General features: G+C 41.4%; 3 protein-coding genes across 4 annotated transcripts; 2 read left to right on the top strand and 1 right to left on the bottom strand.

Moving 5' to 3' along the window:
* Nucleotides 1-11,578: 11,578 nt before the first annotated feature.
* On the top strand, nucleotides 11,579-32,784 carry loxl1 (lysyl oxidase-like 1). The gene is made up of 7 exons (XM_053421928.1): nucleotides 11,579-13,104; nucleotides 17,576-17,684; nucleotides 19,129-19,266; nucleotides 27,307-27,463; nucleotides 27,845-27,940; nucleotides 28,306-28,421; nucleotides 30,490-32,784. The coding sequence occupies exons 1-7, from the start codon at nucleotides 11,982-11,984 to the stop codon at nucleotides 30,494-30,496; spliced, it is 1,746 nt and encodes a 581-aa protein (XP_053277903.1). The 5' UTR covers nucleotides 11,579-11,981; the 3' UTR covers nucleotides 30,497-32,784.
* Nucleotides 32,785-42,930: 10,146 nt separating this feature from the next.
* On the bottom strand, nucleotides 42,931-47,371 carry LOC128440740 (secretory carrier-associated membrane protein 5). Its single transcript, XM_053423590.1, has 6 exons — nucleotides 47,307-47,371; nucleotides 46,980-47,099; nucleotides 45,182-45,338; nucleotides 44,335-44,436; nucleotides 43,445-43,562; nucleotides 42,931-43,110 (listed from the first exon to the last, which is right to left on the bottom strand). The coding sequence occupies exons 1-6, from the start codon at nucleotides 47,311-47,313 to the stop codon at nucleotides 42,931-42,933; spliced, it is 684 nt and encodes a 227-aa protein (XP_053279565.1). The 5' UTR covers nucleotides 47,314-47,371.
* A 10,705-nt stretch (nucleotides 47,372-58,076) lies between these two features.
* Nucleotides 58,077-116,725, top strand: igdcc4 (immunoglobulin superfamily, DCC subclass, member 4). 2 transcript variants are annotated; one of them, XM_053421877.1, is made up of 20 exons: nucleotides 58,077-58,420; nucleotides 77,112-77,423; nucleotides 83,560-83,701; nucleotides 85,400-85,533; nucleotides 91,875-92,009; nucleotides 92,835-92,987; nucleotides 96,066-96,476; nucleotides 96,553-96,717; nucleotides 97,401-97,538; nucleotides 98,081-98,263; nucleotides 99,321-99,536; nucleotides 100,345-100,446; nucleotides 100,558-100,744; nucleotides 101,907-102,034; nucleotides 105,315-105,485; nucleotides 105,591-105,725; nucleotides 107,137-107,239; nucleotides 107,386-107,617; nucleotides 107,750-107,878; nucleotides 108,797-116,725. In XM_053421877.1, the coding sequence occupies exons 1-20, from the start codon at nucleotides 58,357-58,359 to the stop codon at nucleotides 109,316-109,318; spliced, it is 3,762 nt and encodes a 1,253-aa protein (XP_053277852.1). In that variant the 5' UTR covers nucleotides 58,077-58,356; the 3' UTR covers nucleotides 109,319-116,725. The 2 variants fall into 2 exon arrangements, with proteins under 2 accessions (XP_053277852.1, XP_053277882.1); XM_053421907.1 differs by lacking the exons at nucleotides 58,077-58,420; nucleotides 77,112-77,423; nucleotides 83,560-83,701; nucleotides 85,400-85,533 and adding an exon at nucleotides 89,596-89,679.
* Nucleotides 116,726-144,179: the final 27,454 nt, after the last annotated feature.

Consider the following 144,179-nt stretch of genomic DNA (forward strand, 5'->3'; position numbering starts at 1 on the left):
ATGGAGTATGTAAAATACTGTACTGTTTTCAATATTAACACACAGACATGAAAGGCTTTGGAAAAATAACATAACATTTTCCTTTTTCTCAGTATTGCAGCATGTTTCAACAACAGCAGCCATGACTAATCCAAGATGAAATGAGCTGGAGGGAGGGCACAAGGGTTAGAGTAGCTTCAAATGGAAAGAGAAGATAGTGCTCACTGGTACTCAGACACACACACACACACACACACACACACACGCACGCACGCACACACACACAGAAATGCTACCATGAGGCTCGGAGTGATGGAGATTACATTTCATTAAATTACCTGCTGTTACTGTAACAAAAAAAGATGTGCTGATTGCACTCCCAGATTATTTTATGCATATTTTTGATTAAATAAATTGCAGGTAAAGTACAAAGCTGGGACTCTGGATAAGACTGAAAGTATGTCCTCGCTGAACTTGAGTGGTGCTCGGAGAGGCTGGCGAAAAAAATTGCACGTAAACGGCAAATCATAGAAGAGGCAACGTTGTTTGTTGCCAAAGATGAAGTGATGGCTCTGTCCCAGCAACAGGTTACAGCCTCCAACTCTCGGTTGAGCAACTGAAGTGTAATTGCCTGCTGTTGCTCTTATCAAACTCCTGCCACTTTCATGTCAAGCTTCCTTTTCCCACCCTACTCCATCCCCTGAGAACCCCTTCCGAGGAAACAGTAATGACATGAACAATGCAGTCTTTTTGTCTCTTCTTACCCTGGGGAGTCGTTTGCTAAGCACCAGCATGTCCTGCAGTCTGGTGCAAATGTGGTTGTATAAGGGTTTACCACTGACATGCGAGGGGACAGTAGGTCCCTTATTTAAAGGCAGCTGAACAGGAGAGAGCATTAGTTATTATATTTTGTATTTTCTGTTCTCATGATGCAGTGATCTACCAATGATCTAATGTTTTTATCATCCGGTGACATCACCCCTGACCAATAATGATCTGTGAAACAGTGAAGTTTCAATCATTGTATCTTCTTTGAAAATGTGGCTTTGTGCTTATTGCAATAAATGTTGTATTTTCTTTGCCAGACAATAGCTTCTTCCATCAAATAAACAGAGTCTGCCTGATACCCTAAACAATGAAGTGGTTTTGGTGCCAATTTATTAGGATACTTACACTGAGGCTGCTCCGTTCTTAACAGCAGCACATTCACATTATAGCTAAAGCTTTAGTGTCTGGAGTTTCCTAGATTAGACTTTTTAGGTCAGAATATGAGGTGCTATGTTTTATTTTAAACCAATCATGTGAATGAAAGTGACTTCCTTTGCCATCACAAAGTGCAGAACCAAGTTGGGTGAAAAGATGTTTGTTCCAGTAGCAGTCGTAGCAACTAGAGCCTGACCGATATGGATTATTGGGGGGAGATACCAATATCAGCGAGTAAAAAAAAGTATATACAGATATATCTGCCAATATAAAGTATATATTGAAAAACAAAAATTAGCATTCCTAAGATGTTGTTATTAAACCATTATTAAATCAATATAATAAAGGCTTGATCGTTTACAGTTTAACCATAAACTTATTCTTATGTTGTTGTTTTTTTGCAGTGTAGTGATAATTGAGAGTTAACTATTTTATCTATAATCTATTTTTTGTGCTCTATCTAAAGTGTAAGTCAACATTCTGGGTTACAAATAAAGTCACATGAACCCACAGTAAATGAGAGGGACAGTGAGGGAAGGTGAGGTAGAAGAGCAGACATGGAGTGGTTTGTGGGCGGGGGTGTTGAGGGCCAGGGGAGTAAAGATGTGCGTGGATGACAGTGAGGCTCCTCACTGTAATAAGTAAACACATCACAGCCCCGTGCGATTTATTGCAGGGCCTGGATGACATTTTCAGCTCTGGGACGAGGAGCCAGAGTTCTTTTTTTTTTACGCAGAGGACAAATCCTGCATTCTTATTCCTGCATTTCCCCGGTGAAGAAAGGACAGTCTGCTTATCTCACAAAAGAGGAGAATCCAGCCACTAGGGCTGAAAAGGAGCAGAGATACAGTATTGGAAAATAGGGGTGGGAGGTTGCAGCCTGATAAAGACTCGAGAAGTGAGCCATGGCAGGAATAATAACTCCTGTTATTGATTCCTTTTTATGTATATTTATTATTTGCTTGAGGATCCCACCTGCTGCAAAGGGCATGCTGAAATTGCACAAAGAATCCTTATATTGCATCAAACGCTGGCAGTTGGTCGAGCGTACTTGAAAATTCCAAACAGAAGTTTCAACATCTTTCTAACTTTTAGAAACTGAAATCATGGATCATCAAATCCACTGTTCAATCAGTCAGTTCATGTCTACTAGTCATATTAGTCTATTTTCTGCATTTATAAAAGTTGCAAAAATAAATACACCAATTGAAATAAAAAAAAATACAGTGATGGTATTTACAGAAGTTCCTAATGAAATATGTTGACAGAATTGATTTGTTAAAATAAATAAATAAGAAATACCAGTGCAAATACTCACATGTTAGGTTGTATTTGGGTCTATCTGATCGAGTTGCGAGTATTTTTTACGTATTTGGTTGTGGTGTGAGTATTTGATTGGGTTGTGAGTATTTTGTTAGGTTGTGAGTATTTAACATTGTTGTGAGTATTTGGTTGTGTTGTGAGTATTTGGTTGTGTTTTGTGAGTATTGGGTTGTGTTGTGAGTATTTGGTTGTGTTGTTAGTATTTGGTTAAGTTGTGAGTATTTAACATTGTTGTGAATATTTGGTTGTGTTGGGAGTATTTGGTTTTGTTGTGAGTATTTGGTTGTGTTATGAGTATTTGGTTGTGTTGTGAGTATTGCAGCACATGTCTTGTCAAATTGATGAAGATGCTTACTACACTTACATGTGTTCTGTCTATCTGCATGTGTTTTCGAAGTTGCAGTACATTGAGCTCTCAGGGCCACCGTAGGAAGGTCTTGCAAAGCAGATCCTAAGTCAGCATTCCAGGTCTAGTATGCCTGTCAAGAGAAACCCATATATATGCAATATGACTTAAAAGTGTTAAAAAGTGCTAAAGCAGTCAGTCATCTCCAAGCTGAGGTGTTACAGTTACAGTAAACAGTAACATATATACGATAAACTACATTTAGTAGCTATCACATAAAGCACAGGGTTGTGTGATACTGAAGATCCTCAGGGTGTGCAGTCACTATCACCTAAAAGAGAGCAGCACAGGGAACCATTTTATCTTTGTTATCTTGCTTTTCTTTCACTAACAAAAGTAAAATATGAACTTATTTATCTTCAAACAAACAAATAAATGCGAAAGTGCAATTTCACAGAATAGAGGTTTGAATTACCAGGAATCCAAAATTATATAATTCTAGTTGTTCTATAACTGTTTAGAGATTATCTATGATAACAAATATATATTATCTGTCCATAACTACAGCTAACACAAACTGAATACATTCATGTTTTCCAGGATTAAGATCGTATGCTTTGACAGGGGTAAGGTGAAAATAGCGGGAACAGCTCGACCCCATTATAATTCTCAAGACTGCTACAAATCAATGTAATAAAGGCGCCTTTGCCTTGCTTAACATTTGTAGATGTGGGGAGGGAGGATACGTGTCTGTGCTTCTGTGCTGTGCTGTGCATTTACCCATAAAGAGACCCACAAGAGGGCAGTAATTTGTTGATGTCCATGTCAGTTTAGATGTGGCTGTGAGGGAAAGTTAATGCTGAGGTGCATTCCTTTGCACCAGTAATGGGTGGAGACACGAAACCACAAAAGACTATTAAACACTCTCAACATTAGGCCAGGCGTAGTATTGACAGCTACTTTCTCCACAACTAAGCTTTTCTCTAAACCTCGGTTTCATAGAGGAGGTTTTGGCAACTTATTGAAAAGAGCTGTTTCCATTTGTCCTGTCACATGTAGCGCGCGTCAATTTTTAAACATGACTGTAATTCTCCACTTATCTCACACTTTTCTGTGCAACAACTGAACTGACCTTAATATAATTTAACTACAGCTACATAAAATAAATAGACGAGGTCCGAGAGCATGACCTCACGGCTTCATCTCTGTTAGGTTGTGTGCAGAGGTCTCTCTGGCAGCCAACATGTGTACGTCAACAGTGTAATCATGAGGAAATGCCTGGGAAGTGTTTTAACCTGCCCATCGTAATCCGAAATGCCACAACACTAAATCAGGCCGGCGCAGAGCAAATATTCCAGTCATTTTTTGGCCCGGCCTCAGCTGCTGGAGTTTGCACAGCTCTCTCTCCCTTTCTTCTCTCTGGAGCACTTTGGCATTGACCCTGCATAGCAGCATACATTACAGAAATAATCTGCCTCTCCACTGAGCCAAAGCAGCATGTGTTTATGAAATATTTATGACATACATCAAACTCTACAGCGAGGAACACGCCCATGACTTCAACTGCAGTGCTCCTGAGCAAGGCACCAGACCCTTTAGTGGAGCCGCACAGTGGAGGGGCTGTGTTTGGACTGGGCAGACTTTTAGGTATGACTGCATGGGACTGTGCAGCGGGGCGTTATTGCGAAAGAGCACGTGTTCTCAGCACAGCCCTCCCAGGATAAATAAAGGTCTAGAAAACACACTTAAGCATTGGCCTCTGACTGCAGAACATGTAACAGAGATATTCTGTCATCCTTTTGGGACTCTCCAGCATCTATTAGTTTATGATTGTTTCCACATGCTGTTATTTTGGTCTTAAATCAATGTGGAATAAGATTTTTGTACCATGTAGTAATTTAGCTCCGTGCAGTCGATCTCATTCTCAGCTGTGGTGATGTTTATTACTGTGCCTCGGCCAAGGAGGTTATGTCTTCACCCTTGTTTGTTGGTTGGTTTGCTTGTTAGCAAGATCACACAAAAACTACTGGATGGATTAACATGAAACTGGCAAGTTTTGGTCTTTAAATTTGGGTACAGGTCAGCAATAGGGGGAGGATCCAGGATCTTGGAAGCGAATTAATTAACATGTGGTTTCATAGTAAGGCTGTTTGTGCTCTATTGAGTGTTAACTGTTTGTTTGTCTTTGGCAAAATTAAACCAAAACTTCCGGGTGGATTACAACAAAAGCAGACGTGGTTTGGGTCTGAGAAGAACCCAATAAATGTTGCTGCTGATTTACCAGAGAAGTATCTGATTCACAGTGTGTGTTCATTGAGTGTGTGTAAATCCAAATAAGAAATCTGGATCTAGTGACTTTACATGTGGTTTTATAAAGGGACTGTTTGGCCTTGGTAGAGCTTCGTGCTCTCTGAGTGCCGTTCTTTACTGTTATCATAACACCAAACACTGGCTGCCTTCAAAAAGACAGCAGAGGAAAACCATGGGTACTTCCTCAAAGAGTGAGAGGGTGTGGTCAGGCTTCATTTCCCACACTCTCCGTCTTAACCCCTGAGTTTAAACAGGAAAAACTTTTAGAGGTGGAATTTCTGGAAGAAGCTCCACATTCAACACCTGACCGAAATAATTTAGATGCTTCTAATGTCTAAGCAAATTTCTCCTCTGGTGAAGTTCGGTTTCATGTGATATCGTTTGGTTAAGGGGGAAAAAAAGAGAGAGCGAAAGTGTTAGTGCTGACAGTCGGTGTGAAATTTCTGAGCCTGTAAAATGTAATCAGTACTGAAGGCCTCGGATCAAAATGAATAATGATATCTGGCCGGGGAGGCTGGTTCTCCTTTTAGAAACACTTGGAGCAGATAAGGGGAAAGAAAATAGTTGTTTCGCTATTCTCTTATCACTGAGAACTGCATAATGTAATCGGACTCAATGGCGTATCAGATCAATCACTCTGTCTGGGTGAGGCTGGAGAGAGGGAGAGAAGCGAGGTTGAAGAAAAAGAGAGAAACGAGACTGACCCTTTTCTTCCCCACGTGGACTTTTAATAGAGCACGATGCAGCGATTCAAATGAGACCTGATGAGAGTTAGCATCCCATTCATTAATAGCATTTGTTTGTTGGGTAACATTAGATGCTTTGTTGAGATGTAATTGGATTTAACTCATAAAACGTTCTACTCTCAGATCGCACTGCGTTGGCCAAACACGTGTATGAACCAATCCCATTCTGGTTCTGTTCAACGTGACAACAGGACTACGTCAGAATACAATCTGTAAGCTGGGAACATTATAGAGCAGACTGGAGAAAACCAGCAGCTGCAGCTGAGTCTTTCGGATTTAGATTTGAAATAAAGTATGTTTTCCAGGGGTTCAACTGCTATCAGCGCAGCTTGAGCATCACACGAGAGGCATCTTATCTCTACCCAGGCCTCTGAGACATAATTCACTCCCTGAGCCATGAATCCAGCGAACGCCGGCCGTCTCCATTATTTTTGCACATTATTCTGAAAGTGGGCGCACCTTCCTTTGTGTCTGTACAGAGCAGCGCCTTGGATGACTCTTTCTCCTTGAACAATATCAAGCGGAGGTGTGAGATGATTTCAGATTCAGCCTGTTGTCTGTCTCTGCGCCGTGTTGCCCCGGCTCAGCCAGCATCTGATTACCAGGACCTTGTTCTGTTGTCTGGAGAATGCAACAAAGAGGCGAGGTGAGAGTTGAGAGAAGGGGAGCGAGGGAGAGAGAGGGAACAGAGGAAGGGTGTAGTTCTCGGGGGTGCGACCACAACAGCGCATGGCACATCTGTCGAGACGACTCTCTGGGGACCAGCTGTGGATTTCTGGAGCTAATTGAAAAGGCTGCTCCGACAAATTTACAGGCTCCCGTTTCTTTGGGAAACACATGATAATGGAATTCTCCCTCTTGCATCACTTGCCCCAAGCCCCACCACTTTACCCATTTATACTTTGTTTTCCCTCCTTTCCCTTTTTGCTCAATATCTGCCGGCAGTCACAGTGTGTGCTAGTGGTGCCCACAGCCGAGCGGTAGGCGCTTACTATGCCAGTCACTTCCTTCCATCTCCGTGTCCCTGAGAGACCTAATTGATATTCCAAAGCCGGGTTGGAGCTGCATCTCAGGCTCACCTTAGTCATTAGTGAGCCCCACAGGGCTGTTTGCATTATAATCTCTGATTTAGATTGTGTGTTGCCTCCGTGTCCTTCCCTCGAGGTTGAGTTGCGTGTGCAAGAGGCCGACAGTCTGCGGGATCCGAGCTGAAATTAGCCCGTGCCTCTCAAGTTTGCATCTGAGATAAGGGTTACGAGCTGTGAACTCGCACTTAAGCAGACCGATCAGATGAGCAGATACATATCCAGCCCTTCTACAAGGTGTGAGGAGCGAAGGCCACCATCTAAAGGTCCATTTGGACACTTGTATAGTAACGACAGACAAGGAATTGCTTGTTTCTCATCATATCTGATAAAGTCTTGGGATCCTGAAGTGCATATTATCAACTCTATTATCGGATGCATGATTATGTGTGTCTGCCTTGCTTAATCACATGTTCTTTCCTCATGAGCCTGTTACACACTGGCGGGATCTCCATCAGTGTGTAACATTCTCATCAGCACCAAACGAGCACACATTTCTCCACACAGCTCTCGGTACCCTCGGCTAAACCAAATCACATATTAACATCAATTACATCACTCGCCCTCACTAATGTCCACAGACTATGGGGACGGGAGCCATTGTCATGGCGATGTACAGTACCTGTTGGAGAATTATCTCTCTGTGTCGTCCCTCCTCCATCCATATCCTCTGATTTACACCTCATTAGGTCAATGGCATCCAGGGATGGAATAATCTCACCCCCTTGGTGAAATCTATAATGAAGGTTCTGTGAAGTCAGTGCCCTCATCATGCAAGGAAGTAGGAAATGTGTCTTTCTTCGAACAAAGATCCGCAGATATGAGGACATTATTAAAAACAGATGCACATTTTGGCATGATATCTGGCCAATGAAAAAGTGTTAATTAGATATAAATGCCCCATTTATTGTTGCTCATTCTCTTGCTCTTCCTTGATGATCCAGTTGCGTGTATCGGAACAAAGGAAATGACATAACCAGCACTGTTATGTCCAAAAAGATCCCACTGGGAACAATCAAGACCATTTTGGCATTTATATCTTCATGAGAAAGGAGTTAGAAACCTACGTTAATTGACTCAGACATGAGCATATTATTTAAAACATGGGGGCTTTTCAATCCTGGCACATTAAAAAGTATGTAGTTCCCTATAATGTGCCCTTGTGCATTATGAAACAGGTTGTAATGTCTGACAAGAACCTAAAGTCCCTGGCTGCAGCTTTTATTGTACCTTATCATATCGAACTTTACATTACACATATTTACATCAGGCATTCAGGACCAAGCAAAAGAGTCCTGATGTTGTGTAATTGCACTTTACAAATATGATCCAAATTTATGGGCAACATAAAAAAGCCTTTTTTCCTTAAAAATACATGTGAGGTCGATTAGTTTGATTCGATTTTATAAATTAGAGGATCACTGCTTCATTTTAATGTTGTGCTATGAAAAAAAGATTAAAACTGCTTAAATGATTGAAGGCGTTTAAATTGTTTGTGTCTCCTGGTATGTGGATCCTGGATTCTGAGCCAAGCAGAGAGTGCAGGTGCATGATGACTCACATTGAACGAAAATGAAATCAATGGAAAGCAGGTGGGTACTTCAAAGGCGGCCGGCTCCAGCGGTATGACCACATGTATTCACAAGGTCCAACCTCAGCTGCTGTACTGTATCTCTGTATCTCTAAGATAAAGAATAAATAGATAATGATTGTGCTTCTGCCTTTGTATTTTCATATCTGGTACAGAAAGTGCTCATTAGCATGGGCTGAAATAATATATATGTTTATATGATTCTAGGCTTTTTTTTTTTTATAAATACCTAATTCTCTTCTTATTGTGTCTTTTTTGTATCCTTGTGTTTTTTGAACAAGGATTCTTTATCCGACCTACTTTAACTCCACGCTATCCTTAATCAATGCTCCTAAGCGTGACATTATTAATGTTTGGATGTAATAATAATAATAAATAAAGGATTCTTGCCATGACTCAAAATAATCTTTGCAAAATAGCTGGAAATGTTCCACACAAAAAGCAGCCACAGAAATCTTTTTAATGTTTTTACCACCAGATAACAGATGGGAGGGAAGCTGCAGGACAACGAAACTCTGAATGACATCATGTAATGTCGGAAACTTAGGCATCACAGTAGTCTCAATGCTTTGTATAGCTTGTATACTGTGTTGACTCTGACTGACTGAGGTTGAATGTAGGTCTCAGTATGGAGCGAGCATCTCTAGCTCTGCAGCTGAAGGTTGCACGCAGCAGGATGCCCACTCCCTGGGTTTTCCTCCTGTGCTGCATAGTCACTCAGATCAATGCGTTCTTTCACCGCACTTCACAGGGTACATGGTGTTTCTTGGAGACAGGAGACGCACACAGCAGTCACACAAAAACAACCAACCTTGCCTCAAAACTTAGTCTAATCTCTGTGGAATGTTTCAATGACAGCGTTTCAAGGAATTCGGGGGCTCTCTGTTGGTCTGCCTTTTTAAAGCAGCAACTTCTATCTCAGAGGAAAATCTCCTGGGATAAATCTGTAATTAAAGCAGAAACGCCTCAATCCCAATTTAACCACTGAAATGTCTAAGGGCATGTAAGACAAATGCAAAGAGTATGAAATGAAAACAGGACTCATCAACAAAAAAAAGGAAAAAGAAAGGAAGAATCCAGGCTTTGAAAAGAACTAAACAAAGTGGGACAGTGTAAGCTCAGAGTTTGACACCGTTTCTCCATTTTGTGGCACTTTTAAGTAATTTCTCAACATAAGGTATTACAAAACCATCTACTGTAAGATGGTACTGAAAATAATTCAGTAAAAAAAAGGGAGATTCAATAAATCACCTGGCAATAGAATATTTGCTTGTGTAAATGATCAGTTAATGTGCAGTACAAGCTTGAAAGTGCTATTGCTGACCTCTCGAATGAATAGAACCTAACAACATAACAAATCAACTCAATAAATCTAGTAATTATCCTTTACAGCAAAAAGTGTGTGAGTGGTTGTGTGTCTTTGTGTGTCAAGCCTTGTGATACGCTGCTGTCAAGGGAGTATCCTGCCTCTCGCCCAATGTCAGCAAGGATTGGCTCCAACTCCCCCCGCTACCGTCAAAAGAATAATTGATAATTATTAGATAATTGATGGATGAATTTTGTAAGATTAAGATGCAAGATCTTATATACAGTTTACACAGTTGATACCATTATCACTTCAAGGTCAATTTTTAACATATCGGTCACTGTCAAAATCAAATAAAGATTAAAAAAATTATGCAAAGTTGTAAACATTTTTTATCTTCCGTCAAGAATGTGTCTTTTAAAAGTGAGTTTAGTCGTCGTAGTGTGAAGGAGCAGCTCATGTCAGTACAGCCAGATGTAATGTATACAGTAAATATACATATTGATACCATATCCATATTCATGCGCTCCACTGACGTTGAATCTTCCCTTTGTAGTTTGTGGAGCGAAATCTTTTTCAGGGATCTGTTTCGGAGAGACAAAGAGAACACTGACTGCAACAGCCCCATGGGTCTGTTGTCCTTTCTCTGCTCTGTGCTTGTTGCCCATGTAACCCAGTCCAAGGAAACTACCTCCCAAACTGCTGACTTTGATAACAACGGTGAGATCTGGTTGTGTGTGCGTGCACAATCAAGGGGGAACAGAAACCGAGCTGGTTCAAATCCCACCGGGATTGTGCTAACTAATGACTTGTCTCTCAGAACATGTGTGTAAATGAGGGTCTCATGGAGCAACAGTGCTTTGACAGTGTTCACAGACAACAACACACACAGTGTTGTCTTACCGGGGAGCCAGGCATGTATGCATGTCTTTTGTGCATTCAGTGCACTGCAGGCAGCGAGGGGAACGAGGGCTGGAGAGGTGTGTGTGTGTGCGTGTGTGTGTGTGCGCGCACTTGCCTGTGTGTGGGAGGAGTGCTTTGAACACTTACCTAATTGACCACAGTTTGATATTTCTTAGGGTGGGGTGTGCAGAACACATTTCTCAACATATCTACCACACAAACAGAGAATTGTTTTGATGGGCTGACATTATTTCATTGACATGAGTTCATATCCACAGGGACTACATTCTGTTTATTTACTTATTGCTTGCAAATAACACATACATGACTTATCTCAACAACGCCTTATGCTATATTTCACCATAGGATGCAGTTGAAAAGAAAAGTGTTGTGTATTGTGTGAATTGTATCCGTGGATCTCTGGGACAGGATGCCCCTGTTACAAATTAGGTAATTTTCCATCTGCACATGTTTATTGTAACTGCTAAAGGTTTAAAGGAAAAGCAACGAGATAACAAGCGTTTGAACAAAGTGGGAAAATCAGGTTCATGGTGTCTGTGCTTGTAACTGGATGAGCAAAGAATTCCAGCCGTTGAACGTGAGATGTTTTGTACAGTATGACTGAATGCATTCACAGATGGTGATGTTGACTCTGGAGCTCTGGCTGCTGCAGGCCAGGAAACATCACTAGCACTAGGGCCATGTGAGACCACTGTTAAGAAAAAAAAAAAAGTTTGAGATTTTTTCACAGCCCATTGTAAGCAATCAGGCAAATAGAAGCTTGCAGTCCTGTAGTGCACAGGCATTTCTTTTCAGAAGGCAGAGAGCAATGCTCAGTCTACTGACAGGCGAGCCAGCAGACCGACACCAATTCAGGACATATTCTCATAGCACTAACAGACGGTAACACCACCAGTGGGTCTCCTGAAGCCCACTTTGACTCTCCTGGGTGTGATTGCTCCTGACTGCACATTCATCCTCGTCTGTTGCTGCCAGTGAAACCCTGCAGATGCACTCAACCGCAGGCCTGCTTCTCAACCCTGCATCTGTGTCAGCACTCACTCTCAAGTTGTGGGAAGACGACCCGCATGTTTTATTGACACAGCTACAGGTGGTTTGAGTTTTAGCCTCTGGTGGACTGGGAGGGTTTATTTCCAGTGTGGTGAGTTGCAGTGTCTCTGGAACCAGTATGTTGTCTACTCTTGTGGGATGTTTGGTGTTCACCCTGCTGGGCTCAGGGCAGGCTCAAGTTGCTGCACAGACTGAGGGTCGGGGTCAGGGCCAGAGCCAGGGGCAGGACAGCTCTGCCACTCCATGGAGGCAGGTGATTCAGTGGGAGAACAATGGCCGGGTGTTTAGCCTTCTTAACAGTGGAGCTGAATATGTCCCTGCTCGAGCAGGGGCCCAGGACAGAGCTCCCAGGGTGGTTGTGGCAGATTCTCATCCGCGCTCACCAGGCAGGCCTCAGGGAGGTAATGTCCGCCGACAGGCCCCTTCAAGAGGATCTTCTGAGACTGTCCGTGGCCAGGCAAGACATCCTTTTGGCTTTGGGCAAGTACCTGATAATTGGAGATTAACTGCAGGCAGCACAGGTGGCAGCCAGTTCCAGGGATCATCTGCCTCTCGCTTCAGGCCATCCACCGGCTCTTCATCCTCATCATCATCCTCGTCTTTCTCTTCATCCTCTTATAATTTACCATCCTACCCACAATACCAGTTTCCTCAACAGACTCCCTTCCAAGCTGTGCCTTATGACCCTAGTTATGTGGAGGCACCAGTCAGGAGCTATGAGCCTCCCTTTCAGCCTGTTGGTGGTGGAGGATATCCCGTTGGAGGATACGGTGGTGGCCAGGCTTATCCTGGAGGAGGGTATGTAGGTGGTGCAGCCCCGGTGCTCCCTGGCTCCCCATCCGACTTTACTGACGATGGCTACCGTTACTTCCAGGCTTATAGCTACGGGTCCGTTCCTGCGGTTCCTGCTGTTCCTGCTGTTCCTGCGGTTCCTGCACGTGCCGCACAACCACCATTCGCAGATGGACTGGACCGCAGATACACCCACAGTCTCTTCAATGGGGACACTGGTCCTGCTGTCCCTGTCCCCAATCCCAACCAGGCCACACCGATGTTACAGGACAGGACTGGACCGGCAGTGCAACCACAAATCAGGAGCCCTCAATATGAGCAGTTTCCTCCATTTGGAAATCCCCAACCTCCTTTCCTGCAGCCCATTCCTGCAGGAAGAAATTCTCCAAACTCTGCTGTTGAGAACCCCAATATGAGTGTTGGAAGTGTGTACCGGCAAGAACAGATAGGTACAGTACGCTTGGATATCTGTGAACTAACACAATGAATCCTCTTTTTCTTATTTTGTTCTGGAAGTTTAACAAAGTCTTGAAAGTCTGTGAGACATGAGAGGAGTGACAGTTGATGCTGATTTTGAGGAATGTGTTATGAAGCACTTGAAATATTTCAAATTGCCCGGGGGGAAATGGAGTGAGTTTATTTGTAGGCATTCACCAAAGGTATGTCTTATCTTTGAGGCAGATTATCAAGAGACCACTATGTCGAAGCCCAGGAGTCTGGAGGGATCACAACCCTCCTCAACTACTCTCACTCTCTTTCATGTCAGATATATGAAGTAATCAGAATGAAACAGACGCTCAAAAGTCTGCCGTGGATTGCGTTTGCAACCAAAATGAAGTGGACGCAAGGTTCATCTTTTCCCACATGTATGGTTATTAGAACCAGGTGTTGAGAGAGCCCTGCCAGTGTAGAGAGAGAGAGCGCACACACAAACCACTGTGTTTCTGTGAGGGAGGTTCTGTTCTGTAAGAAAGAGGTTCTAAGGCGTGTGGAGTTTTGCAATAGGGGTGACCTCATAGTGGGGCTTGTGACGGGGGGGTGGGGCTGGGCAGTGGTTGCCTCTCGGGATTGAGGACAGGGAAGAGGAAAGAAGAAGGGGTGGGGGCGTACAGTTCTTCACCATACCCTGAGGACGAGGGAGAACATGGAAAGTCCCAGTAACACGTGGGGTCCATTGCTTCAGCTACGGGAAATCGAAGAAATATTTAGGCAGAGTTATTTGGAGGTGGGGGTGTGAGAATGAAAGTGTGGAATCACACAAACTCTTTCTGTAACAGAGAAGACCGCTTCTGTAAATCTATTAGCAATTTATCAGGAGGAGAGGACCTCTAATGAAACTCGTAATTATGCAAATTTAGATTTTCTGTTGTGATCTCTGTTGTGCTGTATGCTTTGCAAACACCATTTATTAGACTCTATAGAGCTGGGAGCCATTTATACATCACAGAAAGCCAACATATGTGCAGATGCCTCGGTGCTCTCTGTAATCATTGTGATAAGGATTCAGCCGTTGGGAGCTGTTGAAGAGTTGACATTTTTATTGCACTGCCTCACGGCACAGAAGCTATTCCAGTATTGTAAAAACTACGGTGATCTACACATTTTAAACCGACTAATAACACAGGTTGTATAATACTATCTTAAATATATTGTTGCGTGGTATCAGATGCAATTAGGTTCAGGAGGCAAATTCAAAATAAAAATCAATTTCTGTGTCCTGAATACTAATGAAATGATCTGTCAATTTCATCATTGTTGCTACTGAGTACATAGAATTAGGCTATGGACTCAGCATTTACAATGCAGATAACTGCAGTAATTAAGTTTATGACAAAAAAACAAGATTGATCACATAGTTCCATCCTATTCCTTGTGTAACCTTTATAGGAAACAACATGTAATCTGTGTTCAAAGCACATACACATTTAGACCAAATGTAAAAATGGCATCTTCTGGATTTGGCATCAGCCAGGCACAACAGCCAATGACCAATGGGGACAATGACCTCAATTAATGTGGATGGTGTGTGTTGAAAGGTCAGGGTTTGCTTTAAGCATTAAATGCACTTTCATTAAGGTTAAAGAAAGATGTGGTTTTCAGTAAGTCTGCATAATGGCCAAGCTATGCATCTTGCAGCAAATCGTCATTTCATGTCACTCTTTGTTACTCTCACACTCCCTGACAAATTCAGCAGCATAGGTTTGAGTGAATAATTCATCAAGGCAGCAGCGAGGAAGCACCAGTTATTTCACCAGAGCAGTTTCATATCTTCAAATGAAAAAACATTTTAGTGTGAAACAATTACTGATATTGATAATGACAATGATTATAATAATAATTATAACTTGCATTTATGTATCACCTTTCATGGTATCCAAGACAGCTTTACAGGAAAAAAGACATAACAAAGTATAGATTAAAATGCTTTACACTTAATTATATTGATGCATAATATTGCAAAATTTAATTGACCACCAGAAATAATTTGGTTTATAGGCATGAAAATAGATTCACTGGTGTTTATTGTAATTAGAAAAGGAAGAGTATGAACTCTCTGTCAAAGGAAGTTGTGAAAGTATTGATGATGTGATTTCTGTTTTTTCATTGTGAGATAACCTCAATAAATTCAAATCTGTCAGTCCTCATAGATCATAGCTTAAAGCAGGAGCATCAAGAGAGGGAGCCCTCATGTCTTTTATGACTCTATATAATTGTAGCTTAAAAAGCCTGGCAAGATCCACTTCCTTCCCTCTGTGCCCCACTTAGAGTGTTATGTGTGGCTTTGTCACATGCTGTCGAGAGCTGATCAGCTTTGGCTTCTCAATACATTTTATCTCTCTGAAAGAGACCCAATTTCACATTTCAAAAGATTGGAGGGCAGAGAACAAAGCCTTCTCAGGGAGAGCGGCAGGGGAAAAAATGGAATTGAGGGTGCTGTTGGAAAACCTCAGCGTTTCACACTGGTCTTACAGTGTTTACATAGTCTGGCCCAGGAAGCTTCGTGCTGTCCTATATGTCGGCCTCAGAGAGACAGCTGTCAGATGTGATGTTTACACCACGCCCGCAAAAGGCAAGGCCCTTATTTAAACTTGCAGCTGGGGAGGCAAGAATCACCTGGTTGTCAAAAGCCGGGAATGAAAGAAAAGGGATACTTCCTATCTCGGTCACATAAACACACAATCTATCTATCATGAATAAAGCCCTTCATGTTTACTAAAATCAAAGCTAATATTGTTCAGGGCAAAGGCTAGAAACTAAAGGATGTACATCATTTTCATGATTATGTTAATGCTTCCAGGCTTAGAGGTCAGATGGTTTGAGTTTGAGTTGCCTGAACAATCTCACATTAAAACATGTTTGGCCTTTATGAGCTGAACAGAGAGGGGTGATAAGCCATGCCAGAGACCCCTGCTGGCAAGGTCTTTACTGGGAATGAGACAGAAAGACATTTACGTTGACAAGTCAGTCCCGCTTTTTACTTGCTCCTCAGGTTTTCCGACAGACTTGGTCAGCGGCCCACCTTAAAAACTGGAGTAGTGTGAGATCACTGTTGTTTTACCCTGGCACGCACGTTCTCCGGGTCTGTGTCTTCGTCTGGCTCACTTGCTGAATCACCTCTGCCTCTCTCCATCTCTTCATCTCCGTCACTCGATTGCAGAAAGCAAAGTATAAAAAACACTGGCTGCATTACATCAGGCACTCCTGTGAAGACTTGGAGATTTAGCTATGATATTTCAAAGTTTTGCCTTTTTCCCAACAGATTCGGCCTCTGTGGTTACGACTTCTCATGCAATGTTTAGTATGCTAAAGTTTAGTCTGAAATAGCACATACATCTTAAAGTTGAGTCATGAAGGTTCCCGTTATGTTGACAAGGACGCAAGAACTGTTTCCTCAAATGATAAAATATATTTGGAGGTCAAACAAATATATTGTTGAGTTAATGCGTTTTCAATCTAAAATTTTGTAATATGAATGTAGCCTTTAACTATTGAGAGGTCCAGGTTTACCATGATGTTCTCTAACCCTGATCACCACTGTCTGAGAAGCACATTCGCAAAAAGCTTCTCATTAAAAAAACATGATAACAATCTGGAATGCCCAGTGATTAGTGGCCAACGGCGTTCTCTGACCTAGTCTTGAACTGCAGGCCCTGTCACTGCATCATCACCCATCGAATCCTCCATCAGCACAACCATATATATCTCACAGGTTATAAAAAATGTATAAGAAATGTGTAGTTTCAGGCTGGAATGCAGAAATTAAAAGTTGACATGTTGTGACAAAAAGATCAGTCATTGACAGTTGGATTACTTTAATTACCGCCGCCACAGAGGTTATGTTTTCACCCCTGTCTGTTGGTTTATTTCTTGTAAGAAGGATAACACAAACACTACTGAGCTGATTTTTACCAAACTGGTGGGAGAATGGGACATTAACCAATAAAGAATCTATTAAATAACTGGGTGAATCCAGGCAATGGGACAGATACAATGTTGTGTTTCTTGACATTCTCCCTTATTTCCCAGATAATGAATCATGGACCTTGAGCAAAAATAAAAATCTGACCTATTTAGAGAACTAGTATCTATGAGTGTGTGTAGTTTGTGTGGATCCAAATAGAAATCCAGATCCGGAAGATTTAAATGTGGTATCTTAAGGGGACTGTTGGGACTTGGTAGAGGTGCAGTCTATTGAGAGCCAGTCTAATTGTAAAGGAAATCATAAAAACTGTGCTATAAATACATTTTATGAGCTTATTTACTTCTATTGAGGTGTTTAAGTAATTACACTTGTTTTTTTTTGTTTTTTTTAGGGAAATCCCACAAATGTGTGTGTAAATGAACTGCTATTCTTCTTTATAAAAAATAAATATAAATTGTGAATGACTATATAGGCTGAACAGTCTTTCTATCTTTCAGGTTTTCCTGACCTGGTTCCTGATCCCAATTATGTCCAGGCCTCGACATACATCCAGAGAGCCCACATGTATTCTCTCCGCTGTGCTGCAGAGGAAAAATGTCTGTCAAGGTAAACTCAATTCTGGTCGCCCTTTACAGCCAAGCTTTGATTTATTTATACATTTCTTTACTTTTTCAGTGGGTTCACTCTCATGTCACAGCATCTAGAATGTGCTTGCCCCTACAGGTTATGTTTTTTTAATGCTTTCATTGTAATGGTTTTTCCTGCATATTGAGGGCAGAGTTGTGGCTCGGTGTTTAGATAAAAAAATATGAAATTTAGGTCAAAATAGTATCACATAACCAGACCTAACTCCCCAACACTGTTGTAGTGCTTGAGAACGGTGTGGCTGCACCAATTATCCTTCCTTTACAGGGGATATAAGTGCTCAGTATTGTTTTTATTTATTTGACCAATCACAACTGTCAACTGGGGGGACATTAAACCCAGGATGCATGTTATTAAATTGGCTTATTCTCTGCAATTAAATTCTTGTTAAAACAGTTAAAGACATATGTTGACTTAGTGGTTGCATGATGCAGATCTTTATTATATTTGGCAAATTCTTAGTGCATAACTTGTTTTCTGCAGCGAAGGGGATTTAGAAAATTGTAACAGGCCAGTAGGGGTGGGGCTTAATCTGCCTGGAATAGGTCCTGAATGGCAGGTTTTTACCTCATGTCTACATCTGGTGAGTCGGACAAGTAAATCGGAAGCAATAAATTGTGTTTCCGGTCCTGCCCTCTGATAGACTGGTTGCATGTTCAGGTTGCACTCTGCTTCAGTACTTTACAAACATTTGTTTTTATGACCTGCCTACTCTTTGAGTACCTTGACCCAGTGAATGAACCATTCACAATTCTAAAATAGCCCAAAGAATTATATACACTCTTTGAAATATTATCTGAAAGAGGTCATTCATTTTGTTCATCACCATCATAACAGTGAACCAAAATACTAGTCACCTCCAGGGATCCAGGCTGCCTTTAGTTTAATTTCTCTGTGTCTGTGGATAGAATCCCATGAGCTCCAGCCCTGGGCCCTTTGACTGTCTCTGCACTAAGAACACTATTGAAATGATGAAAGCGTGCTGTCCCCATGGCTGCTCTATTTGCCCTCTTCCCATCACAAGCATAGCCATCCCTCAAAGCCCTTTCATATCCTGTCTGAGTTTGCAGCTATCACATACAGATGGGCTGTTGTAATTTGCCATACACTCGAATGTCAACAGCCACAAGACACACGCCTCACATCTTGGTGGTATTGAAGTGTTGTGGCTCCTTTTCCGTGTTCCCTGTGTCCATGTTAGAAATGTCAAGAAATGGCTGTCGTGTGTAAAATGAATTATTTAATAGAGATCCTCCTGCTTCCAAGCCTTTTCGAATCTGATCCTTTTTTTTCTCCTATTCCTTGTCTTAGGTATGAGAAACAGACATGCTGACATTCTTTTTGCAGCCACTTGTGCAGTTTCCCCTCACCGTTTTCTTGTTTGTTGTATGTCTCTGCTATTCAGCTCTGCCTACGGCCCTGAGACCAGTGACTACGATGTAAGGGTCTTGCTGCGATTCCCACAGAGGGTGAAGAACAAGGGCACTGCCGACTTCATGCCGAACAGGCCACGTCATACCTGGGAGTGGCATAGCTGTCATCAGTAAGTGCTAAATACAAAACAGATTTTATCCTATCAGCTTTTCGGGCTTTACTCACAATAATATCAGCTGCCGTGGTAACCAGGGAGTCAACAAGCACTTCTTTGTCAGTCTGATTTTATTCTTACACATTGTATTTTTTATGTCTGTAAATATGGGCTGGTACACAACAAATAGATGGTTGCTGTTTTTGGTTTTATAAGTTCTGAAAGTTGTAAAATTCCTGATGTAGCTGTTGTTAGTGGGGAATTTGTGAATAATAATGTTCTATGAATAATATTTAAATAATCTACTGAATCATGATAAATGGTGTTTTATACTTCTTGGTCCAGTCAGGAAGAGACTTGACTATCTTATTTGTTTAACTCTATATCCACCCAGGCAACAGATAGTAGAATTAAATGGTGAAAAAGCAATTCAGCTTACACTTATTATCTTATTGTGCGTTCACAAGGTGTTGGGAGGAAATTGGTTCCAAATTGACATGAACACCATCTCAAGTCGGAACACAAATGTTGGTACACAAGTCGCAGGGTTTTAACATTATCACCTATAAACCAATGAAGCTGTAAATAGGTGGAATAAGGAGCAAGTGAATGCACAGAAAGAATTAAAGGTACATTATGTATGTAAATACTGTTTATGTGCACAAGTCTTGCCATCTCACTAACTTTAAGGGCATAAAGGCAGCATTAATAGCTAGATGTCTAAACATCTGGGACACCAACATGACACGATATTCCATGGCCTGCGATGGGAGGGTGGAGTAATTTTTGAATTCAAACTGGAAATGGAATTCATGAATTGCTTTGCTGATTTAAAAGACTCCATTCATTTCAGTTCAAAGATTCAGAGTCACTCTTCATAGTTTGGTCACTTTTTTTGGCAGGACCACAATGATGAAGTCAGCCTTGGAAATTAGAAAGTTCCCGACAGACCGAGTAACTGACTGTGTGATGAAGCAAGAGCATTTGTCAACTGATAAAATATTTGTGTTTCCACATTTGCCGCTGCTTTTTGGAAATGATTTGACCTGAACAGTTTCCATTACATCTTCAGGACGGGCTTTATGACACTTTGAGCGACTTCCTGTTTTAAAAAAAAGCTCTCCCCTTCTGTAAGTATACCTGTGTCTGCCTCTTATTAAAATTGGCAGGCTTGGAAGCAACTGCTGGTCTCAATGGGCTGCATTTCAGTAACTATGTCTTACTTACATCTTTTGTCTGCCAACAGCAACAGAAAAAAACATGGAAATGAGAGAAACTTCACTGTGAATTTGCTTGTATTGAAATAATGGACATGTGAGCATAGACTTTCATACAGGTTTTATTTACTTTCCATTGAAGGGAGTGTTTTTTTTAGCATTCCCACAAGTCGCACATTGCTGTTTGAAACCGTTTGAACTGGTCTTGTTCCTGAGCTAATCAGTTGCTTCACCTTAATTGCAAAAATAATAGTTTGTTGTCCTTAATGGTGTCTGTGGACCTTGCAGGAATCATTTCATTCTGACCAAATGGAATGATAGCCATAAGCTAGGGTCACAGAACAGTGACAACTAGTGCACTGCCTGATAACTTTGCTTCTAGCAGTTGTCAGGCAGTGCATGTGTTCATGTGTTTTGAGGGCATAGCTTAGATCAGTGAATTTCAACCTTTTTTGAGCCGCGGCACATTTTTTACATTTACAAAATCCTGGGGCACACCACCTACCAAAATGACACTCTATGGACTAACACAGTACATATAATACATATAGTTAGTAATATAATTTCTAAATGTATTAAAAAGCACTATTTTAAATTATTTCAGCCCATTCTTACTCTTACCTTTTAATGAGCACAAATTGAATCAGATTTATGAAACAATCTTTGATTTAACTAAACTTTATTTAACGGAGACATATTATACCCATTTTATCACATTTGATATGGTTCCTTGGGGTCTTATTGAAATGTCTGTAACATATTTTGGTCAAAATACCACAAGGATCATTTAAAACAGGACTTTTTAACCCTGTCTAAAACAGATTGACCTGTTTTGAGTGCCAATAGTTACTCCCGCCGTTTACCCGGATTCCCCTGGTCCGCACCAGTTCTGGCTGCTAGGCGCCAGCCGAGGCGCACCGCCGGAGGGGGCCCCCCGCGCGAACGGAGGGTTCCCCCAGCGGGCGCCGTAGCTGAGGTGATCCGCGAGAAGGGCCCGACACGCGTCCAGAGTCGCTGCCGCCGACCGCCGTACCCGGTCCCCTCCAACGGCCCGCCTTCCGCACCGGCGACGGACACCGCCCCACGGTCCAAGCGAAAGAAAGCACCCCGCACCACTGACGCCGTGAGGCACAGCGGCATAGGACCTCCCCCCCAAAAAAAAAACGTAGAGGCGTGCCGCACGCCGAGTCTCCGGCGGCGTGGAGAGGAGGGCGACTGCTCCCCCAGCCGCGGCACCTGCCCAGCGGTTTAACCACAAATACCAATGATATCGGTGAAAGTCAAGTTTATTACCGATGTGCAGATGTCGGTAAACGAGGCAAATATCTGCCTCTACCGATGTTCGGCCGATACTTCGGTGCAACACTAGATATTAGATAATTTCCCACGGCACACCTGACGATCTCTCACGGCACACTAGTGTGCCGCGGCACACTGGTTGAAAATCACTGGCTTAGATGGCTGATGAGGGGCCGGGATGTATAAGTTATATATTTTCAAATTGTAGGCTGCTCTCGCTTACCACCCTGGCTCTAAATATGTACCTCTGTTCATTCAGTATGTTGGTAATCCAAGCTGTCACATTCAATTCAATGCAAGACTACGACATATACAAGCAGTGAACACAGGGTTAATATCTCAGCAGCCAATTATTACTGACATAAATATCAGATCAGAAATGGGCTGTCTCGTAATGTTACGGAATGTGAATCCCTACCAAGATTTAGTGGGTTCTTCTTTGGGTCATTTGTCGTCCTTTCGTGGAAATCCATTGTTATTGTTATGTTTGTTTGAGTTTGCTTAGTAGCAGACTTTAGTGAAAAAGTGAGTGAAAACCATGTGTAGTGGAGTTTCCAATGATCCACTGCAGTAAACTACTGATTCAGTCGAGGACAGCACTGGTTACCTTTGAAAAACTGTTTTTATATAGAGTGATCACCTCTAGATCAAACTAACTGACCTTGTGTAATACAAGATCAGCAGCTCTCACCCTCTCATCACTGGGAGATGACTGTAACTCAGCCCTCATAGTCCCAGCTGGCCTCATTATATCCAGTGGACACTAGAAGAAAAAACGCTTCGGCAGCAAATGAGTTTGGATGTAAGCCCTGGTTTATAAAATATTATAGCGTTCACTTGTCATTTCTCTGGTGATGGCCCACCCCTGAAGGCGTAACCTCAGCACTAACGTTTCAAATGCCTGGGTTCATGGTGGGTTTGCAGGGCAGTGGGAGTCCTCTGTTGAAGTGGAGCACTGTGAGGTTGTTGACTTTGAAAGTTTGCACACAGTATGTTTCATTATGCTGCTCTAAAGGGGGGGTCAAACCTATGGAGTTCATTTATGAGTCAACCATGCGTGAAATAGAACAACGGGTCGATACACTCTCGAATTCCACTGTACATGAAAAACGATGATATTAAACATTGTGGCTTTGATCAATTCAGAGAGCAGTTATCTCCCTCTCTCTCTTAGTGTGTCTTCCTCAGTGGACAGACTTAGGTTGGTTTAGCCGGAGCAGCACTGGCTCAGATGGAGCAGCTCTGCAGGGACTGCTGATGAGGTGATTCAAAGGCTATCGTCATTGTTTTATGACATGGTATTCCATGTGGACTGGGCTCTTATCACAGTTCCAGAGAGTCCGCCCGTGCACTGACGCTTTATTGTACCAGGCTCTGTGCTCTATACTGTCCTCATCTTGGAGGAATGTCGACTGGCCGTTTGGAGATTGGCAGTGTTGTTGGCACTGTCTGACATCAGTCTGCATTTACACAGCAGTTCCCAGGGGGCAGAGAGCCAAGGATAATCATTCCACTGGCTTGTGTGATCGGAATGACAAATCAATCTATTCCTCCTGTCAGGCTGTGACACCAGATCAAACAACTGTTAAGTTATATGGGTTACTGGGACGCAGCGTTTGGTTACAAAGAAATCTCTTTAGGGGGACGAAAATCTCGAGCACAGATTCTCACAATAAACTTCCCTGCCCCACATTTTTGTCAAAATAAGCTGTGTGGTTGACAGCTTTGCTTCTCCCCACATTCACTCTTGGGCATTAGAGGAAGGGAGGGGAACAGCATCCTCTTGTGTATCACAGGCTGTGAAAATGATGGAATCCTGTGAATTTTTTTTTTTAACCAATATGAGGAAACAGAATTCCACATCGACATTTGTTTCAATACCAATTAGTGTGGCCGTAATTGAAATTAACTTTTATTTTATACACTTCAAAGGTTATTCGAATGGTTCTTCATCTTTCACCCCAATTTATTACTCAACTTTATTAAATGTAGAGATAGAAATCTGTTTCTGAAACATTTTTTAATCTTCTTTGTTGACATTCTCCTCAAGTCCCGATAGTCATCAATAAATAAAGTTGTCTGGAAAAAGAAACAAGTAAAGAATGTCTGTGGCCCTTCCAGGAATCTGGACCAATATCTGACTTTGGTCCAACTTAAATGGTTCACTCGTCTGTTACCAACCAACCTGCCTGCCCTTGCTCTTATTTGGTATGACCAGAGTCTTCACAAGCTGTAGAGACATACACTGCTGAGGCAGGGACGATAGCCAGAAGTTTGTGAGTGAGTTACGGAGAAGTGAGCTAGTAGTTGTCAGGCAGTGTGCGTTCATGTTTTTTGGGGGCACAGCTTGACCAAAGACCCGATTGGAGGGAGTGAGATGCATCAGTTGCATTTTTTTTCAGGATAATTTTACTAACCCTAGCTTTAAGCTACGTGACCTTTGTCACGTAGCAGGATCATGGCTGCTGTTTGTGCAGGTGCTTGGACATACATGTTCATATTCTGATTATACTTCATGAAGGACAAACATCAGGCAACAGTTGCGTAGTTACTGTACCTCTACTGTAGTTTTCAGTTTCAGAACCAGAATCGTGATCTGAGCTTGTTTGGTGCGGCACAAGTAGAAAATGACTCATGTCTATGAACAGGACCTGGAATGCTTGGTACATTACGAGTACAAGCTTTTCTTGTTAAGTCCTTTTATGTGTTCTTCCAACACCACATTCTCTGCAGCTGACATAGTCAGTGAGGGAGAATCCAGGAATCCAAGGAGGCCGGGGATTTTTCCAGGCACGTCGTAGTCCAGCTCCTCCCATTCCCACTCTTTTCCTCTGCCTCCTATACTCCGCCTTTCTACACCATCACATACTGTAGATAATCATCTCAAAATTGCCACTGTAATGAATGCCAGGTTCAGGAACACAAAGGGCCTCCAGTTCCCTCCCTGGTTTGCACAAATATGTGATAGTATACGCTCAATGTGAATGTGTACCCATGTGCCCCACAGGGTATATATAAGTCTATGAATGGACATGGATCCATAGATTATCATGTCAACAAATACAAGAGATTAAGTTATGCCCACAGTCACAGTAAAAATGTGTTTGGCCCCAGATAAGATCTCCCAGGTTTCTACCTGAGCCTTACTTCTAATTGGTTTCCTCTCCACTGGAAAGAACGAGGCCTTGAATGGTCACTTCACTTCATCAGTGGAAAGTACCCACTTTTCCATCCAGGTCGTCTTTCAGTCTTTAATGACTGTTGGAGTTAAAGCTGTTGCTATGTTGAAGCTTGGGCCATGAGGTAACGCGAAAGGACAATATTTATATAGTGTGAGTTAGTCCGACTGTCAGAGAGCCAGTGCTTACCTCACCTACTACAACAACTAAAGTCAACACCACTTAATTATACTGTATGGCGCCATTTATGAGTCACTGAAGAACGGAAGTATACCTTTTAGTAAACCCATAAAGGTTTCTTTAAATCTTGTGTTGTATAATTTCATTTGGGCTGGCCCCCTCAAGAACATTTTAACTTTGTTATTTGGATCAACATTTTATGGAGGATTTGCTTTAAATCTGATTATTACCTCCGGCAATGAGGTCATTTGTGTTTACTTTGTTGTCTGTCTGTCTTTTAGTTAGCAGCATTATACAAAATATACTGGACGGATTACCGAGAAATTTAGTGGAAAGATATGGTATGGGTCAGGAAAATACCCATTGCAAATGCACCCGCATGAATGTCACTCTCATGCCACTATTGATCACAATAGATCTGAATTGACAGGTACAAAGAGTAAAAGGTAAAATAAAGGTTCACACCAGATGAGAGAGAACATTATACAAGAAAGTTATAGAAAGAATTCCAGGACCTGCTTCTTTGTCTGTGTCTGCGCAAACATGTTTTTGTTTTCCGGTGCACCATCCTTCAACCAAGATTCTTAGAAATCCACTCAGAAGTTTTTGTGTAATCCTACCGCCAAAAACTAACAGACAGGGGTGGAAACATAACCTCTCTGGCAGATGAAAATAAAAACAGGCTGTCAGCTGTCAAGTGTCGTCAGAACTTAAGAAATCCGTATTGTGCACACTCTTATTTGTAATTTTATCATAAGAAACGTTGGTAACAAGAAGGGGAATCACTTTATTGGACACAATGTTTTTTTTTTCATTGAAAGGGGAAGATTCAGCCTTCATACATTATTTGAGAGCAGAAACCTCATTAAACTAACATGTAAACACTCCAGAAATTCCCAATTGGCAGCTGAGATGTTCCCTTCTTATTAAATATTGTGTTAATTTAAAAAAGAGTGCCACCATAGTGTGTTCACATATAACAATTCTGGCAGCTGGGGACATGCCTTGTTCATACCACTGGGATACTGTATCACGCTAGCTATTAACAATGACTGACAGTAAATAAGATCAACTTGTTTTTTCAATTCTATGTGCCCTGGACTTGAGCATTTTTTCTGTGTGGGCTGACCATTATGATACATACAGTGCTATACAACAACAGCATGCAATCTAATAACCCAATACAAACTCTTTCCATAATGGCCATTGAGTTAGATGAACACCTTTCTGAGCTTCATAAACGTTGGATTTATTTGTTGAGCTGCTGTAATTAGATTGCAATAGATTTTGCTACCTGGGAATTCTCAGTCTTATCATACTGTCTTTGTTGTGCCTTAGACAAATTATGTGATAGATAGAAACCTGATAGCCATGCTTCATATTCAGTGCCACTCCACAGCCTCCCCCTACCCAAGTCCACGAGATTTGTGCCTGTATTTACTCACTTTATAGCAGATCTCTCACCTGAATTGTCATACTGGAGAAAATCATGGATGCTCATACTGCTGGGTAATTTCTGCCAACTGTTAACCTATACACTTTCGGACCACATTGCACAACTTGCTAATATCTCATTCGCAGTGCACATTCTCTATAGTAATCAGAATCAGGATTTATTGCCAAGTAGGTTTACAAATGCAAGTAATTTGTTGTGGTGTGTTTGTGCAAGTATAAATCTAAAAAATAGGAAAATAAAATATGAAAAACTTCTATGCTCCAGGGAATGAATCGTGCAATACTTTTGTAAGTGTCATCAGTCCAGTCCAGTGATAGGCTCCCGGGCCTTATTGATGAGGCCAGCAGCGCACACACACACACACACACACACACACACACACTTCTGATATGAGCTAATTAATCACATTCATTCATCATTAGTGTGTTAATGTTGTGCTTCAGCTATACTTTATCGTTGCCATTAATTATTATCCATTGTCCTTTCATATTTAATGATGTATTCACTCAAGGTGCAGCATCACTTACAAACCTGTTAACCAATGAGTTCAGCAGCTTGAATACACAGTCAAATGGACTTCTCTTCTTGTTAACGTTAACGTGTCATTACAATACAATGTATATTAAACTTGATCAACTTCCTCTTGATTATTGTTGAAAAGCCAGACATGACATATTGGAATAACACTGTTTGCTGAACTTGTGTCCTTTGATCACTCTGACAGGCACTACCACAGTATGGATGAGTTCAGCCATTATGATTTACTGGAGGCCAGCACTGGCCGTAAAGTGGCAGAGGGTCACAAGGCGAGCTTCTGTCTAGAGGACACCACCTGCGACTTTGGTCACCTGAAGCGCTACGCCTGCACCTCTCACACTCAGGTACAGCCCACGGACACATGAGAGGAAATTCGGTCAAATGATTTGGAGGCTAATAATAAATGTGATAGGTTGAACTAGAAATGAAAAAACAGAAAGCTTCCTTCCCGGAAATCTCGTCCCTCAACTATGGATTCTGCATATTCACATGTTGAATCTGTTTATTGATATAATTAACACTACATGCTTTATCGACAACATGGTGATATCCATCCACTATGGTTTTGCCAGAAAAACGTTTTATTTTATTAAACAGTTTAGTACAACTAAGTAGAAAGTTAGGTTAGCTAGAGTTGGATTTATTCAATATCCTGCTTGTGTTTGCTGACCTAAAATTCCCAGTATTCCTCACCTGTGTTTCCCTCACCACCTTATTTTATTCAGGGTCTGAGCCCCGGCTGCTACGATACATACAATGCTGATATTGACTGCCAGTGGATCGATATCACAGACATCAAACCTGGAAACTACATACTAAAGGTAAGACTCTGATATGTGTGGACATACAGTATTGGATATTAAAGCAAGTTTGTGTACAACACGGCTCATGGAAGACCGTGAGGGTCTAAGCTACCAAACAAATTGATCCAGGTTTTAAAAGAGTTATAAATTCAAAAGTTGTTATGTTGCTAGTTATTCAGCATTCTTCAAGTTGCAGCATTCCGTGGCTCAGTGGCTCTGCATCCCCATCCATCACACTGTCTATTTTCATGCATATTTGATTCGGTCAATATGCGTGCAAGATGTATAGCAAGCACACAAAAGTCTGAAGCATCGTTGGGCCAATTATTTGTTTGTTGAGATTCATGGTGAAATGTAATTTGCTTTCCTTCCTTTGTCTCCAGCTCCAGGTTAATCCCAAATTCTTGGTAAAGGAATCAGACTACACCAATAACGTGGTCAGGTGTAACATTCACTATACAGGACGGTTTGTTCGAACAACCAACTGCAAGATAGCACAGTAAGTAACATGGTTTGTACAGTATTTATAGCATTGTTGGTCATTGATTATTATAATAGCAAAGCTCTAAAAATCTTCGTTTATGATTGACTTTTGATTCTGTGGCAATTTATAGACATTGCTCTTTAACAGAATCAGAACTAAAAGGCAAACTTGAAATCAGGGTTTGTGTTATTTTCCCAAAAATGAGTTACAGTTAACCACATGACAAGATGAAGTCTAAATGCAGTTTTATGAAGATCCTCACCGTGTTTTGAATTACTTAGAGGACTTAATGGGTTCTTGGCTGAAATATTTGGTGTCATGAATTACGGTCTTCAGTTAAAATCTAATGCCTCTGAAACCCTCATATTTTCCCTCAAAGGAAGAAGGGATGTTGAACATGATTGAACTTAGAATTACTATTACATCCTTTTTACTATTATATCACCTCATATAGAGAGTGGGTACACACAAGCAGAACGTCAGTAGGTTCAAGTGCTCAAGTAGGTTCAAGTGCTCCAGTCGGTCTTAGTCAATATACAGTGAAATAAAAATAATGGCTGCCAAAGCATTAGCAGGGTTCCAGAAAACTGGATATAATGGTTAGATCTGAAGTACTGTTGCCAATACAGAAATTATATGCCAAGCAGATACTAAGAGCCCTACTACCAGAGGTGTTTTAACAGGGTAGGCAAAGCAAGCAATTGCCTCGGGCTCACAGCTTAGAGGGGGCGCCCTGAATTGCTGATTATGACAGTCTACAACACCGACAATGTTGTGAGAACCCTCTTAAATGCGATGATCAGCTATGTACAGGAGACTAAAAAGAAGCTGTGATTGGAAAGCGCCTTACGAGGCCCCCCGGTTTGATGGAGGGTCCCCAGGTCACTTTTGCCTGGAGCCCCTGCCTAATACCATTATAATTATTATACCAGAAAAAAAAATCTAAACAAAATGTATCCATTTAATATGAATTAATTTGTACAATTTGTTTTGACTTTCAACAAAATGGAAACATTAGAATAAACATTAAATTATAGCTTAATATAGTTTAGTTTTGTTTACTTTAGCTTAGCTTAGCTTACATTTGAAATGAGATGTTGCTTTAATGTGTGTGTGTGTACTATTGCTAATTACAAAAGAGTGTATTGACATAATTTACCGTTTATATTATTAAATGAAATTACTATAATTGACTACAGTAGAAATGTCTGTAACTACGCATGTCAAACCATTACTCAACATAACTAAGCCTGCATGAGGCTGTAGTGATACTCTGATGTCTTTTTTTTACACCTTTGGAAAAAAAACTGTTCCACAACCAGAACTTATTGTGTATTGTTAGTCTTAACAAGGATCTTTGAGCCTAAATCAAACCAAACTTGATTATTCCACAACCTATAATATGTGTTTATTATTGTCACCATGTCGATGAAGGCTCATTGCTGCTGCTGCAATGATCCAAAGTCTTGTATCCGAGGGTTCAGACAAATTACCTATATTGGTGTTGAGGTTTACAAAAAAAACTAAATCTAAATACCACATTGTGATAATCTGTCTGATACAATCTCAAGTCATTAGCACTTCTGGCTAAGTAACTTACTCCTAATGCAAGTGACCGAGCAAACTTAATTTAGGAGGCTCATGTATCTTTATTTTAGGTTTTGGTCAGCTCACAAGAAAAAAATACAAGTAGTGAACTACAGTTATTATAGCAAGAAACATTTATGGAACCAAATTAAATTGTCATGTCAAACTCACATAAAAAATAAACAGCTAAATAGATATATATATAACGTCAAGCCTCTTACCATGTGGTGGGGATAATTCACAATTGTGCACATTAAAGGGATAACAGTGTGTATACACCAAGCTTCTTTAAAATGGTCCAAAGGGACCAAAAAGGTGAACAGAAACACATTGTGTGTAAATACAATGTTAAGCGAGATCTATTTGATATATACTATTTGATTTTGCCCTACCTATCACTGTATATAAGTTACATTCTTTCCTATTGTGTCAAAATCCTTGAGTGAATCTGGAGCCTTACATCTCCTCTGAGTGTTATTTGTTGTTTATTTCACAGGTCTTGAACAGGCACTGGGAGGCTGCCACACGAGAGTGACCCTGATTGCTATTCCGTTGAAATGTGAATGGAATCCATTTGTTGTTAGTTCATTGTTGATGTTGTTTGTCTCTACTCTTCTTTTGCTGTTTTGGTATGCTGCACCTGTGTTGAACAAGTGCTCTCTGGCACTGAGAAGAATGTCGGGGGGGAGGGTTATTAGACACACAATACATATTATACATCGATATCACAATAATGAACCAACAATTCAGATCCCTGCAATCAACAAACTATATTGCAACCCTATCAATCAGGTTTGGACACACATTAGGACATATTATTGACTGTCAAAGACAGCTATACTGTATCTGCGCACATAAATCTATATGCACACCCCCCACACAGTGGCTCTCCTTGAATTTTAAATAAAGCATAAAATTGTGCCAATGCTGAAAGGAGTGACTCTTAACAGGTCAGGGCTCAGACGAAATCCCCCCAAAAACTAAATTAAGAGACAAAGTCTTCTCAAGTGCATTCATCCGTGCAGTGTGGGGGCAGACAAATATACCCAGTGACTCAGAAGAACTATAATGTGTTGGCTTTGTTTTTTGTCTTCACTGCCTCAGTGGCTAGGATACTGTGATTCTCTGGGCACATGCTGTTTAATGTTATGTTATCAGCAAGAAGAGGACAGCAGGTCCTACTTTCATTTTTCAGCTCCATCAAATCGTAAAGTCCGGATAAAGACGGACTGTCAATGCTGCGTGCTAGACCCTTGTGTCCCCATTTGTCCTTTCTTATTTCAGTAAAACAGGAACAGGAAGCTCCGCTGGCAGAAAATGGTGCTTTCCAGAAATCAAGACTGGCAGTATGTTAACTCTGTGTTTACACTGTCCTGGAGTCTTTTCTTCAACTACCAACACTGGTCAGATGGCACATATGTCATCTACACCTTTTGAAGAATGTATATACAAATATTCCACACGTGCATGACTTTAACGGTGGAGATAATTTTTGTTGTAACTGTTTGTACTTTGTTTATCCATTCTGACCTGTTACTGTAATTTGTGAAATCTTATATATTTTCTTTGATAATCTGAATTATACAAAGTGTGAGTGTTATTGGAAGGAAAAAACACTACTGCTACAGACTTATTATTAATGCAGAGTGCCAGAAAGTCGTCTACCTACCTCTCCAACCGAGTGAGCTGTTGATTACTGTTAACTGTTTAGTTTCCTTTGGAGAACCCTGCAATGGCTGTTTATGACAGCACACAGGAAACCTTCAACTCTACTGCTTCTATCAATGTTTACGTGATCTGGCACAGCAAACAATGACTTAACTATATTACCACCAACCTAAAGTCATAATCCTTAAGATTTCCGATATTGCTGCGGCACATGTCACAGGTGACAAATTCTGTTTAATACTGCAGATCCCACAGTGTGTTTTCATGCTGCACATGGTACAAGTAGTTCTCCACCCAATAGAAGGAAACAGTAACAGGAGGAGTTGTAGTTGTAGTCAGTTGCCTGCAGCTCTTCGTGTGACACCTCCCTGTCCTGGTCCTTTCTCAACATATTCCTTTCTGCAATATTTCAAACTGAGGAAATGCATGTGAATATTCAGAATCTGTTGGTGAGAGGCAAGATAATGTGGCTGGAAGCCTTCTGGTTTCCGTGTATAGTTTGACCAATAACATTTAACGCAGATTAATCAAAAAAGCCAATAGTTGACTGCAGACAACCAAAGCCTGCCTAATCTGCATGCATATGCAGCTAGCTGTTAACACAGATTAGCCAAAATGTCGTCTGGACCTAAAACACCTACAGAAAGTATCACTGTTTGTGTTATGTGTGGAGAAAAGTTTGACTCGAACTTTGAACAGTGTGTGGAAAACTGAAAACGGAGTCCATTGCCTTTACCCCCTGAATCTTATTTGTCGTCAGACAAGATTGTTGCTAATCTGAAGCATCAGCATTCTGTTATTGCAGCAGTGGTCAAGTGTAAAGGAAGCTAACAGTAAAGAGTGAGGAGGATATCAGTGAGATACATTTACCAACAGCAGCACTAGATTACTTACCTGTACTGTTGTCTAATGCATATGGGGGCAGTTTTAATGGAGTTTGAAAATAGTGAATCCTGCCACTAACAATTATAGCAAAATGGGATTTGACAACATTACAATTTTAAGGATTATTAGTTTCAGAATGTGTATGAATGTGATTACTGAAGCAACATTTCCCAGCGATAATCTGGATCAAACAATGACAAACCACAAACATTATTAAATGTGTTTTTTCATTCTGCAATTTCTGCGTTGTGTTTCTTATGCAGAATAGGCCTATTACACCTAGTACGTACATATGTCACCTTGTACTGTAAAAAGTCAGCTGATTAATTTGATCCACTCTGGTAGCTCACGATTAAACTGTACACTTGGAAAGATGCATCAACATGGGACTCTGACATCAAGTGGAACAACAACACAAACGTAGGTGACAGCTAAGGAGCATCCTTGACATGCAGTGATGGAATTTGTATTCAACACCTGTCAAAATGTCATATAGCCTATAATAAATGCATTTACACATCTGCTGGGCTCAGAGTGGGATACGAATGCTATTCAGCTTTCTTACAGTTGTGGTTCATTCTTCAGATGAGACCACATCGACAGGTTTACGTCGAATACATGTCAGTAGATCCAAAGACGTGGCAAATGAAAAGTGTGACAAATTATTGGATCCATCTGCTCCATTGAAGATTAGGTGTGATTTGTTTAATACATTAAGGCATTTTCCCAGGTGTTGTGTGTTATTTTTGTCTACGCAGGATTCAGGCCTGGATGCAAATAAGACCTTTACAAATATAGAAAATCCCACACTGCATATATAGTAATATGCCTACAAACAGGGGGCACAGGTGTTGTAGATACACAAATCAGTCCCGCTAGTTTTTGATGCTGTTGAAGAGTTTCTGGCTGATGTGAGATGAGTCGACGATGAAAAATATTCTGACTGGTTCATATTTCCATTATTGTCACTCACTGTCACCGCGCAGCCACAGACCCATTCATCTCTGCAGGTTTACTCACCGTGACATCTTGATTCTGAACATGACATGGAGCAGGGTGCTGTGTTGCGACAATGCGAGAGGAGCTTGTGATGTTATCAGAGCTAATGCCTCGTTTACAGGCTTTCAATGCAGTTGCACACTTTTCATTATCTAATAGCACCAGTGACTTGAAGAGTAATGGTGATGATGTGTTCCACTGGCATGTGGAAATGTGAGCCAAGGAAGAGCACTTGTAGAGTTATTACAAGCTTCAATCACACTTTGATGATTCAAAAGTCGAGTTAATATTGAGTCACCTCATCCAAGTGTAAACAAAAGCACAAATACACTATAAACATAACAGTATGAAGATTCATCTAAATGTGAAGAACAATTATTATCAAAGCAAGATTTTTTTTTTTCATGTTGTCTTTTCAAAATTTTGCATTCACTTACAATACTCTAGTTTAGTTTGGTTTAGTCCCAGATTCTCACTGCCTCACTCCAGCCAACATACCTTGTGGAGTGAGGCACTTGGGAGGTTTGCTCTCCTGTTCGCTAAATGTGGGCCACAAGTAAGCCATCACAATACCACAAGTCAACTAAAGGTGCTTTGAAGTTGGCCAAATTAGTTTTGTGCTATTCGGGCCATATTCTCCATTTGCCACATGGGCCACTTAAGGTTCAGATCCAGATTGCACTTTGCTAGCTTCAAGCTCCCAGCCATTTTGTCTGGTCCAAAGAAGGTCAGAAGTGCCTGAAGTGGCCCACTCCCAATTTATTACACTCCACGTGTCTGTAGTTGGGGTAAACAATCAATAACCATGGGTGTCTGTGACAGAATAAAGCAATGCAGCTTATATTAAAGCCCTGAGGCTCAGTTCGGGTTCGGACACAAAACACTGAAAGCCCATCGGGTTTAGGTCGGGATCAGTCAGAAACAAAAGTGCAACCTGAGCTGTACTCTTCTACATATGGCTCAGAAGCAATAGAAGAACAAAAGTATCGAGGGGGATATTCAAAAGGATTGCAAGACAACATGCATTTTGAGGTAACTTAAACGTATTATGAGAGAACGCCAAACATATTGGGGACGGAAGAGTCATCTTCAAAAAGATTCTCACTATGACCCTTTTTGGGCTCCTCGGTGGGAGGGGCTGGTGACAAGGTATCAACTCAGTTAAATCAACTTCATTCTGACAAATTCTTGGCAATAACTGGATATTAGCAGTAATAACATTTATACTCCATGGTATTGCATTGCACTCTGCCCTGTCCCTAATAAAATGGTAACACAGTGCAGATTGTGTCTGGCTGGTGGAGGCATACAGCTGCGAGGTGGTAATTCTGCTGTGAAATATCCTATTTGGAACAGACAGAGACATTCCTTGTTGAAGTATTTCCTGTCGCCCGGAGGAATGAGAATCCATTATCTGGTTGTTTTGATACGCAGTTCTCACTCTCATATTTCGTCCTAACAAAACTCTGACCCCAGTGAAGTGACTTCCTCTTGTTATGGGCTGTTTGTTCAGGCTGTTCACACAGAATCGGCCCATTCCAGCGTTCTGTGCCACATTGGGTTGCTTTGTGAAAGTGATGCAGTACGTGCCGCTTTACTCGACTTTTATCCATATGTGTTTATTATGTTAATGTGGCTGTATGTGTGTGTTTCTATATGTTTGTTTGTGTATGTGTGTGAGAGAGACAGACAGGAGCGGGAACAGATCGGCAACTCCTAATGAGGGAGAAGACAAATGATTCGTTGAATTGTTTTTACTTAGAGGTAATACTTTTCCAAAAAAACACTGCATAGACTTTGCTTGTCCTGTTGAAAGGTTTTTCATTTTTCACAAGCAGGCCTCCATTTCTACTTTCACATATTTTCATAAAATCTGGTTAAGTGGCATAAATTAAGTCTGATATTTATTCCTCATTGGGATGCAACCAAAACTGCACAATGTCTACCAGGAGCCGCTTTTAAAATGCTGGCTTTCTGTCCTTGTTGTTGGTAATGAAAAAGACGTATTCCATTTCCAAACAGCAGCGTCTGCCATTTCTGTCAAAGCGGTCGAATTAGAGACATGTAAATGATTTAGGCCCATTTCTTGCAACAAATGAATATGCAATTGTATTTATCACAAATGTGCTAGGGGATGTTTCCCGAGTGAATTCAAACAGTGTGAGACTCTGAATGGAGCACATAAAAACACCCCTAAGGGGCTGTACGCAACAAAGCCCGCCAGACACATGCTGTATCGCTGCGATATGGAATATACATGATGCATGCTGCCAGCAGTGCCAGCACAAGCATGGTACTGAGAAAGTAGAACAGGAGGGGGCATGAGGGACAAATTAACACAACTAGCAGCACGTAGCGGGAGGAAGTGTTGGTATAAATGCTTGTTTGATTACGAGGGGATTGTACGAGTCAGATGTTGCTGATTAGCTGGCAGGATGTGCAGCGTCATTGCTCTTCCCGAATCCAAGAGTTAAACCAGGGTTAGATCACTCTTTTGTATGGTTACACACTCTGCACTTGCAGGCGTGTTGTAATTCCCCTCGAATGTTGCAGGCCTTCTTTCATTCGGTGCGTGAGCTCTGCAAAAACAGCTTGGCACCTGATCAAAAGAACATGTGACAAGATAATGTATTAGTATCCTGAGAAACGGCAAAGATGAGAGACTGCACACAGATCGGCTTGCAACACGATAACAGCAAGAATCCGTTGCACATGTAAATACTTTGCTCTGGGCTGCAAAATGCTATGTCTGATTGTCGATAAGGAGAGGATCTGTCGGGAGGGCCAATAAAAACCCTCGAGACAAATACCCCCCCGACAACAAGTTGCATTTACTTTAGCAGCGAACCTATGTTAAGCAACAAGCATTTCACAGCTGGAAGCATCAAACCTAATTGAGGAAACAGATCGAGTGAAGTGGAGCAGGACTGATTAGATCTTCCAGCATTCTCAGCGGCCAGACGTCATTGAATACACAAAGCCCCTGCAGGAATGGAGGCCATGGGAGTTATGCTGCTGATGAAAAACACGAAGAAACACCAGCTCTGTGGTTTGAACTTGTCAGTCATGACCAAACGAGGGCTGTGGGATGACGGTGGGCTATATCAGTTGTACCGCCTGTACATGAAAGTGGAGGAGATTGAACCTCAGGGATCTGTGATGGATAGACGGGTTGTTGAGGGTGTTATGACCTGTCAACCTGAACTGAGACTGATTCATTCCTCTGACCTTTGAACGCTCAAATCTAGTTAATTCAGTTGATTCTTAAGTAAAAGTGAACGTTTGTGCTTTGACCTTCAACCACCAAAATCAAATCAGTTTATTCGTGAGTCTATTTAACATGTTTAACCGATATTGAAGAAATTCCCGGATGGTGGTTCTGAGATGTTTAATTCATAAGACCAACAAGGCTATCTTGATCTTTTATGCGTTTTTCTTTTAGTCTAAATCAACATTTTTAACAATCTGAAGAAATGTAATGCCTCCAGCAACTGGCTGGGACAAATGACGAACCCCCTCCCCCCCCATAACTCATGCTTCGCATTATCATAAGTTTACAGGGCCACCAATGACAATGAGACAACATTCAGCTTCAGTCGTCTGCCATCCCATCCTTACACTATCCATTTTTTGCCACAACTAGTCAGTCTGTGTCTCCATTCAGAGACTGTATCCTTTAGGGCTGCATTTGAAGACCGAATGCATCACAGCTGCACAACTCCACGGTCTCATTCCAGAGCTTCCATCCAATGAGGCTGACAACCTATCCGAGGATTCGTTGTAGGCGACTGGATGTTTAGTAGGCAACTTTGTCTAATTTAGTTTGAGCCTTCATGTTCTCCGTGGCCACAAAGACCACCTCCCTCAAGTGAAGCAAAGACTTCGGCCTCTTGAGGCGGTGGCCCCTGAATTGGGACCCAACTCTTGTATTAGTTTGTGCTGAGGTCACGTGTTTGTGTTTAAATTATAATAATTATGTTTGTGTTTAATCTGGCTTGTTGTCTCTGTAGCATGTGCAAAAGCTTAATTAAGCTATTACTGAATGCATGATCTTTATTTAATTGTTTGTAATATCTCTCAGGCAGCTACTTGTTTATGCTAATTTGCCAGATTTAATTCTTCTAGAGCAGATTGCTCTGCTCCAGCAAAGTTCCAAAGTTCTCAGAGACATGACTTTGACTTTCCTCCAATAGAAAGACTAACTGTTGACAAAGACTTGAGCAACTCCACCTTAATTTGACGAGCTGGCTTACAATGAGACGGAGCTGAAAGACATAACTTAAGACCTCCATTCTTCACTGCAGCAGGTTTATGTGAGGATAATTGAATTTAGTGGAAAGAGAAAATAGGGACTAGTCTAGTGAGCTGACATTGCCAAAAAGCCCACCTCCAGACTTAAGGTCTAATTTCTGCAGAGCCTACTGTGTAGAGATTCTGTGGCACAATATCAAGGCCATAGGTAATTCATCTTCTGGCTCCGGCTCTGCTTTGAGACATAATTAAATGAATAAAGATGTGAAGAAATCTTCATTTCCGTAGGGATAAACACATTGTTGCATGGGGAAGGTAAGAGGAAAGGCTGGCTTTGTAGAGGAAGAAAGGAGACAGATGAGAAACCACAGGCCGGGAGATATGAATGGCTGAAACCGTTTCAATAGTGAAGGAGGGGGAAACGTGTTCTGATTTACATGCAGCTGCAGATGCTGCCTCATTTGTTTTGACAGTAGCTCTTCCTTTGCCGACTTTATGCGGAGGTGCTGCCGCCATATATATCTGAGTTAAACATTTCACTTGGCTCAACACTCCACTTTGAAAGGGATGGCGGTTCCACCAAGCAAAGAGGAATCTTGTGTCACAGCCCCAACAAACAGGGGAGAGCAGCGCCTGACAGTTTAAATACCCACCTGCCTCACCGAGGAAACATCTGGCTTGTTTTTTTTTTTTGGTATCTGCTGCAAAAAAGAAAAGAAAAAATCCTTATTTTTACAACTTACTTTCTTTCAATTTCCCTGCTCATCAATTTGAAGAGGTTGCAAACTGATCCCTGGGAGTCCAGAACAGGGAATACATTCTAATTAAGGCTTTCCGTCCTTGAAAGTGAGCAACTGAAGTTAGGATGTTGATGTGGAAAGTTCCAGGAAATTGGAGGAGATCTTGTAGATGCGAGACTTAGGCTTATGGCCTTAATTGGCAAAGTCCCCTGCTCCACCACCCGTCCCTCCACTGGCTCAGGAGGGAGCCAGTCTCTCTCTCTCTTTGCTCAGCCTCTATCACCTCTGACAGGCCTATCTTTCACCAGACTCAGTCTCCAGCCTCCACTGTCCCCGTTTCCTGCACCATCAGGGGGAAGACTCCCATCATCAGATGGGTGATTTCACAGACTGGTGGAAGGGATGGCCCTCGCTATAGCTGACTAGCATGGCCCCGCTCCAGACGAGAGGGTGACCCCTCCCTAGGAGCTGGCTCGGAGCTGTGACTCCTCATCATCATGCACATGTAAAAATAATCAAGGGTGGGATGGTTTACTGCGTGATGCCAATAGCTTTGGTGGAGCTGCAGATTTGTGTGTTTGTTTGAGTCTGTGTCAACACGAAATATCAAAGTCCAGCTGGGGCTGCACCCTCAAAGGTCATTTTGCTGTTTGAGGAATAGTTTAACTTTCTGGGAAACACTCTCTTACCCTCTCTCACGGGATTTGGAAGAAAAGATCAATACAAGCTCACAAAGTATCTGCCTGGTAAATATGAAGCTACAGTCAGTCAGTTTAACAGGAAAATCCAGACTATTCCTTTGTCCAGGAGCAACATTTAGTGTTGCAGATATCAGAGGGGTATTTTTGTTCCCTAAAATTCATTTTTTTCAGAATAACATTAATATAAACGCACACATTTTCAGTTTAGCAGTGAAATAATGATGCATTTCAGGATAGTTAGCAGGATTTAAGACGTGGGCAGCCAGACTTAACTTAAAGCAGTGTTCCTTATGTTAATGTTGGGCGTAACTATTTTGTAATGAAGTCAAAATGTTCCCATGATAATATAGTTGGTAAACCATTACCAAATTACCTCAGTTCTTCCACATGAGAGACACACGTCTTATTCCTATTACAAACAAGACAAACTTTTGAAGATGTCAGTGAAATTGTTTAAGTTACTGTTCTATGGGGGGGGGGGGGGGGGACAGGCACAATAATGCAAATGGTATATTTTTCTAATAATAATGAACAAAACTATATTTGTTCCTTTTTATTCTACTTTAAATCAGCCTGATCATTTACTGCACAGTTTGCTTAACCTCAGGCTGCAGATACACATCCACAGAGAGTTTAATGACTCATTGATCCCATCCTGTTTCTATAGGCAAACTCAGTCCAAACAGTATGTTCTTGATTCTTGTCATGTGCTCACCATTAGTCTTTGTCAACTTTGTCCATATAGACTGGCTAATGAGTTTGCTGTATTTTTTGAATCTCTGTAAATTACTTTGTTAAGGAGAGTGCACTTCTTTCTTAATGTAATTGCTCGTCTCGATTATTTTACATTTAAGCTACGGGTTGTCTGTGTGGGTCTGTGACCTCAGAGGTCATGTGAGGACCCCAGGTTCCTATATACATGCACAAGCTTAACTGCAAACCTCAGTGTGTGTGCACATAACTCCACATGTGTACCAGATGGTACGTGTGTGGCATTCTTGCAACATATCGCATGACAAATACAACAGATACAAATACAGAGCTGCTGTCCTTTGTCTACTTTAGTTCACACGGTTCCCCTCAGATAAACCCTTCCACACTTTTTCCGTTCCCCAAACCTTCTTGCATATCAGAAAACTCTTCACGTTGATAAATTAAGTAAATCACTTTTTTGATTCCCACAAGAAACAGCATACACATTTTCTAAAGGGCTTATCCTCTAAGGGTCTTTCTCACATTTTGGTTTTGGTTTTGTAGCCCACTATTGTTTTAGTTCACTTCCTAGATGTTGCAGCAATAGAGTAACCAAAGTTAGCGTTTAGTAACTAACCCTAACCCTAACCCTAACAAAGTGGAACATTTGACAGCAGATACAATATTTCCCAGGCCTAAGTGGTGGAGTCCAAAACCAGAGTATAAAGGCACATGACAGTTGTAATTGCATACATCAGGTGGGTGAAGACACAAGGTCTTGTTTCTGCTGGATACATTTTTCCATGCTATTGAATAACAAGATACACCATTTCGCATAACAGCCCCAATACAGCTCTGTAGGCGCTTGCTACCAACTACCATGGCCAGTTTGGATTCCCTCACTAGCCAAGTTACTCTAGCCCACTGGGGCTCATCCTGACACACAGTTGGCATCCAAGTCAGATCCGCAGAAAGACATGACTGGAGGCTTGTAGCTTTTCCCCATAATATTTTTTTTTACGGAGGGACAGCTTATAATGGTACAAGGAGAAAACGTTTTCACAGTCTCTATCTCTTGTGATCAATGAGTGCATTCTGTAGCTGACAACCACTCCCGTTTACCTGAAGGCGCGTGCCTTAGCTGTCACTGCTTGTCGCAGGAGATTTCCTTGTGTGTGGCAATTACAGTGTTTGTTGGTGGCTGTTGGAAGGTCCTCTGGGTTTTGGTATCGCTGTATAATTTCACCCCCTTTCCTCAGAGTAATTCTATCACTCCTACGACGCAGGCAGAGGCAGACTGAAGGGAGCAGCACGTCCACCGATAAATCCCTTTAAAGTGTATTTTGAATCTAATTTATGATGGTCACCTGCACACAGCACGTCAAGTGAGAAATTGTGTTTGCTGCATTGAAAAAACACAATTTTTAGTTTGGCAAGTGGCATCAATCACCTTAACTATCTCAGATTTCTTGTGTTCTTATAGAGGCTTCATAAATAGACAGATGGGAGGAAAAACAAATGTCATGTAGTGCCCCTTGGTGGAAGGACAACAGTGTGCAAACGGCTTTAGAGGACCAATACTGCCACCTGCAGGACAAGAATGCATCTCATACTTACATTTTCTATTTAAACATTCCTTAAATGTAGCAGCTGCAACATTTCCTATGAGGAATGTATTGGAAACATTAAAAAAAAAACATTTTAATGATTGAGTGATGTGTCGGAGCCAGTAAAACAAAAACTAGAAAACAAGAATGATATATGCAAAGAAACTACCTTGCATGAGTGCATAATAATAAATAAATAAATATTTGCAATAAAAAAAAACATTTGTTATATTGTATAACACAAGAGCTACAAATGAATATGTATGTAACAGTTTTAGTGTGATGAAAAAATAACATAATATAAGACTAAGATAACACGATATGTTATATCTGTTGCTCTGGGTGTTTGTTTGGTGCTGGATTTCCATAGCTCCCATTTTGTGTGATGGGGAAGAAGAACAAGGAGAAACGAGTGATTAAAAAAATAAAAATATAGAGAAACTGGAACTAAAAGGAACTACCGTGAATGCAGATTATGATCTGTGAAGGATTAATAAAGGTAATCTGTGTTCATTTCAGCATTTTTATTTCTTTCTATAAACCTTCAGCGCCTCTCGGTGGTCAATCAGCCGCACAGCAACAGAAAAGTCTGCACAACTGCAGAGTTGCTAAAGAAAGCAGCTACTAAACTGACAATCAGCGTAAAACCGATTGTACTTTTTGCTATTTTGTTTTCAAATTTACGTGGAGCTAATTCAAACTTTGTAAATTCCTGTGTGATGCAAATCCCATGTTTTCAAGAGGCATCAAAGAGGCAGCTTCAAGTAAGATTTAACGTTCTGTTTCAATTTCAATCCAGCCAAAGTCATAATAACAATGTTTCATATTGTAATAGAGACATGTTTCGTTTTCCACATTGAAACCCTCTTTAATTTCACAGTGCACTCATTGATAAACTGCATAGAAATATGATGAAATCTTGCCGAGGTCACAGAAAGAAGCATTGTTTTAAATACAATCACAAAATCGCAATAAATTTACCCTGAGTCTCTCTAACATATTACATATCATTACATAGACAGCAGCTCAACACAAAACACACTGCTCTCATAATGGAGGTGCTAAAGTATCACGCACATTCAAAACTAGTAACAACTTTTTAAACAGGAAAAAAACATTCGAAATATCATTAAACATAACACATAGACAGCATAACCCTGGAAGGTGAAAAACCAGCGTCCCAATGAGGTATCTGTTTGCCGAATAATAAAATACTTTCTGATAATTTCTGCTGAATCATATACAAAACCTGAACATGTTCAAATATGTCAGTATTTTCTTCTGTAACAATTCTTAACTTAATACATACGTGCTAAAATCCTTCCTAACCCTGCCACTCAATCTTTGGCATCACTGATACGTCATTTCTTTGACACCTCCTCTCTTGAAGCGTTTACACCTGGTTGTCGTTATATTGTGGGCTGGAGTGCTGACCCTGCATGCCTCCGGTCGCTGCCCCAATGGCAGCCTCCTGGGCCGCGGCCTGGACATGGGGGTTCTTCCAGGCTCCTGTGGCCCACTCCGCCTGAGCTTTGGACATGCTGCCCTCACTGCCACGGTAGAAATTATGGATCTGCAACAAGGTAAGACAACAAGTTATTATCAACAAAACCATTATGGCTGCATACATTTTAGCTGATAGTATTAAAAGGTATTTTCAATTAGACCTAATTAGTTTAAATCATCTAAAGCAAGCTAGATTTCTGGACTGATAAAAGCCCATTCATTATTTTCCATCACATCAAAATATAAAGGAATCTGTAACATCTGCAGAAGATCATACTAAAAGGATTAAAACACCAGAAATGCTTTTGATGAAATTGAATTGCTGTTGAATAAAACATCCCAAAAGTCATCACTCCAAAACACCTCTCTACTTTCTCTTTTTTAAAAGTTCAAATTCTTACCCTGGTGAGGGCGATGAAGGACAGCGAGGCCACAGCCGTGAACATGATCGTAGGAATCAGCATGACCAGTGCAATAAAAATATTATAGCTGAAGAAGGAGATGGTCGCCAGCCAACCACTGAAAAAAGAAAGAGATTACATTTACCAAATTTCATCCAGAAAAGTTAGGATATTCCTTGTCAGGATACTTCCACTGAACATCTAGACGTTAAATGCCAATAATTGTGTGGACTTTAATTGCTGCGATATAAAGATTCAAAGTTTTATGGCTCATACATGAGGAGGTCCAGTTGCACATGGTGACATTTATAAACCTTATGGAGGCTGTCATAACATTCGCTCCTGATCATCAGCCTGAGTCAGGTGACATTTTGAGGATGATTTTAACAGCCTCTCAAAATCTAATAACAGGACCATCAAGAATGTTATATGAGGGTAATTTCTGACGACCCATCACTGACACGTTAATGAAACCGTTGAACGAGGACCGTCTACCTGTCTACCAGTCAGTTTTTCTCTCAAAGTCTGATTTAGCTTTCTATAGTAAACAACTTCTGATTTTTATTGTTAGCTTGTGGCAGAGAAGTTAATGACTCACTTAAAAATGCGCAAAGGAATATGTCAGAACTTTTACTGTGACTGAAGCACTTGAGTTGCACTTGACTGGCTCCAAAGAAACTGACTCTAAAGCTTGTTGTACTTGAGAAATTTATTTAAATCTTCATAACGATTTGACTTGAAAGACCATATATATATATAAAAGAAATGACTTCAATGGAAAAATTGCTAAACGTACAAAAATGATCAATTTAAATACTGTAATTTCTTCATACTGTGAGTGTAGTGAGCTCATAAAACAATTTGAAAGAGATAATGTTTTCTCCTCTTACCACACTCCCCACCCAGGGATGCCGATGCTTTGGATGATGCTGATGCCGACTTGGGCCATGAACACAAAAAAGAACAGCATGTAGTTGAAGGAGCTGTCATTCCTGAGAAAGAGAAAAAAATTATAACAATTATAACACAGTATAATCTAATAGTTCACATGTGATGTCGTATTTTCATGTTATATTCTGGGTCATTTAAATGATTTGATCTTAATTTGGTTTCAGGTGGTGTCAGGCAATGAACATATCTAGCAGTGCATGTTGCATCAGGTCATCTTCTACGTAACACACAGGCTTCCCCCAACTCACAACAGATATGCTTAGACCTGAGAGATAAAGGCATTATTTAAACACAAGCTCTTTCTGTTGGTGGCCCAGTCAATGGTCACGTGTTAGAGCTGGATAGTGATATCCATTTCAGAATAGGGTTTCCAAATGGATCTGGTTAAAACATTTATCTTTACTGGAGGTTCACTGAGTTCAAGTCCTAAACTTTAGTTAATGAAATGGGACTTCACCTTGTCCTCATGTAAATATTCTAATATAGAAGCCTATGGTAACTCTGGAGTTTCTCAGCTGTAACCTATGAGGAGAAACCTGCATGCTCACATCCATGGTTCTTCACATGGCATGAGAAGAAAATACACTGTGATGTAGGATTTCTCTAAACCGGGGGCTATAAAGGGGCCCCAATTTACATAGGGGGGCAAATTATATGTCCAACATCAATGCACAACTCCTGATTCAGTAAGGGGCATTAAGTTATTACTTCTTTACAGCAACTGCACTAGCAAAATGCAGCTAAACAACTTTCAACGAGAATGTCAGGACTTTTTATGTGACTTACTTGAAGGCCTTGTAGATGGGCCTAAACCAACAGACGTAAGAGCAGGGAGAGAACATGAGGAGCCAGATGATGGCCAGTCCAAAGTTGGTGACTCCACCTCCACCGAACATCCAGACAAAGCATCCGATCAGATTCACTGCGAGTGTGGCGCTGTTCACTGTGGGAAAGCGACAGAGATATCTTAGGCAAAGAAGCACCACATCATCTATTTGAACCACGCAAAGACATGCACGAAGATGAAGACAGACAGCCTTTTAACTTAATGTCCATCCAGTTATTATTCATGCAGCTTATCCTTTAAGGGTCAGAGGGGAGCTGCAGACAATCCCAGCCAATATTTGGTGAGTGGTGTGGTACACAGTTGGCCGTTGTACCACAGGACCCACATACAGAGATAAACAACCATCCAGGATCACACCTACAGGCAATTTAGAGTCTCCCATGAACCCTAGCACCATGTCTTTGGAAAGTGGGAGGAAGCAGGAGCACCAAGAGAAAACCCACGCAGGGAGCATGCATTAAACAACCCTGAAATATCTAATTAGACGCACAGGACGGCTTGCGTTCCCTGAATAGCCTTTCTGTGTGGTTCCTGTTCCAGTCATTCTCAGTAATGTTATGAGTCGACTGTCCTCTCTACATAACTTGCACTTATGTGCTAATTGAATCTCCGTGCTTTGCTTCTATATTTCTTCTCTAAACTAGTAAAGTTTCAAACTGTGTTCCGCAGAGAAAATGTAAAGTGCCTTGTAGGAACATTATCAAGCTAAACACAGCTGCAACATGACAGATATTAAACAAACACTTCAATTTCCCCAATGCACGGCAGTAACCCATTCAAATCAAGCTGTTAATGGCATGAGACAGAAACGAACTGATGAAAAAGCAATGTGCATGCAATATGTAGTGCAGTGTAACATATGGCGATCCACATTCAAGAATGACCAATAGAAACAAGAGGGGCAGAGAGAAGCAGCACATCCAGTAGCAGATTGAGACTTTGAATACCTGTTTCTGTTTATCGCCTGCAAAAAGAAAAGAGGTAATGATAGAGAGTTTAGGGCAACAAATACATATGATTAATCCTCATTGAAAACATATTATTGACTGTACCCTGCAAACAAATTAAATCAGCTGTGTTTAGCTGCAACCTTTGCATCATCCGTATCCCAGCCCCGCTTTTGTTTACACTATTTAAATGCCATTCTTTACAGTTACACATTTTGTTCATCTTTTCCTACCAAGTATACATCTACCTACATGGCTTTTTATTTGCCGCTCTTCCTCTGCTCCCTCCTCCCTCACCTGCCTTCATGGACGGGCAGGGAGCCTCCAGAGCAGAGCTCCATCACAACCACCATTGTGCCGCTTGTTTATGGTGTAATAAACTTTGATGAAAGTGCTTCTGGTGAAAATTATTTAACACAATTTTAAACTTAACTGCTCCGCTCAAACCAAGGCCATCTGGTCAGTGCCATGACTCATTAGCAAATAAAAAAGTCAGGATGTTACAGCCGCGCCAATAAAAGTAAAAATGTTTTTGGAGCTAAAGGATCCTTGTAAACCACCAGCCGTCTGTTACGTAGTTCTTATCATGAGCTAAACGTGCAGGAGAGGTTAGTGGGACCTCCAGGAGAACCCAGGGGATTTCATTTTCCTTTATACGGACTTCTGCTGTATCTGACAAAAGAACCAGTTTCTTTTTGCTGTTTCAAAGCGGTGATCTAAGCCCTGCAGTTAACTATCTATTCATCACATATATTACATTGTAAAATGACATGCTGAATGTCCCACTCACACATCCACAGGTGGTACATTTTCTTGCACATGCTGCGATGCTGCTCAGGGATCTCGTCAAAGTCCTGGTAGAAACATGGCTTGAGTGGAATGAATCCGGGCAGTGGGGGGAAATTGGGATCTGCAAAAAATAGTATAGTATGGTATATACACATATATATATAAATATATACATTAATCCATGCATGCATAAGGCATACTCTATATGACACCATTTTTTAATTACAACACATATATTTCTCAAGGCGCTTCACACAGTAAGGTCAAGAACTTAAAAGATTACAAGTAAATACAGCAAAATGGGGGTGAGAGGGAAAAGCGGACCGACCTGCCATGTGGATACACTCTCAAGTCTGCAGCTTAGATTCGCTCCTTCTTCGGTCTGCTGATCCTGTAACACAAGGAGACACTGCAGGTTGGGACTAGTTTCCATAGCTCCCTTATGCATGCGTTAATTTGCAGTTTATTTTACATATGTGTGTGAGTACATCTTTTATTTCCGTTGCCAAATGGAGCAGAGTAATTTCGGGGGGGGGGGAATAAAACATTTAACAGAGGGAGCTATACGATATGATGAGACTTTCTGTCGGGGGATTTAATAAGCTAGCCCTCCAGGCACGTCTCAATGGTGGTGATTACATTTTAACGACCAAGAACACACACCAGACGCACACACACACACACACACAGAGGGGAGAAGACGCTCGCACGCCGGCTGCATTCACAATCTGCATTGGATGGATAAATGTGGCGGTGATATTCATGTACATGTGCGGACAGTTTGACAGAGAGCTGGCCATCATAGGCAGGAATTACGGATTCCAAAGGGAAACCTATAATCTGCTTACCTCCTCCAGAGAGCAGCCGCTTCTCTTTGCCCACGGTCTCCTCTGAGCGTCAGCTGCGTGTTGAACGAACTATAACTAAGACAATAAGACGATTTCTGCAGGCAAACTATGAGACTATAATAATATTTTCTTATTGACGCTATGGCACGAGCAACAAATCCTAAGTATCCCGACCCTTGACCAATCACCGTGCGTAAAGCTGCTGTCACTTTGATTCAGACCAATAGGCGGATTATTCTAATCCTTGACGTTGTATTGTTGACCCAATCACTGTTCAGCTCTCTGTCCATGGTGCTGAAACCAGCCTATCAAACACTTGCAATACATTTCTATCGTGATTGGAAGTTGAAAATTTCCTTTTTTAAATTTTGAATACAAATTTGCATGCATACAACATATAAGTGATTCGATTATACTGTACATCAGAGCTAACAGCCACAAATACTAAGACTGGTGGTGTTAATTTTTTTTTTTCTTATGTCCTGCATTGAGTTATTATTATGGAGGCTGTATTTGGAGTATTTTGATTTAATGACACTAAATACTTCTCCAGATTAGAGAGCTGATTGTATTCCTCCTTTCTCCACAGCCTCTTCATTTCACATTAAGTTTAAAAAAGTGGTAAAAATGTATAATTGGTTTAACAAATTTGACTTTTATTTTTATTTTAGAACATTGGACGAAGATTGAGAACATCCCTTATATGTTTGATGGCTTACCGCATTAATTAAGATGCTAACCATCAGACAGTTGTTGTGAGCAAATGTTAGCGACCACAAAATGATGCTAGGGACATGCCTTCAGATGTACCTTAGCGTTAGCAGGTGTCCCGGACTTTTAATCGCAATAGCGCTACGAGCCGAACCTGAAGGTCAAAGGTAAATCTGACTGGCTCCTGGCTTGTATGGCAGCACTATGGAAGCCATGTGGCTTACTCAGCAGATCAGACATCATTACCTCTATGCCTTTGTAAACTGTACATCTGCTGCCCCAGCCAACAGAGTCAAAATACATTGTTATGCGTTACATAATTTGGTCACAACTACATGCATCAGTAATAATGATCCAATAATATACCACTGACAGTGGATATTCTACATAATAATAATAATAATATACATACTATTATATTTAAAGTACAAAGTCAAGTCTCTTTTTTAACCAATCCATGTAATGGAGTACTTTTCTATTGTAGTTACTCTTTAGTAAAGAACCTGAATACTCTTTCCCTAACTGGCACTATGATTCCAATTCCCTGTGTGCAAGTTCAGCTGAAACACATTCCATATATTAAAAAGTGCCATCAGTCAGGTCACTGCCCATAGCTTGGCAAACTTGAATATGAGATACTGCGTGGACTCCAGCTGGTGATGCTGTTTCACTGTTACACTTTCAGCAAGTTGCTCAACTGTAATTCATGATATAACTGAAGGATTAATGCCTGGGTAGTTTTACAGCATTTATATTGTTACAGTGACATTAATCAAGTGCAAGTTCACCGACAGAGAATAAGTCAAAAAATAAATATCAGACACTGAAGGGTTAATGGTTTCTAACACTTCTTTTATATTGCAGATTTATTTTGATACTGAGACTATAATTTCCACAACTGTATTTTTTCCCCATATTCCTGACAATATTTTACACTATTATTGAACCTCTCCCCCAGGTTCCAGAGTTCAATGCGACTTTGAGGATATAATTTGTATATGAGATTACACTACTACACAAGTTTATGGGTTTAGTCCCAGTAAATAAGTCTATAACACACCACCAGTGTTTTAGATGTTTTTTCTGTTTTAGGTGCTCTAATATTCACTGTACCTGCAAGGTGCTACAATAGCCAAGGAAGGAGGCTATTTGTGTTGTTATTGTCTCTCTGACATAAATATTTGCCAATGGGCTGAGTGTTGCTAATATTAATTATTAGGTTTTCAGAAAAAATCTCTCATGCCTATCATTTAAATTAAAGACATACAGCTGTGAATTGGCAGAAATGTTAAAATCAATAACTTAGATTTTAATGTAGAATAACGGCAAACATTTTCACAAAAGCAAGAAGTTTAGTAGGTTTCAAATGTTTCAAGGTAAAAGTAGTCACCAGCAATGAACTCCACCCAGGGTGTATTCATTAGGACTTCTTTTGAAATCAACAATTAACCAAATGTGGAGACGTGGCAGTGTCTTCACTTCATTTCACACCTTTCAGCAGTTCAAGGCAATTATGCAGCAGTGTGATCCTTGTAATTTTAACGAAACACTCTCTGATGAAGGGCTGCTGGAGCCTGATGTATCAATTAGATGTGCGTCTTAAATGTCGTCGCTGTGCAAGATGCTGAGCTCCTCAGCAAATGAACTGCAAGCCAGAAGAAGTCAAATAATGGAAACAAGGATGTTACTCAGGAAAGCTCAACAGTCCCATTACATTCAATCAAGCTGCACCAAATTCCACACACACTCATAGATATTACTCATCTAAGTGTGCTTGATTTGTTATCATGATCAGGGCATTATCTCTTGAGATATTCACAAACATTGTAAAGAACACCCTATCTCACAATGTTCAAGAAAATGGGAAAAAATATTTTGGATCTCCCCTTTGGATGATGAATAAACATTGGTATGCTAATGCATATCAGAATTTCCCCTGTTTTTAGATAGCTTCATGTGAAATAAATTACATCAGCCACAAAATAAAGAAATGATCCGTACTGTAGAGCAGTGTGGTACCTAAAAACATTTACTTATGTATTGAGTTACTTGTATTTTACTTGAATATTTCAATTTTGTGATACCAAATACTTTAATCCACAACCAGACCACATGACCTCGCAATGTTTAAGGAAGTGAAAGAAAAAAACCCTGTATCTGCTTAATTGAATCCCGTCCAAATCTTAGGTTCAGTAGTTTTTAGCGAATCCTGTTCACAGTCAGACAAACAGCAGGATACTACAACCTCTTGCGGAGGTAATGAAAATAAATATAAATAAATAAGGCTGAGATGCAAATAAAGAGGTAATTGTTTGATAAGTAGAATGGACACGGGCGTAGCAAATCCTCGAGTGGAACCTGCTGATCGCTCTTATCATGAGTCTACATATGTGAACAAGGCTGCTGCGAGCGTCCATTCATCCAAACGTCCATTATCCAGACAGATACACAGTTATCTTGACCCCTTTGGTAAGTGTGCCAGCTCATATCGGACTGAGGCAGGTATTCACTGGAGAATGCACATTCATCGTGCTTGGCACTGAAACTCCTCAGTCAATCAATTCATAATTCTCTTTTGCATAGCCCAAATAATTGCAGATCAGAATTTGTCTCATAGGGTTTAACAAGCTGTGACGTCCTCCAAGTGTAGGGGAAAAATAACTTTTTACAGAGACAGACAAATTCAAATCAGTAATGGAAGCGTCTGGAGGTGGAAGTCAATGTACAGGAGAACACAGAATGTCTGAGTTTACAGTCTGAGCACACTGAGACCTGCCTGGTACCGGAAATACAAATGTTTCAGTTCAGCCCAAACAATAACAAGCCTTACTGTACAACACACGGACGATAAAAAGAATACATCTTTTCTCAATCATCACATTACTGTCTGTCGTATCAAGGCCACTAGGGATGGAAAGCCTGCTACAGCTGTCTCCTCTCCCTCCCCTAATCTCACACTGTCACTCCCTCCACTCATTTTCCCTCTCCGCTCTCCATTAATATTTATCAGAGGTAGTTCCAGTCTAGACAAGCTTCTGACATGATGTTTGAAGGCCACCATGTCATACGCCTCACACAGAGAAGAGTTGGCCCTGAGTGATCTCTCTTTCTTCTTCCCTCTGAGCTCGTTCTGCCTCTGTCGTCTCCACAGCCCTCACGGCCGCTGTCGAAGGGACCATGGCTTTGCTCCTTTCTCTCACACCTACGGAATGAGATTCTGATTCAGAAGCCACTTTTAAGCTAATTAGGACGAGAGCTGCTTCTTTAAGTCGGTAATGGCCGGTTCTCTATACAAACTGAGCCCACCTACTCCCTCCCCACTCCAGCTCACCAACAGCGCTTGGGAAAGTCAGATTTCCCTCCCGTGAGCTTTGCCAACACGGCATTGATGCGACACAATGGGTCTTTTTCTGGGCCCTCTTTGCTGCGCGCTTGTCATTAAGCTGGAAGGGGTGTGGACAGAAAGCAGGAAATGAAGTATTGAGAAAGACAGAGTGAGAATAAGAGGGATAGGAGGAAAAGAGAAGGAAAAGAGGGGAAAGACTAGAGGAAGTGAAGGAAGAGAGAGCATTTATCGAATGTCAGAAAAATGTATTTCACATCTTATACATCATTTTCCTTCAGATAATCTACAAATATGTAAATTAATTTAGATTAATAAAATTCAAAATTTAAGTAAAGCAAAGACGGGGGGCAAATTCATATTTCATATTCAAATTCATATTTTTTGCATAATTTTAAACAAACAACCGTTTTGTTATTGCTTTGTGCAACTAAAAAATGTACCTTTATAAAAAAAAACTCAGGTTTGTACTGAGGTTTGTACTTCTATCCTTATTGGGACATTATATTGACTTCCATTCATTTTAGACAAACAAACACAAACCTTATCCAGAACCTTAAGAAACAACAAACATAACACTAACCTTAACCTAACCACAATTCATATCTTAGAACTAACTCTAAGCAGGACCCCATAAAGGAAGATTTGCCTCCTCAGGACCAGGCTTGTATCCTCATGGGTTCCACTGGTCCTGACAAGGTCGGTGTTTGCACAAGGGGTTACAGAAACAAAAACACACACACACGTTAGTCCACTTGTTTCATATTGTAGACACTTATTAATCCTCATCACTGGGTGAGTAAATGCACTTTAAATTAGGGAGAGATAAGTGTCTGTTGTTCGACACTCAATATCCCTGCTTGATGCTCTCAGTTGTGGCCCAGTGCCAGTGCACCCCGGCGCCATTGTCCTGTGATAGAAAAAAAACATTTGCCCACTCACCCTCTAAGCCCATGTGCCGCCGTTGTCTTAGTTTCTATGGAGACCCTTTCCTCCAGGCCAAGCATGTGGAGGGCACCCCTCCAGCGGAAGGAGGTGGAATAACATTGTGGCAGGGCAATCATACACCAAGCTCATTTACATATCCAAACATGAACTATGGACATGCAGCATGCAGTGTTTGTCTACTAAACATTATCACTGCAGTTGATTCAACTCAGCTGGAAACGAAGGACACAGTATTATGATTTTTTATAATTATTTCTTAACGACACAAAGGTTGGTTCTGTCGTGCGTGAATACAGATTTTTTTTTAGTTATCTCAGATGAAGAGGAAGCTATAGAGCACAGTGTAGAAATGTCTGTCTTGGCACACAGGTTTCATTTAGCATTCTGATCACCGTCACTCCCTTTGTACAGTTGACATGAATGATGCATGCCCCTGTCTGGGCCTGGTGTGGTCGTTGCTCATCACCTTCAGCAGGGGGCACTGTTCTATCTGTCCATGCCGGTGAGTGGGTGGTATTTCCTTACCAATTCAGGAGACACACTGTTGTCAGATGGAACTAGGTGTCTCTGACCTTGAGGGAGATGAAAGACAGCCACCACGGAGGCTACTGTACTCAGCATTCAAATACGCAAACCTCACACACTAGCCATTGTAACACGTGACCTCGAGACAAGGACACAAACAAAAGAGGGGGGGAAGCGAGGCGAAGAATGTAAATCATATCTGTTATCGTTTCTGGACTACTACATAAAATATTGACTGTTGTATTTTAATAATATCTATAATAATAATGATAATAATAAATAACTTGATTTCAAAAAGACAATACAAAGTCCTTCAAGAAGAGGACAAACATACACAAGTAAACAAAACATGGCAGACAAGAAGCAAATTAATACAACATCATCAAAGACAACAAATGATTTACACTGGTGAATCATTATTTTGTTTAATTTGAAATCGCATGCTAATCTTTTGAAATAACTTTTTACATCTGACAGATACAAATAAAGCTCATAAGCCAAATTGACTTCTCTCTCTTTTGAAGACTTTGATGATTGAAAAGCTAGCAAATAATTGGCCAGATAACAATGGAAGCAAAAAGGCGAATGGCAGATAATCGTCATTAACATATTTTACGGGGGCAGTAATTGTGGCTGTGACTGACTTCCATGCATAGACACACTGATTGCTATTTAATCCAGCAGAGATTCAAACTGCTTTGAGGAGGACAAGAAGGAAAATCGGTGTTATATAATCATTTAGATGCTCTTTGAAAACGCATCATAGGAAACCATAAACATATATGTATTGAAGGAATTTAATGACCCTGTCTTTACTTACTTAGTTTACACAAAAGCGCAGTGGTTGATATATATTGGTTACGGTATATTATTATTCTTGCTGTCATGCAGTATGACTACTTTATGATCCATGCACCACAGGGTGCCTAATGAACCTTGTAATAAAATCATCAAGATACATATCATCACAATTCCCGGTCCCTGTGAGAATAATACACTCGTCTGATCTCATGTTCTCTACAGACGATTTACTTAAACGACTGCTTCAATCACCCACAATCTCTTGTGGCGATGACTGGAATGTAGCACTGAGTATGACGTATGGGTTCTTTATGACTGGAGGTGATGATTAGTAAGTGTGTCATCACCATTAGGCAGGACCCATAATGTGCCGTTAGCTCGTAGAAGGACACCAGAAATCATTGTTATTACAGTTAAACAATTCATTCTGTAGTGTCGTGTGTGTTTGGTTCTGCTTGAAAAATCTAATACTCTCTAATCTAGTGTTAGAAATGCATTGACTCTGCTCCTATGCAGTCATGCAAAGCAAAATGACCTTCAGTGACATATTCAGTTTTTACAATCAGTGATCATTTCTTTTTTTTAGTTTTTTTTAACAGTAGTCTTCCCATGAGATTCCACACAAATCATTCATCTTGTCGACTTCACACTTGGCATGTGTATTGTGAAGGGCCAAGGGAAGGGCGGTTTCCGATTGGTGTAGTTTGGACACGCAGCAGGTTTGCTATTCATAAAACGTGAATAAGCAGTTGCATGTGCTCATGTCAGTCTGGGGGCGGGGCAGTGTGCTAACAGTCAGTCTGTAGAACGAGTGGAACATGTCTTCTACGTCCTCTGATAATGTACAGCAGTGGTGAATGACTGAGTCAAGCCACAGGTCAAAGGCGTCTCCAGATCATGTCAATACATTGCTTATTTAATTTGACCTTATCGGACTAAAACATTCTCTGGAGTCAATGGCTTTGATCTCTGTAGAGGCAGCAATATTCATAATATCACTTCCTCTTAAGTTATTTGTCATCAAAGTAAAAAGCATAACGTTTGTTTTGCTGCTGTAATGCTTCATACGGTTTCAGACCTCTGAAATTCATTATAAAAGCTTTATTGCAGATAAACCAGGTAAGATGAAAACAACGTGTTCTAACTTTACTCTGCACCATAGTCTGTTTTTAAAAAAGCTATAAAAGTGACACTGTGCTGGATAACTATTTGAGCAGGACTCACTAATGACAAGAAATAATTGGCTAATAAGTGGCTCCAGAGCTTCAAAACTGGACAAGTTACAATGATCAATATATAGTGTTGACAATCATAAAAAGAAAAACTCATTAATTTGACGATGGCAGATTGTTTGTCAGCTGATCGGATAATATTCCTAAAACAGCACAGATGCACAAAGAATCACACGTGTTTAATTTGATCCCATGCAGTTATTTTAAGAAAAAAGTGATCCTTATATAAACATGAAAACAAATGGTTACCAGGGCTGAGGGATTGCCTGGAGTCCTGCAGAGCTGCTCAGCTCATCACCCATCAATGTTATTATTGTCTGCAGTCGAAAAAATCTCATTTGTTTTTGGAGAGGAAAAGCAGCAGCAGCAGCCTACCTCTCCCTGCCAGGAGAAACCACTAAAACCTCTCGCTTTTTGACTCGAGCCAGACAAGTTTACTGTACTAATTGGACTCAGTGGGCAGAGTATCAAATGTGTAAATAATTTTCTCAGCTATTGGCCTGCTCGGTGTTTGGCTACCGTGGCTTTTTTTCCCACTTTGACGGTGAAAAGAAAGCTGCTGGAGCTCCACTCGTGGCGGAAATTCCTAGAGCATTTTTGTTTTTGAATTTGTAGAAAACTGCTTCAAATATGGAAATGAGAGTCTGGTGCCGAATCATAAAAAACACCAATCTCAAATTATCCACATGAGCAAGTGGTCGGCCACGTCTGCCTGGGGTGAACAATTTGGCAGATGGGATTTAAACGTGTTGTTGCACTGTGTTGAGGGCAGGTTTAAGGGAATCAGGTTACTTCTAATTAAGAACATGACTGGGAGCAGGTCATGGCTCCACTGGGTTCAGCCTTTGAGGTTCTGACAGGACAAACGTTGTTAATTTCTGGCCATCTGAGCTGTGCGTGCTGCGATGTATACTTAGATTTTATTTGTTGAGACTTTCTAGAGTAGCCACACACAATGTGATGGTACGGGGCATGCAGCCAAACAACTCGCGCAAGTAGTGACGTGTCAAGATTTCTTGACAAAATTGACCTAAAGCTATTTCTTTTAGATAGTTTGCATTTTTGACATCTACATGCTTTTACTGATGTGCGAGCAGCTGGTAGTTTGTGTTCATCAGCAGCTGGGGAGGAAAAATGAGAAGCAGGGAAATTATGGCTTGACCACAATCACAGAGGACACAGCAATGCTATTAGTTTTCCAATGCAATCCCATACTCTGCTGGCCCACACATTTGCTTTAATCAGACACCTGGGAAATGCATCCATCCCGTTTCATTCCATCGGCTCATATCAATCTTGTATCAGTATTAAATGAACATACCGCGATTGGAAATCTGGTGGACAAGCTATTATTGTCAAACGTATCTCCTTCATTACCGCTGAATATGAAGAGCTGTCTTCTTCTACTGTGGGTTGTTGGTGATATACAAAGCATTCTATGCACGCGTGTAGTGCTGTAGATCAGTTTGGAAATGAAAAAAAAAAACAAAAAAACAAAAGGAGCCGGTATTCAACAACACACTTTCAAATTCAAATGGTGCGAGATGACTCCTTGATGAGCTGTGATACACGTTCTTCTCATCCCAGCAGGCATAGGCATCTCATATGATCGCAGGTCACATCATCAAAACCTGGATATTGCACTTTTGGAACAGCTACAGTGTAACAAGTAGCAGCTCTGCCTTCCCCTCCCCTGCTTCATCGTGCTGCTCCTGGTATAAGTGATGCTGCACAAGTCTTTGTCTGGTCTGGGGAGGCTGGGCTGCAGCTGGCTCCTACACTATGTGGTTTCATGCAAAAGTCAGTGGGTCCCTGAGCACTTGGTGCAAGAGCCGAGCTGGCTGATTGATTGGGACGCCCCCCCCCCTCCACACACACACACACGCACACACACACACCCTCCTCCTCCTCCTCCGCCTCCTCCTGCTTGTTCTTGCTCATGGAGAACATGTGCCTCCCCTGCTTTTTTTTTCTTTTCTTACCCAGAACTGCTTAATCACACACTAACATCCATGCAGCCATGCATGGATGTATGTGCACTAACAAAGGTGCAGGCGCACACACATAGAGGAAATAAAACACACACACACACACACTCACACACACGCACGCACGCAAGCACACACACACACACACACACACACACACACACACACAGGATAAATCGACAAAAATATGAATGAACGAGTGTTAGCATGATGTGAAGACAGGGTTCTCAATGAAACATGTGCATGTGTATGTGTGATGCTCGCAGTCTCCAGCACCGCAGGGTTCATTCAGGGCAACATATTAGCAGTCATTACAGATAGAGACCATTCAGCACACTTGTTTTTTTGCTCTTGCACAGAAAGAAGCACATTACGCTATAAGCAATCCATCGTCCCAGACACACACACACACACACACACACACACACACACACACACACACACACACACACACACACACACACACACACACACACACACACACACACACACACACACACACACACACACACACTGAGAGAGAGACACAGAGAGAGTTGTTGGTGGAAGGCATGGAGCCGAACAAAAAGCATGAGGGGTGTGTGTTAGGATCACCAGCAGCTTTTCAGCACTCCAGCGACGTGCAGCCAGCCAGTGTCTGGCGAGCGTGCGCGAGCGCGTGCATACATGCATGTGAGCGTGTGGACCAGCAGCCAACACAGACACACACACACACACACACTCCTAACATTCGTTCGCAACATGGCGTTGGAGCGCCGAGAGACACGACGGCTCTGCCCCTGACTAACAGCAGCCGTGTTGTGGGGAGAGGAGCCGGAGGAGCGCGTGGAGCAGAGAGCGCCACATTCGACTCTTTTTCTCTTTTACGCACCACCGGAGGACACAATAGCGGATTCCTGCATATGCATGTCGCTGTAACGGTATAGCCGCTCGTTGTATAGACGCACGCTGCTGCCCCGCTGGTGGAAATCAAAGGCTGTACATGGCGGTGGAGACTATTTGGCTGCTCTGTCTTCTTTCGCTGCTTTCTGGTCCTTCCGAGCAAGGTAAAAAGCGCACACTTTCAATCCCGTGTGGGGTTTTCTTTTTGTTCTTTCACAGTGGAGTGCATGTGTGAGGCAGCGGGCCACTAAAGTGCAGTTACTCACAACTAAGTGGGCAGGGGAGGAGAGGTGAGGGGCTCGACTGGGTGGATTTGCACCTTGCACGGTCCGATATCTACCACCCCTCATCTCCCGTGTAATAATACCGTGCTCACCTCATGTGGCCTCTCCGGGGCTTATGGGCTATAGTGGTGCGCTGTCACTTCATGGGTGTCTCTCTCTTCATGAGTATCTCAGTGTCTCTCTCTCTCTCTCTCTCTCTCTCTCTCTCTCTCTCTCTCTCTCTCTCTCTCTCTCATCTCTCTCTCTCTCTCTCTCATCTCTCTCTCTCTCTCTCAGGACGCGCCGCGAGGCTTTATACCAAGTTGCAGCACATTGCTCAGGGAGCAGCCTCTGAATGGTGCCACAGGGCGGCCAGAGGGGTTTGCACCGGGCCATGGGGAAGTATGGGATCAAGCAGCAGGAACAGGGCTCATTATAGGATGTAATGTTTGTGTGGATCCTCCTGGAAGAAACAGTCTTTAAATGTTGCTTTGCCCACAAATATAGTCCGAGCTCTTCTTCTTAGTGGGATAAGCTTGAGCTGCTCTGCTCCTGGGACGTCTGCTTTTGGCCACTGGCTCAGAGAGTCAAGAATGTGTGAAAACAAAGACATAAACAAATCATAAAGTTACACAGGGATGTGTCAGAGAGATGAGGCACCGAAGCTGAGGATTAGAGAGAGAGGAAAGTCTGCCCACACAGGAGACAGGGAGTGGGTGAAAGACTAGCCAGAGGATTTACATGACATAGACCCATGTAGAGTATCAGTGGAATCTGTGCAGTTAAATGTAGAAAGTTATTCAAAGAAGATGCGATATTCAGAATAGTCTGCCACTGCTCTCCATTTAGGAAAACTTCATTAAACTATCGTGTGTTGGCTTACTGTTTGTCCTGTGGAATGACACCTGACACCAGTCGTGCATTGGCATTGAGAAATCACTGAACCAGGCTACAGGGGAAGGGGCAGATTAGAAGTAACAGAAGTGATGTAGCCAAGCAAATCACATCAATTATCTGCAGGGTGTTGCCCAAGTTACATTTGCAAAGATCTGTAGGGAGTGCAACGGGTGAAATGCAACCAGCTGTCATCGCACTGTGCAAACTGCAAAACTCTCACATTGGAGTGCTGTCACGTTTTAACTCTGTGGCAGCAGTTACAGTTTAAGCAATACCAAGCAACCCAGCATTGACAGGTGTATGTGTTGAGAGAGAGAGAGAGAGAGAGAGAGAGAGAGAGAGAGAGAGAGAGAGAGAGAGAGAGAGAGAGAGAGAGAGAGAGAGAGAGAGAGAGAGAGCACACAATGAAACTTTATGATTTATCTCTGGTTTGAGCGCTCCAAGAGCTGGCGTTCATACTCAGGCTGCTCAAACATTTGGATCGATGAGATTAGTGCTGAAGACATATCTTTAAATCGTTGCTGTTTGGTTTACAGCTTGTACAGAAATTATTATTTTGATAGTTGATTAATTGTCTTGGGGATTTTTCAAGCAAAAATACCGAAGAATATCTGGTTACAGCTTCTTGAATTTGCTGCTACTGTTGGCCCTGTAATCACTACTATAGTTTGCCTGGGTCTTATCCTCATGTTGACATGAAACATTATTTTGAGGATGCCATGTACAGTCTGTTTATGAAACCACATATACATTCACTAGATTAGGATTTTTATTTGGATCTGCAATTAATCTGCAGAAAATGTTGTTTCATATTGGAAAATGTTGAAATTAAACTATTTTACATTGTTAAAGAAAGTACTGGATCCAGTACGCATCAAAACATAATGGGTTCTATCTTTGGTCACGCCCCACCCCTCCACAAATTCCCATTTCATGAGAACTGGTTGAGTAGTACTCCTTCTAACTACAGCCGTTCTGAGACATAACCTCCGGAGAACGTCAGCACGATTGGATCCGGACATTCTCTGAAGTGAGCCTTTGTCATATAAAAAGCATAGCAGTAGATTCTCAGGTCAGATGCGTTGACATCAACACAGAAATCTCAGGAGCGTTCAGGTGAGGGGGTGTGTGTGTGTGTGGGGGGGGGGGGGGGGGGATGCAGCGGGCAGTAGAGGGTGTAAAGTATTAATTCTGCTGTTGAGAACACGTGTTTTGGTTTACGGCACATCGACACGGGTGTCAGCCCTCATCACCAAAAACTCCCTTGACATCTTTGTTGGTGTCTTCTTTATGTGTGTTACCTTTGTTTTCATCCTGACATATTCGTTATTTTAAATTTTTGCGTCAGTTGTTACAAACGTATTTAACACAGAATTCAGTGTATGTTTGAAAGAATCTTTACAAACAGACAGTGGTAGATGAAAACATAATCTCCTTGCAGTAACACGTATATTATTCAGTCGAAAAAAGAATTGCAGGTCCACTGATGAAGAAAATAATAATTGGTTGCAGCTCTACATTTTTGTTGAGGCTAAAAAACAAATGTGATATATTTATTTAAAAGCTGTTGAGTAGTTGTGTTTAGGGAATACAGTTGTTGCACTATTCAAAAGGGTTTCATTCATAATTGTACCCCCCTCTTGTGTCTGCATGGGGCTCACTGGCAACATTGATATGCTGCTGCTTCAGCACCAGTATGTCAAGCTCCACAGTGGTCTCAACCCACAGTGATGAGAAATGAAGCAATACTGTGCATGGGGGGTTGTTGTGGTGTTGTTGAAAAGTCAAATGTGTCAGAATGAATCTCCGTCTGATATAGTCTCTGAGAAAGTACATCCAGGTAGACACCACCTCTCATAGACATATAAAGTGCCATCCTTTCACTTCATGTTCCCTTAGTCATTGTTCAATTATGCAAATGAAGGCCTCAAAAAGGAAGCAGCTAGAGGTAAAGCCCCCTTGATTTCCATCTGTATGGTAGTAGAAGGTCAGCGGATACAATTTATGTAGAGGGAGATTACGATGGCCCGCAGACTCCATCAGAGACAGAATAAGGAATTACTCCCCTTGAGATCCTCCTGACAGGAGAGTGAGTGCCACACTGGGGGCGATCACATCCAGATGATGAAATCCCTGGCAGGTAAATGGCGATTGTGATAGAGGTTTGCCGGCGATAAGAGCGAAGAGGAAATTGATTTATTTGCACTGCGAGTTTTATCACTGAAAAGTTGGTACCAAACAGTTGTGGCAGTTTGTTTCGGCAGCTAGACGCTTTGGAATTTGTGAGATGTCGCGTTTGTATAAGAGAAGATTATTTGAAATAGTGTAAACAAATAAGATTCAAATACATTGCAATAATTAAGAGTTGCCATCATTTTGCTTCAGAGGAAAAAAAATCCCATTTGTATTCATGAGCTCTGCTGACAGCAGCATCATGCTTTGTGATCAAATGAACAAATTAGTATGTATTATAAACAAATAATTACTCTGCATTGGTTATTATTATTCATCAAGTCTAGGGAACAACACAGTCATGGATGGCGACGTGGTGTCTGCTATCTCTCTTCTTGTGCTCTATTTGTGTGTGTGTGTTTTGCCAGGTTTTGAAACTGGAGCATGAATGTCGTGGGTGTTGCTGGTGGTGGGAACTGAAGCTGGTAGTGAGTGGGGGGGCTGGGGGTGATTCTGGGACAGAGTTGAATTGGACGGGTGCTGGTGGGGCGAGAGCGAGGGCAAGGGCCATTGCTACATCCACAAACAAAGAGCTTGTCTTGTCCGTTCTAAAGATCAAATGAAAATATGTCAGCCTCACTTAACACATCTCTGGCAAATGAGTGAGTGTCTGTGTGTTAACATCCCAGGAAGCACTGCACAGTTATTAATAGAGACAATAAAAAGAAAAACCTCTGTAGTCCTGCTAGGATTTATGACCAAATGAATGTGATTATCGCCTTTGCTCTATTTTGTATACACAAATGAAAATTGTAAACACAGTTGCATGATGAAGTGGAGGCGGGGATATGAGAATAATGAGTCCATTAGCCACATTTCCTGCATTATTCTTGATTCTCTGTGATTAAAATCTTTGTAGAACTACAGATGCTTTTCTTTTCATTGTCCCCATGAATAACTGTGCAGTTCTAATTCTCACCTCTGCCAAGGAGGTTCTGTTTTCACCCCTGTCTGTTGGTTTGTTGAATCAAAGAGGATTTGGTGGAAGGATGGGTCAGGAAAGAACCCATTCAAATTGGTGCGGATCCAGAGCAGGGGTCGGATCCAGGACCTTTTTTCTCACCTTCTTTAACATTATGAGACAGGGTTTAACCCAACATTTTTCCCAGAGAATAATTCATGTATCTTGATGAAAGGCAATCTGTTATATTTTGGTCCTTAGTGGAAGTATGCACTCTACTGAGTGACATTCTGGTAGTGTCTTGTGTCACTTTTTATTAACCAGCAAAAGTTGAATGAGCTCATATGATGCTATATCCGGACTGTCAAGCTTCGTATACACAGTTGTGTAGTTGTGAGATATCCACTGCAGTGTAATATGCCTTGGTTAAGGGGGATGAGTACTTCAAATTCATTATCTTTCCTTGTAGCAATACCATCCATTGTCTGAACTGCTTATTCTGAATGTCACTGGGCAAAACTCCAGATAACCGACAGGAAACCACAGACACAGAGAGAACAGGGACAAGAAGAACCACACCCAACAAAATGGACCTTATTCACAGATCCAGCAGTTATGCAGCAAAGCTAACATTCACTATTTTATGCCATGTAGTTAATCTATGACTACATACATGCTACTACATTTTTCTTTGAAAACGCTTTGATTCTGCTATGGATCCACCTGGCGCCTCCACTACTCAGACTTTTAGAGCTGCTAAAATGCAGAGATTTGGAGAAGCTACAGGCATTTTTTTTTAAACTGTGGAGCTAGGCTTTATTATAGAGGGCAGAAATGGAGATGTTTAGAAACAATGACGTAGACACGCACAACTGCTTGCTGATTGGGTATTTTCGCTCTCGTCACAACCTTCCCTGATTCATCAGGCTTCTATCACATGAGACCCTTCTCGAGGAAAACAACAGGCATTAGCCCTGGCAACCAGCTAAAAAGCAATGTGAAGCTCTGTAAAGCCAAGGGTAGCTGCAGATTCAGGTGATAATGCTCTGATAATTCTATTGGTTCATCACTGCAACTGTCCTCTGACACCATATCACACGGATGGATAGTTATCTCAGTAGGTTGTGTGCAGGAAGAGATGGGCTGACTTAAAAATATGTGCAATGGTAAATGTTTCTACTCTTTAACCAGTTCAACAGAACTGTTTTATTACTTCCACGTGTTACTGTAATGAATGGTAATATAATAAAATTAAGAGTGAATGAGTCTAATGAGTCTCAATTACATTTTTTTTCGAGTCCCACTGGCATTTTGCTGTTGCAGTTGATTTAATGAAATTTGATTTTAAGCAACAATTACAGTTGATTCTGTTTTATTTTTAGTTTGTGAAATTCAACTGAGTAAAAGTGAAGAACGTGAGTAGACTGTGACTTTAATGACTAATAATAAATGATGACCTTGAAAAGAGCTTAAAAAGTTAGGAACTGATCTGGAAATGAGCTTGGAAATAAAACTAATTGATAAGATTATGTTTTCATCGCAGCCTCGTCGTCCCTGTATTAACTTGTAACGCAGCATTGTTCAGACAGACAAAGTTATATCCTCATATCTAAATGAGCAGCATTGGCTCACATGCTCTCGACGAGCCTGTGAAGAGTTTGAACCTGCCTGTCAACGACACCACGCTGCTGAAGTCTTATTTTTAGCTTGCTTTGAAATCACCTCAGACTACCTCTGCTTGATCAGTTCTGGGACGGATTAAATTCCTTTTTTCTTAAATTATTATAAAACAGATTAATGTCCGTACAACTCCACATGTTATCTCTGAGTTTGTTACAATGAGATTCCTCCAGTGTTCTGAGGTCAGACAGTGTCATCTCAGCAGCCTGTTTCATACAAAGTTAATATTTCCATGGAACACCCGAGGAAAATGAGCCTGTAGGAATCCTGCTGCTGAAGTGACCCCGTGCAACGTTAGGCATGGTGGTGGGAGGGAACTGGGTTTTTGAGTCAACCATTTGTTCCACACACTCCGACAGGGTGCTGTGGGGCAAAGTCCGTCCTCCAGCTTAAATATCATGGAGATGTAAAGTTGCACAAGGGGTTACATTTTTGACTCTGCACTGTCCCAAATGAAGATATTTCTAATACAGCGAAGTTGGAGTGTTAAAATGCAAACACGTCTGAAGACGGTGGTTTGTCGTGACAATGAAGGTGCAAGTTTTAGCACAAAATGCGCAAATACCAGTCTGCAGCGCAGGGAAGCCGTCTCACTGTCACAAAACTTGCATCACTAACTGTGATAAAGTGGAACGCGCTCATGACGCATGACACTCCTACCTGTGCTGTAACTCGCCAGATGTGGAACAAACCGTTCACAGCTGACGTGTAACTGCTCTATTTTCTAATAATCTTCTCATTCTGTGTTTTCTTACACTATGTTGCCTTCAAGCTACAGGGCTCTCAAAACACCAGGGCAATGTGGAGTGAAGCAGGCCAAACGCTGAAATGTGCTTAATAAATAATTGATTGTCGGACAGTTCCAACAATATACCAATACAAACCTGAGTGATCACACACTTGCATCATCATTGCAGCTTTAAATTTGAAATAGAAAGTGGCTGTGCTCAGCAATAAGCTGACAAACCTAACATATATATTTATGGGCGAACGTTGCGTAACACTTACAGCAGAAACAAAGCAGCCTGGGCCTTTGCAGTTTTCTTTCCATGCAACCGTTTGAATATAAATTCAATATTCTCTTAATTGTTGATTTCGGTTTAGTCTGCCATATAATCTGATTAAAACTCATTTGACTTGGTAGATGATGGATTATATTCCTTGGATAGACAATAACTTTTTATCTACATGGTGTCCAACATCTTAGGCCATTACGCATGTTATCCTGAGTTGGTAAACCGAATGATTGCACTAGGAGCTGCTTTCACAAGTTTCCTGTATCGCTTGGTATCATTTTCTGCTGGTTATCTCTCAGCTGACTGCTTTGGTCCGATTATTTCATCCGGTAATAGGAGTATACCATTGGTCAAGTGGTGGGGGTACTTTTGGAGGTCATCCTCAAACATTTTCATCCGTATAACTAGCATTTGAATTAAGTTTATTGGCCATGGACGCGTGCCCAGCATGCTCGGGAGCCGCCGGTGTACTTAAAAACATAAAGACTAACAAATTGAGCTTTTGTTGTGGGTTGAACTTCCTCAGCCACTGCAGAGAGAATACCCCCTTTTTAATGAGCGAGTCAAATGGTTACTTCCACCTTTAGTTCACCTGATTAGCGTTGTGTATGTCTCCTCCTGAACTGTACCGTCATTCTGAATGTTCCGACTGGGTTCAGCTCCAGGTTGTTGTGTCTACAGCACAGGGCCAGCTGTTCAACCTCCCGTATAGCAGCAGCTACGGAATATTAAACACTGAATTTGTAGTGGGATGTACACTGACTGTAGTGCATTGACCCTTACTCTTTAGAAAGGCTCTATGTAGCTAATACCTGATGTAGTTCTGATATAAATAAATGATTCCGTGCCTGTTTTCATCTCAGTCCCTGTTTTTACATGGACACTATTATTGCAATATTTACCCTAAGCCAATAGTCTGAAAAAGAGAGTGCCGTTCCAGCATTTACTGATGACCAGAATGTACATTATGTTGTAATGTATATTATGATTTGGCGCTATACAAATACAAATTGAATTGAATAGGATTGTCATCATATTAAGGCCTGGAGTATTCTGACCCTATTTGCATTATGTAAACATGTGTACATCTTAATCACATGATAATGTCCTCTTGGAGTTCTCACAGCAACATCGACCCATGATTGTTACCGACAGTTTGACGACAATCTGAGTGTTAACAGGATGGAGTTGTAGCTTCTGGCAATATTACAACAAAAACTCCCAAAATGGTAAACGTTAACGTCGTACATGAAACCATTCCAGGTTGGGGTTTTAAAACTGGCATAGCAACAATGAACGTAAGGGTGTGGTGGACGCATGACTGAATAAGGTCAATTGTTGTAATATTGGTGTCCAACCAAACGTAGTCACTGCCAGCTTCTATTCGTCAATGTCTTGTACTGCACACACCGACTCAATGACCTCAGGCAATTCCATTTTTAAATAATCTACTAATGTAAACAGTGCCTCTAATTACTATGTTCTAGTTGTTAGCATCGTTTGAACTTTCCCTGTGATCAAACTTCCCTCTTCCCACTTCTTCCTTCAGTAATTCTGTGAACATACATCCTCACATCTCTTGAGACTTGAGACCAGTGCTCGCCGGACAGCAGCGCCTGTGGAGAATAGCTCATTACATATTATTCATACATTAATTATCTGCGTGTGTGTGCGTTTGCAGAGGTACATCCACCCATGTGTGCTTGCTTGTGTGTTAGTGTTGGTGCATCAGCTGCGATTTGTGAGTGTATCTTGATCTGCTCCCCAGAGAGTCCATGCTAAATTAGGATGCATATTATTTAAAGATGCCTTGGGCTGAGTTTCAGCTGGGTGTATTTGTGCAGTGAATATGTTGATTTTTGATGGTGCCCTGTGTGCGCCTTTTCATGCTGCCAGGGAGGCAATCTTAAGCACAGGGGTGTTTGTGTGAATGCAATAGAAGTCTCATGCTCCATTTTGTCTGCATTGAAATCTAATGATTTACTCCCATGGGATGTTAGAGCATTTTGTCAGTTCTAAATAGTGTGACTGCTACAAAATATCTGAATATCTGAGACCTCATTAGCTAACGAGTGTTTCATTTCAGTACCTGTATGTATTCATGACTTCCCTGGGTCAGATTTGTGCTAAAGGAAATGCATTTCTTCTTTCCATCTAAATCCTTCGACAGAGATTATACAAGTATGAAAAGAATGATTACATCTGTATTCTTTTTTAGATGAGGTTGTTCATGTTATAGCTTATATTATTTTCTAATGTAAATTTTTTATCTAAAATAATAATAATAATAGTCAAAAAGTTGCATTTCGACTTTTCACGGCAAATCATGTTATCATGACAGGATTTATACAGATGGGCATGTGGATGATTTGGAATTTAGCCCATCTGACAAGTCGAGCTACGTGTCATGTATGAGGTGAAGATTGATTTAGCAAGATGCTGCTAAGCCACCTTCCTCTATGGGGGGGAAAGCTTTATAATCCTTCCATCTGATAAACTAGTACGCTAGCTTGCATAGCTTGTGAAAAAAAAAAGCTTCATGAAAGAGCAATTTAATTTTGTGTGTGTCTTTTACTGGCAATGGAGCTGCCTTGACTCACGTGTGATGACATATCCTTGATTTGGTTGGGTTGTTCGGTAAAGCAGCTCTTTAATACCAGGAGCAGAAACTAATATTACAAAAATGACAATGATGCAATTCAGACCGATTGTGCGATTCCCTCCGGTTGGCTTACTAGGTCACTGAGGTTTGCCACACAGTGTATCTGATAACTGTACATGATGGGATTTTGAGCAGATCCTTGAGGCAGGGTCACAGTTACACCGTAGGTGGTTTACTCTGTATTATCCGAGACTTATCCAGCAGCAGCCTGATATAATCATACTCTCATTCGAATTCTAGCACCAGCTCCATCCATAGCCCAAACTTCATTGGCAGTTTTAAACATTATCTAAATGTAAATTATACGTTAAGAGTGATCAGTTAAAGGAACAGCAATGTTTTGTGTAATGACTAAACAGAACATTACAATAAAGCTTAGATGGATCATTATGTCAACCCAAAAGTTTTGTTTCTTGAAAATGTTCAACTTGTCTTATTCTGCTAAAGTAGTTTGATCTATGTGTATATTAATTTTGTTACATCTTCAGGACCTTTTCAAGCATAAACCCTGAGTACAAGTAGACCTTAATGGGGACCAAAGCTTGATCCTAATGAGGTGAAACTTAATTTCTGAGGTCCTAATGGTGACGGGTAAGATGTGAATTGCTGTTCAGCCTAAGGATCAGGCAATCTGAGCCAATCTCTATTGTCAGGCAAGGAATTAGTTTCAAGGGACAATGGACAATATTTTATCACTTCTGGTGTGGACAACGGATATCCAGACCAAGATTCTATCTTCTGTTTGCCACTGTTTACAGTTTGACTATAGTTTATTTTATCGCATGAGTTGAATAAAGGTGTTCTAGGTCCAGACATAATGATTTGGCTATGCTCTATTAACAGCTACCCACATATGAATGCAGATAAATTAAAGAATCGATAGACTAATGCAGGTCGGTCCATTTGTTCTGGGTCTTTTTCCCTCTACACTGACAGTTCATCAGCGGCCAACCAAAGCCTGCTCAAACGTGATCGGTCAAACTAGAAACAGAAAGCTTTATGGTAGGTCCAGAGGTTCACATGCATAGATGTCAATGGAGGGCTGTTCTTTAAATGGGTATATGCAGCCATCATACAATAAACGACAGAGGTTTAAAAATTACTTGAGCGTACACCCCCCCCCCTTCTCATTTAGATGAAGTGCATTACTCACAGATTAGCACATCTCGCTAACATCAACGATGTAAGAATGTAATTTTTGAGAACCTAGTGTGAGCATAGTATGTATATCCTGCTTGCTCAGTGCATTACACCTTCACATATTTTGTTTATCAAGCTGAGCTTGTGCTAGATGCTCAACCCTGAACCTAAAATACAAGCATTACAAGAATTCAAGGATGAGGAAGGTTTTTTCTGACTCTTCTGCTTGTGAGTTGTCTCCTATCTTTGGTCTATTTTTCCATAGAATGCCTCACAGTGTGTCTTGCTGCCCTGCACACTGGGAGTGTGTTCCCAGTCTCATGCACCAGTGCCCCCCCCCCCAGCCACACATTTCTGTTTGTTCATTGTGCTGCTGCGTGAATACACAGATCCTGACTCATATCTCCCATTTTACTCCCGTGTTAGTTTTTATTGCTGGCTTTGTTGACTCATGAAAGTGGGCCTGGCACTTGACATGGCCATGTGGAGGCCCCCATTCTGCTGTTAGGTCCTTCCTGCGGGAACATTGCTCTGTGATTGGATGAGGAGGACTGGGATGAATGAGCAGTGTACGTAGAGCAGGACGCATGAGGGACTGTACTGGTGCTCCCCCCTCTCTCCTCAGCCTCAGCTCCCTTTCTCTTTCACACAAGTCTAGTTTGACCCAGGAGCCATGTTTGTCTCACCACAACACCTCGTTTTTCATTGTTCTCCTTCCCGTCCCTTCTTGTAACTCTGGCTGCAAGAGGACGGCCTCTGCATGATGTCACAGCTTGTTAGTGATTCATTACTTGAGCAAAATCACCAAAAATGTGTAGATTCCATTTCTCAAATGTGAATTTCTGCCAGTTCCGAAGACAGATACGAAAGCAAAAGATGAATATGTCAACTAGTGCTTTAAGAAATGGTCAGACATCAGTCCTCTTAATGTGATATTTTTCATCAACATCCATGAACTGTTCCCTGGGAAATGGGTGAAAATGTTGAAAAATCACCGCAATGTTGCAGAAAGTGGAAAAACAGAAGTGTGCAAATCTGTCAGTGTTTGTTTAGTGTAATACATTTGACAAAATAAACACATGAGACAACAAATGGATGAGGTGCAAACATAACCTAATTAGTGGAGGTAATAAAATATTCACAAGATTAATCCACTGTGAAAATAACGTCAATAAAATGCTTTATGGAGGTAATTAAATGGTCATGGTCTTGATTTGGTTGGCTTTAAGCAAAAGTGAAACAATTATCTGGAGGTCAGGAATCTAAAGCAGCAACACAACAGTTGAGACAAATGCCTGCAACAGTTTTCCATCAGAGATGAACTTGCAGCCACCTAAGCAGTGCTTTTCTGTTAATTGTGCAGCTCTGTACATGTGCACTCAGTGAACCCTGCAGGAGAAAACAAACTCAGTCAGGGGGGAAAAAAAGAAGCTTCCTTATAGTGGAAGTGATTGTGTGTTTGTGGTCAGGATGACAGGGTGTTAGAGGAGCTCTGCAGTAGCCTATCATCATGGGAGAAAACACAACTGGAACGGTTAACAACCAACAGCTGTTCGGATTGTTGAGTGATTCACAGCCTCACTGTGGAGTCAGGGAAATATTTCGCCCTCCGTATGAATCTCCCTGCTCGTCTGGTAAACAGAGCGCTTTTCCTTAATTTGGCATCATATGCAATTAAAGCTCATTAATAGGGCTAAATGTACAGCACGTTTCAGACAGCGCTTTAAAGCCAGAGACGAAGCTCCACGAGATAAATGTCTAAATAGTAACAGTAGTTTCTTGCTGCCGCTCAGGCACTTCCACTCAAATACTGAAACATAAGAGTCTCTATGTCCCTGCAGGGTTTTTATTGCAAGCTGCCTCTCTTCTCAGATTATCACAACTGTGGCTTCACAATATCGATTTATTCACACACCGGGTTGTTTTTCTCGGCCACAAGCAAATGACAGGGCTTGTTTTCTTTTACTCTCTTGTCCATGTTTGGTAATTGGACTTTCAAACGAAAACACGGCCGTAACAGCAGCTGAACACTTGTTGAGCCTGGTTTGAGGTTTGGTCAGTGGCCTCCAGCCACACACTGGGACACGCACTGCTGCACACTGGTCAGTACTGTCATTCAGACTATCTGTCCCTGTCCACTCTGTATTAAGGTTTAAGTGATGTCCTACAACCCCATTTCTTCCAACACTCACTACCTTTATGCACAATACAAGACATTGCGAATATCATGCAGCAGGAACTTGTGCAATTATCTACTGCCGCCATGTCAATTTAGCAGATATACAAGGCAATCTGGTTATCACTGCTTCGTGGTCCCTCTTCACAAAAGTGTCTGTAATCACATTTCGCTGCTCTCTTTCAAGTGCGTCTCAGGGCTGCTCTAATCTTATCTGCACTGCTCAGTCTGCTTGGTCCCTCTCTTTGTCTCCTCTCTTTCCATTTCTTAACTCACACTCTCCACCTTTTTTTCAAATTTGGGTCCTCTTCCAGTGTAGTCGGCTCTTGTTCATGCAATACTTTAGTACTTGATAGCTCCAAGTCCAGCTAGAGTTGTTCCGTCATGGATGTCAATATCAGTGTGGTGGAGGTCTGTCCACCCCGTGGTATCCAGATGTTCCAGTGTGTCCATTATTCTCTCAGTTGCGAGCTAAGTACAAAAGGTCCTGACAAATATCTAAAAACTCTTTAAATTGTTCCACATTTACTGCCAAACTGTCTCAGTGTAACCTCAATCCAAATTATAATGACATTGTACTGTTATACCTCAGCACTTACATATGTTTATCATGTTCTGTCCCACTCATTATTACCTAATCCCATTTGGAAAACATAACTGTGGGAAGCTTCACTGGGTAGGTGTGAAAGAGAAAGCCTTCAACTGTCCCTTATGCTGATGAACACAGTGGTGCATGCATGGGTGCAAAGTTCCCGGTTGGGAGGTTTGAAAATCAGGTCACTGTACTCAAAACTGAAATATAACAATTATTGGATAGATTGTCACGATGTCTTGTAAACATGCTTATAGTTTCCGAAGGATTACCCCTGACTTCCCTTTAAAGATATTTTAATAACTCTTGGATGGATTACCATGAACTTACTTCTGTTCTGTTCAGGATAAATTAACTTGCACTTTTTTTTTTAAACTGCCACATCTGTTCAAAATTCATTTGTACAGAAATGTTGTACTTTTGTGATTTACAGCCACAGGCCTATGAAACTCATGACATCCGTGTCAGACTCAGCTGTACATTGTGTTAAGTGTTATTATACCAATGATTGAACGCTAAAACAGTTCGATTATCATCGTGTTTGACTTTTAAGGGCTTAGTACACTGGGGTGTTCACACACAACTAAAAGAGATTGTATTACTTTTCCTGAAGAAGGTGGCGCAAATCAACTGGAACCCTTTGATTGAAAGTGTTCCAAATATCACTGGGGATATGATGATTTTTGATGATTTTTTTTAAATGCTGAACTAAGACGTTAACACCTGCCTAGCAACGTGTGAGCATCCTAGCATTTGGACATTTGAAAATAGACTGTCTGAGCCGGGATGTCTGTTAAACCATTTGCTTTTCATTTATATCTATTGAAATTGCAGTCGTACATTTTCCCTTTTTATATACCTGGTTGTGAAAAAAATAGGGTTTATGCACCTCAGGACATGATCAAAACTGTTCTACCCAAGTAAAAGCATCATTGCATGTTGTCCTTGGGTAACAGCTTCAGGAACAAAGTTCACCTTATTTCCTGAAGCACCCGTTTTTGGACCCGGAGCAGAGCCTCTTTGTGCATATCTGGACATCCCGACAGACATGAGCTATTGTATCGCTTCACGTTAGAGGCTGTGGAAACCTGAGCTGTGGCCTCAGGGTCATGGGGCGTCCATTCTCTGATGACAGTGAGCTGGACCGGGTGAAGAAATGTTCTCTTTGCCGGGTCACTCTCCTGCCTGCTCCTCCTCTTTCTCCTTTTTTCCCCAAATGTATTTTTGTGAATAGGTGATCCATTAACAGAAATGGAGCTGCGAACTAAGTGTAGATGGTATAGAGAGGTCTGCCGTCCTCGTTTCTCCACCTGCCCCGGATTTTTTCCTCTATTAATTTATTTTTTTTTACTCTTAAAGAGGAAAACACTCCTTTAGTGACAGAGATAGCTTCTTTGCCGAGGCGCTTTTCTTTTGCATCTCTTTTGTGTTTTTTGTTGTGCCCAGGATAACAAGGTCCGGTCTACAATTCAATACAGATCTTTTTTTAAAGATATTTTCTTCTCCTTTCCTCTTCTTTAAAAAAACCCCTCCTCTAAATGGGGGGGGGGGGGGCAACATTGGAATACAGAGCAACATTGTTCGCATGTTCATTGAGCTTATTCTCCTGTCAACATTGTTGCTGCCATCGGTGTTGTCTTGTATTGCATGTGTGAAGAAAGCTGTGATGTCATCATTTCCCAAACACTCTGCTTTATATGGACACACGGATACGGACAAACCTCAATTTCGAAATTCGTCTCTCTGGAAGTTGTTTGTTTAATTGTTTTGTTCACATGTGAAAGAGAGAACCCCCCCACACACATAGAGGGAAAAGTTTGTTTTGCAAAATCAGTGTGCAGTGCATCCATTTATCCATCGGATATCCAGCAGCAATATGGTGATTTATAATCAAATCAAGGGGATCATACCACTGCTATATTTGTTCTTCATCCTCATTACTGCTGTTGGCACAATTAGAGAGATTTTACAAATCCAGATCGGTAGAGAGTCAGTGTCTTAATCATCAGCAAGTTTAGTTTTTTGAATGTGTTTGATTCCATCTCTTGTCGTCCTTTCATCTCTATTTCAACCTCTCTCCCTTTTGCAAACCGCTGTCCTCTCTCCACCCAGAGAAAGCTATGAGCCTCTTGGCACGGTGCCATCCCAATCCATTCACTACAGCTCAGCGAGAGCGCACAGCCGCTGCTGTCCCCCGGAGTGTGTCCCCTGTCCTTCCATCGGCTCCCACTTGTACAGTTAAATGGCAAAATGGCCACTTCACACATCCCCTCCTCTTCACCACACCGTGTCCTCATGAGACACCGGCAGTCACGGTGCGCTTGTGTATGTGTCTGCCTTTGTGAAATGGGTGTTTGTGTGTGTACACATCCGCCTGTATGGTATTTACACCGTGTGCTGCCGCAAATCTAGGGCACGTCGAGGCTCCTGGTGCAAATGTGTGTGAGCATCATGCGTTTTATTCCCATATGAAAAGACCACAACTTGAAATATGTGATACTGTGTGCTTACCTTAACTCTTTTTAAGGATAGTCGTGCTACCATTTGCTTCTGAACATGCTTCTTTGTCTTAACAAAAAGAAAGTCAATGCTTTCCTGCATTTCCCCCCTGTTTTACTTTGACCTTATCACATCTTCTTCCAATTTTCAGAAACATAATGGCTCCCATATTCAACACAGAATACTCCCCACCTCTTGCTAAGTGAAACCATTGACAGGGGGCTGGGAAATGGCTGCTAACGGTTTAATGACTTAATGAAAGCTAATTAGTTGAAATAAGGGGAGAGGAAGAGGGGAGCCATGGAGGTGATGTGTGTCGGTGTGTGTGATTTTGGGTTTGCTTGTGCGCAAGTGTTTCTGCTCCTACAAGATTACGTGCATATTTGAGAGACCTTTACTTGCATGGGTCTGTGTGTTTGCATATGTATGTTGTCCCCATGGCAGGTGTGTGTATTTGTATGTGTGTGTGTTTTTGTGTGTGCCCAGAGAAAAGTGCAGCAGCTTTTCTCAGCATTAACCAGCCTCTTCATCAGGAAGTGATGGTGGGGGGTCAGGCCTCATTTAATCAAGGGAAAAATTCCATCTCCCATTAACTTAATTAATCCAACGCCAGAGAGAGAGAGAGAGAGAAGCTGAAAGAAACCTGTGTGTGTGTGTGTGTGTGTGTGTGTGTGTGTGTGTGTGTGTGTGTGTGTGTGTGTGTGTCTGTGTGTGTGTCTGTCTTTGTGAGAAAATAGTGTTTCCTAAGCTGGATTCACAAAGCGGTTTGTCAAATGAAGTGTAGAGTGGGTCGATTAAATGAGATGACTTACACGGGCACATGTGAAATCATGTAATGACTTAATGTAAAAGACATTTGATTTGACTTAACCTCAATACACACTATTTGTCAGCTACAGCAAAATCCGCTTTTACAGGAGGGAATAAACAAGCGGCCATTTCTGCAGCGGCAACTAATTTATAAGCCCATGTATACCACTGTATGTGATGAAACATATTACACCAATGAGAACATTTATCTAGAGAACCTTAAGAGCCTTTGAAATGCAAAAAGTCAAATACAAATTGTAATCAAATAAATGCCTCAATCGGTTTTCCACCACACAAAAAAACAACAACACTGCTAACAGCTGAGTATAGATCCAATGGGATCCTCACTCCCGGATCCTCGTTATCTTCTTTTTTCATCGTCTGTGTTTGTGTTGTTCTTGGTTTTCGTCACCTTTGCACTTGCGTTATAGCTTTTGCAGTTGTGTTGTGGCTCTAAGCAGTTGTATGGTAGCTTTTGCAGTTGTGTTGTAGCTTTTGCTGTTGTGTTGTCACTGGCAGTTGTGTTGTGGATTTTGCAGTTGTATTGACACTTTTGCGCTTTGGTCACTTGCAGTTGATTTGTCACTTGCAGTTGTGTGTTGGCTTCAGCATTCAGCTTTTCCGTTTTTCGTGTCAGAAGTCTCAGCCGCTGTACAAAACAGATGTTACTGCATCATGTGTAAAGAAATATGTGCACATTAAAACATTAAAAATAACATCCATGTGTAGAATAATATGTGTCTACTGGACCCTAGCACGTTCATGCTTCCAATCAATCCAATTTTATTTCTATAGCCCATATTCACAAATCACAATTTGTCTCATAGGGCTTTAACATGGTGTGACATCCTCTGCCCTTAACCCTCAACAAGAGTCAGGAATGATTGATGATTCTAATGCTGTCCGTCCTCCTCTTGAAGGATAAACTACCATCATGTCAGTAAAGATTTGAAGTTCAGTCCTTTTATATCCCATCTCTGGTTCTGTCTTGATCTTTTCCTTCTTTGTTTTTCGTTAATCCTCTCTTTCCTAAGATCTCTCCATCTTTTTCTTCACAGAAACACATTAAAACGGACTTTTCACAGCATTTACTGTTTTAAAATAGAGGGCGAAACAGAAAGGGTGTGGGTGAGATACAGTGAAGATAAAGACAGGAGATCAAGAGAACTGGGAGCGTATTAAAACATCTGGATGCACCGTGCGGAACGAATAATAATGTGATCGTGTGTTGTCTGATACCACTGCCAGTGCATTTCTTTCCATTTAATTATCTGCATCTTTATTTCAAGGTTATCTTTGCGTTCAATTAAATATGATTTTATAAAAACATGAACCAATAAATCAATAAGCCACCTTCAAGTATGTGCAATGTTAAATTGCTCTGGTCTCCTTGGACTGCAGTTTATGTAGCACGCTGTTGCTCATCTCACACCAGCTCATCAATCACTCACCCCAGGACTTCCCCACTCCCTCTGACTTTAATGTCCTGCTGCTGACACACAAATCCCTTCATGCTTCTGCACTCATTTCATTTGCAGAGCTCCTCCTCCACCTCCTCCTCCTCCTCCTCCTCCTCTTCTGGCCTCCTCTCTCTGTCCCCAAAACACCCTGCGCCTGGAATGCACCACCCCTGTCCATCTGTGCTGCCAGTGCTATTGAACTATGGAATTTCTGCTGCAAATGACAAATTGCCAAAGCCTGAAACGGATAAAGTCGGCAAAAAAGCCCAAAATGACAAATGAAACAGGTGTTAGGAAGAGACAATATTCAGAGCTATGTATAAAAAGCATGTCATGTTAAATTTATAGATGTTATAAAAACAAAAGGGTTACTTTGACGCTCAGTGCATTCATATCATAATCAAATTATACTGACAAACACAGAGATGGTGAAACTAGAGGGCCATATGTTTAAGACTGAAGATGACCCTAACTGAACCCACACTGTGGCCCAGCTAACTAACTCTCCGTCCTTTCTCCCAATACAGAAAAGCCTGTTTCCGTGGAGCTGAGCTGTGGGGCTGGGCCCAGCCATGTAGTGTTGGAACCAGGTTTGCCCCTCTTGCTGGACTGCAATCTGGGGGCCAGCGAGACACCTTTCAACGTCACGTGGCTCCAGGATGGCCGGACCCTGCCTCCGGAGGGGGATCAGCTGCAGTATTTGGGCAACGGATCCCTCCTCCTGCTGCCGGCCTCCAAGGACGGCCGGCCTGCCCAGAGGTTGGAGGGGGGCTACAGCTGCTTGAGTGCCAGTGCTGCTGGAGCCCTCACCAGCAGGACCGTGAATGTACTCTTGGCAGGTAGGTGTCCAGCAACACCCAGAGCACACTGGTTTATTTTGGCTGCTTTGTTTTCTACCACACTTATAACACATGCAGTTAGTTGTGATCTGGGGCTGCCAATGCCTGTCTTCATGACCGTGAACTGGATGAATTGAAAGTTCACCGATAGATTGATGAGGAGGTTTAACAAAGATTACATTTTTTATTTGGGTCAAGCTTAGAAGACATAATATGTAAGATGGTAAAATGTTTCTTTTTTCCCTATTAGACAGAGACAGGCTAGCTGCTTCCCCCATTCCAGTTTTGTTTGAAAACGCAGCAACTCTGCTACAAATACTCACGATTTCCTCTCTACTCAAGAATTTAGAAACTTATGTCTGGTTGGGCAGAAACGCTGATGTAGAGACTCACAACCACTTGCCGATTGGATCTTTTCGGTCGCGACTTATGCTGATTCGTCAGGCTCCTATACCATGACTCCCTTCTGGGACTAACTGACATTAGACTGGCTGCCAGTGTAGAACAATTAAAGTGGTTGTTGTTGTTGTCTTTGCTATCAGCTGTTGTGCCTAAATTCTGTAAATAATGTGTAGCAATGAAAAGAGCTATTGTTTTAACCATCTGAAATACAGTTATTGTCCAGCACGTGCCTCCATGTTTACACCAGCACCTTGATATGCGTTTTCAGGTGTATTTTTCTGAACGGTACCATAATGCAGAGCCAAAATGATACGGTGGACAGAAATAGTTTTAGTTTGAAAATGCCATTTTCTAACCAGTATGGATTTTGCCTGAGAGTGGAATCAATCTGCTCACCGAACTGTTCCATTGCCTCAAAGGTGATGATTTGACAATTAGGAATATTCTGCATCTGGCATAATTACCTCTACGTCATTTCCATCACAATAATTGGTCTGCGTCGGTTTATGTTTGGGTGATCAAAACATTGTTTGTTATGATTTAAAACATTCAGTCGTGTGTGCTCATCACACGGAGCCGCGTGAATCGTCAGGTTTGTCGGGGGGGTTTTCTTCGCATGGATGGAGATGAACTTGGTTCCTCCTCTGCCGCAGATTAGAGACTCATCCTCTGGTGGAGCGCTAACAAGTGTCTTGGGAACAGGGACATGCCTAAACAACAGTCTGCTGTTATTTGGAGTGAAGTAGAAAGAGTGGGCGGATATGAAAGAAGCGAAAAAGGAAGACGTGGATGTGAGGGAAGGCTGCCGCTCTGTAATCGCCCCCTCCAAGGAGCCCTCTTTCTCTCACACTCCTAAGTGGTAGTCTTTATTTAGTCATTAGCTTTGTGTAAAATGAGACAGTATCCTCTTTGGATGCCCCCACTTTTGTCAGCTGTCACATGCTTATTTATGAGGAGCTCTTGTTTGAGGGACAATAAGGAATCGAGGGGAGGGAGGGGGGATGTTAGATGAATGGTGGGAAGGCAGAAAAGGCTGAAGAGAGTTTGCGGTGATGGTGAAAGGAAAGGCTTCAGAGACCATTAGGAATGACCTTCAGTTTGTGTGTGTCTGTGTGCTGTGGCTGTGTGCAGGATTTGAATTAAATCAGCAGTGAGAGGCTATGAGATAGATGTGGCCAGTGTGTACGAGGTCGAAGCCGAAGCGCCTCAACATTGACATTGAGCGGGCGTTCTTATTACCGAGCGCCAGAGATGAGACCGAAGCGAGAACAGGGGCGAGATCACATTTGTGAAGACATGTTGTGGAAGCCACCTGGTCCACTCCAAGTGGTTTGTATGATGCACGTTGCCTTGTTGAACGCATGTGGAAGAGAGAGAGACAGTTTGAGAACCTTTTTGAAATGCAAAGCAAAATAAAATGTAATTAGTTTTACAGCCTCTAACTCACTCTTCTCTCGGCAGAATGCCAAAGCGGCACAGAGCGAGCACATCACATTACCCGAATACATCCATGTGTAAATGATGATGCTGGGGGGAAAAAACTGCTTTTAGGGTAAATAAGACCAATAAACCTCTCTGATTATGAGACTGCTGAAGTGAATGTCAATATTTCCTAATTCCTAGCAGCTTTCGCAACGCAATTCAATAAAGGAAGTGAGTTCAGAGCTGCTTTCTCTTCATGCAGTTTTATGAATGTTTGAGGGCAAACTGATTTTCTTTTTCATAATCGGTGCTTTCATTACAACATATCAGTCTTTTTTATGCCACTCTATCTATCTGCTCTGACTATCTGGAGGTAAAATCACTCTGATCTCAAATTACACAGTTAAATGCTGCGGGAACAGGATGAGGGGAATTGTATCTGGATGTGCCTTAAATGGCCTTTTCTGTGTCAATGATCACTGACACAATGGAAAGTTAGCAGGGGTGAAATACTGTAAAATGGACAGAATTAAACGCAGCGCAATTATTATCCAGCAGCTATTACAAATATGTGTTGGGGCTGGGGGGGGGGGGGGGGGGTCACGCCTGATGGGTTTTTCACACTGATACTCTGCCTGAAAGCTGGGTAGCAAAGAGGTCACGGGTAAAATTATCTACTCGCACAAGGGGAGGGGAAAAACACTGCAATCTGATAGCTCTGGGGCCAAAGAGTGGGGCATAGATAGAGGGACGGACAAAACACACAAAGAAAGAGTTGGGGTAAAGTCAAGGGCAGGAGAGAGAGAGGGAGAGAGAGAGAGAGTGCAAGATGCAATGAGCGAAGAAGAACGAGCTGTACAGCAAAGAAAGACAAGATATGGAGGAAGGGGAAGGGAAAGGTTACACTCTTTACACAGAGAAGTGGCCGAGGAGCCGCCCGGAAATGTTCCTTTAAGACATAGGCAGACCCTGTTGCTAGGAAACAATTGGACGTGTGTGTGAACCTGTGGCTGGATATGTCACCTTTCCTAGGAGAGCCAGTGGTGTATCAGCACAATGCCCGGCAGAACAGTGTCAACTTTTGCAAATCTGAGTGTGTGCTCCGCGTGATGCTGGACGGATCCGCCGTGGAATTTCATTGCGGGCCAGGGGGACACTCACGGAGTCCTGGGAAAAGACTAATATGATTATGCTTTGACAGAGCGGAGGTGAAAGCCTGGCCGGTTGCCTTTGTTCCATCACAGCATGGGCAAAGTGTGTTCTCTGAGCAGCCCCCCCGCCCCCTGCCCCCTTTCATTAACGTCTGCGTCGCTGATCAGCTGTTGTCGGCTACCCCACATACGGACGCTCCTACTTTCCCATTTACAGACGTGCACATAAATTCACACGCTGATCCAGTAACGTAACCACAAGATGCCCGTGTGGAGGCATCGAGACACACGGTATAAACACTGAGGTACAAGTAGCTGGGCATGCACGCTCTCAAACTCACACTCACACTCTGAGCGGGTCTGGCACCCAGTCAGGCGCTCCACTCTCTGGCAGTGTTACAGGTGGTGTGTTTACATGAGGGCATCACAGTGTGTAATGGCTGGAAGAGGCAAGGGTTAATCATCAACTCCTCCTGCAAAGCTGCCTGTGCAAGTCATTCCAAGATTTTTTTTCTCCTGAAATGAATCAAACAGCTTTCTGTTACTATGGCCAGGCTTGTGTGTCAGCCTCTGTGTACCCATTGAGGAACTCTGCTCCCTCCGTGCAGCAGGAAAACACAGATGGTCGGTTTGTTGCCATGACTAACAGTTGGCGTGATAGGGGTTAGTGGCTGGGGCTCCTCCAGCTCACTGTGGTTTGGAGGGAATAGATTGTGAGACTTTGGAAGTTTTCAACTTTGGAAATCTTTACACAGATAGGATAAGATGCAAGTTTGGAAACATCTGAATCTGAAAATGGCTTCTGTCTACAAGTTAGTCAGTTCTCCTTTTCACAGTACTGTTTGTTTAAAGTCTGATGACATGTCCACTTTATTGCTAGCAGTGACTCTCACTCTATGGACGACGTTGTCATTGTTACATTGTTATTACTCTTTTTGTGACTGGATCAATATGTTTTTATGTACAGAAATGAATTGTTCCAGAGGATGAAGCGTGGTGATTACGCAGCCGTACAGCCAGTAGGTTAACATTTCGATTTTTTTTGTGAAATGTCTCAACAGGTGCTGGATTGGTAACCATAACATGTTTGGTACAATCATGGTTTCCAGAGGATGAATCATGCATTGATTTCAAGCTTTTTCATCCATTGCCCCCAGCCAATCAAAGTTTCCACTTATCCAGTGAAATATCCCATTGCTTTCTCTGTATAGCTACACAATTGGATTGACATTTGTATTATATCATCTCGTTCTTAAAACTATTGTTTGTTTTGCTGAAATTAAATTAAGTACAAGTAGGATGTATCATATAATACCCACTGGTGCCATTATCAGGTAATATCGACATTTTACATTCACTGCAGCCTCTGCTGTACTTTGTGGACAGCACTTATAACATGTCCTGTCTTAAGACTCAGTTTGATAAATCAAATTCACAATACAACACAGTTCAAAGTTTTGAAAACAGCAGTCATTCAAATATGAAACTGTAAGTCCTAAATATCATGCATGGAGTATGGTCAGATCCCACCGATACTATAGTATTACGTGTGGTGATCAATGTCTCACTGATGTAATTACCTTCAGGGATCTTTGAAATAAAGAAAGTACATGTAGATAGCTATCTATAGGGGAAGCACCTCTATGAATCACCTTTTTCTCTGCTGCTAGGTGGATATACGATATATGTAGCACTTCATGTTAATCTTTAAACGTTTTCACACTGTGCTGATCTCAGTTCTGCAATTATCTGTACATGGGGATGTTACAGAACGCTGAGGAATGGCTCATTACTTAATCACTTCGTGTTCAGATTCATTCAACTATACTTTACAATTCATAATATGGGTAATGTTGGTTTACTTGCTTTACTCCATGCAGTATGCACTGCATTTTTGGGTCCAGCTCTTTAAATTTTGAATGTTTCTTTCTGTCTACCTTCCCGCTTCCGTCCTGTCTCTGGTTGCCTTCTCTCTCTCTCTCTTCTCTGTCTCTCCCTCTCTTTGATTCCTCCCCTCCCCTCCCAGCTCTCTGCTCCTTTAGTCTGAGCTGCAGGCGTGTGTGGCTGGGACAGCCAACCACTTTTGTTCTCGTCTCCTGCAGCCTGCTCAGGGGGTCAGAGGTTAGAGGCCCTCAGATAGTGCTCAGTGCTGGCCCCTGGTGCTCGGCGTTACCTACAGTCGAAGCCCCCCTGTCTGTGTGCGAAATGTGTTGAGGCTGCGATGAAGTCTGGAGGCCTGCCAAGACTCAACCTGGAGAGAGAAATAATCCAAGCCGAGCCTTATTATGTCCCCAGATTTCCCTTAATCAGGACATTCAAGGGTATTCAAATGGTCTGAGTAGGATTGTAATTAAATAACAAGTTTGGAATGGTGCGTTTAAAAGCCTCAAAATGGTTTGAATACAGTAATTAGAAGTTTGAAATCGAGACTATGGCAATGCTATGCACATATTCTGAGCGTTTTCCTCGAGATTTAAGTTGAATAAACTCACTTTAATTTAATTTGTTTAAACCAAAGCTGTGAATCATTGGTCAGTGTTATTTAGTGTATCTGATGTGTTCAAGTTACAGCCTTAGTGCTGCATGTTTGTTGTTGTTGGGTTTTCCTGCAGGTACCCCCCCCACACTCGTCCTGCAGTGGGTGGTTGAGTGTGTGCTGTCAGGAGCACAATCAGGGAGAGGCGATGCAGGCTGGGCCAGGAGGCCATTTGGCAGCTCTCAGGCTGTGTGTTGTCAACTAGAGTTATAATGTACCGAGATCAATACCCCCTTTTTGGAAGGGAAAGTGTTTATTGTAGTTGTTGTTTCCTGATTTGTGTTTTACTTTGGCCAAGTTTTCTTTATTTACAGGAAGATTGATTTTTCTTCTTATTTTTATTCACTTCATCCCCTGGACTTTAACAGGGACGTAACTGCTCAAACACCGTCCTTGTCGGCATCATCTTAGGAGAGCAGTAGACCGGTTGTGGACAATGGCTTCAATACAATTGTAGTCTATCACATCATGTGTGTCCCACATTAAACACAGTGTGTCCTATTCATCATACCAGAGGCATACGAAATGAAACAGATTTCAGATCATTTAAATATGTCCGTTGCACAGGGCTAGTTATGCTTTGTCTGCTCACTGTTATATCTCCAACTCTGCTTTATGCCTCCAGGTCTGTCTAAGTTCCACCAAGAGCCGTCACCCCAGACAGTCCCTGCTGGGGGCGCTGCCCGCTTCGAGTGCCAGATTGAGGGTGTACCCACACCTGTTATAACCTGGGAAAAGAACAGAGTGGCTGTCCCTGAGGAGACCAGGTGACCCTTCTCTTTGTGCGGTTGTCCCTCATCTCTTCCTTTTTCCAACTTCTCTTGTCTATTCATTACTTCTGATGAATTAGCAGTGTGCTTTTTCTGTGGCACTCCTGACAAATCCTGAGACCACTGAGACAAACTCTCTACTGCAACAAAATTAATTTCCATAAGTCTTCTTGGTGATAGTCTGATTTCATTATTTTCTATGAAAATGATCTTACGAGTGTGGCCTATTGTGACTTTTATGAAAGTTGACTGTGGCTCTCACCTTTTGAGTTTATTATCCAAGGCTTTATTGATACATTTCTTAAAACAAAGTATAAAATCCAGAGGTTGGTGGACGTATGAACTTATTGCAATAGCTTTCTGAGACTTTACAATCTGTGATGTACATGATGATTTCAGAAATACCTGTTTGCATCAAGATAAAAGCCCCTTTGAGCTTTAGCTGAAGAGAGGCCTTTCACACTTTGTGAATGTTACGCCGCTGTAGCTACAAACTCAACCTACAAACTCAAAAAACTTTGTTGTCAGGTTTGACAGATAAACATCACTTCGACATTCATTCAAGATGTGAAACATACATGGCGATGCAAATCTTTACAATGTCCTTTACTTTCGCCTCATCACTTCATCTTATATTCTCCCCGGAGGATACACTGCATGTTATAACACACTGCAGTGAAGGGGTCAGAGGTCAGAGATAACGAAAAACAATGATCCGTCAATGAGCTTATAATACAAATAACAATTAATAAGGCCGTTGTCAGCGAGGTTGGAGCACATGTTCTTATTATTCCAACTATTCTCAAAGTAAATATTAAGGACTTAACCCTAACCCTAACCCTAGCAACTGTAAGAAGAGCACTTGAAAATCACCTTGAGTTTTAAACAAGATCACAATTAAATACCTTCTGCGCTTTTATAGATCAAAAAAATTAAATGTCAAAATGTCATATCCTCGACAGGTCTCTCGCTCACGCTCTCTCTCTTTTGCTGTCATTATTCTCATTTACTCAGCCATTTAACAGTATTGACATTTCACTGTGGCTCCACTGGCCCCGTCGCCTTGAAATTTGTCTCAAGCTCAAGCCTTATTGCTCAGGACTAAGTGCTAATGGCTTTTGAAGCCCTGTGTGACCCACAAACAGCTCGCTGCTTATAAGGTCTCATTGGCGGGATGCGGCTCTCCCACCTCAGGCGCCGTTAATGGCCTCTCACAAAGATGAACCATAAAGGACGGATGATACATCACTGACTTTTTTTTTTCTGTTCTCTCTCCTTACTCTAATTTGCCTCTGCCTTTCTGTCGGCCCCTTTGCTGTCATCTCTTGCTGCCATTATGCCCTTTCCACCTCTATTTATGTGTCTTTTCTGATCCACGCTTTCTTCACAGCCGGCCTTTCATTATCTCTTTCTCTTCTTATTGTTTTTTCCCCCATCCACTGCTTCTACTTTTTTCCCCCCAGTACCTTCCCCTTCCTCCTCTCAGAACATTGGTCATATGTCATATAGTAGGCAATAAGAGTGTGCTGGACTTCAATGTGTCTGGAACATTCAAGTCAACATAATAAATATCAACAGTACAAATAGAACAAAGACAAAGATATATATTTTTGATCCATGTAACAGGACTCTAAGCCATTTATTCAGTTCTCTCTCCAAATCTCTTCCTCTCTGTTTGTTCCCTGCATGCAACAGGTTCATTTCCCTTCCTAACGGGGTGCTCCAGATCCTTGAGGTGACCAAGGAAGATGAGGGTGCCTACCGCTGTGTGGCCTCCAACTCTGCCCGGAAGGACATCAGTCATGAGGCTCTACTCACTGTCACCACAGGTGATGTCTGCTGCAGTGCTTTGTAACGTCTGAATAGGCGGCCGGGCTCCACTGGGAGCTGCCACACCAGTCTGAAAAATCTAATTACAGTCTTAGGACAACAACAACTGGTGCTCACAAAAGGTGTCTGTCCCTCATGTTGTGTTTGTATTGTACTTTTTGGGTTTGAAACTACCATGACTCATCTAATTGAAATCGAAGAATATTGTTGCAAAGAAATAGTTCTATATCATTATTTAAAAAATAATGAGTAAAACAGTTTTTCCTAAAATACGTGGCTGATTATTTGTTATAACCAGTGAAGTCCCTATTCTAAACATAGGGGTTTTAATGGTCCGGTTTACTTGTCCTGTGCTACAGCTTACCTGCTGAAACTCTAAAAGTGACCCGCAGTAAATGAGCTGCAAAGTTCAGCTCAACTCTTTATTAATTAATTAATTAACACTTTATTAATATTGAACGTTTTATTTAAATTCGACACTGCACTTCCGTATGCCCTGTACAATACTAATGGCGAGTGTGAAGCTTATTAGATGAGGGGTTCTCGAGATCTGCAAGCCACATACACACAGTTAGAGATTTCTGGAAATAGTAGATACATAATCGTGGGTTTCTGTTCACAGGTGATTAGAGATACGTTATAGTAGAATACCAACATTTTTTTTTAATCTGTTGTAGTTGAGAATTTGTTTAGAAGGGATGTGTTTACTCTGATTATTCCTGGACTGTAGTCAATTCAGCTGTACAAATACACAATGCTTCACATGCACAGCAGCAGCTGTAGCTGAATGTACGATTGTACAGTATCCAGACCAGCCTTCCTTTTCATTCTCTCACAATATAACCACACACAGGAGAACAGAGTAACTCTAATGTGATCAAAATATCGCACTAATAGAACCGCATAGAAATACTCAAGCACTACGGTCCTCACTGTCAGGGTGCATATTGCTGCGGCCGATCGACATGACACATTGAATCTTTCATCAGCATTGTGAGGTCAGAGGTTTCACCATTAGGCTGCCCACGGTAGAGCCATGCCACATAATGCGCCTCTGCCACCGGCTCGCGAGAGATCGGTCAACGTTAATTGGCAGCTCTGTGGAAACCTGTTGTGTCCTTTTTGAATCACAGCTTTTGTGTCCTTCAAAAGAAAGACAAAAAAGAAAAACAAATGGGAAGGGGGGAGAGAGACAGGGGGTGAGTCAGAATGCTAGAGAGCTACATTCAAGGTTTTCACACAGTTGTTTTCACGCAGTCACTTTTCAAGTCATCAACTTCATAATTGCAAGATTAAAATTCACCTCAATTTGAAGCTCAGCGTAATGACATGGCTGCTCCAAAATGCAAAAGAGAAAGTATCCTCTCTATTATCCACAGCAGCTTCACCACTGTTTTAACATGAGCCATTTCAGCATGGTGGTTAACACCTGTCAGCAAGAAGGCCCCTTGTTCGGCCCGGATCTTTTTTTGTAGGGTTTGCATGTTCTGCTTGTTTCTGTGTGAGTTTCCTCCTGATATCTAAAGACATGCAGAATGAGGTATAGGGAGACTCTAAATCGACCGAAGGTCTGACTGGATGGCCTGTGCAACGCTAGCGACCTGACCATGCTGAACCATGCCTCTTTGTGCAACGCCATCTAATATTAGCTCCAGTTTCCCTATCAACCCTCAAAGGATAAGTGCAATGCTACAGAGACTAGATGGATGGAGGAGCAATTTATAAAGTTAATTGCTGAGTGTGTGGAACAATCTTGAGGATGAATTGAAATGATTTAATACTACTTGTAGTACAGGTGAAAAAAAAGGTTTAGAACAATAGTTATAGATAAATATAAGACATTTGGATGTTTGGATGAGGTACAGGGTTGTTTGTGCTAATGTTATCAGGTTGTTATCAGGTTGACTTCAGAATATCTATCTATCCATCTATCCATCAATCTATCTCTCTCTGTCTCTGTCTCTCTCTCTCTCTATCATCTATCCATCTATCTATGGTAGTCATGCTGATCTTGGAGGAAACGGCTTAAGTCTCTATTGTCAGCTATTACCATACGGTCTACGGCTACTACATGATTCACTTGTTACATCTAATGCCATCGCTTCACTCGCTTGCACCGATTTCCTTGTATCTCATTGACAGCTTTGACGTCAGTGTCATGGAGTTCATGTACTTACAGTTTTTCACAATTGTTAACACACGTTTTTCAAAACAATAACAGCCATATTTTCAAATGACACACACATACCATTAATTGGGAACACACAACTAAGCATTTGCTTGCACACTACCAAGCATTTACAGCACACTGAAGTGCAAAATTGAAAACACATTCATCAAAATGGAACACACCATATGAATGAATGAGCCATTTCTCCTTTTGTAAAATGTCTCAGTGTAGGCCTACTTTTTTCATAGTCAAACATAAAACAGCACACACATATGCAGCATAAAAAAGTTTATTTCGGTACACACAGAGAACAGTACAGAGCTGTAAACCGGCCTACTCAACCCCCCCCCCCTCACAAAAATTACAGTTTTTCACAATCGTTAACACACGTTTTTCAAAACAATAACGGCTTTCTCAAAACTGCACACAGAGAACTAAAAACCTCACACACACAATGCTGACAGGCCTCAACACTCACGTCGCCACAGGCCTCCTCCATGGCCTGGAGCAGTGGGACCCGGTCCTGTGGGTTCCGTTCATATACCTTCCACCTCCAAGCTGAAAATAATTCCTCAATGGGATTCAGGAAAGGAGAATAAGGATGGAGGGTATAGAATGGAAAAATGGGGTGGTCCTGGAACCACTCACACACTTGAAAGCTCACATTGTCCCAGATGACAACGTGATCGATCCACTGTGGGTCATCTGTCTGGTCAGGTGGTACCAGCAGGTCATGCAGGCCATCCAGGAAGACGAGGAGACAGGCAGCGTTATAGGCCCCTAGGTGGGCATGACGGTGCAAGACCCCATTGTGATTCATTGCAGCACACATTGTGATGTTCCCACCACGCTGGCCGGGGACCTCAACAATGGCCCGCTGGCCAATGACGTTTCTGCCCCGTCACCTCCTCTTCACCAGGTTGAATCCCACCTCATCAATAAAGATGTACTGGTACAACACATGAGCTGTGTCATGCTCCTGGATCAGCATGAGAATGCAAGTTACAGTATGGACACAGAGAGTCAACACAGTGGGCTACAGCGAGACACTGTAGAAAAGGAACAATATTGGATTACAGGTACAATACATGCATGTGTCAGTGCTGAATGTTGGTACTTACAAGCACAAACTCTCACCATAACTCCTTGATGGCTGTGTTCCATTCAAATGGGACCCTGAACACTTGTTTCATCAGCATGGCATTCCTATGACGTTTTGTAAATGTAGCATGGTCAGCCAGGATCCTAGTTTTTATTTGTCTGAGTGTGATAGAGTTGTTCTCACGAACCATATCTACAGTTTCAGTCTCCTGTTCGGCTGTGTAAATGCTGTGAAATTGCTCAACAGACCTGAATGTTTAGAGATTTGAGTATTTGTGTGTTGTAGGTTGATGCTTGGAGATTTTACTTGAGAAGTGTGTGCAACAACTGAACATTGTGTGTAGTGTTTTGACAACAAGGTGATGTGTAATTGACATCAGAGTGTAAACAAGGAAAGTCAGAGTCTAATGCAGATAAGGGAGTGTGAAGTAGTGCCAAATTGGGTCGAGCGATTGATACATGAAGTGAAGGTTGTGCAAATTGTAACGAATTTTCGCTTGTTGTGTGTTAACAACTGAGAAAAACTGTAACTCGCACGGCTGGAGAAAATATGAGACAGTCACCTGCATTAACCTTACTTTATCCAGTGTCCTCCATTTTCTTCACCCTCTCATTTTTTATTCACACGCTGCACCACACCCATTTCGTCCGCAAACAAGACCCTCACAAAGGCGCACCCTGCAGTGCAGTCCTCGCAGAGGCAGACAGACACACTTAAAGCCATATGCATCAGCAAGGGCTGCTGTATCTAATCTCCATGATTAATTTATAATGTGTTTACAGAATGCCAAGCGAGTATGTACATATTGCTTCCTGGCGAGCATTAGCATTACGTGCTGCTGAGACTGCCTGGGCTGAGCAGAAATGCACAGAAGTAAGGACCTCTCACACCAGCAGTACCTTGATACACACACTCGAGAAATAAATGTCTGTTCCCTACGATCCTGTCATCCGCAGTCAGTGATGCACCTTATTTACATAATTTGAGGCCATTCTGTCAACTGAATTAATGCTTTATACCTTTTCTCGCACAAAAGGATTCTCTCTGTTGCTCTCTCTCGCTCTCATTTCCCAAAGCCCTCTCTGCACTATCAGGTGTTTTTTTCATTAGATAGAAAATCACCTCCTCTCTCTGTCTCTCCATTTCACATCAGTCGATTCTGTCGCTGATGGTTTTGTACAGTATGTTTACATATTATGCTTACATTGCCTCCTGGCAAATCCTCTCACTTGAGAATCCTTTCTAATCAAGGCTCCCTGTTACATTCAGGTCCTAGCTACATCAGCTATCTAATAAGAATTTATGTAACCTTGATAAGATACCAATCAGACAACTACGGAGACAGTTTTGATGATGAAGTGACTCGCTGTGTTAGAAATTAAGTCAATCTCAGTAACTAAAGAATCCTCAGATGTCAGCACTCTAAATCCTGTCTGATCTTCAGCTTGAATTACAAGCAAATACGATACAGTACACCGATTTTTACGATATGGTATATAAATACTGACTACCGCTCAGCTGTGTAGGAAAGGCTTGCAAAGGCTAATGCAACAAATAAACAGTTTTCCATGAACAGATCTTTTTTTGGTCGGAAAATCTGAAGTATGTAGTGCAATGTAATCAGCATTTAATTCTTCATAGGATTTGTATCAGCTAAAATGAAGGCACACAGAAATATCAGCGCCTTGTTTGTCCATCTTACCAAATACACAACTTGAATACTCTGTGTTGGCAGTCAGCCATCACAAGATGTGTATGCCAACACCCACTGGGCACGAGTGTGTTCAGATCCTCAGTCTGGTGTGGAGCTGCGTAACTTAAACCTGTGTGCATACAAAAATAGATTGTAAATGTGTTCACCAAGTGGGCAATGAGTTCTAACAACTCTCACCACAACTCTGTGAGGGGTATCTGTGGAGCAGTATCATCACGCTGACCCTCCTCCTTTATTTATCTCTCTCTTTTTAACCTAATCATTCGTCAGCAATGTTTTGCTGAGTTCCAAACTGGAATTTTAACCAAGTACATTTTTCAAGTACTTAATGAAATACAATTGTGTGGTTCTTGTAAATATAATCCAATAATTATCTAAATTATTAAATATCATAAAGCTATCTAGCAGTGTATAAATCAGTAGAATTAATCCCACGTACACCAGCTGCAATATTATAGACATGATATATATATATTATGTCTATAATATAATTATATAGATATTATATATATTATGTGTGTGTGTGTATTTAGAGTATTATATATTCGGAAATTGGTATATATAGTGTACATTTAATCCCCCTGCCATTTGAGATTATGTTTTCATACCTGTCTTTTGTTGTGTTTGTTTGAAAGCAACATGATCACAACTAAACTGATTTCCACAGAACTTGGTGGAAGGACCTTGTATGGGTCAGGGGCAGATTCATTAAATATTCGTCCAGGATTTTATTGGGTGTTTTTCAACATTTCCACCAATATTTAAGGAAATGATTCATGGACCTTGATGAACAATATTCTGATTACTAATATAATCCTTTACTTTTACTTTAATAAAGACATCTTTTACTTGCGACAGAGTAATTTACACTTTGGTATTGACACTGTGGCATTTTAGTAAAAAACCTAAGTACTTCCTCCACTGTTGCCCTCACTGTAGTACACGTATGCTGGTGTTGAATGAGTTGAGTCTCAGAAACTTCAGTAGTAATCGATGAGAGATGGAACAGCATCAGCAGCCTGATTTCCAGACGCAATTTCCAATTTCTTAACTTTATTGGAGAACATTGAAGTCAACGTGTTATTGTCACAATGAGTCACTGATATATCTAGTATACTGGTCAGTATCACTTAAAGGTCCTGTGTGTAAAATGTAGCTTAAAGGGATCTTTTGGCAGTGGTAGAAATTTAATATAAATGTATCCTACTCATGTTTTCACTAGTCTGTTTCATCTAAGTTGTCAGAAATGTGATTTCCTTTACGCTAGAACTAGCCTTTTATATTTAAATACTTCATTAAATCATTAAATTCTACACACTGAACCTTTAAGTGTTAACTTATGTTGTTGTCGTAGGTTCTACTGAAGCCCTGAACAGAGTTGTGATAGTTGCACCACCTCAGAATGCCACGGTGGTGCTTGGCCGCCCCGCAGTGATGGAGTGCATGGCACAAGGCCAGCCGAAACCTCTGGTGTCCTGGAGCAGACAAGGTAACACTTCAAATGTTCTCACTCATTCTTCATCCTTACCCAGTTTAATCATATTTGTTTTTAGTTTTTTTAACTGCATCTGCTGTGTTTTCATTATCTTTGTGTTGATCTGTCTTTTCACACACAATATACACACAGTGATAAGTCAGAGCTGCTTACCTGTGGCTATAATTGCTGTCTCTTCTTAACCCGTATTGTTCTATTGTACATTGAGCCGCGCTTTGAATAAAATAATTTGTCACGTTGACTCATCCCCTCCTCCACAACTCTGATTCACCAAACACACATAGATACACACATGGACTAGTAGAGTCCTTGTGTGAATACTTTTGGGAAACTTTTGGAATGTCTTCTCCATACTATTATTCGTCTGCGTTAGAAAAGGAAAGATTAATTATGTCAGATGTCAAAAACTGCCAATCACCAAGTGCTAATTGGTTGTTCTATAGTTATCCTGTTGTTCACTATTTTCATGCTGTGGTGAGATAATTCAGTTTGCAGGATGTGATCATTGTCTGTAGAAAACCCTACAACAAATACTTCTAAATGGCGGATCAGCTAAATTGTGATCTACTATATAGGGTGAACAGTGAGTGATTTCACCCACAGCTGAAGATGGCTCAGTGAACCCAGACTGAAAAAGCACAGAGCCACCTGTTGGTCAGCTTGAGTAATTACAAGCCAAACTCCACTGCTGCTAAAAGACATGCTTTTCTCTTCTTTGCTGTGTTTCTCTGAAAGCCTGAGGAAGGCAAATGTTTTTTCCCTCCTTTTTTTAACTGAATGATCTGGAACTTTTTTTTTTTCACTCTGCCCTTTGATCAGATGGAAAGCCCATTTCCACTGATGTGGTCGTCCTTGCAACAAACCTGGTGATCAGGGACACGAGACGTCACCATGCCGGCATCTATGTCTGCCGGGCCAACAAGCCTAAGACCAGAGAGTTTGTCATTGCTGCCGCTGAGCTGCATGTGCCTGGTAAGAGTCAAGTAACAGGATTACTGAACAGATCTTTTCGTGTTATGTTAGACACGTGTTAAAAGGAGGAGGACACCAGACTCCAAATCAGTGTTGGTATACAGCATAATTTATGAGTCTGCTATCTGAGAGTTTGGGGGGGTGTGTATGTGTATGTGTGTTTGTATGTGTGTGTATGTGTCTGTGTGTGTCTGTGTGTGTCTGTGTGTGTCTGTGTGGTCCAGGGAAATTACTCATGTTGTCGAGACTTAAATTTGTTCACACAGTCACATTGTGGGGACAAAAAGCTAGTTCACATAACATAAATCATTACATTTTAAGGTTAACACATGTTTGAAGGTTAGGTTTAGTTTATGTTAGGTTAGGTTAGGTTAGGTTAGGTTAGGGTAGGTTTAGTTTAGGATAGGTTGGAATTAGGGTTAGAAAAGTAGTAACTATTGTTAAGGTTAGAGTCAGTCTCCAGGAGATTAAAATAAATCAGTGTAATGTCCTTTGAAGTCCTGGGGATATGACTGTGTGCATGTGTCTCTCTCTGTATGTGTGTGTGTGTGTGTGTGTGTGTGTGTGTGCGATATTGTCTTTCGTTGTAGAATGAGCTTGACTGATCATTTGACACCATCTCCCTTGTGTTTTTTTTTTCTCGTGTTCTGATCTCACCAGATTCTGTGATAAACCTCTGTGATGTGCTAAATACTGATCAGGTCCTGGGAGTTGCTTCTTTTTTCATGTCAATGTGATAGTATAATGCTTTAGTTAAAATTGGTACTCTGAGATTAATATAAAGACAAAATCAAGGCTTTTCCTGTACTACATCAGTTTGGACAACTTCTTTTAAAATCTCTCCCACAAACTCTAACATTAATTTAAGTGCAATAAGAAATCTGACTGTAAAGGCCACATTTTATTTTACACTTCTCCATAAGATATTTGTAGTTTTAGAACTAATACCATCTCATTATAATTTAACCTCACACTTCTCTCTTGAACTCTACTGAGCCTTTCTCCTGATTGGTTGCACATTTTCGAATCAAGACACAGCCAGGCCAATCACAGTTGACAGTTTATCGCCTACTAATGTAGCTTGGTAAACCTCAGTGGTATTTGAAAAGGCGGATGAACATAAAAATGCTGTGGCCCGGGAGGTTTGCATGGGTCACCCACTAACCAGAAAGGTCTGTGGTCTGATCCCCCTGATTCCTCCAGTCTGCATGTCAACAAGAACATGGTGTGTGCATGTCAAAGTGACCTTGGGCAAGAAACTGAATCTCAAAGTCAGTGTCTATGTGATAGGAAAGTGCGTTATGAATGTGTGTGTGAGTGGCTGAATGTGACCTGTAAAGCACTTAAAGTGGTCGTTAAGAATAGAAAGGTTCCATATAAATGCCGTCCCTTCCATTTACTTTGGTCATTGGTCTCTAAGTCTACTGTCCTTGGGAAGGCTGGGCAATGATTAATTGCAAATGGTGAGTCCAGGTGGGCCTCGCTGGGCACATGGCTGGAGGCGGAGTATAGTTGTGACATCATGAAATTATAGATTTGCTCTTGGCCATACTTGGGATCCCCCTACATGTTGGATGCGTAATTCACTGTTGTAAATACGAGTTGCGTACTGCATGCACAGAGCTGTCTGCACCATAGTGCAACATGTTGACTGACAAGGTTGAGATTGTACACAAACATAATGGGCTTGTTTGGCTAACTGGCTAAGCCTCCGTCGGAATGAATTTACCTGGATCTGATTATAAACCTGCGAGTGGACAACTTCACATTCCAACGTCAAGCAAGCAGAACAGCACAAGACATAGCAAACAAGCAAACGTTATGACCTGACGTGTCCAGTAACAGCATTGCCAGGTCGCCATCTCTCCTGCTTCCTTTGGATCCTTTGGCCCCTTTTTTAGTTCTCACCAAGATAAATATGATCAGATATTAACTCGTTTTTTTACTCGGTTACTTTCTCTTTTCCTCTTCTTCGTTTCCTCTGACAATGTCCACTTCAGTTTCTACGGTGGCTCTGCCATGATTTCCTCACTGAAAATGGCGAGCTTGTTGTCTCCTATAGCTAGCTGCTAGCTCTGGTTCTGGTTGTTGGTGTGTGACACCTATAAGCAGGTGGTAGCAGTTCCAGGCCTCAAGGGAGTGCTGTGGCTATTATAATTTTGTGTTCCATCAAAATAATTTGAAAGCGGGAATTTTAAGGTTTATAATGCTTTAGAGTTACTTTAACCTACTGCTGTTTAGTTTCAAAATCCCTTTTGTTTCGCCTGGTCTCCTTGTGTAATATAGCTTGTATAACCTCAACCCTGTAGTGCATAGGACAGGGCTGTCAGAATATTTTAATAGTTATATGACCATAAAAACAGAGGAAAAAAACACAAATTGTATCTCACAAACATTTACTCAAATAACACAGAGAACAATAATGAACAAGTTTTTCGGCTTTTGACATTTTTTTACAAGTCTGGGTATTCAGGAGTAAAGACTGTTTGCAACGAGACAAGGGTCCACATCACAGACATCAAATCCACACCACCTCTACGACAACTAATCTATATATACCAGGATGGGTTCAATCTCATGTTATTCCATTGTACCATGTGTTTGAATACAGAGCTACCACACAAAGGCCCAGTTAGAAACACAGCCTCTAATTGTTCGACAAATCAGGAATAAAGCCTTTGATTGGTTGACAGACTTAACCCAAGACATTGTGGGATTGCCGGTTGTCAGCAAACAACCATGCTAACAACAACAACAACAACAAAAATAACTGCTTTAACACAGAGAAATGGATAAATAGTCACAGAAAATATCCAGTATTGGATATTTCTCCAAAAAGACAGTACAGTTCAAGGCTGGATATATGTTCTGAAAGGGCTACGATCGTCATGAAGCCCTTATTGGAGCAAAAAAATTAAAGTATATATAAACTTTTTTCTTTGCTGTGTATGACATCGTCGACTTTTTAGGGTTAAGACACAGTTTATGAAAAAGAGCTTTGTGTATTTTCATCTTCTGCAATATAGGACCTTTAATTATTATATTTTAAAAATTTAAAAACTATTTTTTTTCCATTAGCCCCTCCAGTGATTCTCCAACCCCCAGAGACAGCGTCCCTGTCCCGGGGGAACACAGCCCGGTTTGTGTGCAACAGCTCAGGGGAGCCTCCCCCTGTGTTGCACTGGCTGAAGAATGGCAAACCCATCAAGCCATTCAGACAAGTGAAGACCCAAAGCCCTGGAGTCCTGCTCATCAACCAGCTGGCACCGGATGATTCAGGCTACTACCAGTGCATAGCAGACAACGGGCTGGGCACGGCCTGTGCCACTGCCAAGCTCACTGTCATCGTGAGGGAAGGTCTGCCTAGCCCTCCACGTCACCTGTCTGCCACACCCTACTCCAGCACATCTGCCCTGCTCACCTGGGAGAAACCGGAGTACAACTCGGACCAAATCATAGGCTACTCTGTGCACTGCCAACGTGCCGCAGGTATGCCTCTAGCGCATTGCAGGCATTTCAGTTTCTAAGCAAGTATTTGATTTGAATACTTTTTTATTCATTGCAGGCTCAGATAATGTGGAGTACCAGTTTGCGATGAACAATGACACCCAAGAGTATCACGTCAAAGAGCTCCTCCCGCATACTGCCTACAGATTCTTTGTGGTTGCCTACTCTCCCATGGGGGCCAGTTCACGATCCCTGCCTATAACTGTAGAGATGCTGGAGGATGGTGAGTTATCAAACTAACACAGGTAAAATCAGGCCACACAGGTAAAATCAGGCCAGGCTTGGATACTTCCCTGCCTCACAAAGCACACATTGTTAGCTTCATGACCTTGTAAGTGAATTTAAGTACTCATGAATCACCACTGTCACCCATTCAGGGTTTTTTGTCGCAATTTAAAAGCTAGTAGTTGTTAAGTGGAGACATAACACAAGAGTATTTACGTTCACCGTATTTTTTAAAAGGAAAACACTGAGGTAATACAGACTGTATATGAAGATGGACGACACCTCTCCCATTCCCTACTCTTCCTCCAACTATCCGGACATGGAGGATTTTGTGCATATGAACACTGCCATCTTGTGCTTGTGGAGTAGTGATCAGGGGACGGAGCTGTTTTAGCGAGGTCCCACCGATAAACTTGACCAAACACGAATCAGTTGTCAATCTCCACATTTCATCCTGCTGTAATACCTTCAAATAACAAATAAACAACAAACTTAAATTAATGTTTACTATGACTTTTTTTGGAGCTATCATGTTGTCCACATTTATTTACAGTCTATGATAGATTAATGACAGATACAGTGTGTTTTACAACTGTCCAGCAACGGCACAGATCTGTATGATTTGGCTTGAATGTGCATCCACAGACAGATCAGCGTCTCTGTTTTCATTCCCTCCTGCAGTGCCGAGTGCACCCCCCCAGCTCTCCATAGCCAGCACCTCCCCTACAGACATCAGGCTGATGTGGCACCCACTGTCCTCACAGTACAGTCGAGGAGCCGTCACCCGCTACCGCATCGAGTACAGCTCTCTGGATCATGGTTAGTCATCCCTGCTTCACACAGCTGACAACAGGCTGATTTCAGCTGCCAGGGAAAAAAACATCTCTGTGACACACACTGAGCACTTTCAGATCAATTTGTCTCTTGACACAAGTGATTGGTATAAAAGTGTAAAAATGTATTGACAGTCTCCATTACACTACTCAAATTATTCTTTAAAATTAATATAATATTCTGTTTTTGAACATGGTTTACACTGGTTTAGGAGTACAGATAGTTTTGCAGATGTGTATGACAGGGTTAAATACTCTTTGTGCGCTTGCAGAACAGAAGCATCTATTCTGAAGACCCATCTCTCTGTAATGCATGGAGAGATCCAGCTCACTGTGAGATGAGCTTCGTCATAACAGCTTGTCCTTGAGAGACAGCAATTTATTGGAGTTATTGCAAACACCCCTCAGTACAGAGCACAGTTTTTCCCCTGTGTGATACATATTATCTGTTGAATCATCACATTAGAAAAAAATCTAAGATAGTGTACTTAAAGAATATATGAATGTGTTTGTTGTGTGTTCCCACAGTGGAAACAGTATTCTCAGTGGAGGTGGGGGGTAATGAGACTCAGTTTACGCTGAGAGAGCTGCAGCCCAACCAGGCGTACCAGCTGAGGATTGCAGCTGGAACAGGTGTCGGCTTCGGGGTCCCATCAGAGTGGGCCCAACACCAAACATTAGCTCATTACAACCACAGTGACCACAGCATGGGTAAGAAGCTCAACCACGATCTGAAATTTTAGTTTTTTCCTTTGTTATGGTTCTTTTTTGTCAGGTCAGACCCATAATATTTATGTCCTGTGTATGATCCAATGTAGTTTAGAGTAATGGACATGAAAATACCTTTATTTAACACTAAAGTGTCTATCTATATATCTTGGTCAAATTATGACATTTTAAAGAATAGTTTTTGAATGTTTTTGAATTTATTTTATGGTAACTATAAATCCTCTACAGAAATTGTATTCGACGGTATTAGTTTGTAAACATTAGTACCTTTAGCCCCAAGTACTTTGGTTACCTCCATTGCAGTTTCAGTTATCATCTAACTAAAAATTTGTCTTTTGGGGCAACAGCCAAACATTTGGAGCTTGTAGTATTGATAGTGGATATCAGGGCCAGGACTCTGCCTTTCATTCGCCTTTACATTGTCATTTCATTCTTTTATTAAACAAGTTTTTCACCTTTCAACACAAAGAACACAATTCCTCTGACTTTTTGGTGTCTTTTAGGTCAAATCAACATTCTTTCTAATCTGTATTAACAGCGGACTTTATATGAATGCAGATTAATAAAAATAAACGTAGCTGATGCGTATCAGTCAAAGTTCCACCTCTTTGGCTCTCCACACTAACTGTTTACCCGCAGGAAACTAAAGCCTCCTCAAACTAAAATCTTAAACCAAAAGGTTTCCGACCCAAAAACTTGTCCCTAATCTAAATATTCGGTAAATTCTCATGTATAATCTATTTATACATTTTTACTTCGATGGCTACTCTCAAATGAATTAAAATTGATGATACAGTTTAACATAAAGAAATGAAGGATGGTCGAGTGCATATGTGTGTGTGTGTATGTGTGATGAAAGTTCAGATGCTACAATATGCTACTGCTATTACTATAAAATGTAGGTATACAGTACTCTATGATATAACTTGCATTTCAATTAATCAGCTGGCAGTACAGTATATATTTAGACAGTAAGTGAAAGTTGAACTTAAACTTTTTTTTATTTGTGTCTATCTCTTTTCAAATCCTTTGTTTTAAGTGATCTTTGCCCCCACTGAGCTGAAAATCAGAGCCAGAGTGAACACGCTCAATGTGACATGGCATCCCTCACCCAATCACACCCTGGTGTCTGGCTACAAGCTGTCCTGCCGAGAGGTCGAGACTGAGGAGTCAGCCACTGGTGAGAAGAGGACGACACAAACCCACACCATCAGGCTCCGAAAGAAGGCCAGGTATCATCTGCTCACTGGACTGGGTGAGTTGTTACCTTAACAGCCATCTGAATGTAATGTGTTCCTTAGTATATTCTAATAAAACAATTTCAAGATGTAGAAAAATTCCAGATAAATGCAATAACAACACATACACTATTCATGTTCTTATATTTCCTTGAGTCTTTGGACAAAATAGGGCTTCTCTCATGAAAGATTATCATTAATTATTTAGCATCTTAGGCAAAAACTGTCTTGCATTGTCACGATTGTCAGAAAATGGACCCAAGATGATGTGTCAGGAGGAAGATGTACAAGTAAAAAAGATTCAAATATACAAGTAGTAAAAAAAAGTCCATAGGCCAAGGTCCAAAGACTGGCAGGGAGCAAGTGGACATGGACAGGTATATGTAGTGGGGAGCTAATGAGGGACTCAGCAATGGGGAGTAGGTGAGTGGGGATGAGGAGCAGGTCAGGTGACTGGAGGAAAGAGAAGACAGGTAGGAGTGAGAGCAGAGTTAGAATATGTGTCCACAATCAGTGAATGAATGAAAGGATGAATGAGCCGACTGGAATTCCAAACCAGGTTGCGGAGTTTTAAAATCTAAACGGACCTCAACTGCATTGACTGTATTCAGATTGCTCTGATTCAGTTTTTAGATTAATGAGGTTCTTGTGTCACCATGTAAAAGTCTTTGCAAGAGGCTGCCTGGGTTTTACATGTTGAAATGTTCTGTATGTAGCATCCACCCTCTCTTCCTCTCACTCTGTTTTCTTCTCTCAATGTGTGTGTGTGTGTGTGTGTGTGTGTGTGTGTTTGTGTGTGTGTGTGTGTGTTTGTCTGTGAGACAGCCCCTGACCGGCAGTATGAGGTGAGGCTCTGGGCATTCAACAAGCACATCGATGGAGCAGCTGCGATGTGGAAGGGAAGAACAGACAAGGCCCATGACAGAAGTGAGATATCTCCATGCATGTGGGAATGTACACATAAAAGGATGAATGAATGTCTTCCACAATAACTTGGTAATAAATAATAACAAATAATATTCTGTGTGTGTGTCAAAGCATCGTCGCCACCTATGCGCCCCCCTCCAATGCCCCCAAGCAGCATCCAGGCCAAAGCCAACAGCTCCACCTCCATCTGGATGCGCTGGGAGAAACCTCGTTTCAGCAATGTACGAATTATCAACTACACAGTGAGGTGCAGCCCAGCGGGAACCACCAACGCCTCCCTGGTCTCCTATCACACCAGGTCAGAGCTCACAACCCTCCATGGAATAAGGACAACATTGCCAGGCTCAGCACCACAGTGTTTCTGAGCAAACGTATCTTCATTAATAATACAAACCCAAACATTGGGGAAATAGACAACTTACAAATTATGATTTTACCTTCTAAAAACGGTCACCAAATCGAAATGTTTCACAGCTTGTGTAATTCTTGCATAGACTGAATATAAAGTGGGACAATACATCCTCCCATTGTTCAGAAATGAAGACAACATATCCATAATACAGGTGCAGCCATCTTGTGCTTTTGACATAATTTGGAGCCAGACTCTGTGCAGTAGTGATCCTGGTGCGGAGCCTCAGGATTGAGGTCTTGGTGATGCAGGCACTCGACCAATTGTGAGTCAGACTCAGCTGTCAATCATGACATCGCACCCTGTTTCTATCACATAATAAATTAAAACCAAACTTAACAGAAAATTACCCCTTGGGCAAACATCAGTGGGATAAGAGTTACTTAAAAAATTGGATTGTATACTTTGACTCTTTGGTTAAGTCCATGTCCAAGGCCTTGTCTCTGACCTACACTGCTGACAGCCACCAGGGGGTGATCAAAATGATTTGGCTTCACTTTTTGGGAGCTGTCATGTCCCCCATCTTTATATACAGTCTATGATTTAGGGCCTTAGTGTAGTTCAGCGTTCATTTTCTCACACTAATCTGTTGGTTTCATTAAATTGCTCCAGTTAATGTCAGCGTTTTTCTTTTTCTGCTTCACAGGGCCAGACGTTTGCTGTTTTTCATCTTTAAGAGCACCTTATATGTTCAACTCTGAACAAACTAATGCATTAATTTCCCATGTGAATTCTACACTATATCCCTATAGTGCTGAGTACCGCCATTGTGTTTAATGTGAAGCGTCTACGAGGCAACAACTACAAGCACATCATTTTGTCTTTGTGTTGATGTGTCCTTGTACACTTATACAGGGTTTATTACTTTACATCAAGGGATAAACTTTAGATCCTCATCCTCTTCTCTGTACTTGTTGGGTCAGATTTATTCAATAATTGTTGTAAGTCTTAGGGTCTTGCAGTGTGATAAGAGGTAACAATATAAAAGGAAATATGAACTATAGAATGATTACAAAGTTTAACATGCGTCTCTCCTCTTCATGTGATCCAGTTCTGCTCAGGAGATGTTGCTCGGGGCCCTGAAGCCCTTCACCCGTTATGAGCTGGCGGTGCAGTCTAATGCAGTGGACGTGGTGGGACCCTTCAGCGGCACGGTTGAAGAGTCCACCTTGTCGGACCGTGAGTCTTTGCTACTCTTCATTGACCCAACCTTTAAAAAGCCTCCTGGTTCCCCTCCAGGTTTGAACTCATGCTCACTAATCAGCATTCTACCTACAGTATATGAGAGCTTTCTGGAAATTACATGGTTGGAGAATTAATTCAGTGTAAATTCAAAAAGAAAAAATGTAATCATGGGAATTTGGGTTGAATTGAAACACGTGTTTCTAGGGATGCACCGATTTATCGGCCGAACATCGGTAGCGGCCGATATTCGCCTCGTTTACTGATATCGGCTTATCGGTAATAAACTTGACTTTCACCGATATCATTGACCGATGTTCATATTTGTTGTAAAACCGCTGGGCACGTGCCGCGGCTGGGGGAGCAGTCGCTCCGTCGCCCTCCTCTCCGCGCCACCGGAGGCTCAGTGTGCGGCACCGGGAGGTCCTCATCCGGTGGCACCTCACGGCGTCACTGGTGCGGGGGCTTTCTTTCTCTTGCACCACGGGGCGGTGTCCATCGCCGGCGCGGAAGGCGGGCTGTTGGAGGGGACCGGGTACGCGGTCAGCGGCGGCCACTCTGGACGCGTGTCGGGCCCTTCTCGCGGATCACCTCAGCTACGGCGGCCGCTGGGGGAACCCTCTGTTCGGGCGGGGGGGGGGGGGCACCCTGCGGTGCGCCTCGGCTGGCGCCTAGCAGCTGACTGAGAACTGGTGCGAACCAGGGGAATCCGACTGTTTAATTAAAACAAGCATCGCGAGGGGCCACGGTGGGTGTTGACGCGATGTGATTTCTGCCCGACACTCAAAACAGGTAAAACTGAGGAGGGCTTGTTAAGTTATCTTGACTCACGCAGTGTAACTTGGTGTAAAAAGTATGAGCGTAGCGTCTGTTTAAGTACTTTATTCTCATGTGCATCGGCTCTATTCATCCGTCTCACGGACAGGTAACAAGGGAATTGTAAACATACGTCATACACACAGAAGCCGTAACACATCTATCAAACGGGCAATACTGCTACCGTAAATCAATGAGAAGAGCGTTCTCTATAATGATACTTTAACAGGGCCTTTTTAGACAGGGTAAAAAGGTACTGTTTTAAATTATCCAGACATTACATTAAGATCCCGAGGAACCATTTCAACTTGCGGTAAAATGGGCATAATATGTCTCTGTTAAATAAAGTTTAGTTAAATCAAAGATTGTTTCATAAATCTGATTCAATTTGTGCTCATTAAAAGATAAGAGTGATGAAGGGCTGACATTTTTTTAAATAGTGCTTTTTAAATAATGATTTAATTATTTTTCTGGCACAAAAAGGTGAACGAATAATAACAAAAAGAAAATAAACAAATATCGGTATCGGCTATCGGCCAGATTGTTATTTTAAATATCGGTATCGGTATCGGCCAAGAATTTCCATATCGGTGCATCCCTACTTGTTTCCATTACATCCTTTGTAGGGTGTCCTTGAATAAGTCACTTAAGCTAATTGAAGGAAACTTCAATCTGCCAAAACACGCAGGAACTTGAAATATTAAAATGTGAGTTTCAATGTGTTCAAACACATTCCTGGAAATGGCGAATGAGGATGCAGGCTATTCTTTTAGAATTAAGGTCAAAGGAAAAAAGCAGAACAAATCAAATGTTATAGTATTTCTTGCTCCTTCTAATTTTTGCCATGGAAATAATTAGATGGTTAAATAGCGTTTTTGACCGGTGTTGACTTTATAATTGTAGTCTACAGCAGGTAAGAGTGAGAGACATCACATTCTGAAGCTAGATGCTTCTGCTTGGCCGTGTGCCGATCCTCACACTGGCTCCTGGCAGGACGCAGCTAGCTGCCATGAATTGACTTGACTGTACTTTCAGGACCCAATTGCTTGAAGTATGGGGGAGTTAACATTAACATACTTCCTGTAGCTCCGGGGCTGAGCCGCTCTCCTCTGTTTCCCCCCTGGTCCAATTAAAGACAGGTTGAGGCTTCTTCTGCCCTGATATGACATTTCAACTCTGTCTAATTGGATGGTCAGTGTCCTTAGTTGACTGGTTAGTCAGCTCAGGCATAAATAGAGACATACACACTACACTGGCTGCTGGATTTTACTTTAAAGTTGATGTGTTGGACCAGAGAAAACTTGCCTGTAAATACGTACAAATCCACCAGGTTGTTGCAGTTAGTTTGCACAAAAATATTTCTTATTCAATAATTTTTTTTATGATTTAAGGGGAGGATAAAGACAATGTTTGTGCTTGAGTTGCAGTAGTTAGGATATAAAACCTGCTAGACACTGAAAGGAGTGTGTAAAATATAAAAATGTGCTGCATGTTGTACGATTAACGAACAATAGAAGAGTCCGTATGGATTAAAGTATGGATAACTAATGGATAAAGACATTTTATAGTAATAATAAGAATAAAAATAATAGCTTGCATTAATGGGCCTTTCAAGAGACCCAAGGGCGCTTTACAAATGTCTGTGAGGACAGAACAGAAGAGAAAAGAAAAAAAGTAATTAGCACAAAACAGGTTCGAAATAAGAAGCAGGGCAGAGCATTAACTGAGGCCAGAGGCTTAAGCGAACAAGTGGTGCTTGAGTTTTGAAAAGTTGCCTTTTCTTTTAGTTTTTCTTTTTAACAAAGCATTTCTATAGCTGGAAAACTTTTCTGAACATTCACAAATTAGAATTCAGAAAAAATGTTACAATAAAAGATTAAAGACCCATATTTTTCAAGGCTCATTATACCAGATTTACATATGCATTTTAAAATCATGTTCACTAGCTAGCAAGGTGCTAAATTTCTGACTCCAAATACTGTAATATAAGTGTGTGAGTGTACTGGAGCGTCTCTATATGCTATTAATGAATGCTCACTCATGCTGATCAGAGTGTAGGCTGGCCAGTGGCCAGGGAACAAGAGTATTAGTGGTTGGCATGGAGCACTCCTAACTGGCTGTAATAGACACCCAGGTGTAGTAGTGCTCTCATGTTGGCCGGCAGCTCTGTTTGTCAGCCAAGTCAGGCTGGTGAGTGTAGAGTGGAAAGCTTTAAATGACATTATTACCACCCGTCACCCTGTCATGCTCTCTGCTACCACGTATTATCACCTGAGCCCCAGACCATTCCCCCATTGCCCTGCTCGTCCCCTCTCTCCTGTACCCAGGTGGCGGGAACATGAGGACGCAGATGGTTGTCGCACAACATGTCAAATCCTTCACAAAGGCAATACACATTCCCCAGCTGCGAGGCCTCATCTCTGGGTTCTAATTACTGACCCGGCCCTCCTCTCTCCTCCAGGGCCCTCCACAGCTCCGGAGGAGCTGCAGCTGAGTGCTCTGGACTCCTCCTCTGTACTGGTGAGCTGGCGCCCTCCACTGGAGCCTAACGGTGTCATCATCAACTACGTGATCTTGTACAGTGGCAACCTCAGCCAGCCTGAGCACTTGTGGAACAATCTCTCTCAGGACGGTGGGTGTCGGCAGGCGTGACATGACTTGTGTGTTGGACACAGTACGGTCGGTATGATTGATGGTGGATTTTGACAAAAAAATTCTGTGTCACTGTCTTTCTCAGGGAGCATTACCAGCATGGAGGTCCAGGGTTTGTCCAGTGGCACCCACTACTTTTTTAAGCTGGGAGCCTCCACTGTGGTGGGGTCAGGGCCTTATTCGCCTGTAAAGGATGTTCACACTGCCCTTCAAAAATATGGTACATATCATGAAGTACATACGTGGAAAATACTTACTATATTATGTTTAGGAACGCAGTACGAGAGGATATTTTACATTGTTGGAAAGCTTAATGTTTTATGTGTGCATTAAGAAATTATTTATTGATAGTTAATTAAGGGTTTATTATAATGTCAGTACAAACAAAAAAAAAAATGTTGTGCTCTCTTCATTTTAATTAGACTTTCTCACATTGTCATAAGCAAAACACACGCACATACACGCAGGCACCAACTCACACACCCATACATACACATGCACGCAACCTACACACACACACACAGAAAAACAGACACACCTACACACATGTAAAAACATAGAAACGCCCGTACACTCTTACACATAAATACACACAGACACAAAAACACACGTACAAAAGATTTACACACACACATACAAAAATACACACTCAAATTGATATATCTTCATTGCAAAAGAATCCGCTCTAATAATAATAATACTAAATATGGTCCTCACCAAGATAGTAAAACAAGGACACACATACCTCGTGTACGCCCAAGAATCATGTGGATATCAAAGGGGCGGCGTCATCACTGACCCTCAGGGGACCTCTTTGAATTACTGCTCTGTGCCTCGCAGAATTGCTGTGAAAAGCACTTTCTTGACTCTCGTGTAATTTTGTGTTTAAGCATGCAACCTCGTTTTTCTCATTATAATTCCATCAGTCAGCAGTATAGCTTTTACCTGTTATAATTAAGAGACCTTCTTTTTTTTTATCAAAGGGCGACATAAATTCTGAGCCATTTATTCCCTCATGAGACGATTATCCGTCAACCTACATATCCATACATAGTATTTACACACGTGCGCACACGCACACACACACACACACACACACACACACACACATATGGACAAATGGATAACTGACAGCTGACTTTTCCCCCACCGAAATATATGAACGTAAAACTTACCATTTAAAATACTATTTTAAACCCTTAAATAAAAAATCAGTCACAGATTTATTTTTAGTGCACATGGGCATTAACAGTTTGCCAGTATGCAGTGTGAGTGGGACTGAGGTGGCTGGTGGGTGGTGAGAGCTGCAGCCATCTGTTTCCTCTCCATGTCCAGGCAGCCAAAGATACCAGCATAAATGAATACCAATGAAGCTTTGCTCTCCCTAGTCGAACATTTCCTAATATCACTTTGCTCAAGTAACTTTGTCCTAAATGAAGAAATCAATACATTCCCACAGTCTTTTTACCTCATGCCCGAGCCAAGTAACATTTTAACCCCCATGTGTCATAATAATTCACATTTTCTAAGTTTCAAGTTATTGGCACTCGATCAAATATGAAAATCAATGTAGTTCTGAGATTGGCCATGTTTCTGCTCTGTGTAAAGTCTGTTCTTTCATATTGTAACAGAGCTGGACATCCACGCGGTGACAGGCATCATCGTAGGCGTGTGTCTGGGACTGATATGCATCCTCCTCTGCATGTGCTTCAGCTTTCGTAACGGCAAATCCAGGTAGGTTAACACCACATGGCCTGTTTAGTACCTACACGCTCATCTACTTTCCAGATCCATCCCACTTGTATCACTTACACAAGCCACGCATATCACACAGGAAGCGACTCTAATGAAATGCATGCTTCGATCTCTGCTCTACATAGGGAGATATCTGGGGGGCTGGACTCCACAGCTGTGTCCCCTCAGTACAGGAGAGGAGGTTTCCCAATACCCTCCAACTTGCCAGTGTGCAGCGATAGCCACGAGCTGGAAACACTGATGCCCCCAGGCAGCCAAGAGTCTGGTCAGCCGCTCGCAGAGGCCCCAGAGGAGCAGAGCCTGATGGCAAGTGCTAATCCAGTGGAAGGGGAGGATGCCCCTGCACCTGAGCCCAAGGTCAAAACCAGCAAGGGGGGAAACTCTTTTCCAGATGGGCCTTGAATGCTCTTTTATTATTATTTTATTAATTGTTGAGAGAGGGATAATAGTTTTAATTATGATACATCTACTGTGTTGTTCGTCTTGCAGGCGGCTTGGAACGGCTCTGTGAGTCATAACTGGGCCAACAGGATCACTAGATACAGAGACACCATAGCAGAGGACTGTCCAGCACTCATTAATGGAGCTGTCAAGATGCTGATTACTGATAACGGCACGGTAAAAGAATGAACCTCACCATGACTTTGTACTGAAATGAGTTTAGGTACCAGTCTGTATGAAAAAGCAGCTTTAGCTTTAGCTGCACGGAGCCAAATTACATTTTGAATTGATGCTTGCTAGTCAATCTCCCACCCCACAGAAATTCACTATATTTACTATCGCTATGCCAGTCAAGCTCGTTGTTATAGAAAGCACATCTTTGACAATGATAATGATGGCATGTTTAGCATTGACATTCTTGGAAGTTATTTTACAAGCAGGACTTTTTAAGAAGCATTTCTCTTGTTTTGCAGTGCTGAGGTTGTTTGTCCTTGCACAATATGTATAATAGGAAATGTGTAAGATCCGAACAATGTAAGACTGTTTGAGTGCTGATGTTGTTCATTATCGCATTATCTTTTCACGTTTGATATTACACGACAAAAGCATTGTTTGTGTTGGCATACACAAATATTGCAGGTAACTTCATGAAAAGTTGCTGATTTGTGGGAAAACAGGAAAGGGGTGTTTACATCATAATCAAGAATTTATTTTTAAGGTCTCGACATTTATATGCTATGATTTGGTGCTGAAAATTAGATCTAATTTAATTGAAAATATCCCAAATATCTTCTTGTCCTTATATTTTTTATTTATTTGTTTTTATTGCCATGTATTTTTCAAAGCACTATTTACGCATGTTTAGATAAGTGCTATACAAATAATTAGTTTTTAATATAGTATAGTATATAATATAGGGCTGTAGCGCACACCTCTGCAGCTTGTGGGAAAACCCGAGGGTGGACAGGCCACTTACAGTTTCTAAAGCTATGATTGGATATTTGCTGTGCAGGGTAGGGGGTTTGGTGAATAGTCTGTGTGATGACTGTTCATTCCTGAAATGCTTGAAGTAACTGAGACATTGTTTTGTTGCAGGGCTCAGACGGTCATCTGTGCAGTAACCAGGTCGAGGCAAGGGTGATTGTTCACTCAGAGCTGTCAGATCCCGGGAGGGAGAGAGAGGAGGAGGGCAGCGAGAGGGAGGGGGACTCGAACACCACCAGGGGACCCTCATTATCAGAGGACAGACATTACCCTTTGAGCCAGCCAAGTCTGCCAGGAGAGGAGGTACCTCTAGACAAACTATCGCTGGCCCAACGACCCTCGAGTTTTCCCTCAATCAAGTTGGTGGGTAATCACAACGGGGAGCTGGAAGCCACAGGAGACCAGCCGATTGTGAACATGCAGCCCCAGCAGGACACGGGGCTAACCAATGGCTTCCACTCCCCGAAGACTGTGAGACCTGTGCTGAGGTCAGAGCATTTGGAGAACGGCGACTCCAGACACCGCCCTCCTGCACCGGGGAAGGTCATCTCTGTCGGGCTGTCCCCTTCCCCCTTTGTCAGCTCCGGCCTTGTACACTCTACCTCAGCAGCACACAGTTATCTGTGCCCGTAGCGCTCGCATAGGGGGCATCGGCCCCTCCTCAAACACAGAGACATCAGACTGATTTCCTTTCAAAAGTACAAATGTACCCAGCAAGATTCTTGAAGGATTATTTTTATGCACCACCATTATTGGATTTCTTTCTCTTCCCTGCAAAGTTTTATAAGTACTTTGAATCCATTGTTTCATACGTGTGTATTCAGTATACATATACAGTATATTTTGGGGGGTAGAGTACTGTATATATGCTTTCTCTAGCATTGCAACCGTGCGGTCCTCTGGGTTTCGTTTTCTGTCCATAGGAGAGAAAAAGAAATAACCAACCAGATGGGAGTGGAATGAAAGAGGCTATTCCCACTGTGTCACACATGGCTCTGTTCCACTCAGGAATGAGAAAAGGCCTGGAACGTTCCCTGAGCGAGCGAGCGAGCACTTGAACAGGCTGTAATCGTGGACGGGAGGATCAGAAGTGGAGGCTCGGTGGGTCTCCCTCGGTTTCGTCACGTGGATGCTACTCTACTGTGGCACTGAGGAATAAGCCTTACAGAGTATATATCCGCACACACAGAGTGCAGAACACCTGTGTCTGTCTCCAGCCTCCTGCTGTCTCAGGGTCCACACACACATATACACAGAAACACACACAAAGCTAAAAAGCATGGCTGGCTGTGCGGTATTTCACAGAAACTCAGTTGGTCACATACATGTACACACACATTTCCTGACTGGAGTGTGGGGGTCTCAGGTGCCTACATATTGTTGGTGCGTTTGTAGTCTCTGTATATTTATATAGATTATTGTATTCAGAACAAGTTGAAAAACACGTCATCCCTAAGGAAGATAACAAACAACAAAATATTAAAAGATATTGAGTATACAGATTTGGTACACATTAAGTTTTCCAGGCCAAAACTCTATGTATCAAGGTGTTGTGAATTTGTAAACCAGGGACCCTCAGTTGAAAAGTGAAGTGATGTGTTTGTCTTAAAGATGGTGGATATCTCATTCTGGAATCAGTAGTATTTACATGGTCATGACACGTTAGTCACCATGTTGGTTTAAGTACGGTGGTGGGAGAATTAGACAAGATGTAACAACAACCAATCTACAGACCCCTCTACTGGTTTTGATCCCAGTTAGGGATGCACCACTGTCCACATTGTTGTTGAGGTACTGTGCCGTTAATGCCAGTTGTCTTTTTCAGCTCGGTATAAGAATTGAATGTATTTTTCAAAGGAAATCCAATGTGTTTTTAAAGGTTTCCAAGGGAATCTTGATTTTACTGACCTGATTCAGGTGTATGGAAAATTTCCACAATGCTTTAGTCTCCCCACATATAAAAAAAAAGAGTTTGATCAGGAAAAAAAATATGTCAATTTGCCATTGTTTTGTTTAACTTTGACCCCATACTTTAGGACTCTTTAATACGTATTGGATCAATATATACAATTGAAGATGTATGCGTTTTGGTTTAAAAGGGGGAACTGGTGCATCCCTACTCCTTATCAACAGCACTACCTCATTTCTTTTCAGGATGCTTTCCAGTGTGGTTTTATTAGTGTTGATGTAATTAGCACCTTTTAAGATCTTTTCTACTTAATTTGTCTGATTTGTCAGCCTTTCCTCCTTGCAGAAATACTCGTCTATACACTGACTGTAATGTTCTCTTGTTACATTCAACAGGATATCATGTCGCTTTGTGCATCGCAGCCTCTCGTCAGATTGAAAGATTGTCTCACTCAGTATTACGGTCGAACCCATTCAGAGAACAGGCCAATCCTGTGAAACTAGTTGGAGCTGATTTCATCCAGTTGCATTTGCTGTAACACTGACGCCAACAACAGACAAGGAAATAAAAAGCTGCTGCCATTTGACACATGTGCCACTTGTGCCCCCTAATGGATTAATGGATGTTTTAAGGAATATATACCTAAAATGCACAACCACAAAGAAAAGAGCATCAACAAAGAATAAAATGTCTGCTCGCAGCAGCATTTAAACCTTTTGGTGGCAAAAGCAGTAAATTCCATGCCCAAATGTTCTTTACAGAGTTAATCTCGGGTGAACTTTTACACAGGTGACTGATGGATAGCTTTCTCGGCAGTGTGGGCCTGTCAGGACAGAGAGGAAGCTATAATCACTTATTAGCTGTTTCGCCCCATTAACTTTTATTTGACCTCCTCTGTCAAGAGTAAAAAACAGAGCAGTAGTTTGATGACAGCTATAAAACTGGACTTTATGGCCTAAATACGTCTTTTGAATAAACTGGGTGACCTTATTGTCTCCTTAGCAACACAAGGAGCAATGTATTGTGCAATATTAAACAAAAAGATAGAGAGAGAAGCTGAGGGAACATTTGAATGGCCTATCAGCTCGCACCAATAAACAGTTAGCTTAAACGAGGACAGAAAAAAAAAACAAATACATCAACTCATATATGTATAATAAATATTAAACTCGATCAAATTGATGAAAGTGGAAAAAAAAATCTGGATCCACCTATTTATCATAAAAAAAATCCTGTAAATTCTTTCACTCGTTTCTGTGTAATCCTGCTAACTAACATATAAACAAATACTGATAAAAAAAAACACGACTTCAGTGGCCGAGGTAAAAATCCTGCAGTTAAAACCTGAGCCTGTAACCTGTAGGGCCATCAGACACCCCACTAGATTAAGTGTGTCAAGTGCATTTAAAGCATCTGCCTTATTGCACAATTTAAACCTGCCGAGTGGCCTGGAGAGTTTAGAGTGTTAAGGAGGCCCACAGGGATTTGTGCTACTCTGGAATTTAATGGTTTTTAGTCTCCTGTGAGAAGGGAGGAAATTGAAAAGGCTGTTAGTCGGGGGTGATGGGTGCTTTAGAACCTATTGATTTCTGCTAGGGGTTGGAGATCACGTCCACTAGCTCTGGGTGCAGTATGCACAACTTTGTCCAGCTGTTTGCTGTCCTCGGCTGTCATGTTGCCAAACCACTCAGTTATTTTTTGAGTTAGGATTCCCTCCATTGCTGCTCTATAAAACTGCAGCCTGCCATTTTTGGATATGCCACATTTTTTATAGATGTCTTAAAAAGAATTGTCCAGAGTCCATGGACTCTTGCCAGATCACTATTTGACTCCTTCACTGTTCAGTCAGTTGAAACATGTCTCAGAATATCCATCACTCAGGGAGGGGCCGTCCTATCCTGCAGGGTTTGCATGGCTCTAACAATACTTGGGAATGAGAAAAACAGCATTCAGGTCCGATTCCCCAAAGGGAGCTCTCCCTACAGTATGAAACACCCATGAAATAACACAAAAACACTGTTCGAGTAATTTTCATCCCTAGCAGCTTAAAATTTGCTGTCTATTCCCAATGCTTAAAGGAAATCTTGCAATACCAAAACTAAATGGCTGTCTTAAATTTCCATAGCATAGACAGAAAGCTGCTAAGAATCAGCTGTAGACCCGACTTTAGGAGGGATCTCTACAACCATCAGTATGGGAGATTAAAAAAGGAAATCAAATCACAGACAGAATATGACTTCATATATACAGTGTCCCCAGGGTCTTTGTGGACCAGCTCTTCTTTCTTATTTCCAAAACAAACATCAAAGTGAGATTAAAGGCAAAAATATTGCAAACTATCCTATTTGATCTAACAGTTCTGACTGTCCATGCTTGGACAAGGAAAGCAAACACAGCATGGGATACACCATGTCATCCTCTTCCTACATCGGTTCAACATGTAGCCATGCAAGAATTCACTGTTGCTGCCTTCACATGGGGTTGTTTTTACTGTTTCCACCAGAGGAGTCCATATGAACACCCCCGTGTGTGGCAATCACGACTTTGGACGATGGAAGGTCATTGGAATAATTGAATATATTACAATTTTTGTCGTGCAGAGAGATTTCATTATACATCCGAGGAAAATTGTGATATTCCCAAATATATCATCCTGTACGTCTGTGCGTTTAATGCATTAAGTTGAATGAATAATATCATTAGCCTCTATGGCTTCTAAACACCAACAGTGCTGTTAACATTAGCATCGGGGAATCCGTTACCTCGGATCGCTGTTCTCACGACTTAACACTTCAACGTCAAGCACATTTCCAACTTTGTAACCACAAGCTCACAAGTTCCATTTGAAGGCAGTGTATGTCACAAACCTATCTCAAGTCAACAAGCAAACATAACTCTTTTGACCTGCAGGTGGCACATGTGTTAAAATTACAGGCGCTTCAACACTAAAACTGGCAGTTAGTTACAAGCTGTTTCAAATTAAAGACTATTTTAAGGATGCTAATACTATTAACTAGTTTCACTTATGATGGAAAGCAAAGTATTACTCTTATGAGTGTATATACACACACCTCAGAGCATGGAGTCAAGCCCTGTTGTATATGATGTCTCATCTCTCAGGTGGTTCTCTTCTAGTCATCTATCAGTGCAAAGGACAGGACGAACCCCCTTTCCATCCTGCCTGTATTTTCTACCCATGTCCATGCAACTGTCAAAAATCTCACCAGCTTAACTCAACTAATCAGCAAACAGGAATGTAAACTCTTCCTCGTCACATGTATCACATCTCAAGATCTCCGTGACTGTGTTTGCTTTGCAGCCTTTATTGTTCTTGGTCTACTAAACAAAAATGCATGTACGTATGGTACCTCAAAGAGATGCTCTCTTGGCCCTGCATGTATAGTGTTTAACAGGAAAGGTTATTCCGTTCTTTCACTGCAGTAGCAGCCATACAGGGACATGAGGCTGTCCTGGGTCACTTACAGACATGCTCAAATTGTTTTGTGAATGATTTTTTGATATGCACAGCAGTCAGCGCACTGCTCTATTTGGTAAGCCACACTTAAAAAGATATGTAAAGAGCAAGCTCACACGAGGAAGCACACTGCTGCTGCACCTCTCGAGTCGCCCAACTGAGGTGGCTTCATGTTTTATTTGTGGCCACGGACCAATCAGTGATGTCACTTCAGGTTTCCATTACTGTGAAAGTGAAGCACCTGTTGAGCCATCACTGATTCTGGTGACTGTTTAAATGGATACAGAGCAGTGTGGTGTGGTTTGATTTTCACTTGCCCTGAGCAAACCACCAGAACTATGTCTGTTCAATGACCCAGGTTCTTTATTGATAATGTTCTATATCGTTAACTATCTTTCATCATCATTATGATCATCATCATCATCATCAGAGGCTTGTACGTCCTGAGTCCAGAAGGAAGCATAATATTCTCAAAAACATTCCAGTTTGATATCTTAAACATACCTCTCTCTCAGTCCAGGGGTCAGCCTTGATTAGCCATGCTACCTTAAGAGAAGTGCTAAAACGCCCCGGACTGTGTTCCTGCTGCTCGGGAACACGGTTCAGCTCCTCCATTCACATCTAGATCAGCAGATAGTGGAGCCAAAACTTCAGTGTTTGCTATCAAGTGAGTAAAACTATAACAATCACTGAAGAGGGCAGTTGAGGCAATGCTTTAGAGGCTTTTCACATAGTATTGTCGTTTGTGAAGTCTCACATCCAAGATTGTAAAATTATTATTACAAATTATTGCTAATAATAAATACTAAATAGAGTTTTTAGATTTTATTTTGTATGTATTTTATTATTTTTAAACAACCAAAAGCAAACATTGCTTTGTACATAGCAGCTGTTTTTATTTTTCCACAATGGAAGATTTGGTGCATACAGACCACAGCCAATTGGCACTTCAGAAGATTTAGACAGCAAATATACTGCTGATGCTTTTCTCCTCTGTCTGCAGTAAAAGCTGAATGAGTAAATTCTCTATACCAGTGCACACATTTGCTCTAATGGACGTCCAACACATTTGGAAATTGGTTGATTTGTGCCAGCGAGTTGCAGTTTTTGGTTGTAACAAAAGCAATATTACATCTGTGATGCAGGTTTATAGATACAATTATCTAATATTACATATTCTGTTAAAATTTGTAGAATACAACATTTAAAATGAAGGATTTCTTGCAGTTGTCCCACAGATTAATTTAAATCGTGTCGTTTTGCCTGTGCTATCAGTCCTGATGCAGTAGTGGGTTATTATGGTGGGCGAAGCTGAGAGGAGAGGTCTCATAAAGCCTGCCTCCAGCACAGAGGATGTACGCTCTCCTTATAGGAGCTCTTTAAACTCTTGAAACCACTGTCTCTTTAATACCTTTTTATTTTTCTCATGCTTTTATTTCACAAAAATTACGATTACTTCAATTGTTATGTTTATTTCATCCTCTTTTGTAAGGGTTTGATTAAAACATTATACCTCATGTCGATAAATTGATTTGATTCTGTTAATAATGAGTAGGTACATTTTTCTGGGGTTTTTTTGCCAAGTGTTTTCATAGAAAACAGGATAGGGCGTCTTGTTTTACCTCAGTGTGAGTCTCTACTCATTACAGTGGCCTGGATCAAGTGGTGAAGTTGTAAAACAAATGAGGGTAGGAGGAGGGGTCAGTGGATGTGATCAAAACTGACCTTTACATTGTTATTCTGGTTTGAATAAATTGGACGTTGTGTTTTAAATAAAAATCGGAAAGGAAAGAAACAAGAATACACCTGGGTAACAGGCTAAGGGTCCATTTTACAACTTTAACACAACCCAAGTGACTGAAGTACGAAGCAGGGAGAAGGGCTGAGGGGACGTCCTCGCCAAGCAGATCATACCACTCAATGCAGCCATTTAGAAATAATTGTCTCTCAACTCAGGTGCCCCATCTTTGTATCATGCCAGCATATCTGACTCAGAAACATGTCATTTGTCATCAAACAAAGCCTCATTTAAAAGCAAATCAAGTAAACTCTTATGCACAGATAATATTTTTGTTTTGTACAAATCGCTCAGTGTATTTTCTGTCTCTCTGGCTCTTCTCTGTACATTCTGGTGCTTTGTGGTGAGCTGCTTTGTCCGGTGATGTCACGCTGTCGTGCTTTTTTTGTACGTCTCTTTTCCTCTGGTCATGTGTGTTACGAGCTCAGCTGTGCTTCTCAGAATGTGTACGCACAGACTCATAGGACTCTGCAGTCGTGTGCCACCAGCAGGCGCTCTGCAGCTCCTCAGATACCTTTGTAATCAATGTTGTGTGCCAAACAACACCTCATTCATGACACTACTGTAGGAACAAGTAATAGATTAGCACTTCTTCTTGGGCCGTGAGCGACTGTGGGCTGTCATCTTTACATTTATAGAAGTGCAATTTTCTTAGTCTGTAAAGCGACAGATGGAGTACTCAGTGTTAGTCATTGCGGCTGTGGTCATGATTCACGATATAACATTGCTTGGTCATGGTACAGGTAGAACTTGTGGTTTGTAGAAATATTTCCACTGTGTTGAAAATGTCAAAACTCTCAAAGCGACTCGAAAGATGTCCGTGGAAACGACTCTTCTGTAAATAAACATCGAAGAAAAGCAAGAGTGTGATTCTTTCTCCATTAAACGTATTCTCATCGTACTTCCACCCTCAAGCATGCAATGCAGAATTTTATTCAACAAAACATTGATTCAATTAAAGAATTTTACTCTACTATCTTTTGTTTATGCCTGAATGGCTGCTCCCCTCCTTGCTCCCCTAGTCTTAACACTTGGCTAACGAACTAAGCTAAGATAACCAGCTGCTCTAGAATCAAGAGGAGAGTGTAAATGGTCAGAATGTGTATAGCACTTCAGAGTGCCATTCACCTTTTCACCAACACACTCAGACTGTCACTTAGAGTTATTGCCAAGGACACTTTGGAAATGGAATGGAGAAGCCAGGGATCGAACCGACAACCTTTCTGGTAAGTGGACACCTAGTGATATCAACATTCTCATCTAACTCTTGGCAGCAATTTTGTTTCTGAGTCAAGCACATTTATTGGCTTTATACTGGATTTGTAAAATTTTTTACAAGGGACCTTTTTGACATGTTCATATTACAGCTATTAACATAATTTTATGAATTTCTTAAAATGATATAAAATGCAATGAATGAATGGAATCACTTTATCTTCTAAAAGTCACAGCTCCACTGTAGGATCGTGGTTATAGACACAAAATATGATGTGTCCAGGGCCCAAGTTACAGTTAAATAAATCCTGCTAATAAACAGGCCTCCCTGCGGACCTCAGTCAGGAGCCGTGTCCTCAGCTGCTTCATGCCCCACCCTTTCCATTCCAGCACAGCCTGAGGAAAATCATCCCTCATACTTAACGACACCGTTCTTGTACTGACCACTCGAGGGCAGTGTGGTCATTCCCAGTGTTTCGAGAAGTCGAGCACAGTAACCAGATGCCACTCCCATCAGAAAAGACTGCTGCTGAGTGTTGGACCTCGAGTGCTTCGACCTCATATCTGCTCAGATGTAGAAGTGCGTGATGATGTATAGATAGCTGTGTACTCGCAGTCTTTCTAATCATATTTACATATTTAGTTAACACATGTGATGCACTTTTTCAATATAAAATAACACAAGTGTTGGTTTGCATACATCTGCCCGTCTGCGTTTCAGTATCTTGGATGAATGGGGAATTCTGTAGTGTACGTTTGTGTTTGTGTGTGTTTGCGCGCACAGGGGCGTGAGACAGGCATATTGAAAAAAGGAGGTGATGGAGTTAAGACGGGGAGATGGGGGCACAGAGTTAAGAGAGGAGCACTGAGGCGACATCAAACGACAGAGTCCCCTGAAGAGTCAGATAAAAGCTCCTGCTGAGCGACACTGTGGTCAAGCCAGCCGACTCTCGCATCCCTGTGGTGAAATCAGCCGACACAGAAATTCTACTCATATTCTGACACTTGAGGTAAACGCATCCAAACCGCCCAGAAAGGGGACGGCAACGGAGTCCAAGTTAGAGGAAGAACACATGTGGGCCTACTTCCGGTTTTCAAAATAAACTAAACATGGAGCCTATACAAAATGCAGAATTGAAAAATAATTTCTTGGATTAAATTCACAAGAAGTATATATTGTTTTACCTGTGTCATTTTTATGAATAGCATTTTGACAGAATCAATTATGAGATTTTACTAAATAAAAAGCACACAGTAAGTCATTTCTGGATACTTCAAAGTACTGTAAAACAACTTTGCTCAATAAGTTCAGAAAGAGACTGATATGCCTGTGTAACCCACATGGATACAAGACCCATGTATGTCATTTAGAGGGAGTTTACCGAGCCCCACCACAAGGTGGCGCGTTAGCCCTGCATTCATGGTCACGACCACAGAGCGCGTGCTCGTCCTGAGCCACACCCGAGACGTTGACCGTGAGTGCCACTCGTTGAGTGAGCTGACGAACCTGGGTATGAAACGTGATGTAAACCTCATAAATTAATGATTAATCCCCACGTAGTATATTGATAAATCTCTTGTTTATTAGGAGAGAGCTTTGTGTGTAGAGAGAGAGAGAGCGGAGCTGCTTCAGCCGTGTAAGCCTCTGTTGGACTCCGGTAAGAGCATTGCTACATGCTAAGAGGCTAAGCCTCGTTATTAGCTTGTTGATGTTAGCTCAGATGAACATGCTGCTTACTGAGATACTTTCATAAAACCAATCGGAGTTAAGGGAATGTTTCCTAATGTTTTAACCCACCGTGGTACTATTGTATAATTGTGATATGTGGAAAATTACTTACTATTACTACTAAAAGATCGCTAGCTACCGCGCTAACGCTAATCGCGGATAGCATTGTTAAGCTAGCTCAGATATACTGTGGTGTTCAATATAGCTAATGTGTAGCTGGCTAAACTACCATGCCACCACAATATTTAATGATAGAGACAGAGATGGACGATGATGTCAGGTTGTAATTATATTGATCAGATATAATTTACTGTGTACATAATGTGATAAATTCATGGAGGTCATTTGAATGTGGAGTAAAAAGGAGTGAATTGATACAGTTCATTTACAGTTAAAAAGATAAATATTGCTTAAGAATATAAACACTGCTTATAGAGATAAATAAGTATATTTATGTTAAGTACAAGTACATGATGAACTAGGGCTACGTTGTAGCACTTGCGGGCCCGAGCACCCGCACGTTGAAGCCTGTTGCGGTCGGTGGAGAGAGCGATCGATGACCAAGCGCACATCATCGATCGAGCATGCACTTCTCCACGTTAAATGCGTTTTGCGCTCTGCTGCAGTAGGTTTGCCAGTAGGTGGCGCCATCACTATTATTACGCACAGACATATATATCTGTTCATGTAGGCGCTCTGATGTAGCGTGAGCAATTTTGTGTCAATTGGACAATGTTAACACAACTTAATTTTCACACTGATCAGTAGGTGGCGCTATGACCCTGAACTAATATTTATATGTGGAGCTGTTCAGATCAGTATTGTGATCATAGGTCAGTAGTTTGGAGCCGGTTGGATAATGCAGAGTGGATTAACAAAGTACTTCCTGTTTCCTGGCAAATCAGTAGGTGGCGCTATGACACTGAGGAAATATTGACACATAGAGCTGTTCAGGCTTGTACTCTTATCATGTGACAGAAGTTTGGTAGTGATAGGACAATGCACAGTGGACTTATGAAAACATCGTGTCCTTTGGCGAAGGATGATCCTTCGCCGCACCTCAACGTTTAAATGGTTTGAGGAAATGTCACAATTCTGACCTTGATTCAATGACTTGACTGAGCTCATTTGAGCTGTATATCTTAAAGCAGCAAGGAGCAGTTTATCAAAGTATAAAACATGTCACTTCATGTTGCCACCAGGGGGCGCTGTGATTTCAAGTCATAATTTCTGTGTAGATGTCATCAAGCCGGAACTCTTGTCTTGCATGTCTAGTTTGGACTTGATTGGACCATGTATGTTCGAGATACAGATGCTCGTGTTTTGATGGCGTGTTACCAAACTTTAACGCCACGCCACGGTCACACGGTGTGAAGGGAAAAAAATCCCTTAATCAGTTTTTATCTCAATCTTGTTGTGATGACACTCATCTGAATTTGAAGTTGATCTGATGAAAGCTCTACGACAAGTAAATCAAAGTAAAAATGTTGAATAGGGCCAAAATGGCCACTAAATCCAAAATGGCGGGCTTCCTGTTTAGTCTAGCATATCTATCCAAGAGACTTATTTGTTTGTTATGAAAAGACACATGCCCAAATCGATTTTTGTACATGTCGGCCAAGCGTAGTGCCGGGGCTGCCCGTTAGGGGGCGCTAGTCAGTTATTTTGCCACGCCCATTCCTTAAAACCATATGAAAATCTTCAGGGGGGGGATGTTGTTGCACACATGTAGTTTGAGTGAGATAGAACCATGAACACTGAAGTTAAAGCAATTTCGTGTTTCACGGCGAGGTGATGAACTTTGATGCCACGCCATTAATATGGCGTTTGACGAAAAGTCACAGTTATCTTATGCCTTCATTATCAATGTCTTGAGACCCATTTGGTACAGTTTGACATGGTTGAGGTCAGTGGATGAGGAGGAATACATCCAAATGTAAGACAAGCAAAAAACAAGACATTTCCTGGTGCCACCAGGGGGCGCTGTGATTTTAAGTCATTATTTCTGTGTAGATGTCATCAGGCCGGGACTCTTCTCTTACATGTCTAGTTTGGACTTGATTGGACCATGTATGTTTGAGATACAGATGCACGTGTTTTGATGGCGTGGAACCAAATTTTGACTTCACGCCACGGTCACACGAAGTGACGGAAAAAAATTCCGTTGATCATTTTTTTTCTCAATCTTGTTGTGATGACACCCGTCTAATTTTTAAGTTGATCTGATGAAAGCTCTACGACAAGTACATTAAAGTAAAAATGTGGAATTTGGCCAAAATGGCCACTAAATCCAAAATGGCGGGCTTCCTGTTGCATTTTTCATAATGCTCCAATAGACTTTTTTCTATGATTAGTCACGTTACACCAGTGTCTAGATTTTGGGGAAAATCGCTTATGTGGAAACCTAGGGGCTGGTTCCAGGGGGCGCTGTTGAGCCATTTTGCCACGCCCAATTCAAATTACTCCAGAATACTAAATTGTCCGCAGACCTTGAATTTCCTGCAAAGTTTCACAACTTTTTGAGCATGTCTAGACCCTGAAAAAGCCCCCGAAAGGGAAATAATAATAATAAAAATCCTTACAGATTCAATAGGGCCTCTCACCATTCGGTGCTCGGGCCCTAATAATTGTTAAAATATTTGTACTGTAAATGTGTACATTGCCATTTACAATGATTGGAACAATGTACTGCATTTGGATATGTATATGCAGAGAATCAGATTAAGAGTAGTAGAAGTCATGTGATGAATATGGATAATTGAAATCTATTTTCTGCACCATGCGTGTAGATTGGTTTTTTGCTAGATCAGATATTGATCAGATTCTGAACCTTTGGTGGTTCAGTGGCGAGCCAGGCGATTGACAGCAGACGGAGATCGGGATCCACTCCGAAGACCAAAGACTTCTACTCATTTTCCTTTGATTCAGATAAGAACGTTCACCATAAAACCTACCCGGGTAGTAGAACGAACACAGGGTTAAAACCCCATCTTCTGATATAGAAGAAAGGACACTTTTCTTTGAACTTTATTTTATTTTTTTATTTTATTGAAAGAGCTCTATTTTTGTTTGTTCCTAATTCACTGCACTGCAAAATAGGAATTGTTGGCAAGGCAATAAATGATCACTGTTCAACTTCCAGTAAGAGTCCAGCTTTCTGAACCTAGGGGAATGTGGGTTGCTTTCTTCCATTAGGGTTAAAGGCGCTACACCTGTGTTCAGGACATCTCTGAATACCTACATACTGAATATCAAACATTTTTACTGTATAGATTTGGAGATTTTTCAAAGCAAAGTCCAACATTTTCACCGTGGAATAGATCATTACAGGATACTTCAAAATACAAAAAAAAACTTTGCTCAAAAGATCAGAGAGAGACTGATATGCCTGATATCTTTTGTTTCTGTTTTTTATTCTATTGTATTGTATTTTATTGTATGCAAATATACCGGCTGCTATGATGATTTAATTTCCCTTCGGGATGAATAAAGTAATCTATCTATCTATCTATCTAATATCAAACATTTTTACTATATATATTTGCAGATTTTTCAAAGTAAAGTCCAACATTTTCAATGTGGAATAGATCATTTCAGGATACTTGAAAGTACTGTAAAAACACTTTGCTCAAAAAGTTCAGTGAGAGACTGATATGCCTGTGTTCATGACCTCTCCGACTACCTACATACTGAATATCAAACATTTTTACTCTATAGATCTGGAGATTTTTCAAGGTAAAGTCCAACATGTGTAAAATCAAATCAGTTCATTTCTCGATATTTCAAAGTTCTATAAAAAAAAAAACATTGCTCAATAAGTTCAGAGTGAAACGGATATGTCTTTGTTTAGGACCACTCAGACTACCTATATACTGAATAATAAACATTTTCATTGTATAGATTTGGAGATTTGTCAAAGTAAAGTCCAACATTTGCACAATGGAATAGATCATTTCAGGATACTTCAAAGTACTGTAAAACCACTTTGCTCAAAAAGTTCAGAGAGAGACTGACATGCCTGTGTTCAGGACCACTCTGACTACCTACATACGGGAATATCAACGATATTGACTGAATATATTCGGGGATTTTCAAAGAACACCAACATTTTCACTGTAAATTCAGAGTGAGACTGATATGCTTTTGGACTTTGGACTTTACATTGAAAAATCTCTTAATCTATGCAGTAAATAAGTTTGATATTCAGTACATTGAAAGCTTGAGAGGTCCTGAACACAGGTATAACAGTCTCTCTCTGAAATGTTTGATCAAAGTCTTTTTACAGTACTTTGAAATATCCAGAAATTAGCTGCTTGAAGCTAAAAATGTGTGACTTTTATTTTGTTAAACCTCTAAACAGTCAAATGCTATTCATAAAAATGACACGTGAGATGATATATACTTCTTGTGAATACAATCCAATCCATTTCCTTTTCAATTATACATTTTATATATGCTCCATGTCAACAGTTTATTTTGAAAAAACGCTTTGGAGGCCAGTATATGCGCGCAGTAGAATTTCTGTGTCGGCTGATTTGACCACAGAGACGCGAGTGTCGGCTGGCTTGACCGCAGTTGAGCGACGGGGTCGGCCTCCCTATCTACAGCCACTCATCACTGTTAATCAGAGGGCGAGGCTCCTCTGCAGAGGTCTGAGAAGAACAAAAAGAAAAGGATACCATGCCCAAGCATAGGAACAAATTTGCACACATTGTGCTTTTCTGAATGCATAACATGTGCTGTTAGTGTGTGTATATGGCGTTTCCTTCCTCCAGCAGGAGGAGGTCTAGTTTGGCGTGCCTCATATCTAATTGGAAAGGCAGGTGGAGCACGGAGCCAGGTTAGGGTTGTGCTAATGAGGTAAATCTCCCTGCCTGTGGGGAAATAACGGTGCAGAGCTCTTGAATCAGCCCATTCATTCAGCCTCTTCCTGCACCTGCTACTACCACTACTACTATGGCTACTACTACTACTACCACAAAACAGTCTCCGCCTTCAGCCCTGCTCGATTCCCTGCATGTGCCCTTTGACAGTTCACAGTGTACAGTAGTGGAGTCCCTGGACTGGCAAGTATTTGCAAATCGATCTTTGTGTTTGTAGGAAGAGGAGAATGAAGTTGTTATTAATGTCAGAGGTCATCACAGCTATATGCCGGCGCTGTCTTCTGCTTCTTTCATCATCCACTTTACACACGTTAAAAACGCTATCCTTACATTTCTGCAAATGTCAGCCCAGCGTGGAAGCGTAAAATCTATCCTGGCTTCTTTGGAGACAAATGTTATGTGCATTAAAGGTCAGAGTTTATATTTGGATATGTGTCCCTTGCAAAAAAAGAATTATATTGACCACATTTCCATTTTTTTCCAACAATACCTTTTCTGAGAATTTTGAAAATAAAATTCTTATCTGAAAAAAGAGGCGATGGAGATAACGGGGTGCGATGAGGGCAAAGAGATAAGACAGCAGCACTGAGGCGACATACAAAGCTGCTGGTGTCTTATACAGTGTGTGGTGATGACATCATGCGTACAGGTCTGGTGCATGACCATAACTGAATGTCATTCCCTCTCAAAAATCTGATGAAACAATGGATTTGTAAAATGTACAATATTCTGCTCTATATAAACTTGATATTCAAGCAATTTTATCCTTTATCTGCATGTAATCCTCCTCCTTTGCCCACCTTCAAAATTCTGAAATGACTGTAAGGAATAAACCTACTTGCAGATAAGACATTTTCTCAATGTCGGCCATACTGGGTTATAACCTGCCAATCTAATATTCCCCAAACTAAACAGAAGGAGCCTGAGGAGAGGGAGAGTGGAGCAGGATAAGGTGGGAGATAAATTAATGAAGTCAGGGAGAGGGGGATTTGAGAATAAGGATGAATGTGGAGGAAGTCATCAGCTTTATTTGGACTGTGTATCTCTGGAATTATATTAAATCCTGTGTGCTTAACAATAAGCTTTAATATACCAGACGAAGAGGCGGTAAATGGTGAGCTCACACGGGGAGCGGCTGCCAGAGAAACCAGGGAGCTGTAATGGCTGTGGAGTGTTTGCCCCAGCTTCTTCTCTCCCCTGGGTCCCGTGTGCCGCTCTCCATTCACCGTTCGCTGGCCACAATAGGACCCGAGAGGCAGAGCAGCTTTAAAACTCACTGTATACCACTACAACCAGAGCAGAGGCACGGTGTTTTACTCTTGTTACAAGGGGAGAAATAATGCATCTCTCACTCCCTTCTCCATCGGCAAGAGGGAGGGTTTAATGAAGGAGGAAAGAATTTCATTTTGTTGTTTAAACTATTCAAGTGTTAAAGGTAATGTTTGTGTCCATGGACATTCTTAGAAATCGGAAGAGAAAAAAGAGAAATAGGAAAAAAAGAATAGCCCAAAAATTATAATTTTACTTTCGACTTTCCACCGAAACCTATGGGAGAATTATCAAAATTGTACCCAAATGTCTTCAGAAATAATATATTTTAATTTATTATAATAAATAATATTACCAGAATACTACAGAAAAACTTTAAAAAATCCCAGAAAATTCAATCTACCTCTTAAATTATCTGAAAAAATACTTTTATACCGCTAATAACCTTATCAGTATATTTCTGGAAAAAATCCTGGAAAATCACTGAGGAATTGCCTGAAAAATACCAGGAAATTACTAAAAGGTTACTGGTGATATACGTGCCAATTACCCCAAAATATTGAAAAAATATCCGATACATAGCAGAAAAATACAGGAAAAATTCATGGAAAAGTGTCCTGTGTGCCGCTCTCCTTTCACCTTTTTCTAGCCTCAATTGGAACCCAGAGGCAAAGCAGCTTTAAAACTCACTGTACGACCAGAGGCACTTTGTTTTACTTTACTAATTTTAAGTAAAGAAACACTCATTCCTCCGTTCTCATTTACCAAGAGTTTTAAGATGAGGTTTCCAATGATCATTTTTTTTTGTTATTGTTGTATCTAATGGAGCGACACCTGCGAGCTAGTTCAGGCAGCCAATTCGAGCTGCGCTGCTCCAATCATGTGACATACATCATGGGACATACCTCACTCTCCGCGAAAGTCTATAATACACAACCACCTTATCAGGTGGTCTATTTAAGCAGAGATAAATTAACATCATCCCCTTTGCTTGCACTGCTGCTGCAGTATTGCCACCAGTTGCTTCAGCCCTTCACCCCAGCATCAACCTGTAGGCTCCAACTGGGGGTAACAAGTATTTGCTCATCACTCCCATCATTCCTGTGTAATCATAAGGAGGAGTGATTAAGTTGGAGCCTAGTTGCCAAACACTAAACCTGTTCTACTGCTGCAATAAACTCTCGAATATGAGTTGTCTGACTTAACTACATTATGGCATTTTGAAAAATAGATTTTAGATGTTATTACTAGGAGAGTTAAGTCATAATTCTAAAGAAAACTGTTCTATCTATCATCCAGTGGAGTTGATGAGACAATATATTGAGTTATTTGTGAGGCCAATCCTAAAGTAAAATGTTACTGTTGTGTATTCATTAGACTAAAACATGTTGGTATGTGTGCTTAAAAGATAATGACAGGCTTAGATTGATGATGCCTACCTTTTGGACTCTTAGTCATTCTCAGATAGTCCTCCAGACAGTTATCTTATTTACTCCGTAACTTTTGGGTATGACCTTTGACCTAGGGAATTGTTTCTGACCAGCTGATGTATGGATTCAGAGGGAATGTTTTTGAGAAACTTATCTTCGTCCTCAGACACAAAAATGTGCTATGCCTAGTCAGAAATCCCATGTGACCTGAAGTCATGGGTGGAACCAAACTCCCTATATATGTGTGCTTTCGACCACTGCAAGTCAGATTCACTATTCGGCTTGTGAATCTCCGGGTATCTAGATGCTCGTTTTGACCTGTAGTTTCTTGTAATAAATTCTATTATACTGAAAATACTCGGTCCTCGGAGTCCTTCCTTCATCATCAACAACTTCTACAACATCATCAACCTCTCGGCTGCATCAAATATACGATATTACATAATCCATATTCCTGATTTCAACACAGTCGACAGACTGATCATCTGATTTTAACCCGGTGAAATGACACATAAACCCCTAAATTTAAACACTTTATTGCTCAAAATCTGTGAATTTCTCAAATCTTTTTTTTCAACATTGCTGTATACTCCGTGCTACACTAAATAAACGTTAGGTTCTTAGTTATGGGGGGATGCCTTTAATGTTTAATGGACTGACAACATGGCTTAACAATGGGCCAACAGGGAGTTGACCCAACTAGCTGTGAGCCAACCATGGCCATGAAAGCCTTCAGCTTTGGGCTGTGCGCGTGGATTAAGCCTGCATGGTGCCTGCCAGTGAGGGCGCACTCAGAGTAAAGCGGTGGCTCCTGGCCATCACTCGTCCTACAAGGGTTTTACCTTTCATTACATTTATACAACTGCTGCAGGAGCACAGACCACTGCTTTCATTTCACCTGGCAGAATATTAAACAAGTCACTGGTTTCAAAGGCTCAAGCCATAAAAAGAGGAACTACAATATACGTTTTTTTAATCGAATGACTAATGGTTCAGAATGAACACTTTCGAAACAGGCCACAGATGATGCCACTCTATCAAGTTAGAAAAAGGGAAACCTTCCAAAATCTTAAAAAGAAATTGAAATTCAGGACAGCACATCTCTGACTTACTCACCACTTTGTCAATACCTCTGCAGTGTAGAGGTATTAACATAAAGTGGAGAATCTACACTCAAGCAAATACTTAATACGAGCGGGTGGACCCAAAATGCAGAAGCAAAGCAAAACAACAAAAATCCAAGAATTAAAGCTAAGGTATACTTAAAAAACACAGGGTCCTAAAAAATCTGAAAAACACTGGAAACTAAAAAAAAGGCTCCAAAGATGTTAAACTGATAAAACACAGGTGAGACGAACCTGAAGAAGACACAAGAAATAGACAGACGGACAAAATAAATAAAAATAATAATAAGCACGGACAGACCGATGCATTTTATTATAATTGTTTTTATTGTCTGTGCGTATTTTTGGGGGGGGGATGGACAGACAGACGGACGAAAAAAAATAATAAACATATAATATTTTCTGTTTTTCTGCTCATGAAAAAAGAGCTTAAATATAGTTGAGTATATGTTTGAGAAAACAAGATTCTTTCACCAACCTGTCAGCACTTACCAGTGAAATGTCTGCAGAGCACGTCGGCTATGTCATATATATGTTGAGGAGAATTTGTAAAAGGCCCTTTTTTACTCAGCCATGTATGCAGCATGCATTTCTTTCTCAACACAACATGTAGTTTAGCCTGTGTGAAAATAAACAAATAATAACGGTAGTCTTGCATTATAAACAATGATGTGATCAAACATGACTCATTCTCTATTGAGGTTTGGTGTGGACCAAAGCTGAGTGCTGGCTGTGGCAGTGTTTGGAAGTGCAGCCTCACTAGCTGGGCTTAATTCAGGAGACTTATTTCCACATCAGTGAATGGTACAAGCTGAATCTCAGTGGGCTGGGTGACCCACTTTTCGTCAAGAATGTGCAAGTGTTCCGTACATCAGACAGCATTCGGCCGTTATCTAGATTCCCTGACGAGTCACTGCCAGCATGGCAAAAGGCGGGGAGGACAGCGAGGCATGCCAGCCATAAACGTCATATCCCAAAGAGCATCAAGAATGTGATTAAAAATAATGTGTTGTACATTTTACATAGACTGTCGCTGTAGTTCAGCCATCACAATCCTGCTGAAGAAGGTTTGTTAGTGTTGGCCGAATGGTAGTTACGTCAGATATGTGGGAACAACTGAGGCAATAGTGTCCATAAGGAGCTTAACTGAAAGCCATGCAACATTTTGTGTGTTCACATATTGCCAAGTAATTAACAACTTTTATTGTTTTTCAAGACTTTACTGCTCACATGTAGTGAAATTGTTTTGTCCACAGTAATAATCCTCCTGCTCACGCACCCTGAAGTGAACAACATGAGTCTAATGTAAGATATTTCAAAATGAGTTTCCAGAGGTTGTTGACTGAGGTGTGACATTCCACTAAGAACTGACGTACATCCGCACCTTATTACTCCAGAGACGAGCAGAGGACAACAGTGCTGTGGACAGAGAGAGGCTCAGGGGTACAAAGGGCAGCTGGGGGCATTCATTCAATTCAACAACAAGATATTGAATGAACTTAATTTATTGAATAGATTCAACTAATTTAGTAAGTTGGGTAAATTTGAATTTACAAATGTGATATTTGCATTACTTGGGAACTCCACTCACTCTGGTAATGCACAGGCTGTGATGTACCGCACTATGTATATAAACTGTTTTGAAGAGTTAAAAACAATTAAGGAAAACATTTCTATGGCCACAGGTGCTTATCTGTTTCAAATTCAACTGTGAAATTTGTAGTTTTTAAAGTATAACATAATATTATATATCTTATATAATATAATTTATACGACTATCAGTCTGTAGCTTTACAAAAAAAGTCATAGTGAATCTTGAAAAGTGAGTGGCCAGCTAAATATATACGTCATCAAAAAATATAATACTACACTTTTGGGCTCCATGTTTGTAACTCTAAAGTTCTAATCACTATTGTTTAAAAACCCTGATCTTCACATACACAAATCACATACACTGGGACAGTGTAAATACACAAAATCCCACACACATCCGTCTACAGACTCACAAAAGAGAGAGTGGTGAAATATTTTGCACCTTTAAAAGCACCATTAGTTCATTTAAATTTTTATCAGCCATAGTTAGTGTGCTCCAGAGGACTAGCCTCAAAAGGGAAAATGGCTAATTTAGGCTTAAGAACAGTCAAGTACTAAAAGTAAAATTGTCATTGTCAATTTAAGTGTTACCCTAATTGTGAAGCATCACAGGTCGCTCCTTCCTGCTGCTGTAAGTCTGTACAACCATCTCTGCTCCCTGACGACCACAGGCTCCAAATATATCTCACTCAGGTTCAACTGTGCAATATTCATTTCCTCTCTGTGCAGTTTCAATCTTATATGAGCAATCCTTTCATATTCAGTTTGCATTTGTATTATTATTATTTCTATCTTTATTACGTTTGCTTACTTAAATATTACTTTCTACTTATGTCTCATTTGATATGATCTTATCTTCTCTAACAGGGAACACTGACTGTTGGTAGTGTTTTTTTTAACACAATATAGAGTCATTTTTGTTCCTGTTCCTCCCACTCAGTAATGACTGCCTCACTCTGCAGTGCAGTTCTTTGCAACACTGACTCCACCTTTAGCCAGATGCTTCCTCCATGAGGCAGGAGGCTCAGGAGCAGAGCAGTGACAAGTATGATGTGGACCCTCGCTGGCTTCCCACCTGCAAACTCAGCCACCTGTTTTTTTTCTCCCTGCATCACCCCTGCATTATCATTATCATTCTCATTGTCAAGCTGCAGCACATTGTGTAACAGTACAGTAAACTTCACATTTACATTTCTCAGCACTGAACCAGCAGTGACCCCCGGGTTTCGCGCAAAGCAGTAAAGAACATTGTTTAGAGTTATGCATGGTTTGTTTATTGCCAGGGTTATTTATACTTGAGGTGCTTTTGGGCCCACATTCCTGTAAAATGTGTTGTGGGATTGCAGCGCTCTATGACCCTTTATTGTTATAGCCATACGCTTCAGACACGAGGCTTATGGGTGAGCATAGTTGTAGGAACAACATAGGAGAGTCTCGTTACTCTGCAACCTCTCTTTGTCATTGCATCCGTCACTGGCGATAATGGCAGCAATAACTGCTAACGTAAAAATAAAAAATCACAGCTAGCAGGTTTTGATGTATGAGATGAAAACTGCTGCAGTGAAAACAGCTCATTAGTGTGATCTACAGAGTGCATCACTAATATGGTTTACATTGCTAATGCAAAGGACTGTCAGGACGGAGTATGACGTATGTATCCATGCTGACTAAAGGCTTATCACTCATCGAAGCCCTCACCTTGTGGGGTTTACACCGGAGGCTCTTAAACTGGGAGGATCGAGATGAGGTCTTCTCTAAGTCTTTCAACAGGAAGCAGTCACTTCAACAGGAGACCTTGAGAGCATGCTTGATAGTCAGATGGAGAGACGTAGTGTGCAAGTAGATGAAGTTAGGAAACAAATCAATAAAAATACAAGCATGAAAAATGCTTCTCACTGGAATATCAAAATGCACAGGCTAGCGGTAGCGTGTGGAGAAACAGAGCCCGGGAAATTATAAGAATGGGTCTTGCACCTCTTCCCCTCCACTCGCCTGACGGGAACAGCTGGTACATTGTGAGGAGAGATACAGAAAACAAAGGGCAGAGGTTAATAACCTGTTTGAGATTCATTGCCAGCTCTGAATCATTCTGCAACCCTCTGATCAATTTGAGAACTTTGCAATCTTGGAGGAAACCTAGAAGAAAGTGCACCCGTGAGCCTTCAGACGTCATTTTCAATTCCATTATTTCACTTCTAATTCAGCAAATAATAGGATGTTGGTTATTGGGTCAAGTTGGAAGCATCTGAAATGCAGAACAATTAAAATAAAACAGAAAACTGCTACGCTGTTTTTCTTTCTTCATCAGCTTTCATCTGCCTGCATTCTCACTGAGGCTTGCTGCAGGAGCAGCCCTTGACCCTAATTTTCTGTTTGCATTGTAAAGCCAAGGTTTGGATCCTGCCCAGCCCCTTGGAGAAATCCCCTGCACCTTTTTATCAATGGATCTACTAGGGAGGCAGCTTCAAACATCCTCTAGATGTCCATTCCAGGTTCCAGCATTGAAAGAAACAGGGATCTGAGGCCGGAATACGCAGATCAGAGTTGTTTCTATCTCTGACGGAACATACACGTTCCTCTTCTCTTTTTTCCCCTCTATTTTAGAATAATAATTGTGCATGAAAAGTCTCATTTGAAAGCATCAACACCGGTTACTATTGTGGGTAAAAAGCAATCTGTGTTTATGCTTCAAGTCAGAGAAGAATTTAAGTTTATGGTCCAGTTGAAGAAATAAATACACAATCTTAAGGTGCAAAATGTGCTCTGTGGTGCATCGCTGGCCAATTTGGGGCATAAATCACTGCCTCAGCTGGTTTTCACTGCAGATTTATCGCTGTCACTGCTGATATGAGCACTAAACTAGAGCAAGCATATTTCTAAAGGCTGCTGCAACACACTGCACACACACAGACCTGAGAGGAAACATCATTCAACCAGAGCAAAGTTTGTGTCAAACCGCTAAAAGCAGCGTTAGTAATGTGTGTCAGGTCGGTGCTGCCAGTTGAAAATCAAGGAATTTACTTTTAAATAATATTGACTGAACCTTTACCCTGCTATGTGCAGAGGTCCCTGCTCATCTGGGATGAAACAAAGAAAACTGTTGACCTACTTTAAAAAGCATTTCTTAAGTTGGTAACACACATTTATTGTATTTTTCAAACAAACATTTCCAGCTGTGTTAACATAATTGTTAATTTCAAGTCGAATAAACTTCACCATCATCTCCACCTAGACAGAGTAACATGAAACTTAGTGGAAGAGTGCAGTATGGGTCAGAAAAGAACACATTACATTTTGTTGTTGATCTGAAAAAATGGGAGGAATTTGTCTTAAACTTTCTCTGCAGCGTTTCTCAAATGTCAGTAGCAGGAGTGCGAGTGCACACAAACATCACTCTCACGCGCAACAGATTCCAAGTGACCGGTACACAGACTAAAGAGTGTAAGACCAGTTCATGTATCACAGAGAGAACTGCCATCTGCAGGTAGAACTGCAGCTGAAACTATGAGATCTGACTGTCTGTTTGGAGAGTAACAACTTTACGGACACTGAATAGAACTGCACACAGATAAACAATGCAGGAGTGGAGCAAAACACCACTTTCGAGATCTCGTTTCTTTTTATGAGAAGCGTACAAAAAATTTGGATTCATTATGAAACTAAATCAGGACAAATTAGATTATAGTTATCCGCCGCCACAGCGATAATTAATGGAAACACTGCTCTGACATGTCAAGATAGGGCATTAGCCTTGGCAGAGGTACAAACTCTCAGAGTGTCCTTTCCCTTCATTTGTGTGTTCTGAATTGAAGAAATGTTTTAAGATGATAAACCATTAAAATTTTTCTGTACAGAATGAGCAAAGTCATATGATGTATTTAAGAAAACGATTTGACTTTGCTCGGGAGGACACAACGACATGTTGACAGGATCTATTTTTATTTAATTTCTTTTAGGAGCAACCCCTCTCAGACTGAGTTTTCCGTCTGGGGAAATTGATATTGTCATTGTCCTAGAGAGAAGACCCAGAGAACCAAGCAGATGAATAATGCCAGGAGGACACTACAGACCTGTACGAATTCAGCGCCCTCCCTGAGCTGAGATGATTACGCAGGCAGCTCCCTGGGACTCGAGCAGCACCATAAAGGTTATTAGAGGTGCTCCAACACTCCACACGCAGCCATATGGAAGAGACCGTGGACAGATGAGTTTTTAAGTGCCGCATTGTGGAGCCAATCCCTCAGAAGGGGTCGGGATCACTTCTATACCGCCAGTCAGCAGAATTCAATACAGCACAAACAGTTTCACATTCTCTTATACAAGTTTCTAATCTCGGCCTGAGCTTTGCCTTTTCACAGCGCAGCCACTATCAGCCCATCTATGTGGTTCCCACCAAGAATCTGAGTAGCTCTTGCTGAAGAACTGTGTGCAGGGCCTCTGGAGACGGAGGGAAATCGATACGGTATAGACTCTCTCTCCTTCTCACTGATCCTCCCAGGTTCAGACATGTTAAGTCATTTTCTTTGCCATGTCGGTGTTTATAGGGAGTCTAGCCTGCTGCTGGTCAGCCTGGACCAATAAGTCAAGAGGAATTCTCAATTGCTTGTTAAAGGAATGTTCATTTGGAAGACAAATTACCCCAAGGCTAAGGGGCAATGAATCTCTATCTGAACGTCTCTGCCCCGTCCGCAACTATTTGGTGAACCTAACATGCAATCACATATGTGGACAGTTAAGATCAGGAATAGGGTTTTAAAAAAAGGCTGAATTTGGTCTTGCTGTGACGTAATGTTATATCAGTAATCACTGTCATTATTACCTACCCTGAGAAGATTATGTTGTTGTCATTTGTGTCCCTGTCTGTCCCAGACTACTCCATGGATTACCACAAAATTTGGTTGAAAGGATGAAATCTGAGTGTGAATACTGTATGTTGGCCATTTGCTCCCAGAGTCCCAAGACTGTGGATCAGGTGAACCAGAGACTCACCCCTCATATCATTGTGGACTTGAATTTACTTCTTCAACCTGGTGCTTCGAATGATCTGACCTCATGACCCTGAACAGCAATATGCGAACATAACGGAAAATTAAAGAACACGTTACTGTCGACGCGTTCTTTTTGGCTCTGTATACTCTGTAATGTTGGATCAATTTATTACCCATAAACATGGGGGGTAATCAATAACTAGGCGTCTATCCATGAGATTTACAACAGCTCCTCTGAAAGCACAGCTACATCAGAGTGAGATATTCCAGCTGTCCTCCCTCGGGCTAACCTGTTTCAACTCATCATGGCCTCATTTCAAAACATTTTATTATTGCACAGCAGTTGCAGCCCCAGCTGAATACGGTCGAGATCTCTAACGACATTCTAATGTGCCGTCACTTCACCAGCTGAAACAAACAATCAGCCCTCATTACCAATTCACACTGACATTTCCTGTTGGCTTAGCAGAACATAGCTCTTCTCTGCAATGAGCCTGGATTTACTGGGCCAGGGTTCATTTCCCACTAAGAACGCATCAGCATTTCTGAACATTAACTACAATAGAGATTTCTGAAGGTTTTTCATAGCAGTTTCTCTCATTTGTAATTCTGTTGAATACCATTCTGATGGTTCTTATATTAAAATCAATTTTTGGACCCAGAACGTAGAACTTAGACAAGTGTCAGGAAGTTATGCTCTTGAGAGAGTTGGAGAAAGGGAGGTGGCTTGTTGAAGCTTCGGAGTAGCCGGTGTGGTCAAGTGGGGCAGAAGATGGAGTCTTAGGATCGGATGAACTAGAGCCAATAGTTTTGGTTTCAAATCAAGAAAAAGGGGGGAAAGTGGTGGGTGTCAAATTTAGCAGTCAGTTCTAATGCAAAGGAAAGCAAATAGGATGGAGCAGATGATCACAAATACCTCTTTACACCAAAATAGGCAGGTTTATGTATAATATATGTGTATATATATATATACATATATATATTTTATTTATATTTTTTTAAACCTGTAAAAAAAATTGGGATAGACTCCTTTCCCGTTACTAGTAGATGGTTTTGATTTTAACTTTCTTTTTCCAAAGAGACTTTTCAAAAACACTTTTGCATCTTGCACAATGCAAAAAAACGATCGCGTGTTGTGAAAAGTAATAAGTAGACGAACGTTCATGGCTATTATGTGCCAACGCCCGGAAGTTCAACACACGTTTTAATGCTTTAAATGCTGCCCCATCACAGGATAGAGGCTAAAGGCCGAATTATAGTCGGGTTGCACGCACGCACGCATGCACGCAAGACACGCAACACGCCCCTTTCGTGCCCTCTGCGGGCTTGCGTGCGTCCGCCAATTTTTCTAACTACACGACAAAGCGACGCGAGCCTCACGCAGCCCGCAAGGCTTGTGATTGGTCTGCTTACTACATCACGTCCGGAGTCTTGTTTCCGGTTTCATGCCCCAAAATACGCGGAAATCACGGAAGATTTAGAAGAACGAATATGGACCAAATAGAAGAGCACTTGGCAGAAGAGATCCGAAAGTATGACCACTTGTATAACCCGTCACTGACTGGCCGATTTGTCCGCCAGAAATAGTCTATGAGGAGCCGGAGTGGCGATGTAAATAAACAGTCGACGAAGAAGAAGACGTCTCTTCTTTGTATGTTTTGTCTTTGAAAAAAAACGTTACTCCGCCTAGGGTTCTGGCGGTGAATTGTGTTGCAACACACGCAACACGTTGGTGAAGCATAAACCAAAACGAGTCCGTCGATGCAGCTGCGTGGCCTTCCGCGGTTGCAGTCGCAGGATTATAATTCGGCCTTAAGGGAACAAACCAACCGGTCACAGTGTTTGGGACACTCTGCTATTGAAAAAATGGATGTGGTGGTAGAGTCGATAGGTGAAGACTTGCAGCTCTAATGGGGGGGTTTGCGGGGGAATGCACCACATAGCCACACCCATCTGGCCCTCACACACATGTATTCAAACACCTAAACTGGAACAAAGACAAACCACATAAACCACAAGGGGCAGGAAAGTGAGATGAAAAGACATGGAGAAGGGGAGAAGGCAGCCTAACCCTGACAGATGGTGAGGTTGCCTACCCGGCCTACTCTCTTTAGGGTCCCATCTGTTTGGCTATGGACTCGAACCTGCGTAAAGCTCCCTGGCTGCCTTTTAATGGAATCAGACAGTTAAGATTATATCCGTAGCAAGGACCTTGGTTATGCATACAAGCAACAGATTGCATTAGAGGCTTTTTAAAAAGTCTAAAAGTCTGGTTTGCTGCCACTGATTTAATATTTATATGAATAGCTTCATTTGAACCAGGGATTGAACCGTTTCTCTGATCCAGATACTACATATGATTTGTAACTAATAAATTTTTCGCCATGACACACTTACCAAGAAGGTTATGTTTTCACCCCTGTTACTGGTTTTGTGTGTTTGTTGGTGTATAAGTAAAATGTCACAATTACAATAGAATGGACTTCAACGGAACTCTGTGGAAGGATTATAAGGGATCAGGATAAAAACCATTGAATTTTGGTGTGGCTCCAGATCAGGGCACAGATCCAGGATATGAATTTCACTTATCTTTTCACTTTTGACATTGCAGGGCTTTTTCACAGTCCTCCCAGGGAATAATTCATGGATCTTGATGGAAACAATCAGATATATTTAGGGAACTTATATCCATGACTGTGTTAAATTTGTTGCAGCTTGATCGAATTGAAGGGCCCCGTTGGGCCTTGGCAAATGTGTCCGCGCTTCTCAGTGCCAGTCTAATATTATTTTGTTTCTCCTGTGTCCCATCCGTTAATTTACACTTGTACATTCATGTGGTCATGCACCATCCAACTGCAATCTGATCACCTAAAACATATGGTAATAGCAGGTGTAAATGGAGTAATTGTTGCAGTCACATTAAGAGCAGTCTGTCCTTTATTATGCCATTAACCACTTTATTCCCGTCCTAAATTCCAACATCAAACACATCCTTTTTAAGGCCATATGCTTAAGTTCAACTTTACATTAAATTAATGCAAATTTCACCTTTTTTTTAAGTGGCAACACAAAACACAAATGAGATGCTGACTCACCACTAACAAGCAGCCCAGAGGAGTTCTTTTTTGTAACACCATAGCACAGAATACATCAAGGATAGTCACTCCCCATTATGCTATTAAAATATCATTTTTATGAACCATAAAACATTTTAAACCCCCCTGATAGATCCTCAATCAGTAGCAATGACTTAGCACTTAGAGTGAAAAATTGCAATGACAGAATAATATGAGAGTCCACCTAATCATCTATTATTTGTCAGTATATTACAGCCTCACGTAAACCTTAATTGTCCTGTTACAGCAGATTGTGGTTTTATCTGTAATATGGAGACATTTCTAAGAATGTCTTTCTCCAGAAAATTTAAATTACACAGATGAAGATAACTTTTAAAGGGAACTTTATAACCTTCCGGCATTTACTGTATGTCAGAAACATAGACTTTATATGAAGATGGATGACGAGTCTCCACATCCTCCCACTATCCAGAAATTACGCTAAAATATCCCAGAATATGAACACTGCCATCCTCTGCCGAAAACATCATTTAAAGCCAGAGTCTGCCCAGGAACGATGGGTCGATGGACCTGCAGTATCGATGTCTGATAAACATTATTTGCCAATCACGGCTGAGTCTTGCGTGTTAATTAGGATGTTTTACCGCATTGTTATGGCATCAAATAACTCATTAAAACCAAACCTAACATTAAAATAAGAACTTAATCATACATCAGTGTGATAAAAATCTCAAATGACGGTAGCCATCATCTAGAATGATGAACTGTCTGATTGTGTACCAATGTCCCATTCACAAACATGAATTAGGTAGGGGTTATTACCTATAATGCAGTTAGCCACCAGGGGGCAATCAAAGAGCTTTGGCTTCACTTTTTGGGCTTTCATGTGGAACATATTTAAACACAGTCTGTAGTCAGAACAGCCTGGTCCCTCCCTAAACCTGATGTCACTCTGTCCATCACAGCTTGCTGTTGTCCATATTCACTAAAGACAAGGAAGAGCATTGTAATTACTAGTCTTTAAAGCCCAAATTTGAAAAGTGGGAGTTGATGATTTGAGATGTATTATTCCTGAATTAGCAGAGACAATTTCTCTCTAAATGCTCAAAGTGTCACAACATCAAAGACTCCATTATCTCAATTATTTTCCTCTCTGCATAGCTCAGCCAATACCTAAAATTGAATATTCTGATCAGTTCAAGGTGAACGAACAAGGGAGGCATGAACAATATGAACAGGTCCCTCTGAGGTAAAGATATGTTGGCATTTGAATAAACTAAGTTAAATAAGTTAAAACTTTACATTTCTGTTGGATGTGTGCACTCGTTTAATGACTTGAGTTAAAGAGATATAATTGGATATTTTATTTATTTATTCTTGGAAATATTGCTACCACTTTAAGGTAACAATGGCAGCTAACAGAAAGACTTTACAGGTTATACAAGATTTTATATATTAATATAACGGCAAAAAGCTATTTTCAATTTTTTTGTGTAATAATAACATCCTGACCAAAGTGGAGAATGCAATTACACTCCCTCTGTGTGAGTAAACTATGGTCTACTAGGAAACATTCAGGTGAAACCAACCTTACAGGATCTTCTCCACCAATCAAACCATATTGATTGACAAAATAGCCTCCGACAATGAAGGCGAGAATCAAAATTGGTTTGACCTTTCCAAGACGGGAAGCTGTATAAGTTATAAGAGTTAAAAGGCTTCAAGTTGACAGAACAATAAAACACCTTTTAAAACCTACCTGGTATCAAGAAGCAGTGTGGCAAAGCAGCATTAACTTCATCAATGTTGAGATGCAACAAATCATTGTATCAGTTCAATTTAACTGGTAGATTCAACAACAGACAGCAAACTCTTTCCTGAACCATAGCAAGGAGGCTTCTGTTATTAGGCTAGAACGCTTGGCCCGTTGATGGTAACAGACCAACTCTGAAGTAGAGAAAGGGGCACAACACTCGCTTTTCACTTTAAAGAAATTGCATCGGTCTCCAAGTCCAACCACCAGCCCACTCCCACCACCCAACATACCAGGTGAAACAGGCAGGGAGAGAGAACAGCACAAACACTCAAGAGAAATATAAACCAGGAGTCAGGGTCATCTAACTCTCAGCAATAACACTAATGAAAAGCATATTTCCATTTCAAAATGGCCATTCAGTATTCCTATAAGTTGAGAGCCTTGAAAATTGCTGACAGTGGCTGCATTCGATAGTCTGATCTTTGCTGATCATTGATTTTCTGTCAATTCCATAAAGCAAAGTGGAAGAAGACAATCCTATAATCACTTCAAGACAATTTACTTACCTTCTCCTTGGAGGTATTACTCATTACTTATGCAATAAAAACTAACGATCCTGGAAGTTGTCATCTGTATTCAAAGGAGATAGTCAGCAAGAGAGTGACTTCTGCATTTTCGTACTTTATACCTTCTCTGGTTTCCTGAGGCTGTGCATGTGTTCCCATGTCAGGGATCCTGTCACATGTGAAGACCAAGATGAGTGTGCAGATAGCTGGGGTAATGGTGATGGTGCATCGTTTGAGGAGGAAAGCTCCTTAACGTAGCCAGTGTACCAGCGCCATCTCCTCTCCTCATCGAGATTAATGACCCAGACATCCATTTAAGCCAATGGACGAGCCTGGACTACAGCCTGCCACAAATCATCAGCCTTTCCCTGCAGGTAAAGGCAACTCATCCTCATTCTTTAGACAGTGTAATGTGGATCAACTTAATGACTTGTGACCCCTACATCATAACGCTGTGTGACCAGGACACACTTCTCCTGGGATGTACACAGACTAGCTTTCTAACAGATCGCAGAGTATTTCTGCCTGGCCAAACTTTTCACCGGCTTAGCATCATTATATATTAGTATGTCATAATTTACTGTACAATGTTGCAGTCAACTATTTAAGGAAACCTGAGTAATTTAGTTTAGTTAAGTTAGGGTATCTTCAGTCCCAGAGCCCATCAGCCATCGTCTGACGACAACGGACACTATTTTGGGGCTTACAGTGTAGACAGTGGATATCCAGGCCAAACCTGTCTTCAATTCACCCTACACTGTTTACAGTGTCACTTGTTTCTTTCAAGTCGAAGACACAAACAGAGACACATTTGGTTGGTGTTTCAGGTCCAGACAGAATCTCTATTAACAGCTATCTGTAAATGAATGAAATAAATAAAAAAGCCGATAGCTGATGCTTTTCAGTCAATATGTTCCACCTCTGTTGCTCTCTCTCTTTCGTATCTCTTGGTCGAACAGAAACAGAAACCAGAAGGGTCCTGGCACCAACATCTTGTCCCTCTCCTTCAGATTCTGTACGTTTACATGCACAATCTGTTTATAGAGATTACGGTATGTTGGCAATTGCTGGCAATTGGTGGCTTATGGGCAGCATCTAAATGCTGAAGTGTCCTTGGGCAAGACACTGAATCCCACATTTCTCTTGATTCAGTCTTTCAGTCATACTGCCGGCAGCATGTGAATGACTGATAGACAAAAGTGCTAGATAAGATATGTGGTGTGTGAATGTGTGCGTGACTGGGTGGATGCTCTACTACAGAGTGATTGGAGAGGGTGTTCACACTAGAAATGTGCATTATAAATAGTTCCCATTCAACTTTTAAATATGTACATTACCTCTATTCTGGCTAAGAGTTGTGCTATTGGACAGAAACATGTGATAAGTAGTTTCGCTGAAAGAAATTGAGTAAATATAGCAGAATGAAAGTCAGAGTGCAAACCTCTGCTAAGTCCCATTACGAAAACCAATTTCACTGATTCACTAGGTCCAGATTTTAGTTTGGATCTGCCGCAAATTTAATACACTCATTAATATCAGTTGCCTAAGTATGTCGGGATGTTTTAATCAAGATCCATGAATCATTGTTTCATAAATCTACAAACATTTTCAAAAGCACCCTTTCTCAGAATGTTAAAGAGGTGTACAAAAATCCTGGTTCTATCCCCTGACTTGGGTTCTACCAAAATGTAATGGGTTCTTCCCACACCCTTGGAATCCATTTTTTGTGAAATCCTGCTAACAAGTCAAATGCTGATGAAAACATACCCTCCCTGGCGGAGGTAATAATGCGGTCATTACTGCATTAAAATGTAAAATATTCAGAGGAGAATACAAAATGAAGTAATGTTTGTATTCCACTTGAATTGGATTCCTCTTGAGGAAAAGCATGAATTTATTAAATGCCCATGTCTTCCTCTCAAGAGGAATCCAATACAAGTGCAACACAAACATTACTGACAGTCAGTGGTAATACTGTTAGAGCAGAGGCCTGCAGAGAATTACTGGTGGTAAAGTTCAGATAGTGTAAACGCATAAGTAAATAGGTGTGTTGTTCCCCAGGCACAGTTAGAGATACTTCCTGTTGATAAAATACTGTCCTATCATTTCATATTAGGACTGACATTACTCTCAGTTCCCGGACTTGGCCTCAGGCTCGCCAGACCTGTGGTGTATGGGAAACCGGATGCAATCTATTGCATCAGTCAGGAAAATGAATTTCAGTGCACAACATAGAGTAAAGTACACATCAGCATGAGAACCATTGTCAACTAATGTACTGTAAGTGGTTTACACTTGGTGTCGTAGTAGCCACTGTGACAGACATTTTATTACAGAGTGTCGGATTTCTCACCAGGAAAAGAAAAAACTTTTTTCCCATATGAGTCCAAGTCGAACCCATTGTTGATTAATTTAGATTTATACTTCTATACATCTGGATCCCATATCCCAGAGATAATCCGCAGTAGAGAAGGTTATTTAAGCAGGATAAGTTTCCATGGTGACACACCTGGAAATGTGCCCACGGTTCATTCAGATTACATTTTTCCTAATAATCTGGCTTCATGAGTCGGTCATGTTAATTAAACCAGAGATGAAAAATGGGGAGAAAAAAAGCAACACCTCAGCTCAGTTCTGAATAATAACATATTATGACATTTCATTTTTTATTTCATTTTAATTACATTTAGTGTCAACGCATTCTGTAGTTGTCCAGATATTTCCCTTAATGAAAGATGACCGACTTACCGTCTGAGCAATAATAGTTTTTTCTGCTCTTGTTTGGATGAGTGGTTATGTCGATTTTAGAGTGAGGCTCGGGACGCTGTAACGCCACATGTCCATTTAGAGAACAACACTTAAGCTATTTGGTGGAAAGCAATGAAAGTGCACTCGGTAACCATCTGCCACAGGGTATCCCTCTTTACTCTGCCGGCTGCACAGAAAACAGAAACAGGGCCAGACTGTGGCGACTTAACGTCCAACCTGAGACGTGGCTCTCATGTCCCTGCCTGGTTAACTACGGTCAAAGACCGAGGCGTGTGCCCACATTTTTTAGAGTGTCACCACTGATATTTGCAAGTCTGACAACCTGCCCGAATCCCAAAATGTCACGCTGCCCAAACACAGGCACGCTCTCATGCATGTATAAGTATATACTTAACCCTGCAAACAGCACAGGCAAGAAAAAAAAGAAGCCAATGAGTGAAAAGCCAACTCACATACAGCGTGTGCAAGGTGGCCTGTTCCAGTGATTAGGATTAATAACTAAATTGTCACCGCAACAGCTACGGCTGAGCGCCTGCATATATAAGATTATGTTCCACTGAATGAAGCTGTGTTACGCTGGTGGTGGCAGCACATTCACCCGAGCCACATCACTGTCATGGGGCCTCATGCTGCACAGTTTTATGTGGCATTACAAACATTATTGGCAGGTTGTCCATGAGCCTACCTTAGCTGTAACGGAAGGAAACCGGAGGGGCTCTTAATTGTTTCTGGATTTAAACAACTGCAAATGACGCGTCAATCATATACAATGTGAGGAGAAATAGCCCATGAACTAACTCGGAGAGGGTTTTATTTTCCCGTCGACATTCCTCTCATGCTCAGCTATAGAGGTATTTAACAGTTCACTCCTGACTTAAAACCCTGTAAGCCGCGGTGCAGGAGACGGAGCCAGTGTTTACCTCTCAGCCAGGCTATAGGTTGGTCAGAGGTTCCCTGGATCCAGACTGAGCAGAGGCCCAAAGCTGTAATTACATGTGAACAGATGGCCTTGCTGGAGGACTCCCCTCCCTCCATTCCTCCCTCTCCCAGACCCTCTACACCTGCAGCGCTGTGAGCTCTCGCCGCCCTCACAGTGTTGTTCCTCATGGATTATTGTCCGTGGCAAATGCGGGGCTGGCAGCTCGGCTTCACAGTCGAGGCAAGCGGCTGCGTTACCAGGGAGCAATGAGCTCCATCCGAAACAGCAGAAGACATCACGTCCTACCTGGCCAACAATCTGTGAGCACCATATCAAATAATGTGAGTCCTTGGGCTGCATGTTGTGTTACTGCTTCTACACACAAACCACGGAGAGATCTGAAAATTCCCAAAGGAACGGCATCCCTTAATCCAAAGATGTAGTAGGTATCCTGTTCTCACTGGGTATAAAATGGAAAATATTTACTTTTCCTGAGAGTATAAATAAGATCTGTATTCACAGACTGCAGCTGCAAGAAAAATAAAAATGCAGTGCAGAGTGGAAAGGCGTTTTCTGAGAGTTCTGTGGACTCCCATGAGATAGAGACGGAGTGGGATAGATGCTTGCTGCTCTAACCATGTCCTTTGTTCTCTCTCTGAAAAGCAGGTGATTTATGAGAGAGGGATATGAATAAAGGCTCTGTTGTGTTTCCCTGTGATTCTGTGACCTGGTGAAGAAAACGGCACAAAGATATATTTCAGGCCAACTCTGTGCAATTTGTCAGACGGGGACGATGCACAGAGAGAAAACAGAAGACAAAAAACAGGCAGAAACTCCTGGAGACTACACTTAGTTAGTTACAGTTTTTCTCAGTTGTTAACACACAAAAAGCGAAAATTCGGCACAATTTGCGCAAACTTCACTTCATATACCAATCGCTCGCCACAATTTGGCACTACTTCACACTCCCTTATCTGCATTAGACTCTGACTTT

Source organism: Pleuronectes platessa, chromosome 1 (assembly GCF_947347685.1).
Source record: "Pleuronectes platessa chromosome 1, fPlePla1.1, whole genome shotgun sequence".
NCBI lineage: Eukaryota > Metazoa > Chordata > Actinopteri > Pleuronectiformes > Pleuronectidae > Pleuronectes > Pleuronectes platessa.

Coding starts and splice junctions, on each gene's coding strand:
- LOC128440740 (XM_053423590.1), bottom strand. Junction 44,437..45,181: donor CCCATCTACAAGGCCTTCAA/GTAAGTCACATA, acceptor TCTCTTTCTCAG/GAATGACAGCTCCTTCAACT. Junction 43,111..43,444: donor CCTTCATCGCCCTCACCAGG/GTAAGAATTTGA, acceptor ACCTTGTTGCAG/ATCCATAATTTCTACCGTGG.
- igdcc4 (XM_053421877.1), top strand. CDS start 58,357: ATGGCGGTGGAGACTATTTGGCTGCTCTGTCTTCTTTCGCTGCTTTCT. Junction 83,702..85,399: donor GCTGTCCCTGAGGAGACCAG/GTGACCCTTCTC, acceptor TGCATGCAACAG/GTTCATTTCCCTTCCTAACG. Junction 100,447..100,557: donor AGACAAGGCCCATGACAGAA/GTGAGATATCTC, acceptor TGTGTGTCAAAG/CATCGTCGCCACCTATGCGC.
- loxl1 (XM_053421928.1), top strand. CDS start 11,982: ATGTTGTCTACTCTTGTGGGATGTTTGGTGTTCACCCTGCTGGGCTCA. Junction 13,105..17,575: donor GTACCGGCAAGAACAGATAG/GTACAGTACGCT, acceptor TCTATCTTTCAG/GTTTTCCTGACCTGGTTCCT. Junction 17,685..19,128: donor GAGGAAAAATGTCTGTCAAG/GTAAACTCAATT, acceptor TCTGCTATTCAG/CTCTGCCTACGGCCCTGAGA.